Source organism: Erythranthe guttata, chromosome 2 (assembly GCF_056151865.1).
Source record: "Erythranthe guttata isolate IM_541 chromosome 2, IM_541, whole genome shotgun sequence".
Taxonomy (NCBI): Eukaryota; Viridiplantae; Streptophyta; class Magnoliopsida; order Lamiales; family Phrymaceae; genus Erythranthe; species Erythranthe guttata.
In genome coordinates, this window is record NC_142534.1 from 15,508,671 (window position 1) to 15,649,808 (window position 141,138).

The 141,138-nt window shown below is 33.4% G+C and overlaps 21 protein-coding genes and 3 long non-coding RNA genes across 31 annotated transcripts; 13 read left to right on the forward strand and 11 right to left on the reverse strand.

The window, feature by feature from the left end:
- Positions 1-2,651: 2,651 nt before the first annotated feature.
- LOC148772450 (uncharacterized) lies at positions 2,652-3,953 on the forward strand. The gene has a single exon (XM_088812779.1). The coding sequence runs from the start codon at positions 2,707-2,709 to the stop codon at positions 3,907-3,909; it is 1,203 nt and encodes a 400-aa protein (XP_088668905.1). The 5' UTR covers positions 2,652-2,706; the 3' UTR covers positions 3,910-3,953.
- A 585-nt stretch (positions 3,954-4,538) lies between these two features.
- Positions 4,539-6,504, reverse strand: LOC105954770 (Calcium-binding EF hand family protein). Its single transcript, XM_012978448.2, has 4 exons — positions 6,339-6,504; positions 5,192-5,318; positions 5,038-5,110; positions 4,539-4,933 (listed from the first exon to the last, which is right to left on the reverse strand). Exons 1-4 carry the CDS (start codon positions 6,472-6,474, stop codon positions 4,667-4,669), a joined length of 603 nt encoding a protein of 200 aa, XP_012833902.2. The 5' UTR covers positions 6,475-6,504; the 3' UTR covers positions 4,539-4,666.
- Positions 6,505-8,030: 1,526 nt separating this feature from the next.
- Positions 8,031-10,284, reverse strand: LOC105954771 (BTB/POZ domain-containing protein At5g17580). 2 transcript variants are annotated; one of them, XM_012978450.2, is made up of 4 exons: positions 10,251-10,284; positions 10,011-10,065; positions 9,843-9,912; positions 8,031-9,764 (listed from the first exon to the last, which is right to left on the reverse strand). In XM_012978450.2, exons 2-4 carry the CDS (start codon positions 10,043-10,045, stop codon positions 8,127-8,129), a joined length of 1,743 nt encoding a protein of 580 aa, XP_012833904.2. In that variant the 5' UTR covers positions 10,046-10,065; positions 10,251-10,284; the 3' UTR covers positions 8,031-8,126. The 2 variants fall into 2 exon arrangements, with proteins under 2 accessions (XP_012833904.2, XP_088668914.1); XM_088812788.1 differs by lacking the exon at positions 10,251-10,284 and adding an exon at positions 10,142-10,232.
- Positions 10,285-11,174: 890 nt separating this feature from the next.
- On the reverse strand, positions 11,175-14,494 carry LOC105954772 (putative xyloglucan endotransglucosylase/hydrolase protein 30). Its single transcript, XM_012978451.2, has 4 exons — positions 13,656-14,494; positions 12,973-13,073; positions 12,633-12,841; positions 11,175-11,912 (listed from the first exon to the last, which is right to left on the reverse strand). The coding sequence occupies exons 1-4, from the start codon at positions 13,858-13,860 to the stop codon at positions 11,387-11,389; spliced, it is 1,041 nt and encodes a 346-aa protein (XP_012833905.2). The 5' UTR covers positions 13,861-14,494; the 3' UTR covers positions 11,175-11,386.
- A 5,022-nt stretch (positions 14,495-19,516) lies between these two features.
- LOC105954733 (non-specific phospholipase C4) lies at positions 19,517-22,100 on the reverse strand. The gene is made up of 4 exons (XM_088815076.1): positions 21,414-22,100; positions 20,353-20,765; positions 20,088-20,258; positions 19,517-19,998 (listed from the first exon to the last, which is right to left on the reverse strand). The coding sequence occupies exons 1-4, from the start codon at positions 22,043-22,045 to the stop codon at positions 19,742-19,744; spliced, it is 1,473 nt and encodes a 490-aa protein (XP_088671202.1). The 5' UTR covers positions 22,046-22,100; the 3' UTR covers positions 19,517-19,741.
- A 911-nt stretch (positions 22,101-23,011) lies between these two features.
- On the reverse strand, positions 23,012-26,643 carry LOC105954773 (non-specific phospholipase C4). Its single transcript, XM_012978453.2, has 4 exons — positions 25,864-26,643; positions 24,368-24,780; positions 24,110-24,280; positions 23,012-23,503 (listed from the first exon to the last, which is right to left on the reverse strand). Exons 1-4 carry the CDS (start codon positions 26,490-26,492, stop codon positions 23,178-23,180), a joined length of 1,539 nt encoding a protein of 512 aa, XP_012833907.2. The 5' UTR covers positions 26,493-26,643; the 3' UTR covers positions 23,012-23,177.
- Positions 26,644-27,950: 1,307 nt separating this feature from the next.
- LOC105954774 (non-specific phospholipase C3) lies at positions 27,951-31,379 on the reverse strand. The gene is made up of 4 exons (XM_012978454.2): positions 30,187-31,379; positions 29,174-29,583; positions 28,913-29,083; positions 27,951-28,542 (listed from the first exon to the last, which is right to left on the reverse strand). Exons 1-4 carry the CDS (start codon positions 30,810-30,812, stop codon positions 28,196-28,198), a joined length of 1,554 nt encoding a protein of 517 aa, XP_012833908.2. The 5' UTR covers positions 30,813-31,379; the 3' UTR covers positions 27,951-28,195.
- A 105-nt stretch (positions 31,380-31,484) lies between these two features.
- Positions 31,485-32,694, reverse strand: LOC105954775 (RING-H2 finger protein ATL52). The gene has a single exon (XM_012978455.2). It carries the CDS (start codon positions 32,692-32,694, stop codon positions 31,672-31,674), a length of 1,023 nt encoding a protein of 340 aa, XP_012833909.2. The 3' UTR covers positions 31,485-31,671.
- A 2,871-nt stretch (positions 32,695-35,565) lies between these two features.
- LOC105954776 (uncharacterized) lies at positions 35,566-41,911 on the reverse strand. 3 transcript variants are annotated; one of them, XM_088812825.1, is made up of 20 exons: positions 41,710-41,911; positions 40,500-40,739; positions 40,345-40,426; positions 40,187-40,264; positions 40,027-40,086; positions 39,793-39,897; positions 39,601-39,711; positions 39,375-39,416; positions 38,666-38,779; positions 38,380-38,567; positions 37,962-38,095; positions 37,753-37,862; positions 37,606-37,648; positions 37,410-37,501; positions 37,200-37,248; positions 37,034-37,104; positions 36,787-36,906; positions 36,537-36,625; positions 36,047-36,092; positions 35,566-35,859 (listed from the first exon to the last, which is right to left on the reverse strand). In XM_088812825.1, the coding sequence occupies exons 2-20, from the start codon at positions 40,574-40,576 to the stop codon at positions 35,827-35,829; spliced, it is 1,644 nt and encodes a 547-aa protein (XP_088668951.1). In that variant the 5' UTR covers positions 40,577-40,739; positions 41,710-41,911; the 3' UTR covers positions 35,566-35,826. The 3 variants fall into 3 exon arrangements, with proteins under 3 accessions (XP_088668951.1, XP_088668954.1, XP_088668960.1); XM_088812828.1 differs by having other exon boundaries at positions 40,827-41,893; XM_088812834.1 differs by having other exon boundaries at positions 40,500-40,595; positions 41,710-41,825.
- A 3,089-nt stretch (positions 41,912-45,000) lies between these two features.
- Positions 45,001-76,693, forward strand: LOC105954777 (Tetratricopeptide repeat (TPR)-like superfamily protein). 2 transcript variants are annotated; one of them, XM_088812841.1, is made up of 3 exons: positions 45,001-45,193; positions 45,391-47,324; positions 76,526-76,693. In XM_088812841.1, exon 2 carries the CDS (start codon positions 45,418-45,420, stop codon positions 47,290-47,292), a length of 1,875 nt encoding a protein of 624 aa, XP_088668967.1. In that variant the 5' UTR covers positions 45,001-45,193; positions 45,391-45,417; the 3' UTR covers positions 47,293-47,324; positions 76,526-76,693. The 2 variants fall into 2 exon arrangements, with proteins under 2 accessions (XP_088668967.1, XP_012833911.2); XM_012978457.2 differs by lacking the exon at positions 76,526-76,693 and having other exon boundaries at positions 45,391-47,526.
- LOC148772451 (benzoate carboxyl methyltransferase-like) lies at positions 47,196-51,983 on the forward strand. The gene is made up of 5 exons (XM_088812845.1): positions 47,196-47,324; positions 49,539-49,652; positions 49,757-50,155; positions 50,667-50,924; positions 51,533-51,983. The coding sequence occupies exons 2-5, from the start codon at positions 49,587-49,589 to the stop codon at positions 51,911-51,913; spliced, it is 1,104 nt and encodes a 367-aa protein (XP_088668971.1). The 5' UTR covers positions 47,196-47,324; positions 49,539-49,586; the 3' UTR covers positions 51,914-51,983.
- On the forward strand, positions 54,807-57,607 carry LOC105954779 (benzoate carboxyl methyltransferase). Its single transcript, XM_088812837.1, has 4 exons — positions 54,807-55,088; positions 55,213-55,614; positions 55,785-56,042; positions 56,938-57,607. Exons 1-4 carry the CDS (start codon positions 55,023-55,025, stop codon positions 57,292-57,294), a joined length of 1,083 nt encoding a protein of 360 aa, XP_088668963.1. The 5' UTR covers positions 54,807-55,022; the 3' UTR covers positions 57,295-57,607.
- On the forward strand, positions 66,277-68,282 carry LOC105958401 (benzoate carboxyl methyltransferase-like). The gene is made up of 4 exons (XM_088815044.1): positions 66,277-66,397; positions 66,562-66,960; positions 67,411-67,677; positions 67,908-68,282. Exons 1-4 carry the CDS (start codon positions 66,332-66,334, stop codon positions 68,280-68,282), a joined length of 1,107 nt encoding a protein of 368 aa, XP_088671170.1. The 5' UTR covers positions 66,277-66,331.
- On the forward strand, positions 76,304-78,349 carry LOC148772452 (benzoate carboxyl methyltransferase-like). The gene is made up of 4 exons (XM_088812851.1): positions 76,304-76,430; positions 76,526-76,927; positions 77,361-77,618; positions 77,854-78,349. The coding sequence occupies exons 1-4, from the start codon at positions 76,365-76,367 to the stop codon at positions 78,223-78,225; spliced, it is 1,098 nt and encodes a 365-aa protein (XP_088668977.1). The 5' UTR covers positions 76,304-76,364; the 3' UTR covers positions 78,226-78,349.
- A 4,055-nt stretch (positions 78,350-82,404) lies between these two features.
- On the forward strand, positions 82,405-86,364 carry LOC105954778 (benzoate carboxyl methyltransferase). The gene is made up of 4 exons (XM_088812858.1): positions 82,405-82,860; positions 83,628-84,011; positions 84,248-84,505; positions 84,726-86,364. The coding sequence occupies exons 1-4, from the start codon at positions 82,795-82,797 to the stop codon at positions 85,101-85,103; spliced, it is 1,086 nt and encodes a 361-aa protein (XP_088668984.1). The 5' UTR covers positions 82,405-82,794; the 3' UTR covers positions 85,104-86,364.
- On the reverse strand, positions 85,328-86,263 carry LOC105954734 (uncharacterized). The gene has a single exon (XM_012978417.2). It carries the CDS (start codon positions 86,261-86,263, stop codon positions 85,328-85,330), a length of 936 nt encoding a protein of 311 aa, XP_012833871.2.
- A 265-nt stretch (positions 86,365-86,629) lies between the features above and the next one.
- LOC148772453 (uncharacterized) lies at positions 86,630-87,587 on the forward strand. The gene is made up of 2 exons (XR_016030112.1): positions 86,630-86,933; positions 87,455-87,587. It is a non-coding gene; the product is annotated as an uncharacterized LOC148772453 (long non-coding RNA).
- Positions 87,588-98,197: 10,610 nt separating this feature from the next.
- LOC105954736 (AT-hook motif nuclear-localized protein 23) lies at positions 98,198-99,548 on the forward strand. Its single transcript, XM_012978418.2, has one exon. It carries the CDS (start codon positions 98,442-98,444, stop codon positions 99,321-99,323), a length of 882 nt encoding a protein of 293 aa, XP_012833872.2. The 5' UTR covers positions 98,198-98,441; the 3' UTR covers positions 99,324-99,548.
- A 2,480-nt stretch (positions 99,549-102,028) lies between these two features.
- Positions 102,029-102,928, forward strand: LOC105954737 (agamous-like MADS-box protein AGL80). The gene has a single exon (XM_012978419.2). It carries the CDS (start codon positions 102,029-102,031, stop codon positions 102,926-102,928), a length of 900 nt encoding a protein of 299 aa, XP_012833873.2.
- Positions 102,929-107,493: 4,565 nt separating this feature from the next.
- On the reverse strand, positions 107,494-109,068 carry LOC105954738 (E3 ubiquitin-protein ligase PUB23). Its single transcript, XM_012978420.2, has one exon. It carries the CDS (start codon positions 108,998-109,000, stop codon positions 107,714-107,716), a length of 1,287 nt encoding a protein of 428 aa, XP_012833874.2. The 5' UTR covers positions 109,001-109,068; the 3' UTR covers positions 107,494-107,713.
- A 2,457-nt stretch (positions 109,069-111,525) lies between these two features.
- On the forward strand, positions 111,526-120,560 carry LOC105954781 (MND1-interacting protein 1). Of its 3 annotated transcripts, none has more exons than XM_012978461.2 (5): positions 111,526-111,830; positions 113,107-113,163; positions 114,644-115,999; positions 119,497-120,168; positions 120,316-120,560. In XM_012978461.2, exons 3-4 carry the CDS (start codon positions 114,653-114,655, stop codon positions 119,968-119,970), a joined length of 1,821 nt encoding a protein of 606 aa, XP_012833915.1. In that variant the 5' UTR covers positions 111,526-111,830; positions 113,107-113,163; positions 114,644-114,652; the 3' UTR covers positions 119,971-120,168; positions 120,316-120,560. The 3 variants fall into 3 exon arrangements, with proteins under 3 accessions (XP_012833915.1, XP_088669006.1, XP_088669004.1); XM_088812880.1 differs by having other exon boundaries at positions 111,553-111,830; positions 120,242-120,560; XM_088812878.1 differs by having other exon boundaries at positions 111,632-111,830; positions 113,107-113,548.
- Positions 120,561-122,073: 1,513 nt separating this feature from the next.
- Positions 122,074-125,358, forward strand: LOC105954784 (uncharacterized). 2 transcript variants are annotated; one of them, XR_016029486.1, is made up of 5 exons: positions 122,074-122,688; positions 122,783-122,884; positions 123,542-123,758; positions 123,834-124,212; positions 124,423-125,358. It is a non-coding gene; the product is annotated as an uncharacterized LOC105954784 (long non-coding RNA). The 2 variants fall into 2 exon arrangements; XR_001172567.2 differs by lacking the exon at positions 122,783-122,884 and having other exon boundaries at positions 122,551-122,688.
- An 88-nt stretch (positions 125,359-125,446) lies between these two features.
- LOC105954783 (uncharacterized) lies at positions 125,447-128,198 on the forward strand. Its single transcript, XR_016029487.1, has 3 exons — positions 125,447-125,581; positions 126,050-126,691; positions 127,270-128,198. It is a non-coding gene; the product is annotated as an uncharacterized LOC105954783 (long non-coding RNA).
- Positions 128,199-129,156: 958 nt separating this feature from the next.
- On the reverse strand, positions 129,157-132,982 carry LOC105954785 (ent-kaurenoic acid oxidase 1). Its single transcript, XM_012978464.2, has 8 exons — positions 132,562-132,982; positions 131,074-131,551; positions 130,409-130,672; positions 130,210-130,299; positions 130,042-130,120; positions 129,787-129,893; positions 129,577-129,698; positions 129,157-129,446 (listed from the first exon to the last, which is right to left on the reverse strand). Exons 1-8 carry the CDS (start codon positions 132,786-132,788, stop codon positions 129,347-129,349), a joined length of 1,467 nt encoding a protein of 488 aa, XP_012833918.2. The 5' UTR covers positions 132,789-132,982; the 3' UTR covers positions 129,157-129,346.
- Between the last annotated feature and the right edge of the window lie 8,156 nt (positions 132,983-141,138).

Below are 141,138 nucleotides of genomic sequence, written 5' to 3' on the forward strand. Positions count from 1 at the left end.
ACCCATATCCTCAAACACTCCATTACCTGTAAATCCACCAATTGTAACCTTAGCACCGACTCAATCACCTAATTGCACAAACCCTCATGAACCAAACATCCAACAAGCCATACATGTACCTGAAAACCATAACTCACACCGTATGACTACACGGGCCAAAAATTCAATCCACAAACCTACCCAAAAATTGAACCTCACTGCCCAACTTTCCAATAAAACTGAGTTGGAACCCACAAATGCGACCCAAGACATCAAAGATACTAAATGGCGTCAAGCCATGTTTGAAGAATATGATGCTCTTGTTCGAAATGGGACATGGGAGTTAGTTCCATCTGTACCTTCCCAAAATATTGTTGGTTGCAAATGGATTTTCCGAACTAAACGTCACTCTGATGGTTCAATTGATAGGTACAAGGCTCGGTTGGTCGCTAAAGGATTTCAGCAGCGACCTGGTGTAGATTACAATGATACATTTAGCCCAGTCATTAAGCCTACCACAGTTCAGATTGTCATTAGTATAGGTATAAGTCGTGGATGGTCTCTCCGACAACTCGATGTGAATAATACCTTTTTACAATGGCATCTCAGCGAAGATGTATATATGGCTCAACCACAAGGTTTTGTTGATCCCGACTACCCAACACACGTGTGTAAGCTTCACAAGGCAATATATGGCCTTAAACAAGCTCCGCGTGCATGGTACAATGAGCTTCCTCAATTTCTTATTGCAATTGGATTTCGAAACTCACATGCAGATGCATCTCTTTTTATTCTCCACACTAGTAATCAATGTGTATATCTTCTTGTCTATGTGGATGATATTATAATCACAGGTGACAGTAATGCTACAGTCAACTAGATTGTTACATCTCTCTTATCGATTTTCCATTAAAGATCTTGAACCGCTTGCCTACTTCCTTGGTGTGGAAGTCACGCCGCACGAACATGGAGTTATTCTTTCTCAACGCCGGTACATTCTCGATCTTCTTTCTCGTACCAATATGATTGATAGCAAATCAGTACTCACCCCTCTCCCTACTAGTCCAACACTTACCCTTCACTCGGGCACTACTCTTACTGATCCAACGGAATACAGAGCCCTCGTGGGTAGCTTACAGTACTTGTCTCTTACTCGGCCAGAAATAGCTTTTACAGTAAATTAAACAAGCTATCTCAATGCATGCATCGTCCAACCACCGACCATTGGACTTCAGTTAAGCGCCTCTTACGCTATCTTTCTGGTACTTCTGATTATGGCATATGTCTCTATCGTGATTCTCCACTGTCACTCCATGCCTTTTCCAATGCGGATTGGGAGGGAAATAAGGATGATTTCTCTTCTACCAGTGCTTATATTGTTTATCTCGGTCGCAATCCTATTTCGCGGAGTTCCAAGAAGCAACGTACAATTGCTCGCTCTTCTACTGAAGCCGAATATCGGTATGTTGCTGCTACAGCTGCTGAAATATCTTGGATAAGTTCTCTTCTCACCGATCTCCATATCAACTACCTCAGTCACCCGTTATCTACTGTGATAATATTGGAGCTACACAATTGTGTTCTAATCTAGTATTTCATTCTCGTATGAAGCATGTTGTCATTGACTTTAACTTCATTAGAGTTCAAGTTCAAAATGGAGATCTACGACTTGCTCATGTCTCATCCACCGATCAATTAGCCGATGCTCTCACCAAACCACTACCTCGAGCTTGATTTCTTTATCTTAGAGACAAGATTAGACTCTCCTCACGGAGCTCCATCTTGAGGGGGCATATTAGAGATAATCCCAAAGATATTTGATTTGATTATATGCAATATTTGATTTAATTGTAAATATCCTTAGGATATTTGATTTGATTTTATATACATTTATTAAAGAATATTTGCTTGATCATTTTTTATCATGCATGTATGTATATATAAGAATGTAGTGTTGGTTAATGAAAAATAAGAAAAACATTATTCATATTATTATTTCTACAACGGTAACATGGGGTGGAAAAAAGGTTAAATGACATTTATAACCTTAAATGACGAAATTACCCTTCCCAATTACTCAAATCCGGCTAGAGTTCGACAAGAAATACACATTTGAGAAGAAGTGCACCGATGAGTTGTATATTTCGAAGGGGGACCAGTCTATTTTTCGTATTTTGAGGGGGGAAAGTGCAAAAAATACATTTTTTTAGGGGCCTAAATGCAATTTGCCGAATATATAATTATAATTTCAAGAACAATGTATTGAAAGAGAAATAACTTGATAATTGGATTTTGATAAATTAATCTCCAAAATTTGTGATATCTTTCAACCCCTATAATTTTTATAGTTATACACTTATACTCGTATAACATATCAAATTTATACTTTCATATTAATTTTGTATACATTAAAAGATTGGGACCGAGTGTATAATTTAATGTAATATAATGTAATCGTTGGATTCGATTTAGTATGAAGTGGATTCAAATTAGGAAATAAAATAGAATCCAACATAAAATAATTCCTTAAATAATGATTTGGTGTCCGCTTCTAACAAGGAAATAAAATATTTCCTTGTACAATTACAAAACCCTTTCACCTCCGAGCAACAATACTTACATGCTTATATATATCTATATAATATCACCTTTAATTACAATCTCATCACAAACTCTGAAAATAAATCACTTTCGATCATATAATATAATTCTCCCGAGTGCGCAGAGATGAAGTTGTTTGGAGTCGAAATCTCTGATGCTGTTCCTAATCCCACACCACCGGAATCTTCCACTGCCGCCGCCGTCAAGGTTGCTTCTGCAGCAGCTGCGCCGCCGCCTGATAACGCAAGCGAAGTTTCCAGCACATTGCCGCTCAAGAAAAGGGCATTCCACAACATTAACATTAACCCTCTTTCCGGCGAAGTTTCCAGTACTTTGCCGCTCAAGAAAAGGGCATTCCACCACATTAACATTAACAACGGTGGCGATCAAATCTTATCAGGAAATACCACCGGAACCCTACTTCCGGCGACGGGTTTATCAATCCCTTCTTTTTCCGACGACTTTTACCGGACAACCAAGGCCAAGAAAAGTATTTCCGACCAAATTCAGAATATTTCGGACAATAATATCTACTGTCCGGTGCCGTTGAGTTGTGTTCTTCCGACAATGAATACAATCTTCGGCCCTGAGCATCTAGGGTTTTCAAGAAACCGGCCCTGTAATAAGGAATATTCCGGTGAGTTTTCTGCAACTAATCTTCATGATATTTCAACAACTAGTACTACTCCTACTACCGGCGGCCGAGGAAAGAAGAACAAGCTAGCGAAAAAACCCGATATCGAAAAGAAAAAGGCGAAATCATCGAACGACAAGAAGAAGAAGGCGAAACTATCACCGAATCACGATGAAGGCGATAATGTTATTATTCCATTGGAGGAAATTCCAGGGCTGCTTCAAAAAATCGAGTCGCACGACGGAAGTAAACCGGTTTTCTTGTACAAGAAGAAACTCGAAGTATCCGATGTGCGGGACCGCCTAAACAGGTTATTTATCTCCGGTTGTAAAGTGAACCTGATGGGGTTCCTGACCGACGAAGAGAGGACAGCTGTCGATGCCGATGACAGAAAAGGGCTCGAGTTTGTGGGGATTGATAAAAACGGCGACTTCTATAACCTCCATTTGGTGAGGTGGAGCAGCGTGAAAATCACGGTTATCAACAAAGAATGGATGAAGATAATTAGGGCGAACGATGCGCATGAAGGTGACTCGGTCGAGCTTTGGGGATACCGGAGAAACAACAACAACGAGTTCTGTTTGGTACTCAACTTTCGAAAATCGGAAAACCGTAACAATGAAGATGGATCGAGCACTAGCGGCAGTGGTACTACTAGTGTCGGAGGTGTGACGTCATCATCACCGTCGCCGTAGAGAGGTCGATTGATTTCATCTTATATATGTTTGTTTGTTTGTGTTTAAGGATGTCAAGTATTTAGAGTCTATTATATGTATTATTTGGACAAAATTGTCCTTGTTCTAATCATTAAAAAATGAATATGATTGGTGTTTTTTTCTTCTTAATTTCTTTTCTTTTAATTCACATGCAATTTAATTTAGACATTTTACTGATTTGTTGTTTGAGGGGGTAAACATAGGGAGGCAACTTCAACTTCAACCCGCCCTGTTAGCTAATGGGTCGGGTACGGGTTTTCTTTTTTGCGATTACGGGTTTTGAATGTATGCACCCTGCTTATAAATTTTTCTATATTTATTAACTTTATATACTATTTATATTATAAAAATACTAAGTTGTGGATCAATTCTAAATAAATTAATTACAAATATTAAAAACAAATATTTTTTTTATCGGTTCTAAACGGGGCGGGAATGGGTATACTAGTAAAATTGCACCCAAAACAGGGGCATGTTTGTAATTTTGCTATGTACCGAGTTAAACATAACTCCGCAAACAGGACAAGCTATATCGTAATTTAGCTTTACTTCAGGGGTATACTTGTAATTTATCCAAATTAATAAGCACGAATGGGAAATCGAAACACTTGATAAAAATGCAGATGTATAATAAACCAATCCACACAATAAGTTTTACAAGTTGTGTTCTCCAAAAGAGAAGAATTCTCTTGAGAAATTCTATGTACACAAACAAAAGAAGGGTACCATTTATGAATTACGATCTCTCCGCACCTTGTTGAAAGGCAACAATGACGAGTGTCACAAGCGAAGCGTAAATCGAATTCGGTACTTTCTGGACCACTTTGCCGACACCTGGCACATTCTCGCAACTCCTCTTCGTTAGCAAAGCCACCGTCGGAGCAACGGCAAGAGTAATTATTAATCCTTGACTCACACTAATGAAAGTGTCTTTCGTTATGCGTCGTATGAACTTAACAAATTCTTCACGGTCCAATTCGCCGTCAAAGTTTATGTCACTCTCCTGAAATATAATATAAATAAAATAAAATAAAATAAAATACTTTTTTACGTTAATTTGAAACAGATAAAAGAATTAATCGAAATTGTCGAAATTCTACGACGTACCTGCATGAGGGTCTTAATTTGCTCCTTAGTAGGGGGGTCGAAATGGGGGCCCGGCAGACGCTTGTTAAGATCACTAACAAAAAAAAAATAGGAAATATCAGAAGATGCGTAAATTATTTTTGGAATAAGTAATTGTAAAGGCGAAGATTCAGACTTATATATAAGTAATACGGCGATGTAGAGCTCTTCGAATGTTAGAGTAGGCCTTCCAGCATCATCTTTGACACGATTGAAAACTTTGTCGGTAATCATACGTATCTGTTTTTCTTTCCATTCCTTTCCTGTACAGACGAAAGCTTTTCTGGATTAAATAATACCATGTATATCGTGCACAACGATTTAAATTTCATCGATGAAGATTAAGGAATAATAATAAAGACGGGATCTTGTTGAAACTAATGTCGTCAAGGCACAAGAATCGAACAATACGATATTCAGTTAAAAAAAAGTATGCACGGAAGTAATACCTTAAATGCAACGGAGTTTTCAAATCGGAAATATCTTTCTAGAAACAACAGAAACCGAACACTCGCGTTTTTTGCTACTTGAAAATCAAGAATTGAGGAAATACAGATGTACAGGTGGCACAAACAACCTTAGAAACAGAGTTAGATTCACCACGATTTTGCCTCGTTTAATTTAGAGAATACATCATCGATTATAAAACTAAACAATCAAATATTTTCAAAATTCAATGGATTACGCAAACTAAAGCCAGTGACCTGTTTTCGGCAACTGAATTACACGGCCACGATTTACGAACACTCAAAATATTTAATTCAGTTCTTCGATAAATATAATTCGATATAATTTCCTAAAAACTACTTTTATAATTTCCCAAAAAATATACATACATAAATATAAAGATATCGAATTATCAAGGCACCCATAAAGCATAAATATTAAATTCCTTATTCGGTTGGTTGCCGAGATAAGATTAGCCAAGATAAGATTACAGAAAAAAACTCAATACCAACCAAACGAGGCCTTAAATCAACACAGATACAAGCATACAAAAAAAAACCCAGATGCAAACATAAAAAAAGATCTGAGTTTTACAGCGGTGAAATTAAAACCTTATGGATTGGATTGAAAGGTAAATTCACATCAAACAAAATTCAATTACACAACCAAAGGAATCGGATATAACGCAGATTTATGATTTGATTCAAGCCCATGGAATACAGTGAAGAAAACACACACAAACACACACACACACACACACACACACACAGAGAAAGCATGATAATTACCGCATAATAGATTGATTAGGTGAATTGAATAAGAATAAAAATAGATACCTTGAAACTTGTCAAGAAGTTGTCCCATGGCGTTTTTTAGCTGCGAAGAATATCCCGTTTGAGGGTCTGAATTCAGAGACTGTATGTATGTATGTATGTATACTCGAATCGGACGCAAAGTCGTTGAATAAGTCATTTTTTTATCTCATTGGACGGACCAAACGTCTGCTTAGGATCTCATCCACCTGGTTTTTTTTTTTTTTTTTTTTAATTATTATTATTTTTTATTATTATTTTATCCTGAGAGTCACTTTATCCCCTCGTACTCTCAATTTTATCGATTTACCCCCTTGTACTTGTACAATTTCCCAATACAGCCATTTCCTTCAATTTTTGTCAATTTTGACTCTAACGCCATTTGGTCAACTCTGTAAATTACAAAATTGTCACTGCCTATAATGCGTCGTTTCTCCTCCGTCAATATTGTCATTTTTTCTTCTCCCACCACTTCCCCTTCCAAGATATCCCCAAATTGAACCCCTAACTTAGTAAAAATCAAGACCAAAAAATTGATTGATTCCATCCAGTGCAAAGAAAAAAAATATATGAATGTGTGAAACTTTCTCTTTTCTAATCTCGAGAGTCAGAATCGAAAAAATTCAATATTTATGTCAATATTTTGACTCTTGACCAAATGGCGTCAGAGTCAAAATCGAAAAAAGTTGATGAAGAGGGTTGTATTGGGAAATTGTACAAGTACAAGGGGGTAAATCGACTAAACTAAGAGTACGAGGGGGTAAAGTGATTCTTGGGCAGAGTACAAGGGGGTAAATTGAAATTTACCCTTTATTTTATTTTATTATTATTTTCATTTACATTTATTCTAATTTTAATTTTGGAATTTTTTTTTCAAAATTCCTCGGAATTGAATTGGATATTTTTTTGTCACTTCTAAAAAAAACTATTTTCCTGTAACAACTCGAGTTCGATTTTCTTTAGCATGCTGCAATTTCTTAGATTTTCTAGATGCCTAATTGTGAATATTATTAATTTTTTTTTTTTTTTCGAACTTGAACAAAAGATATTATATTAAGAACTTAAAACCACGGTGATATTATTTTAAGAACTTAAAACCATGGTGTGATTGCAAGGATCAGATGTACTACGAGCGTACACGGGCAAAAGATCCTGATACATATGATAATCTAAAGAATTGGGACAAATATCATACAACAAAATTTCATTCGTATCTAAGAATGACCACGGTTTAGCTAATACATCCCGCTAAATTTCCAATTGCAAAATAAGACTTTTATCATTCATGTACAGTTTGAAACTACCACCCATAGCAAGGGATATAAACGAGCCGAATTTGGCTGTTCTGGCGAGCTCAAGCTTGAGTTCAGATCTTTTTTTTTCTCTCTCTCCTCTCTCCATGTAGTACTTAAACACTTGAAATCTGTATAGAAAACCATACCATTTATTTATTATTAGTTTTTCTTTTTTTTTTGACAAAGAAACACACAACCACAATATGCATTGGTTACAAAACTTTCGCTCTCGAATCACACGAGATACGTTAACCACACTGTAAATCCCGTTTGATGCTCAATAAACTTTAACTACATATAAACTCGAAAAAAAAAAAGTAGAAAAAAAAAAACTAACCGTCTCAAAATGATCTTGATTCTTAAACATCAAAACACACCAAATTATAACAGAATCATGCAAACAAACACATATTGTTCTTAATTCCTTAATTATTTCATCAAGACAAGTCTCAACTCATCTCTTTCTCTCTCTCACACACAAACACACACACACACACACACACATATATATATAAAATCATCTGGGGTGGACTTTCTTCTTCTTCTTAACAAGACAATGGTAATCATCATCAACACTACTCATTCCACACCCTAATTTCCTCTTCATCTCCTTCCACATACTCATTTTCCCACTCTTCTTGTTTTTCTTCACCACATTATTATTATTACTAAATCCAATACCACCACTTCTCTCTATCTCTCTCCTCATCACATCACACTCTCTCTCTAACTCCTTCACCTTACTCCCCATCCTCTCTATCTCCATCCTCTCCCCTTCCTCCTCCCCCCTTTCCACAACCACCCTCCTCCCATTGCTATTCTCACTACCACCACCACCACCACCACCACCCGCCGCTGCTATTCTCGGAACAAACGCCTCCCTCAGCTTCAACTGCGCCACAAACAACGCCTGCACCACAAACCTAACCGGCAGCCTCCCGTTCTGCGCCGCGTGCTCGCACGCCTCACCGGACAACCTATTACAATTCAGAACCTTACATATCTCCTCCTTCTCCGACTCCGTCAAATGCCTGTGCTTGTCCAGATATATATCCACCGCCCGGTATATTGCGTCCGAGGTCCGGTGACTCAACCCGTCCGACGCCGCCACCGACATGTCGGCAAACGCAACGAAAGTGGGCATCTTCAAATCAATGTCCGCCGATATTTCGATCAAGAACTCGTCTATGAGCTCCGCCACTAACCCTAGCCCGGTAGGGTCCGGCCCCGTGTAGTGCATATAGAAGTTTTTCAAGATTCTACGGATGCACTCCGTGTCGTACTGCTCGTCTTTCGCGTACCCTTGTGAAGGTATTAGCATGTCTTTGACCGAGGCTTGGTCTAGCTGCTTCCCGATTCTTTGCTCGATCCCGTTCATGCAGTCCGAGCTGGCATCGAGAAATTTGGCAAAACGGAGCATGTGGAAGAGAAATGTGCACGTGACCATATCTCTTTCTTGAGGCAGAAGCTGCACTAATGCTTCTAGAATCTCCCTCTGCGAATTTTCGTCTATTTTTTCCTCGTCGGAAAACAGCCATGTTTTCGCGTATTGATATATATTTGCCGCTACGTTTTCTTGCGGGATTTTTTGCTGGATCATTGCATTGATTATCGGCGCGTATAATCTTAGACCTAGCGAACTCAAATCTTCGGATTTCCATTCTATATCGAATAGCTTCCTTCTAGCGTTCGGTTTATATTCGTTGGAATCTTCTTCTTCTTCGTCGGAGATCGGAACACTCCCGATTGATTCTCCAAGCAAACGGGGATCTTCCATCGCCTTCGATATAATGGATTGAGCGCAGTAATCAATAAGTCCGAGCTCCGATGCGTGATCGAGCATATTCTCCGCGGTCTTGAGGGCTCTTACGGAATTGTTCCAGCTAGGGATGACATGGCGCTCGAAGAAATCGAGGGCTTCGGTGAGTAGGTTCTTGGGGCAGTGATTGTCCGTCATTCCTAGGTATTTAGCTACGCAAGAGACGCGGACTATGTTTTCGGTTGTGAGATCTATGCGGAAGCCGTGGCAGAATCTTCCGACGATTTCCATCGATTCTTGATCGGCCGGAATGTCGCGGAGGAGATTCGAGAGGTCTCCATTAGGGTTTCTCTGCATTAACTTCGCTATCTTCGATGATTTCTTTGCCAGAAGTTCCTGTTATAATAACAAGAAAAAGATTAGTTTTTTTTAGGGTTTTACTTTTAGGGTTTCTTTTTTTTTTTTCGAAAGTACCTTGTCTACTGTGAAGAGTGATCCACAGAGATGAAGCTGGAGTCCTGATGTTAATTTAGACCTTGGTCTCCTGAATTATTATAAATATACGAAATTAATTAATGAATTAAAATGAAAAATGTTGAAGATAAATATACAAATGAGATAATTAATTAATTTTTTTTATACCAGGTTGAAGATTCAATTCCATTTCTTGCTGCCATCTCATGGTACTTTTTATTACCTGCAAACACAGAGATATGAAAATCTTCAAAATATTCAAAGGAAATTTTTTTTTAAATTAAATAGAAAAATAGTACCATTGTTCAACATGGACAATATAATTAATTAAAAAAGAATAAAAATGCAGAAAATAATATATATTTGTGTAGTGATTATCAAGAATTGGATGATTCTTTCAAGAAATACCTGAGAAGAAATATGATTGAACGTAGCTGTGAGAGAGAGAATTACATAGTGTTTTTTTGAATGGGTCTAATAGCCGTTACTTGCTATGTGTTTGGGTTTGTTGAGATATTTGTGGGGTTTTGTTAAGATATATTATGGGGTTTAAATTAGACTTTTTCTTCTCTTTTTAATTAAAATAAAACTAATCGGTATTAATTGATTGGCATGCATGTTATTGTATACAACATTAGCATATTTCCCTAGCATTTTATAAAAAGTGAAAACAATTAATGATTAGTTTAATACATTAATTATAATTAAATTTATTAGTGATATCGGTAACAATATCAGTATTTTATACAAATTTAATAATGCAAACTCATTTTGAAAAAAAAATATATATACACACTTAATTGTCATAATGTGAAATTAATCCTTAAATAAATGAAGCAAATAAGAATTATAGAAAATAGTGTGGAAAACAGGAGATACATATCATAATAACAATTAGAAAATATAGAGATGGTGTTTTAGAATGGTGTGAAAGTTTGATAACTCATTAAATTGTGTAATTTAGATTTTAAGGAATTTGGAATGAAAAAACGCGTTCCTCAATCGAAATTTTCTGATCGGACCGACATGAATTGAAAATTCCAATTTTTATTCACTAAAATATAAAATACATAATATATAATTGATGTATGTTATTTGTGTATCATTGAAATAAATAAAACTTTGAATTATTTTTATAAAATTAAAATCAGATTGGGAATCAAAATCTCGTATATATTCCAATTTCAATAAAAAAAATTGAAATTTTCAAAATTCAAAATATAGTTCCTAAATCGAAAATTTTCGAATCCGAATCTATGCAGTTAAAAAATTCTTAAGAAAAAAATTAAGTACTTTTGAAACATTGTAGAATGAAAGAAAAAGGTAAGCAAATTTGGACGCCAAACTTCTCTTATTTTATAAATATGTTCTAACTCAACAATTTGCACTCCAATCTCACATCAATAAATTAATACAATCTTATTTGTGTCCAAACCCCAAAAAAACAAACAAAAAAAATCACCAACTTTACTTTTTACATGACAACAGTATGTATATATATAGTATGTGTATATATATACATATATATTAAACCATATAAATGGTCACACATCCTCTTGATTTGCATAGTTCTTGGCACTCATAACTTGCCCTCTTTTCTTAAACCTCCTCCGGCGGGTTTTATCGTCAAACTTCGGCCGCCCGTTCTCCTTAAACAACCACCTCTCCGCCGAATCAAACACACATTCCGGTGGCGGCACCGGGTACCTCACCGTATCGTGACAATACGAATAGTACATATACTTCAACCTAAACTTTTTCATGGCCAACTTTTGCTTCGGGGTTATTTTAGTAAAATCAGCAGTCGCAAGTTGCTCTTCTATTTCCTCGGAGCAAAGGGGGCCCACCACCTCCTCAAGTGGGTCCGTGGCACACCCGTGGAGGACTAAATCGGTAAATTCCGCCACGAAAGGGGCATATTTGTAATTAGTTTTGTACTTGCCGCCGGAAGTAGCCCAATCGGAAGCGTCCCAAATAGTGGCGTACAATCCCATCGGCTTCGATGGGAAATCACCTCCCATTGCTTCTTTCCGAGTTATTTCCCGAATCGGAATATCGTCAATGTAAAATCTAATAAAACAAAAAAAAAAAAAAAAAAAAATTATAAAATAAAAATTACATTAATTATCATCTTAATTAATGTTAATTACGCGTTGTTTTGTTATTGGATTAGGTTAAGTGGGGAACAGAACATAGGATTGGTTCCATCATAATGACGTATACCAACTAATTATGACCAATTAAGTTGTGACAATTGACAAGGACAAGATGATTATTGATATTCACGAGATTGTTTCTAAACATTTAAAATAAAATTGATCATCTACCTAAAAAAAAAACTTTTTTTTTCTTGAAATTTAATCAATTTATTTTAATAACAATAATAATAATTAACCAATCAAATTGTATCCTTGCATGTGACTCATTCCTAAATACTTTTTATTCATGATCAATTATCCCTTTTTCTACACATAACACATGTGATCTTTGAAAACTATGTCTACTAGTATCTCTATAACTAATTAATTAATTAATTATATAATTGTGCTAATAAATTAATAAGTAGATAAAGGGGTAGCTTATTTTGTGGTAGAAGCAAAGTACACTTAGAAAATTGAAATAGTCAAATTTCATTCAAAGCCGCAATTGACAATTGAGAAAGAAATAAAATTGAAAAGGGCGGCTGCCAAAAATATTATTAAAATTTGAAAAAGTTAAAATAATAAATAATTTTAATTTAATAATATAATATATTTTTAATAAAAAAAAGAAAAGAAAAGAAATACTTACATAATATTGTTGGTGGTCCAAAGTATGCTGTAAGAATGGAAGTCTTTAGAAGGATCAAACCAAAGGGAATATCTCTCTTCTCTTCCTCTATTTGTGCTTCCATTACCATACATATTTGTCTGAAATCTCCATGCTTTTCCTCTTATGTTTCCCAAGAATTCGAAGTCTAGTTCGTCGTGCGTTTTTCGGAATATGTCTCCGTTTGTTGTCTGCAATTAAATAATTATTTTATATTATATTATTCGATATATGCAATTAATTATATATATTACATGATGGTGAGAAATTTGAATTGATTGATTGTGTTGTAATTAATATTTTAATAAAATAGTATACGTACGTAAAACGCGACGACTATTCCGGCGGTGTAATCCGATGGCAGCTTGATTTTAGCACTGAAGAAGCCATGGTTGTACAGGTCAGAGGATTTGAAGCCTGAGCCTGTGGATTAATTAATTATTAAAATCAATTTATTAGGAACTGATTAATTAATTAATTAGACATCATCTAAATACAATTTTTTTTTCCAGCTAAATTAAAGCATGATTAATATAATTAATTACCATATATCGTCTGAAAAACTTGGCATACTGGAACAGAAACAGGAAATTCACACATACATACATACATATATATATATATATATATATATAGATATATACATGTGTGTAATATGTATAAGCATGCATGAAGATCACCTTAGTCATGTATATATATATCATTTTAAATAAACAAAAAAAAGGCCGAAAACTATATAATAAATAAAAAAAATAACCAAGATACCATGATCAACACATGTGCATGTATTAGTTAGTAATAATATATATATATATATATATATATATATATATATATATATATATATATATATATATATATATATATATATATATATATATAGAGAGAGAGAGAGAGAGAGAGAGAGAGAGAGAGAGAGAGAGAGAGAGAGAGAGAGAGAGAGAGAGAGAGAGAGAGAGAGAGAGAGAGAGAGAGAGAGAGAGAGAGAGAGAGAGAGAGAGATGCCTGTGAATTGATTGAGATGAAGCTGAACAGATTGATCATCTTGGGAGTGGATGATATTTCCTTCGCCGAAAAGAGGGCTGAAGCCTTTGCTGAACGGAATATTCGATATGTTGAAGGCGGCAGCGGCGGCGTAACTAACCGCTGCACATAATAAACACTGGAGAAGAAGATACATACACAGAGAATGTTTGAGCAGCTTATCCATAATTATATTTATTTTCTTAATTACACACACTACTCTTTTTTGTTTCCCTGCAGATTATATATATTTATATGCAATATAACACGTATATGTGTGTGTGTGTGAGAGAGAGAGAGAGAGAGAGAGAGAGAGAGAGAGAGAGAGTTTTAGAGAGAGAAAGAGATGAGCTGTTAAAGAAGATGAATTATATAATTAGTGGACATAAGAAGGTCGAGTTACAATCGAGGGCAATCACGGAAACGGAAATGTGAAGTATGAGAGTTGTTCTATTATTCACTAATTTCAAATTCATATTATTTTTGGTTTTTTTTAATAATGACAACAACATCTATATATATTATATATATAACACTTGTTATTTATTGGTTAAATAGATTAATTCATTAAAGATAACTAAACGGTCGTCGAAACTAACGGATATATTATGTCGATCGACACAAAGAAGGTGTTGTGACGGCTTATTATAATCCTACACCTGCTGAATTACATCATATATGTATAATAACTAATATATATTTTTTCGACATAATTTTTTTTTCATGTGTAACTTTGGGTTGTTGATATATATAAATAAATTAAAAAAAAAAATAGGGAGATGATGTATGAAAATAAATGATGTATAAATTGAAATTTTGGTAGAGTTTGCCCATATTTGAAGGGCGTGTATTTATTGAAGGTTGAATATTTGTTGTCAAAGAAAGGGATCCATCATTCAATAGTTAGATATATTTAGCATTTTAGCTTTTTAAGTCTCTCTTGCACTGCTTGAAAAAGTCAAAAGAGAAGAAAGGTAAAACGCAAGTGATCCCATTAATATTACCTAATTAATTAATCAACAATTTATTATCATTTATTCAATTTTAAATTGCACCAAAAATTGAAATTCCTAGCGCTTAGGGGCCCATCCTGGCCCAACAGATTTCCATTGAAGGAATGTAAATTATGGTAACTTAACGGCCTATTATGATAGCAGAAGCCCACAAGAAATCGGTTATTATTGGAGTTGAAATTATTACCCAGCGACTGTCAGTACTCAATTCTAAAATCTTAGACTAATTTACCCTCGAAATCAGTTGAATTGTCTCGAAATCAGTTGAATTATACCTATACGGACATTTCCTCTCAAACTACATATATTTTATATTGGTGAGTAAATGGATCGACTAATAATTTTCACTTGATGTATACTCAAAAGATAGGTAATAAAAATTTGACACGTGGATTTCACTAACTAATAATGTTTGTTATATATCAAAGGGCAAAATGGGCCCTTTAATTTGGACCGGTGGGTTTGGTCATCTAAACCACTATTTCTATATATTTGATCAAATTCATTAACTTGGGTTGGGTGACCGTTTTATGTATTTAACTATTAATCATTAAATAAAACTTTTGATTGTAAGTTGTAACTATGACATATATATAGCCAGTGTTCTAAAAATCGGCTGAGGCGGCCGATTAATCGGTCTCCGAGGCGAAGGCGGTTCAAAACCTTTACGATTTTAGTGTAAAGGTTTGAAAAAACGGTTTCTAATTGCCTGTGAGGCGGTTTTAGGCGGTCTGAGGCGGTCCGAGGCGGTCTGAGGCAGTCAAACCTTTAAGGCAGGTCAAACTCGGTGGCAAAAATCGGCCAAAAATCGGTCAAAAATCGGTTTTTTTTTTTTTTATATATATAATTCAAAATAAAAGTTGGGATTTTAATAAAAGAAAGCCTTATTTTGTTTAAGTTAATTGTTATTGTTAAATAACTAATGATATATGCTAGGAATGGTCAAGAACAAATGTAAATTCAAAAAATTCGTCTTTTTATTTATATTTTATAAGGATATTATGTATTATGATCTTATAATTATTAAACTTTTATTATGTTATTAGGATATATATATGATGGAGATATATCTATGTTTAAATATCTTTTTATATATGTTTGGAGTATTTATAAATAATATCTAGAAATATATTAGATTAAATTTTAAAAACCGATTTATTTTCGATTTATCACCGACGCACCGATTAATCGTGAGTCGGTGCCTGACCGACTCGAACCCGATTACCGCTTTTTACAACCTTGTATATAGCTCACCAATTAAATTTAAAAAAATATATATAATAATAATAATAAGAATAATAATAGCTTTATGATGTATAGCTCTGACTTTTGTCCACGTGGCTGGATCTTTATCACTGTTGCAACTTGATAGATTTTTAAGGTTTATGTCTGAAAAAAAATTGATAATAGTAAGTGAATTTGTAGATTTTACATGATGTAATTTACTAGGTAATTTTAAATCGAAGATTTACAGATAATTGTATATTATACAGAATATTATGCATGTATAATAAAATCGCACTTGATGAAATTAATACATGAAATGTAGATTAAATTAAATCATAATTATATTGGTAATAAGGGCATCAAATTGATATTTGTAGATAGTTTATAAAGGTATTAATTAATTAATGAGCAGATATATTTGAGCTGCTTCCACACAGTTGTCATGCAAAAACTGCATGAGTTGCCACAATATTGATGTTTTGTTTTATTCCACACGCAATATAATTAAATATATACACATATATAAAAAAATAATAAATATTTGTTACTTCTGTGATAAGACAAATGATCAGTTGCACAACTTTGACAACTTCAATTTGGAAATTGGAAGCTTATGCCCTAAATTAATTTCCAGCTGCATTTCTCAATTTAACCATTTTTTGTCAACCAAAATTCTGGTATATTTTTGATTCGTAACGAATGAACCTGCAGACAACTATATACAACCAACTGTATAGGTGCATTAGGTAAATATACACTTTCGTATAATAGCTTACAATTTTTTAAAGAACGTGAATCACACTAGGTTAATTATGTATGATAAACTCGATCTAGTAATCGTTGGCAAGATAATTTGAATTTGGATCAAATTGACACAAATCATGTTGCTTCAACCACTAAACAATCCCTTACATGACCAAATTATGATAATTAGTATGTATACAATATATATAGTCAAGAAATTCGGAAATATAGGAATTCATAATAATTGTTAAAATTCGAGATGAAAAATGAAATAATATTGTTACAAAAGTGAAAAATAGAAAAAATTTCAAAATAAAATGCACGGAATTAAGATATTTCGTTTCAATGTCGACCACCAACTATAGTGTGTCAATTGAAAGTGGGGACATATAATATAGGAATATATCCACGTAGACAAAATTTACCAATTTATTCACTTTGGATATATAGGGGAAATAAGACAGCTTTTGATTAACTGTTTTTTTCTTTTCATTATTTTTTTCTTTTTTTTTTTTTTTTTTTTTTTTTTGTGTGTGGGACAAGTTGTCCGCTAATGTTTTGTTGTCACTTGATAAAAAAGTGAGATGTTTTAAAGTGGTTACACCAACTTAACTTACGTGCCAAATAGATAAATATACATACCAAGATATGATAATCAAACCTTTCAATAATTGAGTTATTTCTTTTGATTTGATTTTGAATTATTTTGGTGATTAAGGAATTCTTATCCACACGTACAAAATACTAATCTTTTTTTCTTAGTAAATGTTTTGTAGTCTTGTAGTCGATGTTATATCAGATAATTCACGTGACCTAGTAGTTGCAGCAAGTGAGCAAGTATTAATTTTCCTTATATTTCAATTGTCGTTACGTGGAGCTAGCTTGTCACACATAATTAGACTATTGTATTTTACGTAAACTGTTTTATTTTTCGTCAATTTAATTTTATAATAAATTGGTATTTTTTTTTTTTTTTTGATGGATTTGTGTGGAAAATAAATGGGGCACCCCATCCCTGCTTACGAATCTGATAGTTGGCCGGTCGCTCTCTCCGCCGTTTTGTGCTTATCTCTTCTTCTTTTATTTTATTTATTTATTTATTTATTTATTTATTTATTTATTTATATTTATTTATTTATTTATTAGTTTGGGCTATTTATAATATATTAATAAGTGGGCCTACTTGTTAAGAAAGAACTAAAGAATGTCACACTATACGTCATTCTTTGCTTAGGCTTTGTCTGTCCATAATAATAATATTATTATTATTATTATTAATTATTTAAAAAAAATGTAGGGTAGGCAAAGGTTATTGAATGTATATCAAGAATTAATTATAGATGAAGTTAAGTATAATTTCACAGATATAATTGAAGTTAGGAAAAGAACCTAAGTATCAGATTATATAAATCAATGTTTGTTAGTGGAGAAGAGTTAGTGGGAGTAGTAGGACCTAGAGCTCGGCATCAGTCGGTTCGGGTCGGGCAATTATCGGCAATTACCGGCCTGACCCGACAACAATTTAGCTGAAAATTGAAAACCATAATCAATCTGACAATTATGGGTCGAATTGGTACCCGACTTTGTCGGGTAAAAAATGGGTGGTTAGTTAGTATTATCGACTATCTATTTATTGGTTTTTTTTTTTTTTTTACAATAATAAGATGTTTTTAAAAGTTTTTTCAAAATATATTCAATTTTTTGTTGAGAAAACTCGTGTTTTAAAAATCTCAGCTTTAAAATTAAGTTTTTTTAATTAAACTTCTATGATAAATAAATATACAATGAAGAATATGAAATAAGAATTATAAAATAGAAATAGTACTAAGAGGTTTATAAATTTGTGTTTTGAATTTTTGAGTTTTTAACGTCTTTTATACATTATTTTAACATTAAAAAAGTAAGAATTATAATTAAATATTTATAATAAAAAAAAAATTAAAAAGTTGGTTGGCCGATAATATCGATCAACCGACATTTGAGTAAAGTGAAAACAACCGACCGACCTATTTATATATTGGTCAGTTAAAACTATTGGCCCGATGACCGAAAGAAGCGAATCGAAAGTGAATCGGTTGGGTGATAAAACCAATTGATGCCCAACCCTAGTATATATAATATGAGCACATAATATGAAGATGAGGGGAATGGGACCAATATAACCTACCACAACTGAACAAGAAAAAGTGTCAGAAATATTAGTTGTCAGTGTTCGATTTATACATAATATTGTTTGTTACCTTTTCAGTAGGTGATCCAATTACTCAACATATGATCTTATTTAAATACTAGTACACGAATTAATCAGCAAATTTATAATCAATTGAATTAACACAGCTGCGAAAAATAAGAAAGCAATGGTACTTAATTAATAAATTATGAGATGCTGAACTAATCAGAGATGGATACATTTGACTTAATTAATTTAACTTGGAGAAAATGACAAATGATTGTGATATATATACACACAAAATGATGAAATATGAGTCAAAACGTCGCCGCATTACCATTTGTTGAAGTAGTAACAATAAAATTGAGAGAGAATCACAGTTTTCACCCCTCAAGTTTGCACCAATTCCACATTTGGCGCCTCATATTCACAAAAAATATATTTTGTCCCTCATGTTTCAAACATTCGACATTTTTAGCCCTTCCCGTCAAATTTTCATTAGTAATAACGGAATCAAACGTGTGTTGATAACTGCTTTAACTGACGAACTAACGGGAAATTGATGAAAATGACCAAAAATGTTGAATTATTGAAACACGAGGGATCAAATGTGTTTTTTGTTAATATGGGGGACCAAATGTAAAATCGATACAAACTTGAGGGATGAAAACTTAATTTTCCCATAAAACTGATAACAAATAATTCAGTATGCATTTACATAAAATTAACACAAAATTAATAACGTTATTGCCGATCAACATTTCAATGCTCCACAACTTTTGTTCTGTAAAGAACTAATCTTCTTTCTATTAAAACCAGCAAACACTTAATTCCAACTCTTTTTATTTTATTTTATTTTGAAGGAAATAAATAAATAAAACATTATTAAATAATTGGAAGCAAATTATATATATCTAGTCATCATGATCACCATTTCGGATAGCTTTCTCACATTCAAGCAAGAAAATGTTGAACACCTTGTCCACGTAATCGGCTGCTTCGGAGACGATCATGTGTTCGATCGGTTTATCTCGGAAAGGGCAGAACCAGAACCAGAAGGCCCCACATATCAATGCTTCAGCCAATTGCACCAACTCCATTTGGAACTCACTTATTTCTCTCTCTTCTTCCGCCTCGGCCTCGCGCAATTTCACCGGCTCGGGTAGGGTTTCTGTCGATCATCGAAATTTAATTTATTTATATTTTGATCATTTTATTGATTAATAAGGAGATCATAGGATTAATTAATTAATTAATTACCCGGGCAATCCGTCCTCGGGCTTTTTCGGTTAATCACTGCCTCAAATGTCCCGGCCCAAGCGTCGCGCTTCGTTAAGAAACCGTCAAGATTAAATATCTTCTTAACCGTTGCCGGTATTGAAGAATGCTCGAATTCCGATGTGGGATACGGCCCCGTTGGCCCATGCAACACTGCATATAATTAAATCACAACATTAGCTAATTTATTAATTTTACTAATAAATAAATTAATTAGGAAGGCTAATTATATATATACTATACTCACCAGTTCCTTTCTCAATCCAAGGAGAAATCATAATCGCCGGAACCCTAACTCCCAACCGGTCGAACCGGAAATTGTAAGGCTCCGGTCCGATTATTCCGTCAGGGCTCGGAACTCCGGTGACCGGAGTTGGCACATGGTCAAAGAATCCGCCATGCTCGTCGTAAATAATGATGAATAGCATTTCATTCCATTGAGGACTTGACCTTAATGCTTCGTACACTTCCTTCACGAATTTCTGGCCATGGCTTACATCGTGAGAAGGGTGGTCGTCGTTTGCCGGCAGTATTTTTAGATCGAAATATCGTTGTTCGATAACCACGTAGTTTGGTAATCTCCCCTCTTTGCAATGTTTCTTGAAATGAAGATCGAATTGATGGAAATTCGAACGCAAGCGGTGTAGTTTCCTCAAATTCCTGCCAAGAGAATTAAAGAAATTAAAATTAAAAAGAAAATTATCAATTAATTCAATTTATAAAAAAATAAAGTGTTGAATCCATTTATAATAATAATAATAATAATAATAATAATAATAATAATAATAATAATAATAATAATAATAATAATAATAATAATAATAATAATAATTCGGGCAAATTGCACATCACCCCCTGCAAATTTCTAATTTTCGCACTTACCCCCTCAAATTTTTTTAAAGTGAATGTCCCCTTCAAAATATTATTCTTGTTGCACATTGCTCCGATAGCAAAATTCCGATGGATTATTCATCGGAATTGAGGATTTTTGTTGCACATTGTCCCTTCAAATGTTATTTTTATTGCACGTTGCCCCTTAAAGATATTATTTTTTGCACATTGCCCCTTTAAAATTATTTTTGTTGCACAATGCCCTCCAAAAATTGACTTATGGGACAACAAAGTGCAATCAATATAATATTCGAAGGGAATTTTCATTTTCTTAATTTTTAGGGGTGAAAGTGTAAAAAATAGAAATTTATAGGGAGCAATATGCATTTTGTCCTAATAATAATTAAAAAAAATATTGCGGAACACCAACTTATAAATAAATAAAAATAAATGATAAAAGGATTTAAAAACCATTACTTGTAGAAAAGTGTAGCCGGGATATTCTGCCAGTAAATCCCAAAGCTCCGACCCGATTCGTCTAACGAGTCAAATATAGTTTTCTGCGGGTACCCTTTTAGCAACAGCTCTCTGTTATTACTGGTGGCGCCGTGTGACGTGGCGGAATGCACAAACAGCCTGTTCGGCTGCGTCGACGCCGGAACCGCCGCGAACCACCGGTCACAGACGGCGAACTCCGACACCAGCTCCTTGTAAACGGGTACGGATTCGGGTTTGAACCCGTTCATGACCGCAGTTGACATGCCACGTGTCTTCCTCTCTGCATCCTGAGCAAAACCCTGCATGGTGGGCTCCTTTTTCTCGCCGGCGGCGGATGATTCTTGACTCCATTGGACACCGAATATCTGCTCGTAAATCTCCTGGATTGAGTGACCCGGATCCGGGTCAACGTACACCGACCAGTCTCCGAAGAAAATCCGGTTCGAATCGGGGTTTGCTGTGGATAACGGGTTCGATTCGGATCCGGTGACGCCGTTGATTTCTGGGTTTAGGGTTTTCATCCAACCCAACATGTGATCGAATGAGCGGTTTTCTTGTACTAAAACCACTATTGTCTTGATCGGTGAAGTGTTTGATGTTAGACAAGCCATTTCTGTATTATTTTTTGTGAAGAAAGGGTTGTGGGAGATTATTTTGTTTTGGCTTATATATATAAGCTTGTTTATAAAGCGTGTTCTTTAAATTATTTTTTGTTTCTTTCTTCTTTTGTAAAGAGAAAGATTTGATTTTGGAAGAAAGTGATAATTAATCTTGTTCATAGTAATATTTCCTTTAACCGATATTATCATTTACATTTTTGGATAATATTTACTTTTTTTTTAAGATAAGTTTTACTTGATACAAAATGGGATAAATTACGGCCACATTCTCAAGTAAGGTCAAATTAAGAAGAAAAAATCTTTATGTTTAAGTAATTATAATTGCCTTCTTAACTATGAATTTTGTTACACGTCTATCTTTATGGTGTCAGATTCAACAAAATCTTCTAGATTAATATTCCACGGAATGTTTACCAGTTTGTAATTGTTTTGTGCAAAAATACAGTTTTTTGATGCAGCACAATCTAATATTTAAAAGTCATTGGACACATCTTATGATCATCTTATTTTAAAATGTAAAGCTCGAATGGGTAAAATAAGTATAAATTGTAGAAAATTACACACAATCGACAAGATTTCACTAAATTTGACACCACGAGAATAAACGTATAAAAAGATTTCTAATTACACAAACATAATTAATTTTTATTTTTATTTTGTAATTTGACCTTACTCAAGCGTAGACGTAATTTACCCTACAAAATATATAATCAATTTAATTCAACACCCTTTATTAAACGGGTAAAGTGAGATTTGAAATCTTTTTCCTCCTCTTTCAAGTCAATAAAAGTTTGGAACCAAATCTCAAATTAAATAATAATGGAAAATTGGGAAATGTAACATTCTTTAATTGATATTAAATATTTTAGCACAATGGAGGTGTAAGAAAATCTGATCCAGACTAGAAATTATGCTAAGCGTGTTCAAAACCTTCAATAGAAATAGCCAAAAAATGTATCAATTTCAAAAGAGACTTTATATATCTCTTACTCTTAGGACAAATAAACAAAAGTATTCTTGAAATTTGACCTATATATATATATATATATATATATATATATATATATATATATATATATATATATATATATATATATTGGAGCTTAATTAATAATTAGAAGAATCAATGGTGGCCACAAACGATGCAAGAGCATAACTTGGAGGCAAATGATCTATACTTTTCTGCAGGTGGTATACAAATAGTGGTTCCATCGGCACCATTTCGCGTAGCTTTGCGACACTCGTCCAAGAATCTCCCGAATGCCTTGTTTACGTAATCGGCTCCGTCAGAGACTTTCATTTTTTCGACTAGTTTATGCGGGAAAGTGTCGTCCCTGTGGTCCCCACACAGAACTGCCGACATATGCACCAACTCCTCTTGGAACTCACTGAGTCTCGCATCTTCTTTGGCCTCCGTCTCGCGCATTTTGACTGGCTCGGGTAGGGTTTCTGTGTCATCGGTTGTAGTTAGTGCAACAATTTTTTTTGTATATATATATATATATATATATATATATATATATATATATATATATATATATATATATATATATATATATAAATGTTGATATATTGTGTATTAAGGTAATTGAGATGTTAGTTATCAATTATCATGTTCATAGAGTAAAATGTTCAAGGTGCTAATTATGTACATTATATATCAAATTAATGTCTCCAGTATTAATTTTTTTTTTGACCTAGCTAGTTGGCCAAATCTTAGCTAATTACTAATTAGACATGTTTAATTATTTATTTTTTGATTAGGGGGTGGTTTCGACATTAAGGAGGTGCTTATATTCGACAATGTGCATTTCCACGAGTATTTAATTACAAATATACGCATGTAAAATGGAGGAATTGGAACAGAATTTTTTATTTTGCACTGATTTGATCCGAAATTCTTCGATTATTGGAACAATATTTTTCATTTTGACAATTCCAGTTTCCGACATTTTCAAAATTCTTTTAATTTTCTGTGCCGAATGATTTTGGTTTTATAAGATTTCGTCGTTGATCATTAATTAATAGATAAAGAATATGGGATTAATTAATTACCCGGGCAATCGGTCCGTGGGCTGTTTCTGCTAATCACCGTCTCGAAACTCCCCGCCCACGCATCCCTCTTCGTTAAAAACTCTTTTAAATTAAATATCTTTTTAACCGTTGCAGCTATTGAAGAGTGCTCGAATTCCGATGTCGGATACGGCCCCGAAGGCCCATGCAAAACTGCACAATAACAAATAATTCACCATTAATATTATCGAATTAATCGATTTTTGTTCTAATAAATTAGGAAATTAAAGCCCTACTCACCAGTTCCTTTCTCAATCCAAGGAGATATCATAATAGCCGGAACCCTAACACCCAACCGGTCGAACCGGAAATTATAAGGCTCCGGTCCGATTATTCCGTCGGGGCTGGGAACTCCGGTGACCGGAGTTGGCACATGGTCGAAAAATCCGCCATGTTCGTCGTACATAATAATAAATAGCATTTCATTCCATTGAGGACTTGACCTTAATGCTTCGTACACTTCTTTCACAAATTTTTGGCCTTGGTATACATCGTGAGAGGGGTGGTCGTCGTTTCCCGGTAGTATTTTTAGGTCGAAATATCGTTGTTCGATAACCACGTAATTTGGTAATTTCCCCTCTTTGCAATGTTTCTTGAAATCGAGATCGAATGGATGGAAGTTGTTCATTAAGTACTTTAGTTGCCTCAAATTCCTACCAAGGAAAAAAAGGAAAAAGCAAAAGATGTTCGTATAAAAATCCGATTGATCGAATCATAATAAGCATTTTCGAAAAATATAAAAATCAGATTTCTTGCAAAGTTGAAAAACTAATTTCAATTTCATTCTAAAACAATGCGGAAAAAATCTGAAATTGGAATTTCAAAACTTCGGAAACTGTAGTGAAAAAACTTATTCCAATTAAATTTGGAAATTTTCAGAACGGAATCGGCCGAATTTGAAAAATTCCAATTTTTAGTAACTTGATATGAGCCGAATTCGAAAAATTCCAATTTTTAGTAACTTGATATGATTAAAAAAAAATACACGTGTATTTTTTGTGAAGAAATCGAAAGATTAGGATATCGAAATCTAAAATAAATTACAATGCCAATGAAAAAAATCCAAAAAAAAAAAGTCGGGAATTGGATTTTTTGGAATTCAGATCGAATGAAAATTATTGTTTCAAAATCAAAAAAATTGTTATATCCCCAATTTCAGCACGAATTTATTGCACTAAAAAGTAAAATCTCTCGCCCCCAGGGTCCCATCTCTTGGTTCAACAAATATTTGATGAAAGGATATAAATTTACGGTTACTCAAGTTTCATCACGAATTCATGTCTAGAGTACTATAGATGTCATGTCAGTTAATTCACATGTGCTAATTAATCTATAATTCTTTTTAAGAACCATTTCTATTTTTTTTAAAAGCATGTATATAAGATTAAAGGATAAACTATGAAAACCTCTTAAACTTAGGCTAAATAATGATAAACACTCCCACTAAAATTCCTTGAAGTTTATTTCCGTCTTACAGTGTGATTTTTCACGGATTTACACAATTTCAAATATTTCCTTTTATTTCTAATCTATTTAACATAAGGTATAATAGAGTGTACACATTTTCTGTTAAAAAAATCGATCAACAGTTAATCATAGGGGAATTTCGGTTATTACGGATCACTAGGGGTGTTTTTCATTATTTAGCCTAAGTTGAGAGGGGTTTTCGCAATTTACCCAAAATAAATAAATAAAAATTAAGGAATAAAAACGATTGATTAATTAACCAGCATTACTTGTAGAAAAGTGTAGCCGGAGGGTACTGATAGTAAATCCCAAAGGTCCGACCCGATTCATCCAACGAGTCAAATATAGTCTTCTGCGGGTACCCTTTTAGCAGCAGCTCTCTATTATTACTGGTGGCGCCGTGTGACGTGGCGGAATGCACAAACAGCCTATTCGGCTGCGTCGACGCCGGAACCGCCGCGAACCACCGGTCACAGACGGCGAACTCCGACACCAGCTCTCTGTAAACGGGTACGGATTCGGGTTTGAACCCGTTCATGACCGCAGTCGACATCCCGCTGGCCTTCCTCTCTGCATCCTGAGCAAAACCCTGCATGGTGGGCTCCTTTTTCTCGGCCGATTCTTGGCTCCATTCGACACCGAATATCTGCTCGTAAATCTCCTGGATTGAGTGACCCGGATCCGGGTCAACGTAGACCGACCCGTCTCCGAAGAAGATCCGGTTCGAATCGGGGTTTGCTGTGGATAACGGGTTTGATTCGGATCCGGTGACGCCGTTGATTTCTGGGTTTAGGGTTTTCATCCAACCCAACATGTGGTCGAATGAGCGGTTTTCTTGTACTAAAACTACTATTGTCTTGATCGGTGAAGTGTTTGATGTTAGAGAAACGGCCGCCATTGTTGTTTTCTTGTTTTTGGATGTATTTGGAAGGAAAAGAAAGTTTGTGGGGTACTTTTTTGGTTGTTGATTTGTTTAGGGGTGCTTTGCTTATAAGTTTGTTTGAAGAGAGAGTTTTGATCTTGGAAGAAATATATAATAATATATATATATTAATGTGCACGTCTTGTTGAGTTATTAATTATGTAATCATACGTATAACATATAGTAATATATTTTTCTATAACGGCCTAATCATTCACATATTTGGATAAACATTTATCTATTTGTTATTTTGGAAATGTTAATTAATGTAATAAGATTAATTATATTGAAAAAATAATCCATTTAATTATTTTCTTTGTGCATAAAGATGCAGTAAGCACAGTCGTAAACGCAACAGATTTGATGTGGTGCACGTATAGTAGGATTATGCCTAGGCATAAAAAGCATATGCTAAACGTGTGAAAATGTAACTTTTAACAGAAAATTGACCAAAATGTTTTTAATTTTGAATTTTTTAAAGAAATTAATAAGGTCAGGGAATGGATATTTGACCTATTTTAGAGGAAAACTCATCAAAGTTCATAAATTGCAAAAATACCCTCTTATAATTTATAAAATGGGTAAATTACCATCACCTTCCCGAGGTAATAATCCCTTATTGTTTAGAAATTACATTCAGCTCCCGCACTTCGTAAATTTCTTACATCTACTTCCTATAAAAGAGTGTTAATATATGTAAGAAATCTACAAATTTTCAGGGGTGGATGTAAATGTGAAAAAAATGAGGAGTTTTTTCGTTAATAAACCTTACCTCGGGGCGGGTTGTAATGTACCCTAAAATTTAATTCAACTTGGCAAACTACACATAGTTGACGGGTAATGGTGAAATAAGAAATATGTGAAACTATTTTTACTTTTTCTTTTTTGTCCTTTTAAATTAAAATTAGCTACAAATCGAGAGGTTTGTTTGATAAATTTGATTGGTGTTCATATATTACTAATTAGGAAAAAAAGCTATTAGTGATTTACAAAAACCTTCATTAGGAAATAATAATTTTTTTTATTAGTCTATTATAATTCAATACTCAAAACTCTTCAATCTTCACACACTAAACTCTAAACATACATTTAATATACCTATATTAAATTTTGGGTAAATAGCACTTATCCCCCTATGGTTTGAACTTTATGCAGATGACCCCCTTATACTTTTAATATAGCAAATGACCCCTTGTATTTTAATATAAGCACATAACCTTCTTGTAGTTTCAAAAAAAATTATCGTCCTAATGAGCATGATTATTTACCAAGTAGAATACTATAGGGAGGTTATGTGCTTACTTTAAAAGTACAGGAGAGTTATATGCACAAAGTTCAAACTACAGGGTGGTCATGTGTGCTTATATTGTAAGTGCAAGGGGGTTATTTGCACAAAGTTCAAACCACAGGCGTTAAGTGCTATTTACCCTTAAATTTACACACAAGTTACAAATGTTTTTATTCCACAACAAAAGAAAAATGTAATTTTCACTTATTCATAGTACGTAGCATATGAACACAACATACAGCAAAATTACAACCAAATTCTTGAAAAAAAAAAAATTCAAATAAATCAAATAATTAAAAAACACACAAGCAACACAAGTGAAAGAAAATCCAAACCGCCCCATCCAATATAAATGGACCAAACTTTTCAATCGAAAAGAAAAAAAGCATAATTAATCTTGAATGCAAGTCAAACACGAAAATACTTTACTCGAAAACGACTTTCCAAGTCGTTTTCGTTTAGGCTGTTCTGCATGATCGCAAACAATGTGGGATTCGTCAGCTCCGTTTTTAACTGCATTATCGCAATCGTCCAAGAATTTCTGGAACGCCCCTCCCATGTAATCAACGGCCTCAACGACGCTCATGTCTTTTTTTAATATATTGTGGGGAAAATCTTCTTCTTTATGGTCACCTTTTAATACTGCACACAACTGCACTATCTCTTCTTGAAATTCTGTCAGCTTCGCTTCTTCGTTCGCCTCAGTTTCCCTCATTTTCGGAGCTTCCGTCAGAGTAACTGCAATAAATGGCGGTTCGTTAAATACTAATTTACGATCTTAGCATATCAATAATTTATTCGAAAAGTGGTTTTGAGTTATTTTAGAAGTGTTTCGTGTTTTCACCAAAATAATTTCGTAAAAGTGAAATTTCCACAAGACGTTGTGTATCTGTTTTCCAATAATATCGGAAGCAAAAACCCGAATAAGAAAGGTTTTTCAATGTGCTATATTCATATGCTATAGTTCCAACTATTGAAGAACAAGAACTCTTAGGCCTCGTTTGGTTGTAACATGCAATGGAATTACCTATTATAGTCCCGATAACCAAACAAGGCCTTAAATTGTTCTAATCAAAAAACGTAAATTAAATTAAATTAAATTAGTTACCAGGGCAATCAGTTCTTGGAGTAGTCCTGGTTAAGACACATTCAAATGTACCCGCCCAAGCGTCACGTTTCGTTAAAAACTCTTTCAAATTGAAAATCTTCTTAACTGTTGCCGGAATTGAAGAATGCTCAAATTCTGACGTGGAATACGGCCCCGAGGGTCCATGCAGCACTACATTAAAAAAAAAAAAAAATCACTATTTATGCCACAAACATAAGACTAATTAATAAAATTAGTAGTTGATAAAAATTATCGACAAACCTGTTCCAGGTTCAATCCAAGGAGAAATCAAGATGGCGGGAACCCTCACACCGAGGCGGTCGAATTTGAACTTATAAGGATCGGGGCCCACAATGCCGTCTGGGCTAGGGACACCTGTCACTGGGGTAGGGACGTGATCGTAAAATCCACCGTGCTCGTCGTATAATATAACGAATAATATTTCGTTCCACTGCGGGCTCGACCTCAACGCTTCGTACACTTCCTTGATGAAATTCTGACCCTCCGATACGTCGTGTGGCGGGTGGTCGTCGTTTCCTGGGATTTTTTTCGTCTCGAAATATCTTTGTTCGATTACTACATAGTTCGGTAGCTTCCCTTCCTTGCAGTGCTTCTTGAAGTGTACATCGAACTGGTGGAACTTTCTTACGTACTTCAATTTTCTCAGATTTCTGGATTTTTTTTTTAACTTTAATTAGAAAATTAATAAATATGTAAATATAAATTATAATGTTGCGATTTTTTAGATAATTAATTAATTAATTAATTAAAGACTATGAAAATTAATAAAAGAAAAGTAAAAGCCATCAGATGGTCATGATTGATGGCTTTGAATATGTGAGTGTGACAGCTAATTGGAGCAGATAATCTTAACTAATCTATGAGCTAATTACATAGGATTAAATATTTTAATGCCTCGTTAACAATGATAACGACAAGTTTAAGAATTTAAATCTTTGTTTAGGCACGAAAAACGATGAAGCTTAAGGCTTAATCAAATATTATTAACCACTAAATTATTCTGAGTAATTATTACCAAAAACATAATTAATTAACAAATTAAGAAATGATTGTTTTGTACCTACTAAATAAGATATTACAATTTCAGACAAATATCATTAGATGCAATCACATGATTAAACAATCACAAAATTTCTATAAAAATAAAATAAAATAAATCGAAAATCAATATATATGAAGACAATGTATGCATGATCGAAAGTCAATATACATCAAAACAAAATTTGTAAGAACATAAATACGAATCGTGGTACCTGTACAAGAGAGTTGAAGGAGGGTACTGGTAATAAATCCCGAACTCAAAACCACCTTCATCGACCGACTCAAAGATCGTCTTTTGCGGATAGCCTTTCACCATCGTCTTCGTGTCGTTCGCAGTCGCGCCATAAGAAGTCGCAGAGTGGATGAAAAGCCTGTTCGGCTGAGTCAAAGTAGGTATCGAAGAAAACCATCTGTCGCAAACAGCAAACTCGGTTATCAGTTGTTTATACACGGGTAAAGATTCCGGTTTAAACCCGGTCATCACTACATCCGCCATCCCTTTATTTATGCTCTCGGCTTGTTGAGCAAAGCCTTCCATTGTCGGAGCTAAGTCGTTGGACGAAGCTGATTCTTCGGTCCATTTGACACCGTAGATTTGCTCGTAGGTTGCTTCGAATGAATGGCCGGGATCGGGTTGGACGTTGGCCGGTTGGTGGCTGTAGTGGAGCCGAGTTGAAGTGGGGTCCGTTGTGGATAAAGGGTTCGATTCTTTTCCCGTTACGCCATCAATTTCCGGGTTGATTGACTTCATCCATCCCAGCATATGATCGAATGATCTGTTTTCTTGAACTAGGATTACAACTGTCTTGATGGGGTATTCTTTGGTATTTTCAGACATGGTTTTTTTCTTTTTCTTTCTTTCTTTCTGGTTTGTTTGATGGTTTTTGAACTATGGATGGTTGTAATGAAGAATTTGTAGTAGCTAGAGGGGTGGGGTGGGGTGGGGGGGTTGCTGGTGGCTGTTGAAAAGAAAGACTCAAACTTGAATAATGTTCTTATTGGACTGACTCAAAGACATGTAATTATCTATTTAATTAACATAATTGCAATTAAATATATATAAAAAAAAATCGACACGAGTCATGTTATCGGTGAAAACGTACTATTATTGACTCGATCTAGAAGCGATTCAGCAACTCCAGCAAATGGCACTGCTGTAAAGACTCGATTTTTAAGATAATTAGAAGTGTTAACAGGACAAGTTTAATGTAATATATATATAATGAATGCCAACTAATGAACCAACATGTGCATAGTTATAAAACAAACACTTGTTTTGTCCAAGGAAGAAAAACGGTATATTCGGACAATTTTTTTCAGAAATCGAGCTCGTGGGCACAGCCACTGTTTAGAAGGGGTTTTGTTTGCATCGAAGGTTGTATGCAGATATCAATGTCTGTATCTATTCGAAATCGAAAAACTAATTTTTGTCACTAATACCACTAAATTATACAAATTTGATAATTTAAATTTATGCATCAAACAATTTTCGCAAAAATTATGCAATCTGCAACAATTGATGTCTATAGATTCCTTATTATGTCGAATGTTTAGCAAGTTTTATCGAATCAAACGCGGAAAAATCGAAAGAAACTCCCGAGATACAAAAAACAAGAACACGTTGTCGACGAAATAACTTCATTTCTATTGGTAATAAATTTTGAAAAAAAATAAAAATAAAAATGTAGTATTGTACTTCAATTGGGGAGCATAGACTTCTTGCCTTTGTTCGACATGAATCTTCCGTTCGAAACGCACCTCTTCATCGCGACGGGGCTTCTAAGTAACAACACCCCGTCGTTGTCGTTCCTATTTACACTACCAAACTTGCTTTCTTCACCACCGTATAATACTCCGTTCGACGAACCAACCCCCCTCCAAAGCTCGTCACTTTCCACTTGCACGTACTCGTCAATCTCATCGAATTTCAAAATATCCGACACTAAAATCGGTCGTTGTGGCAAAGAAAATGCACCACCTAAAGAATCCCCTGCATTCTCGATTTCTTGAATACGAACAACAACATCATCAACATCATCATCAACATCGTCGTCATCGTTTATTATTACAACATTTTGTTGAGACAAACTCAATTCTTGATCATCCACCACCAAAACCAAGTCAACCGGCGGTTGACTTACGCAAGAATTCGCTAAAGCCACTACATTCGCGCGGCACAGCGGGCAATTCGAGTGCGATTTGAGCCACGTGTCGATACAAGGTAAATGAAAAGCATGGCTGCATTTCGGCAAAAGCCTCAAAGGCTCATTTTCTTGAAATTCACTCAGACAAACAGCGCATTCGGTGTCTTCGATCAAACCGTCGCCGTTTCGGTAATTGCAGACGGCGATTGCTTTAATAAGGGACTCGTCCATTCCGGCCGGGGCGACCCGGTACTGAATGTCCTGACCCGATTCGTTTTGATTCTCGTCGGATCTGGGTTCGGTGGTGTGGCCGCCGTCTGTGGTGGTGCTTCTTCTTCTCTTGCAGTAGCGCGTGACGACGGTGTAGTAGCCGACTAGAAGGACGGCGCCGGCGAGAACGCCGATGATGGCTATGATTAGTGGGGAAAAAGGGGCGGCGGAATCGTCGTCGGACGGCGGCGGAGGAGGGAAGATTAGGTAGCAGAACTGCGGGCAGTATATGCTGCAGATTCCTAATGAACAGTCTCTGTAGCTGTCGTACGGTGTGTATGGATTTTGATTTGCTACAGAACCCATGTCTGAAAAAAAATAAAAAAATTATATATGGTTGATTAGGGTTTCGAACAATCTACGCATGATTCGCCATTGTCGGAAAATAAAAAAATTGGAAAGAAAATTTGGGGTTTGATGAGAGAATTGTCTGAAAACCCCAATAGAGCTTTGAAGTGAAGGAAACTAAAAGTGAAAGCTGAAATTCATGTCCACTTTTTTTTTTTTTTTTTTTTTTTTTCTTTTTTTTATGTATTTATTTTTTTTTTTTTATTTTTGTCCCCAAGAAAATTCCCTTATTTACTTTTACATCATATCAAGAATCCATGCTTTTTTTCTTTTTTTCCTTTTTTTTTTTTTTTTTTTTTTTTTTAATTTAACCTACTTAACAACCAATTTAGTTAGCATCCGTAATGCTCAACCGTCAAGTAGAAATTGGACGGATCGGAATTAAATTACCACTTCTAATAAATTTTTCGGAAGTGAAATTTCAACTCCGGTCCAAAAAAAAAAGATCGGAAATAAAATTGAATTGGAAAAATGTATTCTAAAATCGGATAATTTTGGATAAGAACCTAGAAAAGTCAGAAATTACATTTTTTTTTATTTCACATCTAATAGAAAATACATGAGACGGATCGGAGTTAAATTACCACTTCTAAAAATAATCAATTTTTTTGAAGTGAAATTTCAACTTCGATCCAGAAAAAGTCTGGGAAGAAATCGAATTGATAAAATATGATCTAAAATTGAAAATTTTCGAACCATAATTGAAAGAATTCAAAAATTACATTTATTTTATCTCACCTATAATAATAATAAAAATAAATATTGACTATAAATACAATTATCCAAATAAACACTTTTTAAAATTGTTTCTGAACATTAAAATTGAATCAAAAATTGAATGTAACATATATTTCAGTTACGATCCAAAATATTTCGAAAAAAACCACTAAATCGGAATATTCAGAATTGGAAACAGGAAATATTGTTCTAAAATCGAAAAAAAATTCGTATCGAGAAATCAACTCAAGACTAGAAAAGCCTATAATATAAAACAATTCCAAACTCTATATTTAGTCTAATCTAGCTAGGTTTAGACTATGGTCCTCATCTACTTTTTCTTTCTTCAAATTGGCTTTTACTTTGTGAAAATTGCTTTATAGGGACCAAGATAATTTCGAATAAGGCCCCAATGATTCAAGAGAAGTAGTGGACTGAAAGCAACATACTACCCAACTATATTATTTTTTTCATTATTAAATTAATTAATTTATGGTTTGTTGACCAAAGAGAGGATTTTTTATTGGCCTTGTAATAAAAAAATTGCTTTAGTAATTATTACACAAAGTAGGAAAATTTTATTTATGTAAAAACCCCTTATTTTGTAAAAAAATCGGTACCCATGTATTTGTAAATTTCTTGCATCCACCCCTCTACAAAAATGTGTGAAGGTAAGAAATCTATAAATTATAGGATGGTGGGTGTAATTATAGAAATATAAGGGGTTTTTTTATAAATAGACTTTACCTCAGGGGTAGAAGTAATTAACCCTTATTATATATATATATATCACCCCATTTTGTCACAACTTCCAAAAAATTGGTCGAGAAAAAACCATATGTTATACTAAAAATGATGTTACTTATAAAAGAACAATACCATGTATGATGAAGCAATATTGTCCAATTGTACTAAAGTGGTCCTATATAAATAGTACCAGGTAAAAGTAGGTGCATTCATGAATTTAGTGGTTTATATAATTGTTCAAAATTGTTTTCATTTTTTTATTAAACTTTTAAAATTATAATCGAACTTGGTTTGATTTGCAATCGGGTCGAGGTTGAACAAACTTAAACTGACCTCGAGGCGAGTTCGATATCTTGTCAAACAAAAATAAGCGTTCAATTTTATTCTTTTAAGTTGCATTAATAAATCAAACTCGGAGAATCTTTATCGATCAATTCCGAGTCGAGTATCGAATAGTTTATTTCATTTTCAGGCAAAGATAAAAAAAATATATATATATGTAGGGTGTCTTTCTATAAAGTTATAGTAAATATAAAAATTATTCTTGAGAATGAGTTCTTAAAATACAATACATATAAGATTCTCTTTTTTTTTTCCTTATCTATTTATTTATTTTATTTTATTTTATTTATTTATTTATTTTTATTTTTTGTGATGAATCATCATATATGAAAAAAATCTAAGTTATCGAGAAACGACACAATTATTGACCGCCCCACCATGTACAGGTCCGGCCCACCACAATGAAATTGACCTAACTATATAAACAATTGAATTATTATTAATAATGGTAAATTACGGGCCAACCCCGAGGAAAAGTAAAATTACAAAAGAAACCCTCTTATTTGAATAATTACAAAACCCCCCTTCAACTGTAAATCTTCTTACATGTCCACCCTTAAGGTGTCAAATTCAACATAATCTTCTAATTTTGTGAAATGTTCTCTAGTTTGTACTTGTTCTGCTGCAAAAACTCAATTTCCAATGCACCACAATCTGATATTTACAAGTCAAGAAACACATCCTATGATCATCTTGTTACGAAATGTGGAGCTCAAATAGGATAAAACGAGTACAAGATTCCACTAAATTTGACACCGTAAATGTGGACATTTATTTATACTTGAGAGTATCTTATAGAGGATTTTTTTTGTAATTTGACCTTACCGCTGGGGTAACTGTAATTTACCTATTATTATTATATTCTATTCTACATAGTTTTTTTCACAGTATCTTCAACTTATTTTCATTAATTACCATGAATTTTGTTTTATATATATATATATATATATATATATATATATATATATATATATATATATATATATATATATATATATATACATATATATATATATTAAAGTATTGGGAAATTGAGATATAAATCCTCTACAAATTATCACCATATTACATGGTATGAATCAGAAGTAATGAACTGTACAATTACATTGTTATTACAACTTACAACACAAACATTAAGGAAAATTGGATACACACTAAATTTTTTTTTCAATTTTTTTGACCTCAACTGTAAAGCAAAACTGTAGGTATTTTCTCTATTCCGAGAAAAAAATAAATGAAGAATGTCTATAAAAACAGTGCAGCTACGATACGACAAATATACGATCATGCTTTACCCTTTCGTTTTTCATCCAAAGCCTGTTTCATCAAGTGTAAAAATTATTAAATAATTAGCTTAGATAAGTAAATATTTAAATATTACCGAAGGTTGTTTTATGTTCCATATTTACTTAATTCTTCGTGAAAGCATTAATAAAAAAAAAACGGGGAATTTTCTCATAAAACACGGTGAATTGTATAACAGAGTATATAGAGAAATAAATACCTTGCTCTGGAAGATTCTCATTGTCAACACGAGCGCATCTCGTTTTCTACATAGCAAAAACGAAAGCATGTTGTTAGGCATATAAAAACTCAATGTTCAATAGGAAATAGATAATAATAATAATAATAATAATAATAATAATAATAATAATAATAATAATAATAATAATAATAATAATAATAATAATAATAATAATAATAATAATAATAATAATAATAATAATAATAATAATAATAATAATAATAATAATAATAATAATAATAATAATAATAATAATAATAATAATAATAATAATAATAATAATAATAATAATAATAATAATAATAATAATAATAATAATAATAATAATAATAATAATAATAATAATAATAATAATAATAATAATAATAATAATAATAATAATAATAATAATTATTATTATTATTATTATTATTATAAATAAATAAATAAAATAAAAATAAAAATAAAATAACCAAGGTATTATTATTACCTAATATCATTGCTTGTGCTAAAGGGATACGACGAGCCATTTGAACATGTCAGGACAAACTGCGCCGAGAGGCCACTTGGTATTTTAATCTGAAAAGTGTACGCAAAATAAAATATTACAAAATTAAAAGGACCAAAAAAAAAATATATTCACGAGTTCTATAAAATTGCCTAATATATTTATTATTGTAATTTAAAAATTAAAACTTTTACTAATGGACCAATGGTGATTAAGAAGTAAAGATGCATACCAACAAATCTTTAGAATATTTCTCCGAAATTACGGCATCTTGTTTTCTTTCATCCTTAACCTGAAAGCCTGACCTCCTCAAAATTAAAGTTGCGGGCTCCCAATTCTCAGACGAATCTAACTGTAAAATATTTAAAATAAATTTCCAATCAAAAAAACATTGTGACATACAAGATTATTTTAATTTTTGCAATTTAAATTTATATGTTAAAAAATAAAAATAAAAAAATAAAAAAAACGATACATACAAGAATGAAGACAGTAAATGCTGCCTGGCCTTTCGCGATATAGTTATCTATCTCGTCTTGCATTTCTTCATCTGCAGCGTAAAATTATAATATACACAGATTTTTAAATAATAAAATCGACACGACTAAAGGGAAATCGATCGTATTTTAATGAAATTGCACTCACCGCACGTAATCTTGTTTTGGTCATTCGCGAAGATTCTGACAATATCACCCTGAAAATATACGCAATTCGGCGTGCAAATTATTAATATGACATTTCGGAATATTGCAAATAGGTGAACGAAACGGCTAAATAATAACTCAATAATGAAAAATTAATATTCGCAAATTGTTTCTTTAAATAAGATTTAAATTTGAAATAAAACTGCATTACCTGTCGTCCTTGATCATCCATCGGTATGCACTCAACAGCAATAAGTTTATCGACATCGTCAGCTGTCACTATGTAATCTGGATTCGTAGCTCCTTAAAAAAAAAAAAAATAGATACGTAAAAATATATTTCACAAAAAAAAAAAAAAAAAAAAAAAAAACAAGATGAATAAATAAACATCCTTTTTATACACTTACCTTCAATATACTGCCTCGTGCCATCTGGATAATGACGAACCCACTAGTAATTCGGTCGAAAAAATGGCAAAAGAAAAGATCAGTACAAGCGATTCCCTAAAAATGTAAACGAATAAATAAAATTACGAAAATACCCCTCGCTCGTACCTGAAACATGCAGAGAGAAGTTCCACGAACAGGAAATCCGCAGCCTAAGAGTTTACATCCCGGTTTAGCGTCACCGATAATTTGAAAGCCTTCTATTCCAGGACCATCTCCTGTAATAAAAAATTCTATCATACATCGTATATAATATATAATAAATAAATAAATAAAAAGAAAATGCTACTGTGTCGTAATATATTAAATGTGCCTACCTTCTGAACCAAAAGAACCGACACTGTCATTCGTTATCGGAGGCTGTGAAAATTGATCAGCATTTATTCGATCGGATCCCGACTGAAACCCGTTTCTTTCTAGCATAATGTCCATAGTATTGCTTGGGGCATTTCTGTAATTTTTAATCTGTCAGCATAAATAAATTTCTTGATATTGAAACAAAAAACTGACTATAACATGCTTTAGATTGACTCGTTGCTACTAATTTATAATCCACATTAGAAAAATACACAAGCATAAATCCGAGTGAGGTTAAAGCTAATCCAAATCAGCAATTTTCTGAGTAGAATCACTACGAAGATGCAATTCGTTTCCAAAAAAAATAAATATTTCTAAAACCACGAAGAACGGAATTAAAAAATTCATAAAAACTCAAAAACAAAAATTAATGCCAACCTATCAATTTGAGGCGGTAAAGTCCTTCCAAAACCCTCGTTATCCGGAAACTGTCGCATCTCAAAACTGCGTGTAAGGCTTTTGACTTGTTTAAGGTCATTGTCTTGCACGTATCTTGCCACGTCATCACCGGTTTCCAAATTTTTCCCGTCAATATAATTGCTATAGTGAGGAAATCCTTGCACACCCTACATAAACAAAGGTCGGTGACAAAACAATACTCTCTATTACTACAAACTTAAATTGCCTTCCCTAAAAAAACGATAAAATTACAGCAATTAATTACCGCAGAGCTGCTAGGAATTTGGCTGCCCCTCGAACTAAAACCCGGAATTTCTTTTTCAACAAAACCATTTCTCGAATTATTTCCGATCATGGAATTTACTTCTGCAAGTCTCGCCTGCATGTAAATAATTCTTTATTACCTTTATTCATATTGCGCTGCTAAAATATTACTAATATGCCATTGAGTTTGCTGATCCAAAAAAGGCAGAAATATCAAACAATTATCTATAATCAAACTATCCAAGTAAAGAAAAATACCGAAGTGCCAATGCACAGAGGTCGTTTGCTGGTAAATGCAATTTGTTTAGCACTAAAAATGAACTGTTTAAAAAATTCCAGGTAATTTATCGTTACGGATCAGCCTATCAGGTTGACATTTTCTAGTACAATTGTTGCTTAACCAACTCATATTCATCCTATATTCGCAACAAATACACATTGCAGGACCTATAGTCTAGTTCGAAGGTAGTTAAAAATCGGGACTAAAATTGTAGGATTTTACGATTTTACAACCAATAAATTGTAAAAATTCGTGTAAAATCCTAAACCAGGTAAAATTGTTAGGAATCGGGATCAAATTTGGTAAAATCGTTAAAATCACAATTCAATAGAAATGAATTTGTCAAATAGGAGCAAAGATTATTTACGCCATTAACGAAACACAAATCAATAGAACGTGTGCGAAATAAGCAGGCGATGTACAAGCTTACATGCGAAGTTCTTATCTTCAACTGCAGTTGATCATGCAAGTGCTGCAAAAATCAAAAGATCATAACTAAAAGTTCCAGAAAGTCAAACTCGTCGATTGGAACACATTATATAACTATCCAAAAAGATCCGAATTTTTCTTTTTTATATTTAATGTAACTAAATAATAAAGTTAAACAATATCACTTTGCTAATAAATATATATAAAAAAAAAATTAAAAAAAACACCTTAATGCTGTTGGTTAGAGCAGAGGCATTCGTAACATGAGGCATAGCACCACATTCAGCCAATATTCCGAGCATAGATGTAGTAAATATATGTTTCTCATCCTCTGCCACCTGGACCCCACAGAAATATTTTATATATACATAATCCATATCTAGAGTAACATAGTAAGAACGTGTCAACCGAGTATTTACCTTTAACTCATTCAACAAGTTTAAATTTACTTCGAGATCACCTTTCCTTCGTGCCAACTCGTTTGATGCAGAAGTTATAACTTCACTCTGCTTCTCGTCTAGCGCCTGGAACCAAAATTACGTTATTTCATACATTAGCCTATGTCAAAATGAAATAAAAATAAATAAATAAATAAACAAGACGTATTTTAAGCTAAATGAAAAACAATTAAAGAAAGGACAGATGTAACGAACCATCCGTAACTCCGAGAATCTCTTTTCGAGTGTATATTTCTCATTCAACAACTGTGAGTCCTACAAATCATATAAAACAGTATAAACCTCGCGCAAACGATACGGAAGTATGCCTATATATGTATCTATATGTTATATCGTAAAAACATATAAGTCTTACTCTAATACTCGCAAGAGCAATTTGCTCCCTAAGTTGCATAATTTCCTTCTCTTGAGCTCTAGCCCGTGAAATTAGTTCCTACAACGCATTTCATTTCAATTTATATTTTAAAAAAAATTACACCAACGCCTAATCGTCTAAAGAAAATAGACGAGTACCATAGTTTCTCGATCTTCGGACTGGTTCGTATTTTCTTTCCCCTTCACATTTTTTTGTACAGAGCTTGCTTCTAAGTTGTGCCTGTGAGCAAATTAATATTCGACTTGAAGAATTTCGAAGGCCTAAACAAAAAGGTCGATTAAATTATATGTACCTGCTTGTGGATTCCGAGATTTGTGGCTGAGTATCGATATTCTTGTGGCCGTTAGCAGAAGTTTCCCCAGAAAACATTGCCGTTTTCAATATACGTCCACAAAACGAAGCGAGTTTAGTGCACACAGGTCATTTTACTAAACACACTCCACTACAAAATAAGATCGTATACTTGAGTTTCTTTATTCGATAGTCGATACTAGCAATAACGGCCCTCCCCGTAAGACTTGCTTTGAGGAGCCTGACCAAAGAAGCACAAAGAATATAAAGTCTCGATCTCTAGAGTTCAGACATATTTAAACAATTTAGTAACGAATATAGGAAACACCTGTAAGAGAAAATAGCATACTATAAAAAGCAGGCGTGCGTCAGGAGAAGCAAATCGTAATGTGATTCACCGGGAAATTTTAAACATGGATTTTTGCATTTGGAATTACGACACTTGAAAGCAGAACTCTCGTAAAATTGACAAGGAATTTTTTTAGGTAATAACAAATAAATAAATGTGTTAGGACACGAAGAGGTGACACGTGTTAGAACGCGGTATAAACAGTCTTTTCTTTTACATGCTAAAGCTGTGGAAAAACAGATACAGAACATAGTTGTTTAGTCGTAACCGAAAACATTAATTAGAATCGAAAAAAGAAACAAAAAACCACAATTACTATCAACCTGTGCACACCGCACAATCCTCGGAAGTAGAAATCGCAAATTCGGAATAAAAAACAACTGTAAATACCATCAAACAATACGCTAAAATAAAATCCCTATCGATCCATAAAACGGGTAAATTAGAAGGGCTCATCCCCAATAAATCAGAATATATGCAATGAATTTAACCACTCAATCAAAAGTTAACCATCAAAAAACTAAACTACAAGAAACAGCAAACAAATGAATCTATTGTTCTGGTTAAATCATATTAATACCCTTTGAACTAACTTAATTAACAGTAAACATCAAAATCAAAATCAAAATCAAAAGCAAAGTGACAACAATCAAGATTCACTAAACTTCAAGAAAATTGAAACCCATTACTTACATAAACATAACAAAATGAACACCCAGAAAAAAAACAAAATTAATCGATTGTCTGAACAACCCAGTAAGAAATGAGTACAGATTGCGGTGAATCCATGCATAATTCACATAATCTTTCAAACAAAATTTCGACAATTGGAAAAAACAAATTAAATAGTGGGTTTCTTTACCTTTGTGAATTAGTGAAAACTATGATTGAAAAACCTCAATAATTAAGACTAAAGAATCGAGAAAAATGGGTCTCCGGAGAAAGAGAGAAAGGCGAAGAATTTGAGAGATTTTAACAACGTTGGCATCAGAAAAGTCAGATGCCGAGTCCTTGGAGATTTTTTTTCTTTCTTTCTATTTTTCCCCTCAACCGCAACACTGTATGTATATATATTTTATTTATTTATTAATTAATAAAAAATAAATTATATTATATAATAAAAAATAAAAAAAATTAAAAAAAAGGAAATATCAGATTGTAGACTAATGAATGTGAAAAGCTGGTCTAGAAAGCAGCAGTTAATTGGAGAAATATTTCGATAGTAAGATTTTGTCCGAAAAGAATTACTAATTTAATGACAAATTTTTTTTTTTAATTCAAATGGGCTTAATCCTACCTTGGCCCCTTGAATTGGAGACTTTTGGCAATTTTCACCCTTAAAAAATAATAATAGCAATTTGAACCCTTAAATAACAGTAAATCTTTTACAATGCATCCTGAATTGAATAATATATGAAATTTCATTTTTTATTGGGTTTTTTTTTTCGGGGTGCGAAATAATTTTTTTAATTATATTTTAAATTTATAATTATTTTCTAGCCCCAAAAAAATTTCAATTTTAATTTTGACCCCAAAATAGTGTTTTCCGTTACTATGGATTTCCAACGGCAGGGACCGAAAGTGTTTAAAATTGAACCTTAGAGGTGAACTTTGTTCATCACTTTGGAAAAACAGGGAACAAAAGTAAAATTGAGCCAAACATGAGGGGCCAAAAGTGTAATTCTCTCAAAAGTTATAGGAAATACGTAAATCTTTCCTTTTTGGGCAAATAAAGGTGTCATGTCGCAATTATTCGTGTAATTGTATATGAGGTATATTTAAAAAAAAAATCCATCATATTTGTGTAATTATAAAAATTCCCCTAAATTATGTTGATGTTTACACGATTCCTCTATTCTGATTTTCGTAATCAAGTAAATATGAGGGGATTTTCGTAATTAGGCTTTAAATCCGGAGGATTTCCAAACTGTTGAGCCGTGGAGGATTTGGTGAGTTTGAACATGCAAAAATAAATTATTTTAATATTTGGTCCAAAGAACTAATACTAGTAAAGTTGTTGCAGTTTAGTAAAATTTACATGGTAGTCATTCTAAAGAGAAAAAATTACATGGCAGTCCCTAAAATCATCGGGCAATGTTTGACTTGTTTTAGGCCGCCATCTAATTTGGACTTTATTCTATGCTAGTAGTAGTATATACATCACAATAAGGCTATGTTTGACAGAATTAAGCACTGAATGCTGAATGCTTAATACACATCTGAACAGTTAAGAACAATATATGAGTGCTGAATGCTGAACAAATAAGTTTATTTGATAACTGAATATCTTTAATATCTGAATGATGTAATTTTCCAATTTTATCCCCGTAGACAAATCTATTATATAGATAAATTATTAGTTCTATCTATTTTTTTTTAATAAAACGAGGACCAATAGTAGATACAATATATTCTTCAATATAAAATAATTCAAGTAGAATCAATTTTTTTAAGTTAAAAACTATAAGATGTTCTTGTAATATATTGCTCTTATATCATTCTTCACTATCACTATGTGAATTTGTGTATATACCACTGTGCGAAAGAACGAAAGGAAATGAGTCACACAATTACATATAGTTTATATCTTGTTCATAATTGTTTAGGTTTTATATATATTTTTTTAGGGGTGAGTTCGGGACGGGAATTCGGGATTTTCGGGATTGGGATTTCGAGATTTGGGATATAAATTTTAAATTCCAATCCCGTCCCATATTATTAAATTCCGGTATATCGGTATCCCTAAATATTTCGGGATTGGGATCGGGAAATCCCATATTTTTACCTAAAAAGTATGAAATATTGCATTTTTTTTCCATTACTATTATTTTATACACTAAACCAACTTGAATATATATATATATATATATATATATATATATATATATATATATATATATATATATATATATATATATATATATATATATATAATAATAATAATAATAATAATAATAATAATAATAATAATGTGTGTGTGTCTGTGTTTGTATTTGTTTATTAGTTTTTTTTGTCCTAATTCGGGATTAAAATATCCCGATCGGGACAGGACGGGATCCCGAATCCCGATCCCAAATGCCCAGCCCTATATTTTTTCTTACAATTGTTTAAGCTTTTATCACATTTTTCTCTATTTTGATTAATATTGTTTAATAGAGATAAATTTGATATAATAAAAGAATTTAATGTTTTCTAGATTCAGTTTTTAATAAGAGAAGTAAAAGACAAATGATGTTGGAGTTCTCAAAAACTTTAATTGGATAAAATTGTCCAAAATCCATTCAGAGCTATCTCTGGTTCATTAAGTGTGATATTCTACACTTAATCGGTCAGCATCAAATGGTACAATTCAGATATGTTAATCAAACGCACTAAATAGTACTTTGCTGACCGAATAAGTGATTATGCTCATTCAGCGCTCATTAAGCACTAAACAAACATAGCCTAAATGCATTGGGAATTAAATAATCATTCTAATTTGGGAATTAAATCATCATTCTAACTATAACTTGTAGAAAAACTAAAACCTAAAAATACACTCACTATTATTGTGCATATTATAGTATGACGTTTAACTATAATGGATTGATGACTTGAAAAAAAAAAAAAAAATTCGCTAGGCATTCATTCAAAGATTGCATATTTAAATAAAACTTAAACTCCGCAATATCAATTTTTACATAATTTTAAGAAATAAAATTACAATAGAAAATAAAAAAAATGAAAGATATGGAGTTGAATACAACTCGATCTTCCTATCCAAATTCACTCAAATGTCCACTTAGAAACACCACCACAAATAACACCGAAAAACAGATCTCAAGTCAGAGTCACTTTCTCTACCCTCCCAAAAACAACATATTGAGACTGAAAACGAAACACACAAGCTTATCCACTATTCAAAACCCGAAATCTCATACATAGGGTTAATTTAGGGCAAAGTAAAAGTATTAAAGGATCAATCTCAGTTTCAACCTTCTTCTTTAAATAGTGGCTCGAGTAAAAAATTCACCGGTGAAGGACCACCGACGATTCTAAACGTGTCAAGTACGACGAAATTTGACCCAATAGCTGACGGAGCAAAGAAGTAAAAAAGACAGACGGAAATGAAAAAAAAAGGGCATGGCTATTTGCAAGCCCAAAATAGGCTAAGTGCAAGACCACTAGTGTTTGGAAATAGACAGAGGGCCCAAAAGAAAATTCAGTTAATAAAACCCCAATCCTTTCTTCCTCAATCCTCATCCCCTCCAACTCTCTGTCTCTCCCCGCCATTCGCCGGAGAGAGAACACCACCTTATTTTCACCGCCGCCGCGTCTCCGCCTCTCTCTCCCCCTCGTTTTCTCTGGTAAAGATTCTCCCTTTATTTTTATTTTTTTTAAATTTAGCTGTAGTGGTGGACTGGTGGTTGTTAAATGTGGAAAAAAAATTCAAACTTGGTTACGAATTCCATTGTTTAACAGTACCAACCTTTTTTCTGGATAAATATAATTTAGTTCTTGATTCAGCTGATAAATCTAATCAAACACTACTCGCACTTGTTAGATGACGACGCCCCACATTTAGTAAACTATGTCCTCGATTTCTCCACTCGTGGTACAGCCGACACACTTCACCGCAAAACCCGAGAAAACCCTAACCCAGAAGCCCGAAAAACTTGCATTGCTCATAGATAAAAGCAAATCCATCAAGCAGCTCAGCCAAATCCACGCATTCATCATCCGCCATGATTTGGAAACTCATCCAGTCTTGAATTTCAAGCTCCAGCGGTCGTATTCTTCTCTCGGAGATGTTCGATGCTCCGTTGCGCTCTTTAACCGTACTCAGAATCCCGATGTTTACTTCTACACCGCCGTAATCCGTGGCCACGCCATAAACGGTCTCCACGAACAAGCTCTCGGTTTTTATGTGCAGATGATCACGGAAGGAGTGGAGCCGAACGCGTTTACTCTTTCCACCGTCCTCAAAGCGTGTTCGTCGGGATTCGGAAAAGCCCTCCATTCCCACGCTCATAAATTCGGGTTTGAGTCGGATACGTACGTCAGAACGGCTCTCGTCGATCTTTACGGAAGAGGCGGCGATGTCGTCTCTGCGCGTAAGCTGTTCGACACAATGCCTGAGAGAAATCTTGTTTCTTTTACAGCAATGATCACTGGGTATGCAAAGAATGGGGAAATCGACGAGGCGAGAGTGTTGTTCGACGGAATGGAGGAGAGGGATGTTGTGAGCTGGAATGTGATGATCGATGGCTATGCTCAACACGGAAGGCCAAACGAGGCCTTGATTCTGTTCCGACAAATGCTGGAGGCTAGGTTGAAGCCTAACGAAGCAACCATGCTGGCAGTTCTTTCAGCATGTGGTCAGGTGGGAGCGCTCGAATCAGGCCAGTGGATCCATTCTTACCTCAAGTATAGCTCCGCTTCGATAAATACTCACGTGGGGACCGCTCTGATTGATATGTACTGCAGATGTGGGAGTTTAGAGGATGCTAGGTTAGCGTTTGATGCAATCAAAAACAAGGACGCTGTTGTTTACAACGCAATGATCAACGGATATGCGATTCATGGATTTAGTGGAGACGCTCTGAATCTGTTCGACGAAATGTCTCAGTCGGGACTTCGCCCTACAGACATCACCTTCATTGGCATTCTAAGTGCCTGCGCTCACGCTGGGCTGGTCTCCGAAGGCTGGGCCATATTCAATTCGATGGAGGGTAAATACGGAATTTCGCCAAAAATCGAGCATTACGGATGCATGGTGAATCTTCTCGGCCGAGCTGGAAAATTAAACGAAGCCTACGAGCTTGTCAAGAGCACACCCATCGAAGCCGACCATGTTTTATGGGGAACATTACTCGGAGCATGCGGGCTCCACAAGAATATTCCTCTAGGAGAGAGAATCGTCCAGTACCTTCTAGAACGTGGGCTCGCAAATTCCGGAACTTACGTTCTTCTCTCGAATATATACGCCGCGGTTGGAGATTGGGAGGGGGTTTCACGAACGAGAGCTATGATGAAGCAAAGTGGGGTCCACAAGGAGCCGGGGTGCAGCTCGGTTGAAGTGAATAACGAAGTGCACGAATTTCTCGCTGGAGATGTGAAACATCCGAAGAGGAGAGAGATTTACGCAATGCTGGAGCAGGTGAACCAGTGGGTGAAGGAACACGGGCACACCTCAAAAACGGAGGGGGTACTTCACGATATTGAGGAGAGTGATAAGGAGAGATCGCTCGAGGTTCATAGCGAAAAGCTTGCGCTTGCGTTTGGGCTTATTAGTACGAAACGAGGGTCCACGATAAAGATTGTGAAGAACCTCCGTGTTTGTCCGGATTGTCATGCGGTGATTAAGCTCGTGTCGAAAATTACGGGGAGAAAGATAGTTATGAGGGATAGGAACAGGTTTCATCACTGTGTGGATGGTTTGTGCTCTTGTGGTGATTACTGGTGATAAATCGGCTCTTGTTGCTAAGAAGCCGCGCTGTAAGTTTTTTTTTCTTTTTTTTTTCTCGTTTTTTTTCTTTATTTGTTTACAGCGTGAGCGTCGTCATTCACTTGAGTAAGGATTCTACTTTCCGCTCAAGATCGAAACATACTGATGTAAGGTACCATTCGATTCGAGATGCGCTTAACGAACTTTGATATAATTCACACACGATTAAAATGTTGAAGATATGTTTACCAAGTCTTTACCGAGAGAATAAGTTCGAAAATTCTAGAAGCAAAACGGGATTGGTTGAAGCATATGAGTCGAATGGGGAGAATTATTGGAAAATAATTCACCCATATGTGGTGAATAGTTGTTGACTCAAGAATGCAGCAACTATAGTCATTTGGTCTCTCTCTCTCTCACACACACACACACACACACACACACACACACACACGCACGCACACACGCACACACAAAAACATACAGAAACAGAGAACCAGACAGAGACAAAACCACAAAATGAATACATTGTTTGTTTTTGAACATCTCTTATTCTGAATTTCTTTTTGCCATAAATTTTAAATTTTGTGATCCAAATCCTTTTACTATCTAAACATTCAATTTATTGCCCACGATTTACATATTCTACCAAGTTTGTATGCTCTTACTTTTTTTTTACAACTCACTCCCTCTTTAATTTACAACAAAAATATTTTCCACTTCTTCGAGTTAAATGCAAAAACCTCCCCTGTGTTAATCCTTAAGACCGTAAAACCCCATGTGATAAAAAAAGCGACCCATATCCGCCTGTATTCAATAGTCAAAGTCGTTTCCACGCGCTATTCGTGCGACTCTTGTGTGATTTTTGTACAATATTTTGTATGAAAAGACAAAATCGCCCCTACGAGACTCTGTATTTTTTATTTTCAATTTAAACAAATAAATTATGAAAAGATATATATTATATAAAGTAATTAATTAATTAAAAAATCATGTTCTTCTTCCCCAGTTGCCCAAGCCTCCTCCGCTGCCATCTGCTTGCAGCAATTCTCTTTATCATCCTTTTCCCCCCCGCTCAAATCTCTTCTCCAAGTTGTCGAAAAATCCCGTTTTTTTAATTGGGCGGAGGTTTTGACGGAGATGGGTTGAATCTCGAGTGGGTTTGAGATTTGTATGATGATAAGAAGGTGGCGGCGGAGACGGCAGTGGTGGGGTGAGGTGTGTATACTTGCGCAGAGAGAAGTATGTGTATTTGTGTGTTGCTATGTGTTTTTTCAATTGGAGAGAGGCCTTAATTGAAAATACAATGGACTGAATTGAAAATTTCAAAAAATTGGTTTCGGTCATAAAATTATGGAGGTCGAAAATATTATTTTGGAGGGCTTTTTCGTCTTTTCGTGAGTGGTCAACGGGTGAAAACAAAAAGGGTTGAGTGTGCTTGCTTGAACACATTATAGGGGGTATCCGTTACTTTTTTTGGCCTTTAGGAAAATCACATAGGGTGGTTTTTGCATTTAACTCTTTCTACTTCTATTATTTCACAAACTCACACATTCTAATTTTCGAATAAAAATGTTCTCATACTTCTAGTTTTTTGATGAGCTGGCTCGAAAAAAGCTCGAGCTCACGAGCTCGAGCTTGAGTTTATCTTTAGTTGTTCATGAGCTCATGAGCTGGCTCGCGAGCTTTATATATACATATATATATGAGATGAGCTCGAGCTTGAGTTCGAGCTCATCAAATGAAAGCTCGATGAGCTTGAGAGCTCGAGCTGAAGCTCGAAAAATCGGCGAGTTCGACTCATTTATACCTCTACACTCAAGTAACTTATAATCTACGTATATATCCAAACCGTTGAAATTTAATTTTTAAAATTAGATCTAAGAGCTTTGCCAAACGGGCCCTTAACATAGATATATACACCCTATAAATATATGCATAGAGTTGCAAATCCAGGATTTCATTAAAGTTTGAAATCGAGTTAGTAAAAATATAAATATCACTCGACAAAAGAGAACCGGTTGTTTTTGCAAGAAGTGGGAGTATGCTGCCATCGTATCCATTTAATAGTACCCCACACGTGAAAGATCGATGCCAAACCTTACGAGTTAAGATCCTTAAGAAAAGAAAACCATCGGTCGATATCTTTAAAGGTTTAGTTAGGTACATACTAAAAAGGGAAGAAATCACATGCAGACAATTCATCAGTTCTAACTCAACATGCACATGTGTCTACATATGGATGTTAATAGAGTTTCGAGCAGCGTCTGTTTTATTCTCATAGAGAAGCCAACGTAGCGTTTTTATCAGAAATGTCGGTTAAGAATATGAATTCCGGAGATGGTGAAACCAGCTACGCAAACAATTCTGGCGTCCAGGTTCTCTCTCTCTCTCTCTCTCTCTCTCTCTCTCTCTCTCTCTCTCTCTCTCTCTCTCTCTCTCTCTCTAATGCATACATGTGACATTCATTATATTGTTGCAGAAAGTTGTGATGACAAAAACATGGCAAGTCTTAGACGAAACCCTAAAAGATATGCTGACAACAGCTGATAATCACGACAGCTTCCTCAAATGCATGAAGATGGCAGATTTGGGGTGTTCATCTGGTCCCAACACCCTTTTGGTAATTTCACACATCATCGAACAACTCTCCAAACTACAACAACATGCTCCTCGTGAAATCCAAGTGTTTCTGAATGATCTTCCAGACAACGATTTCAACAATCTCTTCAAACTGATGTCGACGACACCTCGTACGAATACGAAAAATAATATAGAGTGCTATATATATGGTGCACCTGGTTCTTTCTACGGTAGACTTTTTCCAAACAGCAGCCTTCACTTTGCTTACTCATCTTACAGCCTTCATTGGCTCTCCCGGGTTAGTTCTTCTTCGATTTATTACTGTTTGTTTACGAACTATCGCACGAGAGAGTTTTACAAATATTGAAGATGAGGTTCGTTACTTAGCAGTACTAATTAACTAGTTTAAAGTCCATGTAGTATTGGTAATTATAGTCACACCCCTAAAACAATTACTGGAATCAAGATTTCATATCCTAGGGAGCGATATGCACTATATTTGTTTTCCGTTGGGCCGTTAATGCTACGATAGACTAAAATTTATAAATCTTATATAAAAATATTAGGATTTAAGAAATGTTAGTAAACCAATGTCACACCCTATCTCTATGTTGTCTCCACTATTGCCTGAAACTAATAGTCTGTTAGAACCCTAACGGAATAACTTTTCCAATGCATTATTCTATTAGAGTTTCTACAATGTTTCAAAGGAGTGATTGTAATTACCGTTACTACAGGGACCTTGAAGTTATTTTACCATACCTCAGGAGTATAGGTGTAATTTACCCTAGTTTAAATGATTTTGGCAGATTCCTCAAGGCTTGGAGAAGAATAACAAGGAGAACATATGCATAGCAACGACGAGTCCGCCACAAGTATTCGAAGCATACTCGAACCAATTCAAAAGGGACTTTATGACTTTTTTGAAGTTGCGGGGAGAGGAAATACGAGGTGGCGGTCGTATGGTTTTGGGATTCATCGGTAGAAGTGTTGCGGACCCCACTTCCAAAGACGAATTGAAGACGATTACGCTCCTGTCAGAAACACTTTCCGATATGGTTGCAGAGGTAATTTAAGGAGTTTACTCACTACTGTATTTAGCTGTACCACTGTGATATATCGAATTGCTAAAAAAACTTATTGTGTTATATATATTAGTGAAAAAAAAACATTTTTTTCAGGTGGTAGTTTGCTAATAAAATTGAATCATATGGTGGGATATTTTGTTAGTATTTATAATTTGAGGAGCTCATTTAATAATTAGAGTAAATACAGGGTGTTCAATGCAATTAACCCATAATTTAATTAGGGATAAATTACAGCCACACCCTAATGTAAACTCAAATTACGAAAAAAACCCTATTTTTTGGATAATTACAACCACCCCATAGTTTTAGAAAGTGGTGGAGACAACAAAGAGCGGGTGATTTAAGAATTGTTGGGGGAGCCATGTCACCCCCTAACTCTATGTTGTCTCCACCATTAACTAAAAGTAATAGTCCGTTAGAACTCTATCGGAATAACATATCAAATGCATTATCCTATTAAAGTTTCTAACTATGTTTCAGGGGATAAGTGTAATTATTGATATCATATGAACCTTAAAGTTATTTTAGCATACATCAGGGGTGTGGGTGTTATTTACCCTATTTTTTTCCTTAACTTTTACATATAGGGGCTTGTGAAGGAGGAGGATTTGCACTCGTTTAACATTCCGATATACGCCCCATCTATACAAGAAATCAGTACGGCAATCCAGAGTGAAGGGTCCTTCAATTTGGACAAGATGGAAGTTGTTTTGGTTCCATTAGACGCCAACGAAGACTACAACAACTACGACAACATGGTTTCGGTCAAAAACACGAGTGGTAAATTTGTGGCAAACTATGTTCGGGCTTTCGCGGAGCCCATGTTAGTTGCCCACTTTGGGAGATCAATTAATGTTGATGTCGTCTTTGATGTTTATGCGAAAAAAACGGACGAGCATTTGTCCGTTGAGAGATCGTCGTATTTTACTCCGGTCGTTTCCCTAACTAGGAAAACAATGACAGATTGAAGCGGTGTATTGTGTATTGGTTTTGGAAGATATTTTCTCTTGCCAATAAACGAAAGAGCTCATCTCATTTGTCCGAACACCCTTTTCGTAATTTCACACATCATCGAAGAGTTGTCGAAACAAAAACATGTTCCTCGTGAAATCCAAGTGTTGCTGAACGATCTTCCAGACAATGATATCATCATTTCAACAATCTGTTCAAGCAGCTGCCGAATTTCTCTCAAAAGATTGATACGAAAATCGAATGCTTTGGTTCTTTCTATGGCAGACTATTTCGCTTATTCATCCTATAGCCTTCATTGGCTCTCCCTTCTTCATTTTGGTGTTTAATTAGCTTATATTATATTTTTTCAATAATTTTTTTTTTCGGATTCCTTCAATTTGGACAAGATGGAATCTTTTTGGATTCCATGGGATGCAAACGAGTACAATTACGAAAACACGGTTTTTGAAAAAAATAAGAGCGTGAAATTTGTGGCTGGCACCTTTTTTTATTTATGATATTATTTGCTCCATTACTTAAATATTCAAAAGTACAAAATTACGCCTTAAAATATATTTTTTTTTAAATAAGATCCAAGAGTTTTGTCAAACGAGCCCTTAATTAGCTGATGATATATATATATATATATATATATATATATATATATATATATATATATATATATATATATATATATATATATATATATATATATATATATATATACACCCTATAAATATATGCATACAACGGCAGTGGCGGATTTACCAAGGGGCAGGGGGGACAGCCGCCCCAGAAAAAAATATTCCAACTTTTTTTAATTACTTTTTGACATACTATTATACAAATATATGTTTTTGCCCCCCTATTTTTTTTCTCTATTCTTTTATGTAATTTAGAAATTCTTTCTCCATTTGTTATTACAATATAAAATACAACTACTAAAATATATATTTTTACTTCAAAATTATAAATATATACTTATTTTAGCAATATTTTGTGAATAACCCGAAAAAAAATTTGGGACGCTGCCCCAGAAATCCTCAAAATTATTTTTCCTATAAAATTCGCCCCCCCTTAAAATGTTGTCTAGATCTGCCACTGTAGAGCGGCGAATCCAAGGATTCATTCAAGAATCGAAATCGAGTTACTAAAAGTAAAAGGGCACTTTACAAATAAGCTCATCAACGAGTACTTATTCATAAACGGGTACATACAAAAAACTCTTTTACAATAAAGTCCATACATTGTCTAGAAGTTTGTAAAAGACTAAAATAGCCTCTCACATTTTAATATGCTCATCATTTAATTTAATTTAATCTCAATTTGACCCTAAATTTCATAAATTATTCAATTTTGTCCCAAAACAAAATTTTGAGTACAATTCGTCGGTCGCCGCCGTTGACGCCGGTCTTCGGTGTTGACTTTTTTATTTTTTTTCTTCCTGGTTTTTTCCGCTAGTTTTCGGCGTTGACTTTTTCGATTATTTTTTGAATTTTTTCTATCATCTTTTTGCCCCCGTTTAAACAACAATATTGTTGTGGTTGACAGTAATATTGACTATATTACTGTTAAACACAGTAATATTGTTTATACTACAGTTTAACACAATAATATTGATATATTAATCTCTAGCACAGTAATATTAACACAACAAAACTCATTATTATTGTGTATTAGAGTAATATTAATATGTTGACCGTTCAACAAAGGTAAACATAATAAAAAACCAAAAGAATTAATATTGATGCAACAGTAATATTACCGTCAACCACAATAATATTATTGTGTTTACATTAATATTACAATTGTACACAGTAATATTATTACGTTACTCCATCAACAACTCAAACAAAACAAAAAACCCAAAAGAATAATAATATTGATGTGGTTGACAGTAATATTATTGTGTTTACAGTTATTTTAGTGTTAACGACAGTAATATAATTATGTTGACTTGTCAACAAATCAAACAAAATAAAAAAAAAAGCCAAAAAAATAATAATATTGTCGCTGACTCTAATTGTACTGTCAACGACAGTACAATTACATAAATGTACTGTCAACGACATTACAATTACGTTAATGTACTGTTAGTGACAACAAAATTATTGTTAATGACAGTACAATTACGGTCAACGTTTAGCGGCTGGCGTAAAAAAATGGATAAAAATTTTAGGAAAACAAATCACTAAAAGAAATCAACGCCAGAAAACGGCTGCGGAAAAAAAATAATAGTAATTGAAGAATCGAAAAAGTCAACGCCGGGGACTGGCGGCAGAAAAACAGACCAGAAAAAAAAATCGAAAAGTCAACACCGGAAATCAGCGGCAAAAAATAATTGCAGAAAAAAAAAAGTCAGGATTTTTGTGGTCAAAATTGATTTAATTGGGGTTATAATTAAGAATTTGATGTAAATGATTGGGGTAATTTTGTCATATACATTAATTTTTCCTTTATTTCTAATGCATATTAAAGGAATGTGCTTATTAGAGAAAGAGATATAGGCCATGAACCTAGAATAATAGAGATAGTTGGTCATGGACTTATGCACAAAAACTCAAAGTAAAAATATCACTCGACAAAAGAGAACCGGTTGTTATTGCAAGATTGAATCCATTTAATATCACGTGATGAAAGATGTCAAACCTTAAGAGTTAAGATCCTTAATTTTATTTTATTAAATATTAAATACCATTTAAAAGACTACATAAATAGGGTGACAAAAGAAAAGAAACTTGAGAAACTTCCCTCATAATAATTAAGATATTTATATAATAAAATGATAATTGAATTACGTAATTCTCCTACAAGTTCTACCTATGAAAAGGCTAGTTTTGTACATACTACAAAGGGAATACTTCACCATCTTATTCCTCCTTTTAATTATAGAGAAAATAGAAAATAAGAATATAAATAAATAAATAATAAACAATAAAAAAAAAAAAAACATATAGCACACGTGTCTACAAATGGATGTAGTCCGAATTTTTTTTTTTTGTTTTTTTTTTTGGTAATGAAGGTACCGGCGGCAAACTATATAAGATGGATTCCGATTTCAAATAGAGCATCTGCGTCTATCATATTTTCATAGAGAAGCTAATTAAGGTAGCGTTTTTATCAGAAATGTCGGTGAAGAATATGAATTCCGGAGATGGTGAAACCAGCTACGCAAACAATTCTGGCGTCCAGGTTCTCTCTCTCTCTCTCTCTCTCTCTCTCTCTCTCTCTCTCTCTCTCTCTCTCTCTCTCTCTCTCTCTCTCTCTCTCTCTCTCTCTCTAATGCATACATGTGACATTCATTATATTGTTGCAGAAAGTTGTGATGACAAAAACATGGCAAGTCTTAGACGAAACCCTAAAAGATATGCTGACAACAACTGATAATCACGACAGCTTCCTCAAATGCATGAAGATGGCAGATTTGGGGTGTTCATCTGGTCCCAACACCCTTTTGGTAATTTCACACATCATCGAACAACTCTCCAAACTTCAAGAACATGCTCCTCGTGAAATCCAAGTCTTTCTGAACGATCTTCCAGACAATGATTTCAACAATCTCTTTAAACTGATGTCGACGAATACGAATACGAATACGAAAAATAATAATATAGAGTGCTATATATACGGTGCACCTGGTTCTTTCTACGGCAGACTTTTCCCAAACAACAGCCTTCACTTTGCTTACTCGACTTCAAGCATTCATTGGCTCTCCCAGGTTATTTAATTAATTAATAATATGTTTCTATATATATATATATATATATATATATATATATATATATATATATATATATATATATATATATATATATATATATATTATCAAATATTTTGAGTATTTAGTTAATTTTAAATGATGATTTTGCATGCATGCATGCATGGCAGATTCCTCAAGGCTTGGGGAAGAGTAACAAAGAAAACATATACTTAACAACAACGAGTTCGCCACAAGTATTCGAAGCATACTCGAACCAGTTCGAGAGGGACTTTACGACTTTTTTGAAGTTGCGCGGCGAGGAAATACGAGGTGGCGGTCGTATGGTTTTGGCATTGGTCGGTAGAAGTGTTGCGGACCCCACTTCCAAAGATGAATTCAAGCCAATTACGCTCCTGTCGGAAACACTTTCCGATATGGTTGCAGAGGTAATTTAAGGAGTTTACTCACTACTGCATTTAGCTGAACAACTGTGATACATCGAATTGTTAAAAAAAAGAAAAACCCTGTGTTATATATATAGTGAAACAAAACATTTTTTTCAGGTGGTAGTTTGATAATAAAATTGAATCATATGGTGGGAAATTTTATTAATATTTATAATTCGAGGAGTTTTTTTTTTTTTGAATAATTGGAGTAAATACAGGGTGTTGAATGCAATAAACCCACAATTCAATTAGGGGTAAATTACAACCACCCGTTAGGTAAAGTTAAATTACAAAAAAATCCGTCATAATTGTATACTTACAACCGCCCCTTGATTACAAATCTTCTTACATGTCCACCCTTGCAGTGTCAAATTTAGTGGAATATTCTCCAATTTGTACCCATTTTATCCTATTACACCTCCACATTTAGAAACAAGATGATCATAAGATGTGTATCTTGGCTTGTTAATATTATATTGTGGTGCATCTGAAACTGCATTTTTGCACAAAACGAGTACAAATTAGAAAAAAAATTCACAGAATCGAGAAGATTATGTTGAATTTGACACCATAATGGTTGACGTGTAAGAAAATTCATAGTTAAGGGGGTGGTTGTAATTACCCAAACATGAGTTTTTTTTTGTAATTTGACCTTACATTAGGGGTGGCCGTAATTTACCCTTAAATTAGTTGCTCCCTTTAACTTATTATCTTGAGTGCGATAAATGATAAGTTTGAAAAATCCAATTAATGCTTCATTGGAATTATAAAGAGTCAAATAATTTGAGACGGCAAAAATAAACTTTTCAAAATAAATATTGTGGGACAGAGGAAGTAATATTTATACAAAGATATACATATTATTATAGTTTTTTTCCTTATTTTTTACATATAGGGGCTTGTGAAGGAGGAAGATTTGCACTCGTTTAACATTCCGATATACGCCCCGTCTATACAAGAAATCAAGACGGCAATCCAGAGTGAAGGATCGTTCAATTTGGACAAGATGGAAGTTGCTTTGGTTGCATTTGACGCCAACGAAGACTACAATAACAAGATGAGTAGTAACTTTGTGGCGAACTTTGTTCGGGCTTTCGCGGAGCCCATGTTAGTTGCCCACTTTGGGAGCTCAATCAATGTTGATGTTGTCTTTGATGGTTATGCAAAAAAGATGGACGAGCATTTCTCCGTTGAGGGATCATCGTATTTTACTCCGGTCGTTTCCTTAACTAGGAAAACAATGACGGATTGAAGCGGTGTATGGTGAATTGTTTGGAAGATATTTTCTCCTTTCCAATAAACGGAAGTGCTTATCGCATTTACTACCCTTGTTTTTAACAATTCGATAAAAAAACAGGGGAGCCAAGATGGAATAAATACATACCTCTATAATTTTCAGCACATTTGGGCGATTTGTGCCATTTTCAATACATTTGGGGGTGATTTTGTGCAATTTTCTGCATATTTTGGGTGATTTTGTAGGATTTCAGCAAATTTGAGATGATTTGTCTGATTTTTCAGCCCATTGAGGATGATTTATGCTATTTTCACTTGCTATTTTATAACAATTGTGTTTTTTCTTATTACATAAATTCTAGGGTAAATTCCACCCACACTATTCAGATATGCTTAAATAACTTTAAGATCCTTATGGTATCGATAATTACATTCATCTTGAAACTTAGTTAGAAATTCCAATGGGAAATGCATTGGATACGTTATACCGGTGGAGTTCTAACGGACTACTATTTTTAGCTAATGGTGGATAGGGGTGGTAAACGAGCCGAGCTGGCTCACGAACTCGACGAGCCGGCTCGAATAAAGCTCGAACTCAAGCTCGGGGTTTTCGAGCTTGAGCGCACGAGCTCGAGCCCAAAATTAGTTGTTCGACAGCTCACGAGCCGGCTAGCGAGCTGCCTTCCTCTTTTTTTTTTTCTTTTTACATATATATATTATTCTTATTCTTATTATTATTATTATTATTATTATTATTATTATTATTATTAACTAAATAGTAAATAGTCTGTATATAATAATAAATATATCTAGTATTTAAATAGAAACAAATCTATATTACTTAAATAATTCATAATAATATAAAATATTATAATAATAATAATAATAGAAAAAATAAAAAATATATAACTTAGAGTTCATTATTTATTTTATAAGTTTTTTTATTTTCCTATGAATAATTTTTAATAAAAAATAAAATGATTTTAATAAAAAAATTAAATAATAATAAAAAAAAAATAAGCATGAGCTCGAGCTCGAGCTCGAGCTCGCCAAAAAACATTGGCTCGATGAGCTCGAGCTCGGCAACATGGACTCGAGCTCGAGCTCGAGCTGGCGAAAAGAGCCGAGATCGGCTCGTTCCCACCCCTAGTGGTGGAGACAACATAAATGTAGGGGTTGACATGTCTCTTATTTTTCGCGGGTCAGGTCTCGGGTTAGGTAAACCCGCCCCATAATTGACCCGTTGTCATCCCTAAAAGGGAATACTTCACCATCTTATTCCTCCTTTTAATTGTAGAAAGAAATAGAAAATAAGAATATAAACATTCGTAGACATTCACTCTCATGATGTCAAATTCATCATCATTTTCTAGATTATGTGGAATGTTCTCTAATTTGTACTCGTTTCGTGCAAAAATGCAGTTTCAGATGTACGACAATATGATATTTACAAACGAGAGAGACACATCTTATGATCATCTTGCTTCAAAATAAGGAGCTCGATTAACGCGATAAAACGAGTGAATATTCTACATAATCTAAAAGATTCCAGTAAATTTGACACTGCAAGCATGGACATTTTAAGAAAATTCATATATAGTTGAAGAGTGTTTGTTATTACCCAAACAAAAAATAAATTTTTCGTAATTTAATATTACCTGAGGGGTGGCCATAATTTACCCTTCATATTAATGTGTCCTTTTCTTATTAGATTATCTTTAGGGTAAATTACACTCGCACTTCTCATATATGTTTAAATAATTTTAAGATCCCTATGGTATTGATAATTACATTCACCTCTTCGAAACATAATTAGAAACTCCAATGAGATAATGCATTGGATACGTTATTCCGGTAAGGTTTTAACAGACTATTATTTTTAGCTAGTGTTGGAGACAACATGATAAGGAACGTCAAATTGGATTCGAATTGCAAAATAACTACTTGATTCGGAGAAGAGTTATTTATGGGCATTGGTGGAAATATCGAAAGAAATTGTGGAAAAATAAGGGTTTTCTACGAACTCAAATTGTATTTGAGTACGAAACGAACTCTATCTCAAGTGAAACGGCACTAGGAACAAAACTCATGAGCAATGCTCATGAATCACGTCAAATTTCAGCAATCCAACGTCGTTTAGACTCTTTAAAGTTCATTTTTGCTATTTTAGGCAAGTTTTAGAAAATTAATATCAAATCATAGAAAAATCGGATTAAGATTCCGTAAATTGGGTTGTTCCCAAAATTACGAGATCTACTAGAATCAAACTATAACTTGTTTTTGCCGTTTTTGGTAATTTTTAGTATTTTCTTAGTTTAATTAGGGTTTTCAGTTTTTTAGTATAAATAGCTGCATTAGGACTTTATTTTGGGAAGAATTTCGAATTTTAATAAAATATTTAGAGTTTTCTCTATTTTTCTGGTGGATTCAAGAGTTTTCGTTGGATTCCGAATGTTATTTTGTTCTATATAGGATTCATTCATAGAAATTTATTATTTACCGTGCTTCCGTTCTGCGTCAGTTGACATCAGTAGCGAGGTTTTTCCTGGTTAGATGGCGAAAGGTGCGAAACATGGAGACAGCAACTACGTTGGCGATGACCGCGGGGTTGAAAAATTGCAAAATCTGCGGTTGGTGCGCGAGGGATTTGCCCTTGACAACAGCAACATAATGACTGAATCTAATACGATGATTGCCGACGGTGTAGCCCGAGGTGCATATGTTAGACACAATTATCATGGACCTGTTCAACTTCAATCAATGTATGATGACTACTCAAAGGTGAGCGACAACTCTTATTTTGAAGAAAACCCGCCTATAGGGAGGCAAAAAGATCGTGATAAATATCGGGTAAGAGTTGGAATTCCTTCTTTTAGGATTTTATCGATTGGGCATCAGAAGTCGAAAGGTATTTTAAATTGATGGATATTTTGCCTAATAAAATGGTAAAATTGGTGAGGTGTGAGTTAAAGGGTAGTGCAGCCGCATGGTGGGATGGGATACAGTGGAAGAGAGGTAGACAAGAAAAATTTCCAATCCAATCATGGAAAAGGATGAGAAAAATGTTGATGGATCGTTTTTTACCCCTAGGTTATGAGCAACGTCTATTTCAACTATATCGTAATTGTTCGCAAGGGAGTAGATCTGTTAACAAGTATACTGCTGAGTTTATGAGACTAACAAACTTAAATAACCTGCAAGAATCCGAAAGTACGGAAATTTCACGGTACTTGGCAGGAATGAATATTTCAATACGTCTTAGGATGGGGTGGGGTACATTCTACACCATTGAAGAGGCTCAAGAGTTAGCATGGAGGGAGGAATATTATCAGAAGCGAAATAGTTCTTCTAGAAAAACCGAAGATGTTCGACCCGTTGTCAAAGTTAAGGAGGTACAAGATACTTCGTTCGTTATTCAAGCATCCTGTTTGGTGGAGGATCATGGCGTAGGAGTTAATGAAGTTGAAGACGGAATTGTTGATGCAAAAGTTAAAATTAGCGTAGCTATGATTAACAATGACATTAACGAAATCAAGGTGAAAGTCGATAAAGTTGAAGGGAGAGTCAACGAGGTTGAAGAGAGCATCAACAAAGTCGAAGAGAGCATCAACGGGGTAGAAGAGAACGTTAGCAAGGTTGAAGAGGGAGTCGATGAGTTTAAAGAGGGTGTTAAAAACAAATTTGAGAAAGAATTTGAAGTTGTAAAATTTGTTCAAGAAGAGAACGGTGCACGAGAAGAGAAGGGACAAGTGGATTGCGTTGAGGTATGTGATCTAATTATAGATAGTGTTTGCTGTGAAGTTCTTGTATCGGAGAAATTGGTGGAGCCATTGGAATTTTCGATTAAGAAGCAAATTTTTCTAATGCCTCGGTTGGAGGAAGATTTTGTAAGCGAGAGTTTTGTGCCGGGAAGATTGGTGGAGCAATTTAAGTTGTTTGCAAAGAAGTATGCATTGTTATATTTTGATCATAGCTCGAGGTCGAGCTCTTTTGAAGAAGAGGAGATTGATAAGGAACGTCAAATTGGATTCGAATTGCAAAATAAATACTTGATTTGGAGAAGAGTTATTTATGGGCATTGGTGGAAATATCGAAAGAAATTGTGGAAAAATAAGGGTTTTCTACGAACTCAAATTGTATTTGAGTACGAAACGAACTCTATCTCAAGTGAAACGGCGCAAGGAACAAAACTCATGAGCTTTGCTCATGAATCACGTCAAATATCCGCAATCCAACGTCGTTTAGACTCCTAAAAGTTCGTTTTTGGTATTTTAGGCAAGTTTTAGAAAATTAATATCAAATCATAGAAAAATCGGATTAAGATTCCGTAAATTGGGTTGTTTCCAAAATTACGAGATCTACTAGAATCAGACTATAACCTGTTTTTGCCGTTTTTGGTAATTTTTAGTATTTTCTTAGTTTAATTAGGGTTTTCAGTTTTTTAGTATAAATTGCTGCCTTAGGACTTTATTTTGGGAAGAATTTCGAATTTTAATAAAATATTTAGAGTTTTCTCTATTTTTCTGGTGGATTCAAGAGTTTTCGGTGGATTCCGAATGTTATTTTGTTCTATAGGATTAATTCGTAGAAATTAATTCTTTACCGTGCTTCCGTTATGCGTCACAACATAGAGGTAGGGGTTGACATGGCTCTTATTTTTCGCGGATCAGGTCTCGGGTTAGGTAAACTCGCCCCATAACCGACCCGTTGCCATCCCTAAAAGGGAATACTTCACCATCTTATTCCTCCTTTTAATTGTAGAAAAAATAGAAAATAAGAATATAAATATTCTTACACATCCACTCTTATGGTGTCAAATTCATCATAGTTTTCTTGATTTTGTGGAATGTTCTCTAGTTTGTACTCGTTTCGTACAAAAATGCAGCTTCACATGCATGCACCGCAGTTGATATTTACAAACCAAAGAGACACATCTAACATCTTATGATCATCTTGTTTCAAAATATGTAGCTCGATTAACGCAGTAAAACGGGTGAACATTTCACATAATCTAAAAAAATTCCACTAAACTTGACATTGCAAGCATGGACGTTTTAAGAAAATTCATATATAGTTGAAGAGTGTTTGTTATTACCCGAACGTAAAATGGTTTATTCGTAATTTGATATTACCTGAGCGGTGGCCGTAATTTACCCTTCATATTAATGTGTGTGAGTGAGGATAAATGGTAGTATCTATATGAAGAATAGAAGAGAAGAGAAATAATAATACGTAATATAATAGAAGCCCCCATTATGTTATGGGTTGATTACATGGAATATATATAGAGAAATATTGCAAGGTAATAGAGTTTGACTAGGTAACTAAATCCTTACTAATCTAGGTAAGTCAGTCATACAAGAATTCTAATATTACAAGAGTTCTATAATATAATATTCTCTAACACGCTCCCGCAGTCGAAACGTGACGAACGCGAAGATTGGACAATCACTTGCTAGCACGCTCCCGCAGTCGGAACGGATAAACTCAAAAAGTGAAGACTGGATAGAAACCGCGAAACACAACGCTAGAGAATTCCTCTGTGTAAATATTCGCCCAATTGATAGAAAAAAAAATAATAATAATAACGGGAGAGAGAAAAATAAGCATTTTTTTTTAATCAAGCGAGAGAGAGAAAAAGAATAATTTAAGAAGGATAGGGATCAAAAGAGAGAAAATAGATTAACCGACTAAGAAGAAGAAGATGTCGGAAAAAAAAATATAAGTTACCACCACCGGGGGAGGAGGAAATTTGGGTGGTGTTCATGGAAAAGATAGAAGAAGATAGATAGAGAGAAGAGTACCACCAGCGGGAGGGAGATAATTGGTTTGGTGGTCGCCGGCCATTGAGAAGAAGAGAGGTGGCGGCGGCTAGATTTTAAGCCATGGAAAAGAAGAAGAAGAAAAGATAGAGAACCACCGGGGGAGGGAGAAAATCGGGTGGTGTTCATGGAAAAAAAAAATAGAAACAAAAAAAAGAAAGATATTAGGAGTACCACCACCGGGGAGGGAGAAAACCTGGTGCTCTGATACCATATAGGAAGAATAGAAGAGAAGAGAAATAATAATACGTAATATAATAGAAACCCCCATTATGTTATGGGTTGATTACATGGAATATATATAGAGAAATATTGCAAGGTAAAAGAGTTCGACTAGGTAACTAAATCCTAACTAATCTAGGTAAGTCAATCATACTAGAATTCTAATATTACAAGAGTTCTATAATATAATATTCTCTAACAGTATCTACTATGTGAAATCCTCGCAAAATGAAGAAAAAAAAACAGGATAAATTACAAACCCCGCCCGCTCAAGTAAAAGATTGGAGAGCTAAAGGGGAGAAGCCACATGGTTTCATCCCCACACCTTACCCCACCCACCATACCCACACCCACACCTAACGGTTGGAGTTGGTCTTAACCATGACAACCATTTTTTTGGGAAAACTAAAAATTGCGATAAATGTGTCGGAAAGTTGTGGCCCTATATAAGGTGAAGAGAGGATAGGGTTCATGATTTGTGATCGTTCAATAATTGCACCCTCAAGACCTGTTTCCGAACCTTGTTCCTTCAAATGTTGGAGAGTTCACTGATCTCCAGATTTTACAGTTCGGCGGCGATGAGTAAAAGAAAAATAATACAAGAGAGAGAGAATTCGAGAGAAAGTATCAAGTATGTATTTTTGTAGATGTATTCTAGTTTTCAAGTAGATGTATTCTAGTTTTCAAAATTTCTGATGGAAAAAGTAGATGTATTGGTTTTTGTGTAGAAAATGAGAATATGTTTGGATGAAGTTGTATTTTTAGTTTTATATAGGTGTAGAAATAAGAATATGTTTGGTTGGTGTTTGTTTTCTCTACGAAAGTACGTGCAAAACTATAATATAACGATGATGGTGATGATGATTATTATTATTATTATTATTATTATTATTATTATTATTATTATTATTATTATTATTATTATTATTATTATTATTATTATTATTATTATTATTATTATTATTATTATTATTATTATTATTATTATTATTATTATTATTATTATTATTATTATTATTATTATTATTATTATTATTATTATTATTATTATTATTATTATTATTATTATTATTATTATTATTATTATTATTATTATTATTATTATTATTATTATTATTATTATTATTATTATTATTATTATTATTATTATTATTATTATTATTATTATTATTATTATTATTATTATTATTATTATTATTATTATTATTATTATTATTATTATTATTATTATTATTATTATTATTATTATTATTATTATTATTATTATTATTATTATTATTATTATTATTATTATTATTATTATTATTATTATTATTATTATTATTATTATTATTATTATTATTATTATTATTATTATTATTATTATTATTATTATTATTATTATTATTATTATTATTATTATTATTATTATTATTATTATTATTATTATTATTATTATTATTATTATTATTATTATTATTATTATTATTATTATTATTATTATTATTATTATTATTATTATTATTATTATTATTATTATTATTATTATTATTATTATTATTATTATTATTATTATTATTATTATTATTATTATTATTATTATTATTATTATTATTATTATTATTATTATTATTATTATTATTATTATTATTATTATTATTATTATTATTATTATTATTATTATTATTACAACTATTACTATTACTATTACTATTACTATTACTATTACTATTACTATTATTATTACTATTATTATTATTATTATTATTATTATTATTATTATTATTATTATTATTATTATTATTATTATTATTATTATTATTATTATTATTATTATTATTATTAATATTATAATAATAATAATAATAATAATAATAATAATTATTATTATTAAATTATTATTATTATTATTATTATTATTATTATTATTATTATTATTATTATTATTATTATTATTATTATATTATTATTATTATTATTATTATTATTATTATTATTATTATTATTATTATTATTATTATTATTATTATTATTATTATTATTATTATTATTATTATTATTATTATTATTATATCTATTATTATTAATGAGATGGGAGAAAAAATGGAGGAGAGAGAAATAGGTTAGTAGGTATTATTATAGGTTTGAAAAGTAGGAAAAGTATGAATAGTGTATTTCTATTGGAAAAAAATGTTAAGAAAAATAGGAATTTTAAAGTGAAAATCCTCAAACAAACATAATCCCAGTTTTATGTATAGTATAAAACTGAAAAATAATTTTGGAAATAGAAACAAACATACCCAAAATTCCTCGCCTCCCCGACCCCTATTCCTTGGCCTGACAAATATTTGATGGAGGAATGTAAATCATGGTGGTTCAACGACCCGTTAGAGTAGCGGTCTAACGGACTCGGACCTAGTTGCCACAAGGAACAAACTGTCATTTGAGTTGAAATTCCCACACTGCTATTTTCTTATTGTTACCGAACATAATCCTTATAAAGAGAACTAGTTACGGCTCTTTCCTAATTTACAGTCGAGATCTTTTACCATGATTTATTATGGTCATTCAAATCAATGATAAATTTACAGTATTTCTTTGTCTATTTATGGATATTATATCTTGATCGCATCCTCCAACACTCATGATATCGATCAGCTCACCACCTACCATGTCGATGTCTTCTCCTCTCATCTTCATAGGTACGTATTTAGATGCATAAGACGAGCTCTCAACCCGTTTGATCATGATATCGGTCTGATTTATTAGACCCGACATGCGAAACTCGCTAGTTGCACGCCGAGTCATCCTGCTGTAGCCTGTAGGTAGGTAGGCCCCACTCAATCGACAGTCCTACATATATAAGGTGGGGTTTGCCTATAATTCAAACAAACAAGATTATTTTCTGGTAATAAACATTTGTTAAATACTAGATGGAGTTTAATTTTAGGCAATTATTTTCCCTAAATCTATGTATAAATTGGGGAATTAGTTTACATTGCATGGTACCCTTTTATCAGAAAAAAGAAAATGTCGGTGAAGAATATGAATGCCGGGAGTGGTGAAACCAGCTACGCAAACAACTCAGTCCTCCAAGTTCTCTCTCTCTCTCTCTCTCTCTCTCTCTCTCTCTCTCTCTCTCTCTCTCTCTCTCTCTCTCTCTCTCTCTCTCTCTCTCTCTCTCTCTCTCTCTCTCTCTCTCTCTCTATCTCTCTCTCTCTCTCTAATGTTTATATGTGACATTCATTAAATTGTTGCAGAAAGTTGTGATGACAAAAACATGGCGAGTCTTAGACGAAACCCTAAAAGATATGCTGACAACAAATGAATATGAATTCACCAAATGCATATGGAAGATGGCAGATTTGGGGTGTTCATCAGGTCCCAACACCCTTTTGGTAATTTCACACATCATCGAACAACTCTCCAAATTACAAGAACATGCTCCTCGTGAAATCCAAGTGTTTCTGAACGATCTTCCGGACAATGATTTCAACAATCTCTTCAAACTGATGTCGACGAATACGAATACGAATACGAAAAATAATAATATAGAGTGCTATATATATGGTGCACCTGGTTCTTTCTATGGCAGACTTTTCCCAAACAACAGCCTTCACTTTGCTTACTCATCTGCAAGCATTCATTGGCTCTCCCAGGTTATTTAATTAATTATAGGTCAAATTACGGCCACCCCTAAGTATGGCCAAATTACGAAAATACCCCTCTTGTTTGGGTAATTACAACCACTCCTCCTTTTAAATATTTTTCATAAAATTTATGTAATTCGGTTGTTAATCAAACAAAATCGTATATTTAGTTCGGTAAACGGTATGAAATGTTGGCATACTGAAATTTTGGTTTGGTTTTACCGAATTAAGATCCCTAAATTTACCTCTGAATGGGTCTTTTCGTAAGATAATACATACTTGAGGGGTGAATGTAATTACCCAAACATAAGGGGGTTTTAGTAATTTGACCATAACTCAAAAGTCACAGTAATTTACCCTTTATTGTATGATTCTAATTTGAAGTAGTGTATATATATTATCAAATATTTTGAGTGTTTAGTTAATTTTAAATAATGATTTTGCATGCATGCATGGCAGATTCCTCAAGGCTTGGAGAAGAATAACAAAGAAAACATATACATAGCCACAACGAGTCCGCCACAAGTATCCGAAGCATACTCGAAGCAATTCGAGAGGGACTTTACGAATTTTTTGAAGTTGCGCGGCGAGGAAATACGAGCTAGCGGTCGTATGGTTTTGGGATTCCTCGGTAGAAGTGTTGCGGTCCTTGCGGACCCCACTTCCAAAGACGAATTCAAGCCATATACTCTCCTCTCGGAAACACTTTCCGATATGGTTTCGGAGGTAATTTTAAGGAGTTTACTGCATATAACAATACGCCTGTTATGTCGAATTGCTAAAAAACTTCTCGTGTTATACATATTACCAAAAAAGAAAAACACACCCTAAATTGCAACTTATGTTAGCACACAAACCCCCTAATTATTAGGGGGTAGTTTGCTAATAAAATTCAATCATATGGAGGATTTTGATAATATTTATCATCCGGGATGTTTTTTTTTTTTAACAATTAGGGGCTTGTGAAGGAGGATGATTTGCACTCATTTAACATACCGATATACGGCCCGTCTGTACAAGAAATCGAGGCGGCAGTCGAAAGCGAAGGGTCCTTCAATTTGGACAAGATGGATTTTGTTTTCGTTCCATGGGACGCCAAAGAAGACTGCAACAACTATGAAAAAACCAACACGAGCGGTAAAATTGTGGCGAAGTGTGTTCGGGCTTTTTTGGAGCCCTTGTTAGTTGTCCACTTTGGGAGCTCGATCAATGTCGATCGTGTCTTTGATGTTTATGCGGAAAAAGTGGAGGAACATTTGTCCGCGTCAGTTGAGAGATCGTCTTATTTTTTTCATGTAATTTCCTTAACTAGAAAAACAACGACAGCATGAAAAATGACGGGGTACTCTTTTCCTTGTAATGATCGGCCAACAAGGTTTTTAACGGGACCCCGTTGTACTTTTTTCATATTATTAATGAAATAATTGTTTTTTGGCCAAAATAAAAATAAAACACACACCCACACACACACACACACACATCAATGGACTACAATTCAATTTAGGTGCTAATTAAGACCAACAGTTTTTTAACTAATCTAAAAATTATAGTTATACAAAAACAAATAGTGACTTAATTTATCCAATCTTCTCTTCAAAATCATCTTCAACTTTCGCCACGTCGTCAGAAGACACCTCATCACCATCCTCAACATCTTCACGCCAAATCCTCACCGTCCGATCGCTACGAATTTCATGGCCATAATCGAACTGATCAAGATTCGGGTTGAATTCTCATCCACACTATTCTCCGACATCAACAAAGAAACATCATGTGTAACTTGTTCATCAAACTCAACAATGTCTTCCAACTCATCAACCACCTCCCCTTCTCGTAACACACGAAGAAATTAATTCTCCGAAAATTTGTCGAAGTTTATGCGGGGAAAAATTCTGTAACAACAAACCACATCGAGTGCAAAAACCGACAGCAAGTTCGACATTCTCCGAACTCGGGTTCCCCAAAAGAAGCAACAAAACATCGCATGCAAGAAGTTCATAAATAGTTATTTTTCGATTTATTACTGTTTGTTTACGAACTGTTGCACGAGAGAGTTGTACAAATATTGAATATGAGGTTCGTTAATTATTAGTAGTACTAATTAAGTATTAAATATCGAGTTTTAGTTAAGTTTACATGATTTTGGCAGATTCCTCAAGGCTTGGAGAAGAATAACAAGGAGAACATATATGCATAGCAACAACGAGTCCACCACAAGTATTCGAAGCATACTCGAACCAATTCGAAAGGGACTTTACGACGTTTTTTAAGTTGCGGGCCGAGGAAATATGAGGTGGCGGTCGTATTTCCTCATTGGCTCTCCCTTCCTGAATTTAGTGTTTAATTAGCTTATATTATATTTTTTCAATAATTGTTTATTTTTTTAAATAAATTAACTAAAGCTAGTAGCTAATCTATTAATAATTTACTAATTAAAATACAATATTTTAGGTTGAAAAGAGGTGAAGTAATTATTGAATGACTGTTAAGCAAGGTAGTCAACATTATGATATATCCCGATACGATATGATTTATATCAAACGATATAAACCGGCATATGTATCGATTATCGGTAAATATCGCCCGATATCGCGATATGATATGATATTTGTTTGGGGGTGATTTTGTCAAATTTCTGCATATATTTTGGGTCATTTTGAAAGATTTCAGCAAATTTGAGATGATTTGTCTGATTTTCCGCACATTAATATATAAGATATGTAAATATAACAATAGAATTCTTAGATTATTGTCACTCTAAATGTTTAAGATACATTATTATTTTCCCCAAAAACAAAAAACAAATATAGATTTGCATTCATTCAACTTGCTCAAGGGTCCTTCATTTTGGACAAGATGGAATCTTTTCGGATTCCATGGGATGCAAATGAGGACAATTACGAAAATGTGGTTTTCGACAAAAATAAGAGCGGGAAATTTGTGGCCGACACTTGGGAACATATAAATTCTAGGGTTAAATACAAAAACACCCTTGTACTATGAACTTTGTATCATATACCCCCTGTACTATACATAAATACAAAAACCCCCTCACATTACATTTTTTTCAAAATATGACAAAAATACCCCTACTCAAGCATATATATATATATATATATTTTTTTTTTTTTTTTTTTTTGAGTTATTTTCTACTATATATTTTATCATTTTCACTTAATTTTACGTGGAAATTTTTTTGGTATTTATATATTTTTTCTCCAAAACATCTAATTGCTTATATTTTTTTTTTTTTTTTCTAAAACCTTTTATTTTTGTCATTTTGAGTTTCTTCGTGTTTTTTTCTTAAATGTCTCCCGGTAGTTCAAACATCCTAAGATTACAAACATCTTTACAATCCTATTATTGTTGAGAATTTGAACTACCGGAAGACATTTACGAAAAAAATGAAGAAATTCAAAATGACAAAAATAAAAGGTTTTATTTAGAAAAAAAAATCTAAGTAATTAAATGTTTCGAAGAAAAAAATAAAAATATCAAAATTTCTCAGGTAAAATTTACCGAAAATGTTAAAAAATATAGTGAAAAATGGCTCTAACAAACCCTTATATTCATAGGCTTAGCAGGGGTATTTTCGTCATATTTTGGAAAAAATATAACATCAGGAGGGTTTTGTATTTAAGTATAGTACAGGGTATATGATACAAAGTCCATAGTACATGGGTGTTTTTGTATTTAACCCTAAATTCTATTAATTATCTAGCTAAATATTAAAGTATCGAGATAATAATTTAGCATGTTCTTACCAAGTTGAGATTGGAAGAAATTATTATTTAAACGAAGTTATTAATTTATTGAGTATTAATTTATTAGTGGTTGTTGTCATTCATACAAACAATGTACACATTCATATTAAGGGTATATTATGGTCACCCCTGAGGTAATGTCAAATTACGAAAAACCCTCATGTTTGGGTAATTGCAATCACCCCCTTCAATTATGAATCTTCTTACACGTCCACTCTCATGGTCTTAAATTCAACATAATTTTCTAAATTCCGTGGAACGTTCTCTAGTTTGTAGCCGTTTCGTGCAAAAATGCAGTTTCAGAATGCACGACAGTATGACATTTACAAACCAAAGAGACACATGTTATCAATAAAGATAAATTATCATTATAGTGATAAAATACATATTATGTCACTTAATATAGTTGTTTAGTGACGAAATTCACCTTGTCATATATTTTATTGTCACTAATTAATATTTTTCTTGTAGTGCTTGTTTCACAATATACAATTCAAATGCGGTAAAACGGGATAATATTCCACATAATTTAAAAGATTTTACTAAATTTGATACTGCAAGGATGGACGATTTAAGAAAATTCATATATAGTTGAGGAGTGTTTGTTATCATCTAAACAAAAGGGGGTTTTTCGTAATTTGATATTACCTTAGGGGTGGCCGTAATTTACCCTTCATATTAATGTACGTGAGTGAAGATAAATGGTAGTATCTACTATGTGGAATTCTGACAAAATGGAGAAGGAAAAAAAGATAAATTACGACAAGCCCCTTGAAGTAAGGTATAAAAAAAAAAAAAAAAAAAAAAAAAAAAAAAAAAAAAACTCTCATTTTCCAATAATTGCATCCATTCCCTTGAAATTTGTAAATGTCTTATGTTAACATCCTCTTGTAGGGGGTGAACGTAAGAAATTTACAAATTGCAAGGGGTTGGATGTAATTTCTCAAATATTTTTTTTAGTTACACTTTAATTCAGGGAGGTGGTTGTAATTTACACAAAAATAAAATAAAAGAAGTCATGCAAAAAATGTGAAATATAAAGTGACACTTCTATCACCATCATCGGACAACACATTTCATTCAGGACAATCTATCTGCTTCTCAATTCTGTATTCTTCTCAACATTATTTTTTATTTATTATTATTAATTTGGCTAATAAGTAATAACCATGACAACATTTTTTTGGGGAAAACTAAAAATTGCGATAAACATGTCGGAAAGTTGTGGCCTATGGTGAAGAAAGGATAGGGTTCACGCTAGCTATCCGATGGTACAACAATTGCACCCTCAAGACCTCTTTTCGAACCTTGTTCTCTCAAATATCGAAGAGTACACTGATCACCAGTTTTTACGTCTCGCCACCTACCATGTCGATGTCTTCTCCTCTCGTCTTCACGTGTATTAGAAGCATAAGGCGAGCTCTCAACCCGTTTGATCATTTGCAGCCCTTTCAGGCGATTTTTTTGGCCCGTCCTGACTCTCGTGACCCATTTCAGCGAGCTCTCGGCCCATTTTATTTGTTGCAACCCACAAGGCTTTCACTACCATGCCAGACCAAAAAAATGGGGTTACGGTCCAGTGCCGAACCGACCCTCATCAATATGATGATCTCTTCAGAATCCATGTAATTCTTACAGAAAATAAATGCACCCTAACACAAAATAATTATTATTTAAAAGTTTTTCTTTTTTTCAGTAACGAAAAAATCTGCAGCCAATCGTATAGGTGCAATCTACACTCTCGTATAATAGTTTGCAAACCATACGAGAGATGTAAACAACACTAGGTTAATCATGTGTGACAAACATCGACCTAGCGACCGTTCACCGTATCCATTTAATATCAGGTTCATCGTATCCATTTAATATCAGGTGGAAGATGCCATTAATTTTAGTGGCTCTTTGACATAACCCCCCATTACTTTTTTTAATGGGGATAGGCCCAAAATATTTTAGACCATTTGAGAAAAGCCCATGTTCCAATTTCAGCCATTGTGTTTCCCAGCTTTACCCCCGCGCGCCACCTCATCACAGCTGGGTCACGCGCTCCAGCGATTTTTTTTTTTTTTTTCCGTTTTTTTAATCAACTATGAAGCATAGTCGATTAGTCTTAAATCGACTATGCTTCATAGTCGATTAAGGAAATTCTTTATTTTTTAACTTTTTTTTTTGTTTCTAATTTTTTTTTAATTTTTTTTTTTTTTAATTTTTTTTCTCTATCAGGTTTATTAATGGTTAGTCGATTAAAAATGTAACTACTAAAAATAACAAATCACAATTACAAAAAAAAATACAAAATCAATTATATTTAAAAAAAAATACAAACATTGTAATTGATTTATACATTGGAATCAATAAACAAAAAATCAAAAGAAAAAAAAAACAACTAGAGTCGGTTAACCTTAATTGACTACTGAACATAGTCGATTAAGCCTTAATCGACTATATATGTTCATAGTCGATTAAACCACGTAGTCGATTAAGGGCCCTGCCTGCGCGAATTTTTTTTTTCTGCGCCGTCTTCCGCCACAATCCACCAAAAAACCCTAGATCTGTTCTTCATCGTCACCACGTCGTCGCCACACCACAGCATCACCACCCCACTTCCATATTCTAACTATATTTACACCAAAAAACCCTAGATCTGTTTTTATGATGATGATACCCTCTCCCCGCCGCTACAGGATACCCGCCGCCGCTGTAGCTCCCACTGGACATCGGCACCGGAAACCCAATCCCCATCCCCGCCGTCGCCGGCGGCCGGCTCGCTGCCACGCTCTCGAGAGACTGGACCTGGTTCTTCAAGAACTTGACGTAGTGAATAGCCTCGTCGAGCATGGCGAAGACGAAGTGAGGTTGAGTGGTGGAACGACGAGGGGACGGTGGCCGGTGGTCGGTGAGGATTTGGCGGCGGTGGCGGTGGACGGCGGTGGAGAGGCATTGGCGGTGGTGAAAGGCGTGAATTTGGGAAAGAGAAATTAGGGTTTCAAAATAGTATATTGACAATTAAGGGTAGAATTGGAATTAGAAGAGTAATATTTGGTGGAATACTAACTAAGGGGGTTTTCTCAAATTATTTTTGGAAATGGGAATTTTCTTAACTACATTTCCTAGATGAGGAGGGTCTTGCTAATAATCCTTTAATTTTATTATATTAAATATTAAATACCATTTAAAAGAATACATAAATAGGGTGACAAAAGAAAAGAAACTTGAGAAACTTCCCTCATAATAATTAAGATATTTATATAATAAAATGATAAGGGCATATTACAAATAAGCCCATCAGTGGGAACTTATTCATAAAGAGATCCAGACAATATTCTCCTTTACCAATAAGTCCACACATGGTCCAGATTTATGTAAATGACTAAAATAACCCCTCTTACTTTAATATGCTCCAATATCATCATTAACTTACTTTAACTTCAATTTGACCCCAACTTTCACAAATTATTCAATTTTGACCCAAAACTTTTTTTTTTTCACAAAATTTTTTTTTTTCAAAAACTTTTTTTTCCCGCCGGATTCCGGCGTTGACCGGCGGTCAACGCCGGTCTCCGGCGTTGACTTTTTATTTTTTTTTTATTTTTTTTTAATTTTTTTTTCCTTCCGGATTTTTTTTCCGGATTCCGGCGTTGACCGGCGGTCAACGCCGGTCTCCGGCGTTGACTTTTTAAATTTTTTTTTTTTTTTAATTTTTTTTTTTTCCTTCCGGATTCCGGCGGTGACCGGCGGTCAACGCCGGTCTCCGGTGTTGACTTTTTAATTTTTTTTTTTTTTTTTTTTCTTTTTTTTTTTTTTCCGTTTAAACAGCAATATAGCTGTGAATGACAGTAATATTAACTATATTACTGTTAAACACAGTAAAATTAACTAAACTATAGTTTAACACATTGATATTGCTATATTAATCTCTAGCACATTAATATTAACACAACAAAATTCATTATTATTGTATAATAAAGTAATATTACTATGTTGTCCGTTCAACAAATGTAAACAAAATAAAAAAAACCAAAAGAATTAATATTACTGTGAGTGACAGTAATATTACTATAGCAACAGTAATATTACAATAGTAGACAGTAATATTATTACGTTACTCCGTGAATAACTCGAACAAACAAAAAATCCAAACAAAATAATAATATTGATGTGGTTGACAGGAATATTACTATAACAACAGTAATATTACCGTCAACCACAGTAATATTATTGTGTTTACAGTAATATTACAATAATAGACAGTAATATTAATACGTTACTCCGTGAATAACTCAAACAAAACAAACACCCCAAAAAAATAATAATATTGATGTTGTTGACAGTAATATTATTGTGTTTACAGTTATTTTACTGTCAACGACAGTAATATAATTACGTTGACTTGTCAACAAATCAAAAAAAATAAAAAATAAAAATAATAAATAAAAAAATATAATATTGCATTAATTTACTGTCAACGGCAGCACAATTACATAAATGTAATGTCAACGGCAGTACAATTACGTTAATTAACTATCATTGACAGTATAATTACGCTAAATTACTGTGAGTGACAGCACAATTACGGTCAACGTGTAGCGGCGGGCATGGAAAAACAAAACAAACCAAACAAAAAAAAAAAAACTTAAAAAAACACTAAAGAAAGAGACCGCCGGAAACCGGCGAAAAAATCCGGAAGAAAAGAAAAGAAAAAAAAAGAAAAAAGCAAAAAAAAAAAAAAAAAAAGTCAACGCCGGAGACCGGCGTTGACCGCCGGTCAACGCCGGAATCCGGAAAAAAAATCCGGAAGGAAAAAAAAAAAAAAAAAAAGTTTAAAAAGTCAACGCCGGAGACCGGCGTTGACCGCCGGTCAACGCCGGAATCCGGCGGCAAAAAAAAGTTTTTGAAAAAAAAAAAATTTTTGAAAAAAAAAAAATTTTGGGTCAAAATTTAATAATTTGTGAAATTTGGGGTCAAATTGAGATTAAATTAAGTTAAGGATGAAATTGGAGCATATTAAATTATACTCCAAAAAAAAGTCAAAATTGAATTTTTGTGGTCAAAATTGAACTTTTATGGACAAAATTGATTAATTTGGATTACAATTAAGAATTGGGTATAAATGATTGAGGGTAATATTGGGATATACATGAATGTTTCCTTTAGTTATAATAAATATTAAAGGGATGGGCTTATTGGTGAAAGAGATATGTCCCCTATACCTAGAATAATAAACATGCTTGGTTGGGGACTTTTGCATAAAAATCCCAAATGATAATTGAACGTAATTCTCCTAAAAGTTCTACTTATGAAAAGGTTAGTTTTGTACATACTACAAAGGGAATACTTCACCATCTTATTCCTCCTTTTAATTATAGAAAAATAGAAAATAAGAATATAAATAAATAAATAATAACAATAAATAATAAACAATTAAAAATAATAATAATACGGCAGTAGATGGAGACAATTCATCAGTTCTAATTCATGCACACGTGTCTACAAATGGATGGAGTCCGACTTTTTTTTTTTTTTTTTTTTTTTAATAAAAGAACCAGCAGCCAACCATATGGAATGAAGTCCAATTTATCCTTATTAGTAGAGTGCCGTGTGTGTCTGTTTTGTTCTCATAGAGAAGCCAACGCAGAGTTTTTATCAGAAATGTCGGTTAAGAATATGAATGCCGGGAGTGGTGAAACTAGCTATGCCAACAATTCTGCTTTTCAAGTTTGCTCTCTCTCTCTCTCTCTCTCTCTCTCTCTCTCTCTCTCTCTCTCTCTCTCTCTCTCTTAACGTATATATGTGACATTAAATTGTTGCAGAAAGTTGTGATAACAAAAACATGGCCAGCCTTAGACGAAACCCTAAAAGATATGTTGACAACAGATGAATATGAATTCAGCAAATGCATGAAGATTGCAGATTTGGGGTGTTCATCTGGTCCCAACACCCTTTTGGTAATTTCACACATCATCGAACAACTCTCCAAATTACAACAACATGCTCCTCGTGAAATCCAAGTGTTTCTGAACGATCTTCCGGACAATGATTTCAACAATCTCTTCAAACTCATGTCGACGAATACGAATACGAATACGAATACGAAAAATAATAATATAGAGTGCTATATATACGGTGCACCTGGTTCTTTCTATGACAGACTTTTCCCAAACAACAGCCTTCACTTTGCTTACTCATCTACAAGCATTCATTGGCTCTCCCAGGTTAGTTAATTAATTACGGCCACCCCTGAGCTATGGCCAAATTACGAAAAAACCATTCTTGTTTGAATAACTACAGTCATTCCCCTTTTAAATATTTTTACATAAAATTTATGTAATTCGGTTATTTACCGAACCAAATCGTATATCTAGTTCGGTAAACGTTATGAAATGTTGGCGGACCGAAATTTCAGTTCGGTTTTTACCGAATTAACATCCCTAAATTTACCTCTTTTCGTAAGATAATACATAGTTGAGAGGGGTTGGCTGTAATTACTCAAACAAGAAGAAAGTTTTCATAATTTGAGCATAACTCAGCGATGGCCGTAATTTGTCTTTTATTGTATGATTCTAATTTAAATAGTGTATATATTATCAAATATTTTGAGTGTTTAGTTAATTTTAGATGATGATTTTGCATGCATATGCATGGCAGATTCCTCAAGGCTTGGAGAAGAATAACAAGGAGAACATATACATAGCAACAACGAGTCCGCCACGAGTATTCGAAGCATACTCGAACCAATTCGAGAGGGACTTCACGGCTTTTTTGAAGTTGCGGGGCGAGGAAATACGAGGTGGTGGTCGTATGGTTTTGGGATTCCTCGGTAGAAGTGTTGCGGACCCCACTTCCAAAGACGAATTCAAGCCATATACTCTCCTCTCGGAAACACTTTCCGATATGGTTTCGGAGGTAATTTTAAGGAGTTTACTGCATATAACAATACGCTTGTTATATCGAATTGCTAAAAAACTTCTCGTGTTATACATATTACCAAAAAAGAAAAACACACCCTAAATTGCAACTTATGTTAGCACACAAACCCCCTAATTATTAGGGGGTAGTTTGCTAATAAAATTCAATCATATGGAAGATTTTGCTAATATTTATCATCCGGGCACTTTTTTTTTTTTCCTTAAACAATTAGGGGCTTGTGAAGGAGGATAATTTGCACTCATTTAACATACCAATATACGGCCCGTCTGTACAAGAAATCGAGGCGGCAGTCAAAAGCGAAGGGTCCTTCAATTTGGACAAGATGGAATTTGTTTTCGTTCCATGGGACGCCAAAGAAGACTGCAACAACTATGAAAAAACCAACACGAGCGGTAAAATTGTGGCGAAGTGTGTTCGGGCTTTTTTGGAGCCCTTGTTAGTTGTCCACTTTGGGAGCTCGATCAATGTCGATCGTGTCTTTGATGTTTACGCGGAAAAAGTGGAGGAGCATTTGTCCGTGTCCGTTGAGAGATCGTCGTATTTTTTTCATGTCATTTCCTTAACTAGGAAAACAGCGACATGATGAAAAAGAAAACGGGGTACTCTTTTCCTTGTACTGATCGGCGGGCCAACAAGGTTTTTAACGAGACCCCTTCGTACTTTTTCATATTATTAATGAAATAATTGTTTTTTGGCCAAAATAAAAATAATACACACACACACATGAATGGAGTACAATTCAATATAGCTGCTAATCAAGACTAGCTAGTTATACAAAAAATTATAGTTATACAAAAACAAATAGTGACTTAATTTATCCAATCTTCTCTTCAAAATCATCTTCGAATTTCGCCACATCATCGGAAGACACCTCATCCCCATCCTCAACATCTTCACACCAAATCCTCACCGTCCGATCGCTACGAATTTCATGGCCATAATCGAACTCAAGATTCGGGTTGAATTCTCATCCACACTATTCTCCGGCATCAACAAAGAAACATCATGTGTAACTTGTTCATCAACCTCAACAATGTCGTCCAACTCATCAACCACGCTCGGATAATTCCTAAACCTCGATTTCTTAACCGAAAAAAGCTTCAAAATCATAACTTGCACACGTTTTCCCACCTCCCTTTCTCGTAACACACGAAGAAATTAATTCTCCAAAAATTTGTCGAAGTATATGCGGGGAAAAATTCTGTAACAAACCACATCGAGTGCAAAAACCAACAGCAAGTTTAACATTCTCCGAACTCGGGTTCCCGAAAAGAAGCAACAAAACATCGCATGCAAGAAGTTCATGAATAGATATTTTTCGATTTATTACTGTTTGTTACGAACTATTGCACGAGAGAGTTGTACAAATATTGAAGATGAGGTTCGTTAATTAGTAGTACTAATTAAGTATTAAATATTGAGTTTTAGTTAAGTTTACATGATTTTGGCAGATTCCTCAAGGCTTGGAGAAGAATAACAAGGAGAACATATATGCATAGCAACAACGAGTCCACCACAAGTATTCGAAGCATACTCGAACCAATTCGAAAGGGACTTTACGACGTTTTTTAAGTTGCGGGCCGAGGAAATATGAGGTGGCGGTCGTATTTCCTCATTGGCTCCCTTCTTCATTTTAGCGTTTAATTAGCTTATATTATATTTTTTCAATAATTGTTTTTTTTTAATAAATTAACTAAAGCTAGTAGCTCTATTAATAATTTACTAAAATACAATATTTTAGGTTGAAAAGAGGTGAAGTAATTATTGAATGACTGTTAGCCAAGGTAGTCAACATTACGATATATCCCCATACGATAAGATTTATATCAAACGATATAAACCGGCATTTGTACCGATTATTCGTAAATATTGCCCGATATCGTGATACGATACGATATTTGTTATGGGGGTGACGACTCAGTACAATTTTCAGCACATTTGGGCGATTAGTACCATTTTCAACACATTTGGGGGTGATTTTGAGCAATTATCTGCATATTTTGGGTGATTTTGTACGATTTCAGGACATTGAGGGCGATTTCTGCGATTTTCAGCACATGTTTAACAAGCTTGCATATGGCTGTGTGAATCGGGTTTCACAGACATTCTCATTGAGTCAGATTATGACGTTGCAGTGTCTGTCATCAAATAACGCCAACATGGCGGCTCACATTTTAGCTAGAAATTCTCTTCAGACATTCTATTGGAAATACTTGGCTCTGATTCATCTTGTAGGGGGGCGAACGTAAGAAATTTACAAATTACAGGGGGTTTGATTTAATTTGATGAAGAGGCGGCGGAGGCAGAATTTGATGGGAACCAATTTTGGCGTTTTAAGGCCGTTTAGGCCCTCAAAACGACGTTTTAAGGAGTTGTACGAAGGAGATGAGGATTTTGGAAAAATATGGTCTAAGTGTGTTGGTTGACAGCCCATGAAAGATTATTATATTAATGATGAATTTATTTTTAGAGATAACCAGCTGTCCTTTCCGAGGACTTCTCTTCGCGAGAAGTTAATTGTGGATCTATATGCGAGCGGGCTGAGTGGTCACTTGGGGAGAGACAAGATGACGCACAACGCCGATGAGCGGTTTTATTGGCCCCAAGTTAAGCGAGATGTTGGTAAGGTGGTTGCTAAGTGCTGTGTTTGCCAAGTTTCGAAGAGTCGGTCTTAAAATACGAGGTTGTATATACCTCTCCCAGTCCCGAGCGGTATTTGGGAAGATATGTCAATGGACTTTATATTGGGCTTGATGCGAACCCAACGAGGAGTTGATTCGGTTTTCGTGGTGGTTGATAGGTTTTCCAAGATGACCCACTTCATTCTGTGCCGAAAGACTTCCGATGCGTCTTACATTGAGAGGCTATTCTTTCGAGAAGTGATCCGTTTACACGACGTACCGATATCTGACCGAGATGTGAAGTTCCTTGACCATTTTTAGCTTGTCTGTTGGAAGTTGTTTGACACTTCCCTCAAGCGAATCACCACAACGCATCCGCAAACAGAGGGCAAACGGAGGTGACTAATCAGACTTTGAAATTTAATACGATGTATTTGTGGCGATCGCCCGAAACAATTGGATCACGCTTTACCGCACACGGAGTTTGCTTACAATATCGTTGTGCATAGCGCCACCGGAATGTCCCCTTTTGCGTTGGTTTATAGGGTAGCTCCGAGACATGCAGTGAATTTTTTCAAGAGCACCGAAAAAGTGGGGCAGCAGTGCAACTGGCTAATGAAGTGCGAGATTGGCAAGCGGAGGTGAAGGATAAGCTCGAGCAAAAAAGTGCGAAGTATAAGGCTGCTGCGGACAAACATCGCAGACTGAAAACTTTAGATGGGGGGACGATGTTATGGTATTCCTTCGAAAGGAGCAATTCCCGGTTGGAACGTATAGCAAGCTCAAGCCAAAAAAGTATGTACATTTTAAAGTCCTTCAGAAAATTAATGATAATGCTTATGTTATCGACCTCCCGGTTCACACACACACACACACACACACATATATATATATATATATATATATATATATATATATATATATATATATATATATATATATATATATATATATATATAATTTAGACAATCATTTTATTTTTTTCTATTTATTATTTCTTTTGGTGTATGGTGTGCGTGAGTCTAACAACTTTTGTGTGGGAAAGAAAAAAAAATGGTTGTTTAACTTTTTTTTTTATGATGGATTGCATCTATAATTTATATGTAGTGTCAAGGAGATGAGAAATACGATATAATATATCGTTTCAACTTATTTTTAATTTTTTTAAATTTTATTTGTTTCAAGTTGGTTTAGTGTATAAAATAATACTAATAATGGAGAAAAACAATGCAATATTTCTTATTTTTTAGGCAAAATATGGGATTTCCCAATCTCAATCCCAAATTCCCGAAATATTTAGGGATACCGATATATTGGGATTTAATAGTATGTGATGGGATTGGGATTTAAAATTTCTATTCCGAATCCCGAAATACCAATCACGAAAATCCTGAATTCCCGAAACTCACCCCTAATTCTTTCTCAATTTTCGATGGATTTCAAATGTTATTTTGTTCTATAGAATTAATTCATTGCAATTAATTCTTTTATCGTGCTTTCGTCCTACATCATAATTTCTCAAACAAAAGTTTTTTTTTTTTTTTTTTTTTTTTTTTTGTAATTACACTTTACGGAGCAGATTGTAATTATCGAAAAATTAAATACAAGACTTGAGGCAAAAAATGTGAAATATAAAGTCACAACGAATGAACATCGGACAACACATTTCATTGAGGACAATCTATCTGCTTCTGTCAATATCTGCTTCTGTCAATATCTAACATGACAAGGATTTTTTTGGGAAAACTAAAAATTGCGGTTTTAAACGTGTCGGAAAGTTGTGGCCTATGGTGAAGAAAGGCTATCCGATGGTACAATAATTGCACTTTCAAGATCTGCTTTGGAACCTTGTTCCCTCAAATGTTGGAGAGTTCACTAATCACCAGATTTTACGGTGGGCGGCGATGAGTAAAAGGGAAATAATACAAGAGAGATAATTCGACGACAGCCTGAAAAGATGGGGGTACGGTCCAGTGCCGAACCGACCCCCATCAATATGATCTCTTAGGAATCCATATAATTCTTACAAAATTTAAATGTACCCTAACACAAAATAATTATTTAAAAGTAAGAAAGCCATATAAATTGGTTTGTTTTGGCTTCTTGAATTGACTCGGTCCGATTTATTAGACTCGACACGCGAGATAATAGGGGATGGTGTGAGATGGGGAGAGAATAGGTGGATTTGCATATCTACCAAAAAACTTAATGGATTTTTCCACTATAATATGGTAATTTTCAGTAATAGTAAATAGGGCATTTTGGATAATAGAGTCAACTGGATTTATAACAAATATCAATTTACAAAAATGGGATTATGAAGTCAAAATTCAATGTGGGGTTTTTTTTGAAATAGCCCATATATATCTATATCTATATAAGATGGGGTTTGCCTATAATTCAAACAAACAGGATTTTCTGGTAAAATTTGTTTAGTACATGGAGTTTTAGGCAATAATTTTCCCTTGGGGAATTAGTTTACATTGCATGGGCAGAAATTGAAGGTATACCCTTTTATCAGAAAAAAGAAAATGTCGGTGAAGAATATGAATGCCGGGAGTGGTGAAACCAGCTACGCAAACAACTCAGTCCTCCAAGTTTGCTCTCTCTCTCTCTCTCTCTCTCTCTCTCTCTCTCTGTGTAAAATGTATATATATGTGACAATCATGGGCGGAACATTATAGGGGCAGGCAGGGGCCAATGACCCCCCAACAATTTTCCTACTTCTTATATATATATATATATATATATATATATATATATATATATATATATATATATATATATATATATATATATATATTAGTATATATAAATATATATATATTTTTAATATTTACAAACTCTTATGTATTATTCCCTTTAACAAATATATCATTATTTATACCTTTTACAAAAAAATTATAATAATTAATTCTGTAAAAGAAGTTTTCACAATCTCAATTCCTATTATTTACTAGTTACACTCAAAAAAAAATTAACATAAAACAAGAAAATATTTGTTATTTGTCAAATTATATTCTTATGAATGTTGAGTTTTCAATCTATCAAATTTCTATTTATTACGAGGATTTTATTTTTCTGAAATATGTTTTTTACTCATTCAACTAATCCACGTACATTACAAATCTCTTATTCTAAGGAGTTCTGGTGATCATATTCCGTACATACTTGTATTACAATTTATTTTATTAATATTTTAAATATTTACTTATATTTATGACTTTTTCCAATAAATATCGCTAAAACATTTCGCTGCCCTCAAACCCCCGATAAATATTAGTTACCCTCTTAGATTCTCGGCCCCCCCAACCGAAAAATCCTGGTTCCGCCCCTGGTGACAATTGACATTAAATTGTTGCAGAAAGTTGTGATGACAAAAACATGGCGAGTCTTAGACGAAACCCTAAAAGATATGTTGACAACAGATGAATATGAATTCACGAAATGCATGAAGATTGCAGATTTGGGTTGTTCATCAGGTCCCAATACCCTTTTGGTAATTTCACACATCATCGAGCAGCTGTCCGAAAACAAACACGTTCCTAAACAACTTGAAGTGTTTCTGAATGATCTTCCAGACAACGATTTCAACAATCTCTTCAAACTGATGTCGACGAATACGAATACGAAAAATAATATAGAGTGCTATATATACGGTGCACCTGGTTCTTTCTATGGCAGACTTTTCCCAAACAACAGTCTTCACTTTGCTTTCTCATCTGCAAGCATTCATTGGCTCTCCCAGGTTATTTACATAGGGCAAATTACAGCCACCCCTGAGGTATGGTCAAATTACAAAAGTACCCCTCTTGTTTGGGTAATTAATTAGTAATTACAGCCACCTCAGGGGTTGACTGTAATTACCCAAATAAGAGGGGATTTTCGTAATTTGGACATACTTCAGGGGTGGCCGTAATTCGCTATATATATATTGAGTGTTTAGTTAATTTTAAATGATGATTTTGAATGCATGCATGGCAGATTCCTCAAGGCTTGGAGAAGAATAACAAACAAAACATATACATAACAACAACGAGTCCGCCACAAGTATTCGAAGCATACTCGAAGCAATTCGAGAGGGACTTCACGACTTTTTTGAAGTTGCGCGGCGAGGAAATACGAGGTGGCGGTCGTATGGTTTTGGGATTCCTCGGTAGAATTGCTGTGGACCCCACTTCCAAAGACGAATTCAAGACTTATACGCTCCTCTCGGAAACACTTTCCGATATGGTTGCAGAGGTGATTTAAGGATCGTGTTTACTACATTTAGCGGTACTCCCGATAATACTGTGATATCGAATTGCTAAAAAAACTTTTCATCGACGTGCAACTAATTGCTTTATCGTAATTCTAAAGAGACAAATAATTTGGGACAACAAAAAACTTTTCACAAATATTATGGGACAGAGGAGCTAGTAATATTTATACAAAAATTATACGTATTAACTTTTACATATAGGGGCTTGTGAAGGAGGATGATTTGCACTCATTTAACATACCGATATACGCACCGTCTATACAAGAAACCGAGGCGGCAATCCAGAACGAAGGGTCCTTCAATTTGGACAAGATGGAAGGTGTTTTGGTCCCATGGGATGCCAACGAAGACTACAACAACTACGACAACATGGTTTCCGAAAAACCCAACAACACGAGTGGTAAAATTGTGGCGAACTGTGTTCGGGCTTTCGTGGAGCCCATGTTGGTTGTCCACTTTGGGAGCTCCATTAATATTGATCGTGTCTTCGATGTTTATGAAAAAAAGATGGAGGAGCATTTATCCGTCGAGAGATCGTCTTATTTTATTCATGTTATTTCCTTAACTAGAAAAACATAAAAATTGTGAAAAAAAAAAAGGGTACTCTTTTCCTTGTTTTCGTCGATAAGGTTTTTAACGAGGCCCTTTGTACTTTTTCATATTATTAATGAAATAAATGTTTTCGGCCAAAAAATACAATTCAATATTAGCTGCTAATCAAGACTAACATACACATGTCAATAGTTTTTTAACTGCGACAATCTAATAATCAATCATAGTTATACAAAAACAAGTGACTTAATTTATCCAATCTTCTCTTCGAATTTCGCCACGTCATCAGAAGACGCCTCATCACCATCCTCAACATCTTCACACCAAATCCTCACCGTCCGATCGCTACGAATTCCGTGGCCATAATCGAACTCAAGATTCGGGTTGAATTCATCCACACTATTCTCCGGATAAATCTCATGCATCAACAAAGAAACATCATGCGTAACTTGTTCGTCAACCTCAACAATGCCGTCCAACTCATCAACCACGCACTGATAATTCCTAAACCTCGATTTCTTAACCGAAAAAAGCTTCAAGATCATAACTTGCACTCGTTTCCCCACCTCCCCCTTTCGCAACACATGAAGAAATTCTCCGAAAATCTGTCGAAGTTTAAGCGGGGCAAAATTCTGTAACAACAAACCACATCGAGTGCAAAAACCGACAGCAAGTTCGACGTTATCCGAACTCGGGTTCCCCAAAAGAAGCAACAAAACATCACATGCCAGAAGTTCATAAACAACCCTCTGATTCACTAAATGCGCCACGAATTTCAAACTCGCCTCGATTAATTTCTTGTCGCCGCTATCGTGAGCCGATTTGAACCGCAACACGACCCTTTTCACAAGCAAAAGCCCACAATCTGGGAATTCGGAATTGATAATCGCAACCAATGCCGCGTAAATATTGCTCGATTCTGGATATTTCAACTGGGATTTCATTACAGCCTGGCAGAACAGCCCTCTCCCTGCAATTAGATCCTCTTTCGAGATTTCTTTAGCTACAGACAAAATATTGGAAAGATTCAATTTTTCGACGAGACCCATGATTCTTTTCTCCATGGCGAACCAATTCAGCTTCTGCAACTCGATGCTCTGCTCGTCAATTAAAATCCCCCTCTTTTCTGCTTCGAATTTTCGAATTCGAGAATCGTCGTAGGTAATCCCAGAATGTACGGAATCCATTCTAGGGTTTGGTTTTTCGCTGCGTTTTCTTCAAATTCCTTCGTTTTCTTCGTCTCTGCGAAGAATTCTGGATCATAAACAGAGATTGGAGAGATAATTGGTTCGAGATTTGGGAAATTACGCGAAGGGATCCCATGATTTTATACGGTGTTTGATAAAACTGTTTTTAAGGCATCGTGGAAGAGGTGGGAATCTGAGTTCTAATTTGGAAGGAATTGTTGTGAGATTGGGCTGCAAGTAACAAGAACCCTTTTTACACGCTGTCGTTTTGAGAGAATATTGGGGGTAGTTATTTTAATGGGTTTATTAGGGAAAACCCCCTTGTTCATATTTTCTAATGAGGTAGATGCAAATTTTTTTCCCCTTTTTGAGATACACCCAATTTTGCCAACTTGGCAAAATATATTATATAATTTCCCTTTAATACCCCTGTTTTATTATTAAACAACATTTATTTCCTTTAATACGTGATTTGAGATTTGCTGATACGTTGCCTAAAATCACGGAATAAATTTACGTGAGATCATTGGCCGTTATATCAAATCGTGTACAATATTTTTTGAAGATTCTCTTCATCGTTCCAGCGGGTTTTATCGTCATTGAAGATTTCTGCACCGTCGTGGAAATAGGATCGATTTTTGAGCGTTTGTTGTTGGACGTTGTTAAGCGGGTATGAATGCGTTATTCGTTTTTATTTTTTGCTCAATGTCCATGATTGTCTTGTACGGTGGTTAGAAATTTTTAAGAGTTGTGTTGATACTTGCTTCTATTAAGTAGAACGTTTTTTAACAAAATTATTCCGTCATATATATATCGTTTTTTTTTTGCCGATGATGTTTGTTTGGAAGAGGATTGACAGAGTTAGAAGAGGATGGTTCACGCAGATCGGACCAGAGTTGTTTTATATGAGCTTCGTAGTTGGTTTATGCAATAATCGGAATAATTGTCCGCTTTGGTCGAGTTCATGTTTTTATCCCGATCGATAGTTGGTTTATTTGTTTATAACAGCCGATTTAAGTGTGCTGGGTAGTACATTAAAATATAGTTCGTAGTCTTTTTTAATTTAGCGTATGAATTTTGCATTTTAAGTTTATTTTTGATGATATTAATGTATTATCATTCAAATGTATTTGCAGTCTATTTAATTATTTTTTAGTATTCTGCATTTTTAATTTTGTTTCATGATTTTAGGTTTTTTCGATGGCGAATTTCGTACGGATTTTGTTGAGGTTTGGTGGGTTGGTTGCTATAAAGAGGTGTTTACGATGTAATGGCTCGGTAACTTCGGTTAAGTGTTAAACCGTTGTAATACAGTAGTATACTATTATGAATACCGTATGATACTACCAGTATCATTTTATTATACTATTATGAGATTATTAATGTACTAGAGTTTTTTAACTCGACATATTGGTTTGATTGTGTTATGATGTGTTTTATGTATTTTATCAAAACCCTAGATTGAAATTATGAGATTATTAATGTACTATTTTATTGGTTATGTGGAATACTTTACGTTGGTGTTGTTCTCAATGTTCTTGTCATTTCAGTGGTATATTGTTTGTAACACAATTTCATATCAATATTATAACCGTAATATACTATCACAGCAGATTAATGTACTATATTGAAATTATTAATATACTATGTGGTTGAATAATACGGGATCCATACTCTATTAACGAGATCCATAGTCGAATTAGATCAATAAGATAGTCTATTACATGATATAAGGAAAATTACCTTAATTGATTAGTATAACAAACATATTATTCAGTTTCCATATATATTATTATTTTTTCATATATATTATTATTTACCCTAATCGTTTTCATATAATAAGGAAAATTACCCTAATTGATTAGTATTTCAAACAAACATATTATTCAGTTTCCATATATATTATTATTTTTCCAATAGTCAATTAATTAAACCCATAGTCGAATTAGATACATGAGATAGTCTATTAAAAGATATGAGATAGTCTATTAATTTTAAAAAGGTAAAATAACGGGATTTGTGGGATTTGATTGAGGGTAATTATGTAATTACGAAAAGCTTGGACTTTTATCAAAATGGCAAATTTAAATTTGGGTCTACCCCTATTATTTGAATGTTTAAGGGGGTTATATCTAATAGACCCTATTTTAATTTATTTATTTTCCTTTTTTTAATTAAAATTTATTTATTTGTTTACAATGCCATATAATAAAAAATGTGAAAATATGTAAAATAGAAATATAAATATTTTTTCCTTTCAAATATTATAGCATTAGTCGTGGGCAAAGTACCTTAGGCACCAAGTACTTGACTCGTCTAAGAGAATTTTTATTATTATTATTATTATTATTATTATTATTATTATTATTATTATTAATTTTTATTTTTTTCTAACGAAGTAATTTGCAACCAACCATATATATATATATATATATATATATATATATATATATATATATATATATATATATATATATATATATATATATATATATATATATATATATATATATATATATATATATATATATATATATATATATATATATATATATATATATATATATATATATATATATATATATATATATATATATCGGATAAATTTACACTCTTGTGTAATAGCTTGCAAATCATACAAACATAAACTACATTTGACTAATCATGTGTTACAAACTCGATCTACCGACCATTGATAATTATTTGAAATGGGAAAATCACGGCCCGGCCCCTGAGATATGGTCAAATTACGAGAAAAAGAAACCCTATTGTTTGGGTAATTACAGCCAACCTCTCATTTTTAATATTTTTACATAAAATTTTTGTAATTCGATTATTTACCGAACCAAATCGTACATTCAGTTCGGTTAACGGGATGAAATGTTGGCGTACCGAAATTTTGGTTCGGTTCTACCGATTTAATATTCATAAATTTACCTCTGTAGGGGTATTTTCATAAGATAATACATAGTTGAGGGAAGTGATTGCAATTACCCAAATAAAAGGGAAATTTTCGTAATTTGACCATAACTCAGGGGTGGCCGTAATTTGGCCTCTTTGAATAGGTCTATTTAGAACTTAGGGCCCGAGTATAAAATGTTTACTAGGCTTTGATATTAATTTAATTGGGCTAACAGTAGTCATCATTATGTCAAAGGCCCAATTAGATGGGCTAATAACGTAATCTGTTAATTAACATTCTTTTGCTTCATTACTTAAGTTAATTCCACGTTAACCATTTCACACCAAATTAAGAAGTCTCGTTTTAAGCCCGCATAGGTGTAGCTCAACTGGTTCCGGAGGTGGTAAGTTGGTGCAAGGTCCTAGGATCGAATCCTGGCAGCCTCAGAGTGGGAATTTCAACTCCAATGAGGGTTGGTTCCTTGTGGGCACCAGGTCCGAGTCCGCTACCTTAACGGACCGTGGAGTTACCATGATTTACATTCCTCCATCAATCCTTGTCGGACCAAGGGATGGGGTCCCTGGGAATTTCGCCTTTTGGTGCAAGAAGTCTCATTTTAATATTCATCACTTCGTAAAATGGCGCTACTCAACAAAATAAGCAAACTAATACAAGAAAAATAGGCGAATATTCTTCGGCATTAGTTAACAATAATGCTACACTGGGTAATTATAAACCACTGATGAAATAATTCCAATTTCTTTGAGACATATTTTTTTAATTAATCAATATTTGTGACTAAACATTTAAAATATATATCTTGTGAAAGGCAAGTTATTACATGAGAGTGGAGTGTAAATTCACCCAATGCACATATATAATTACGTTGGCTGATGGTTCCTTCATTACACACACAAAAAAAAAATGTACCGATTTTTAAAAAGTTACAACGGCAAAACTTTACTTAGATATTTTAATTAAATTAACACTTATCACTCCTTTGCATCAACCATGACTCAAATTTGTAGCTTTTTCTCTGACAAAAAACTACTATTTATTTGTTTAATTAACAATAAAAAGTAATTAAATAATAAATACATTATATCATTAACGTTCAATTCATTTTTCACATCTCAATAAGAATCTTAGAACCCATAAGTACATGACTGTGATATTATAGGTATAGTATAATCATTTACTAATATTATAAACCTTGTGACAATAAAATATAATTCAATAATTAACTAGTTTTTATTCTAATTGTACTTAGGGATTATATATTTCAATAATCTAATAAGCACCTATGACATATGTGGAAAAATAATTATATTATGTTGTTCGAGTGTTTTAATATCTATCAAAGTGAATAAAATATAAATGATTGTGAAATAAAATATACACATAGATCTAATTAAAGCTAAAAAGTTGATCGATCAAATGATTGTTGGAAAATAAAATATGCAGAAATCTAGGCATTTTAATATCGAAATTCTTCCTAACCAATTGATAAGAAATGATTTGAAAGATAGTCAATTTTTTAACATGTTTTTATTTTATTTTTAATAATGATTAGGTATTACTTAATAATTATATTTGTTTGGTAATGGATTTTTAACCTCTTATATCATGTTTAAACTCAAATCTCTATACTAATTTATAATTTAACCATCCTAAAAGTCATTTTATTAACATTGTTGGGTGGATAGGGTTTGATACCAAAAATAAAATATATTTAATTTATTTTTTAATTTTTAATAATGTGAAACCCTAGGTCCACATCCAGCTGGTCATTATAGTAATTGCCATCACCATAGACAAAACCTTGGACTTGCTTAAAATCAGCATAAAAGTTGGTGGAACAATTATCAAATTAATGGATCAATCTTAACCCTAAGATATTTTAAACTCACCTATGATTGCACGAATATACATATGAAGCTCTACGAAGATCGTTTCTGAGAAATTGGGGGTCCTAGTCGAGTTTTAAGAATTTGTAAAAATTGGGACAATATTGTATAGTGTAGATATTGATTCGCTCTATCGAGAACGACTGGAAGAATTTTTTGACTAGAGTCGCGAATTTTAGAGATAATATAACTAAAATATTTATGAAGTTGGAAATATTTAGGGGGTTCGGGGCATAACGCCAAAGGTTTTATGGAAGCAAAAAAATTACCCCAAAATGTTGATGAAGTACTCATATTTATACTATTGAACAAACAAATATACATAATATTTGTTTAAATATAATAAAACAAAATATACTATTTTCAAATTAGAGAAACTTTTTGAAGCTAGAGATAGACGATAAAGATGTTTAAATAATGTAAATATTGTTGGAAAAAAATAAATTCGTTAAATGGATAGAAATAAATTTGATAAAAGAAATCATCATTTAACTAATTAAAATTGATCTAAAACATTTCATTCACATCAAATGCAAGAGTAAGTATAAAAAAAAAAAAACAAATCCGACAAATACTTGAACTATGTCAAATAATATTAATTATGATTATTCAAATTGTTGAACCGTTAATATATTATAAATATCACTTAATACTACGACTAATATATAAAGAGTATAAAAAAATATTTGGATTCCCCGATTTTTGAAAAAAAATTGGGTACCGACTCTCTTGCAATACTCAGAACCGGCCCAGCCTTTATGGAGCGTATACCATTCGTTTACCACGACTCTCATACTTCGTCAAGTGTAGCATTTACGAAATGTTCGCGAGTGCATTTAGATTTCCTTTTACGGAAAATAATAAAATAATGTTTAGGTGAGAAAATAAACATGGTGGGGACCTCGGATTTTAAGTATGGGATTAAAAAGAGATTAATAACTTTAATTGCGTCCGTAAACATCGTTCCTATTGGTGGATAGTGACTTTGTCGTTGAGATTATCAAGAAAAAAAGTTGTTAGTGAATAGATAATGGAATAAAACGACAAGTTTAGAGGATCCAACACTTGACCACTTGCGATGGGTGAAAAAGAAAGACATTATTTTTTTTTATTTGAAATGTTCTCATTAATCTATGGCTTAATTCCACTTTGCACCCTTGAAATGTTGTATTTTTGCACTTTGTATCCTTGAAAAAAATTAGTAGCATTTTGTACCCTTGAAGCGCATCAAATAATTCGCAATGCACCCTGAATTTAATATATATAAAATTTAATGAGGGTAATTTTATTTTTATTGATTTTTTATTTATTTCCAGGGTGTGAAATAACAAATTAATTAACTTTTATTTGCTTTTAACTCGAACATAGTTTCGACCGTACAAAATACCAATATATAAAAATCACAAAAAATTACTGACAACAAAAACTATATTTTCTTACTAAAAAAATTAAATTTTTCTCGTTAAGCTTTTAACTGTATTGTTATGCATGATTTATCGTGTCTCGAGGTTGTGAAGTGCTATTATTTTTTTTCAAAGTGCAAATTATCAAAACGTTATATTTCAAAGGTGCAAAGTGGAATCAAGCCTTAATCAATTCAAGTTGTGATGTGGATAGGTGCATATGAATTTATCGATCATTATATTTTACTAAATTTTAGTTGGTGCAATTTATTTGTCAACTTTAAAGATTTTATATTTCTAAATTAGTACTTTTCTAAAGCATTAAAAGTAAGGGTTTTTAGTAACTTTCTTTTCTCAATTTTGTCATTCATCACTCTTAACTAGTTTGTGATAAATGATTTTAGTTACATTCTATTATTTTACTATAATCAATTTATATTTCTTGATTTTTTTTTAAATACGCGCACAACAAATCAGAAAGACAAATATTATGGAACGTATGGACTATTAAAGAGGATTGGATTATATTAAAATGTAAAATAAGGATTATATTTGTCACACTATATTTGCTCTACTAATTTTCAATGGCAACATTTTATTTTAATAACAACTACTTTAACCCAAAAATAATAAAAAATAATATTGTGTAGATGAATAAACTAGAATTATGTTAATTATTTATTGATTAAAAAATAAATGGGGTTTGCAACCATAATAAACGAACCCTCAATTATTAATGAATGAGCCCCACTCATCAACTACTACCATATTATAATCACAATTTAAAGTACCAACCAACAGCAGAATTTAAAATTAAAAAATAAATAAATAAAAATTAAATAAATAAAAACTGTATTATTATACAACATTCACATGTGGACAAAATATACTTGTTCATCATTTTCAAATTTATTTTTCATTCTTTTGTATTATTAACCATTTTTTTAATTTAAATATAAATGTTTGTAGAGAGAGAAATCTAGAGAGAGAGAGAGAGAGATGGTGACGTATGATGTAGAGAGGGATTGAAAAGATGGGGATGAAGAGACTGGTAGATCTTCTGAAAGCAATTTGGATTTTTAGATTTCTATATATAAATACATACAGCACATACATACATCATATATCAGACTTTCAAACAAAATTCAACTCTTTAACATATACAAGAACTCAGTTGTCAGTCTGCCATTACATCAATATATATATATATATGTGTGTGTGTGTGTGTGTGTGTGTGTGTGTGTGTGTGTGTGTGTGTGTGTGTGTGTGTGTGTGTGTGTGTGTGTGTGTGTGATGATTAATGAAAGTGTGCAAAAAGTTTGTGGTGTGGGGGGTTTATGACAGATGATGAGTTTTAATTTGTGGTGTCTGAATTTGTATGACTTTGATACAAAAAGAGAATTGCAATTGGCCAATTACATTGGTTCTGCTGCATCCCCGGAATTTGTGGGGGGTGGGGGGGTTGGGGTAATATTAACACAGTTTTTAAGGTTTTGAGAAGTGAAGCAGATACAGCTTTTATTTATATATCTATAATATATATATACATCTGATATAAGAAAAAGTACACCTACCACCACTGTTTAGTAGGTGCACTTGCCAATCAGAAACTGCAGTGGAACACTCGCAAAATTATTGACAATATATACAAGGTGGAATATTGCATGCAATACTAGGGTTTTTTTTTTTTTTTAAAGACTTATATAAGTGAATAATTGTGATAATTAATGGTTTATTAATGCTAGTTATGTCGAGTTAGGTTAGTGTGGTTTACATCTCTCATATGATTTGTACACTATTACACAAGACTGTATATTTATCTTTTGCACATATATGATTGACTGCAGATTCTTTCATTAAAAGAAAAGGGTAAAATGTACTCAAATCACGATGAACATATAGTAAATGGCATTTCATTAGTGATTTATTTGATAGTATTAAGTATACTTAAATGTATAATAATAATTCATTGTTACTTGTTTGATTTCGAAGGTCATTTTGATCAGTTTCTAGTATAATATCGGCAAAATCTAAAACATGGAAACTATACTCTTAGAAGGTAGATTCCTAATCCAACTTGAATTAACTAGATTGGAGGTCGGTGGCAAATTGGATTAGAAAGCTAAGTCAAAGAATAATTAGTTCCGTGTTCCGAGTTTTGAGTTTTGAGTCAGCCTTGATAATGGTCAAGATCATGGGCGGAACTTATAAGGGGCAGGGGGGCTGTTGACTCCCCACGAAAAAAAAATTAGGTATTTTAATTTGACACTATATTTTTTGAATATTACTTTTGCCCCTTAAAGTTTTTGTAAATATGTGTCTTAATCCTTAATTGTTTTGTTTTTTCTCCATAATCTTATATAAATTATACACACACACACACACACATATATATATATATATATAATAGTTAAAACTTGTTTTTTTAAATAAAATTTATGGATATTTTCTTATTTTTGAATTTTTTTATCTATGACTCTAAAAAATAATATGAAACGATGCCATGAATCCCAAAATACTAAGTGCAAAAGTAATTTGAATTAAATTAGATTTTTTTGTCATGCTTAAAATATGATAAAACTATAATATATACATGTTATTTTAATTAAAAATTATCAAAATAAACTTATTTTGGCCTCTTTTGAACCTAAATTTTTTTTTTGGCGCCGACAGAACCCCGAAATTTTAGTTTAAACCCAAATTAATAAATAAAAATTAAAGAAATAATAGAACCCAATTAAACTAGTAGTACATATGATGGGGGGGCCCACAAGGGGCGGTCTTTTCGGTCAAACGGAGGTTTGACCAATTCCAAACCTCGTGGGCAACAGCTACAAATATACGTGAAAGGGGTTTTACTGGCTTTTGCTTCTCTGCATTTGACTTCTAACATTTTCACGTGACTCTTTTACATATTCCTATGTGTGTGCGTGCAATTGTGTGTGTCTCTCTCTCTCTCTCTCTCTCTCTCTCTGTATTTGTGTGTCTGTGTGTGTGTTTGTGTGTGTGTGTGTTAGGTATATATATGTATTGAAGAGGTTGAAGGGATAGATAAGTATTAATTAAGATGTGATTGCATTGCTTGTTGACTGTGTTATATTTTGAGAGTTGATAACATGTCATTGAATCTATATATATATATATATATATATATATATATATATATATATGCAATGTTTCTTATGGAAGTTGACTATATATATGTAGGGTTTATAGTTTATATATTGCAATTGCAATGAGTACTATGTGTTATATATTGAATTGCTAAATATTCACTCATTTTATTTTATTGGAAGATATTCGTTTCGAAGACGATTGCTGGCACCAAGAGGTGAAATCCCTCGTTCCAGGGTTCCTCTCTCTCGGTCCGACATGATTTTGAAGGAGGAATGTAAATCATGCTGACTCAACAACCCGTTAAAATAACGAAATGTTACTGTATGGTAACTCGTACAGATAGTCATGTTAGTTTAATAAAACCAAGAAAAATATTGCAACATTTTTAACATAATCCTATGATATGGGTTTCCAAGTTAGTATATTATTTATATATAATTATTTCCACCTTTTATCCTGCTAGCTAATCTACACTAGTAGAAAAATGGATTTTCACTATGATCATTAACTATAGCAAAAGATATCAAATTCGTACTAAAATGGCTTTTGCTATGCATTTGCTACGAATTTACCCCTTAGCATATACGGGCGTGACAAAAGCTTTGCTACGATAAATAGCCGTAACGAAATACTTTTTGCTACGGTAAATCCTAGTACTTACTACGACTTCAAAATTGTTTCGTAGTAAAAAATACTTTTTATTACGGTTTTTTATCGTAGCAAAAAATTTTGTAGTAATAAGCAAATTTTCCTCCAGTGGTAGTTAAACATTCGAAGAATAGTGCTTTTTTAGTACATTTTAATATATAAATACCAACTAAAGTTGTTTGAATCAAATGTTTAGTATATTATAGAAACAGTAAATTACTAGATTACGCTATCCATGAATTTTATTAAATAAATGTATGCATATATTGAAATGATGGTCATCCATCTAGTGCTGCTTTATAAAAGTGAACAAACTCCCACTTAATTAATTAGCACTGATTTTTTTTTTTTTTTTTTTTTTTTATTTTGTTGCCACTATTTTGAGACATTTATATTTTAATAAGACAAGCCTAGGGATGTAAATAAATTATGTCAAGTCAAATTAAATTCATTATTCTTTGGAAGCTTTGTTGTACTCAATTCAATTGTGTACTTTAGTACACACGTTAATGTTTGATTATTTAAGAATTCAATAACATATGTATCATGCAAATTCCAAATTAATTGTATAAAAACAATTTAATTACATTTTAATTAAATAACATATGGGAAGGAATTCAAGGAGCCTTTACAAAGTAGTACTCAACCGTTAACGGCTTCACTGTACATGCTGTGTATTCTTTCTGTACTTATGTTTATGTGCTTTATATACTTTTATTTTATATTTCACACAGCCCACATATAAATTATAAAATAAAAAATAACTTATATAGTTCCATTTAAATCGAAAAGTGGGGGAAAAAATTGGAATTAAAAAATGAAAAAACTTGTTCTTAAAAAAAAAAAGGACAGAAATTGTGGAAGTCAGATATTGTATTTTTATTCACCTTTAATATAAAAATATATATAATATTAATATTGTTATATATAGGGCTTTGTCTTAAATTTCATGACCAAAAAAACTATACTTCTACTCTGATAATGGAGGCTAGCTATCAACTCTTCTAATGAGGTTTGGTTTTTTTTTACTCTTAAGCGTTAATGAGATTAGGATTAAGCCGTTGTTATTTTTTTCGCCTATAATAACATTCTCCTCATTAATGTAACTCTTTTTCTGATAAATTGATCATCTCTTCGGCCGTGATTTTTCTATCGAAACGGTTTCCACGTAGATATTTTTGTCATCTATTTTATGTACTATGAGTTCATACTAGTTCTAACAAATATAATAAGTGTAACTTTCAGAGAAAAAATAGATTAGTTTCAAAATTGATCGGATTAGAAATGAAAAAAAAAATGTTCTAGAATCGAAAAAATTTAGGCTTGAATCGGAAATCAGAATTATAAAATAAAATAGTACGTAGAGGTCTATAAATTAGTATTGAGTTTTGATTTCTCTTGTATGTTATTTTAACTTTTAAAGATATGATTTACAATTAAATACTTCAAATATTTTTTTTTTCAAAAAAAAGTCGGTTGGTCGGGTAATTATCGTCCAACCGACTTTTGAGTAAACTGAAAACCACCAGCTGACCCATGGAAAATCACCAGTTTGACTATACGAGTCAGTTAATTATCTACTATCAGCCATGAAAAATGGGTCGAAAGTAGAGTCGTTGGTCGATAAAACTGAGTCATGACCAACCCTAATGGCTTATAGATATCTAATCCTAATGTAAGTAGTGCTAGTTAATATACGAGAGGGAAGATTTAACCAGTAAACGGATAATTAGTTGAGAGTTCCTTTTTTTTTTAAATTAATGTATATTGCCTAATTAACTAGTCTATCTTTGTAACTTGACAACATATAATATGGTCTTATTTTAATAAAAAGGACATATATATTAAACTAGTCTGTCATCTTTGAATATATATATATATATATATATATATATATATATATATATATATATATATATATATATATGGTCATATTATATTAATACACAACTTTGTATGTAATGCCTCTCTTTCTCTCTCTATGTTCCTTCCTCAACCTTTCCTTTCTCTCCATTACTTGATTCCCTCCATTGTTTTCTAGGGTTTCAACTTTCTTTATTATTCATACATAATAAATATATTCATTCAATCCCTTTATTTTATACTGTAATAATAATATTTTTTTTCTTTAATCGATCTAAATTATTATTATTATTATTATTTTTATTTTCCTGGTTTCCCTGTTTGTAATTGTATGTATTATGGCTGGTCTGGACTTAGGTTCGGCTTCCCACTTTGTTTCTCAGTTCCAAAGATCCTCCGCCGACCACCACCACCACCAACGACAACAATCCGAAGATGATCATCAGCCCAACCGCCACCAGTTCTCCGCCGGAAACCCCGCCGCAGACGACGACGACGACGACTCCCATCCGGGTCTCGACCTGTCAAACTCCGGCGATATGGTGGCGCGCAGGCCACGGGGACGCCCGGCGGGGTCCAAGAACAAGCCCAAGCCGCCGGTGATCATCACCCGCGAGAGCGCCAACACGCTCCGGGCCCACATACTGGAGGTCGGCAGCGGCTGCGACGTCTTCGAGGCGGTTGCAACCTACGCGCGGAAGCGGCAGCGCGGGATTTGCATACTCAGCGGCACCGGCACCGTCACCAACGTCAGCCTGCGGCAGCCCGCCGCCGCCGGCAGCGTCGTCACGCTCCACGGCCGCTTCGAGATCCTCTCCCTCTCCGGGTCCTTCCTCCCTCCGCCGGCGCCGCCGGGCGCCACCAGCCTGACTATATACCTGGCCGGCGGCCAGGGCCAGGTTGTCGGCGGAAACGTTGTCGGCGCTCTGATTGCTGCCGGACCCGTCATCATCATAGCGGCGTCTTTCACCAACGTGGCCTACGAGAGGCTGCCGCTCGATGAGGAGGAAGGGCTTCAGATGCAGACTCCGCCGCCAAACGGCGGCGGAGGTGGTGGCGGCGGCGGAAGTGGAGGAGCTGGCGGCGACCAATTTCCCGATCCATCGTCAATGGGACTTCCTTTCTTCAATTTGCCGTTGAATATACCCAACGGCCAGATTCCGATGGATGGCGGCGGCGGCGCATGGGCCGGAAACTCCGGCGGGCGGCAGCAATATTAGCACTAATAAAGGTCAGATAATCATCGTCTTCTTCTTCTTCTTCGTCGGCATAAACTTAATTATCAATCCCATGTTGTAAATTTAGGTTATTGTTTTTTTTTTTCTTTTTTTTTTTTAATTAACTTTGATTTGTGTTATTTTAATTTGCTTTTTAATTTTCTTGATTGTGAGATTTTAAGAAACAAAGAAATGATCTTCTTGTTTTAATTTCCTTTTTATGTTTTTTTCTTTCTTGTGGAATTTAGTATGAGATTAGAAATAATTTTGAAGCTAATTAGACTTTTAATTTGTTCCATCTACCCTTTCATTAGTTTATTGCAACTTGTGCATCACACATCATTTTTCTAATCTTCCAAGAATCATATGCTAAATTTAATTAATTCCTTCCATTGTAGGCTAAAGTATAAGCTCATAATGTTAATTAATCACAATCTTATGTACTTTCAATATATGTATATATAATTATATATACATATATATATCAATGTATATTTCAAACTCGCCGTGCGGCCGCCATGGTAGCGCAAGTTGCTCGTCACAATAGGCTTTTTCGTATCATTTTTTATATATATATATTTATATATATATATATATCAATTTATTTGCTACTTGGAGCGTTGTTTGATTAGTTTATGAATTAATTACATGACTTGTTCTAAATAATATTATTATTAATTAGTGAATATTAATAACTTTCTGGAGTATTAGGGGCTTTAATTTCCTAAATGATGAGGGTTTCTTCTCTCTAACTAAAGAGCTTAATTTATAGTTCTTCAAATCATGATAATTAAACCTTAGTAAATGAATTAGGGTACATAAAGTACGTACAAGAACGAATATTTAAAGTTCTATATATATGCTGTATATTCATAGTTATAACGGTTATGTATATACACGTGCCTCCCGTAACATGAAACACGAGATGCAACGTTAAAGAAAAATGAAGGCCGTCGGAGTTGGTATCTTGATCGATAAGTTACGAACATAGTTTAGATACACATGCACACTTATAATTCCGTTCGTATAGGGTTTTGCATTACGATTTTGAGATCTCACTAAATTTTAGTTCAAGTTCTTAAATTTGGTATTGAAGTTTTCTTGATCTCGACATTGAATCTAGAATCAGAAACGGTTATTTGAAGCAACTATGAACAAAAAAAATTAAATAAAAAAAGTGTTAATTACTTTTAAAATTAAAATATATTAGTACTTGAAATTAAATTAATTAGTAACACCATAATACTGACTCCTTTGAGTGTTATTATCCCATGTATCATAATTAATATTGGATTTATTCTATTTTTACTTTATTTCGGATATTTACATTTTCTTCTAATTACATTTTTTCAGAAATCTTTTTATATTTTTCAGATATATATATATATATCTTTTTTTGGACTGGAAATTTTAGATGGATTAGAAAATAAAGGTTAAGTTATTTCATTTATAATTGGGCTTAATTTAATTAGGTCACTAAAAGATATTTAAATAAAATTAGCTGTGTTATATAATTGGGCCTAATTAAATTGGTAATTAAAAGTTTGGGCCCAAATCTCACTTGGCTTGGCCTGAACCATTAGTGACAGACGCCTCTGTAATTTTATATTTATAGTATTAATTAAAATTAACAGTGCAATATAATTAATTTAATTAAGGTGATTAATAATTTCTACTGTGGTTATGCTATTTGTGTTCAATATCTGCTGATACGTATATGTAAGAAAAGAAAATTATCTCTTATTAGAAAAAGGCAAAGAAATTCAAATTTTTAAAATGAAAACTTTCCTGAATATTCTATAATATTTATGATCAAATCCCTGGAATTACCTTAAAGGTAGTGAAAATTAATCATTTTTAATTAGATATTTATAGTAATTAATAAGATCCAAAAATAAGATACTGTAATTCCAATTTGTAACAAGAATAATAATATGGTTTTAACAAAATTAAACTGAATTAAACCCCTCATCCTCAAGAGATTATATGTAGATTAGCAAGCATAAACTAATTAACAAACATAATACAAGTTAATATTTGAGAAAATAATATAATTCTTAATTTGCAACTAGTCTCATCTTAGAATATGCTACAAACTATCAAATTATCGATAAATACATAACTAATCGTCTCGAGAAAATTATTCTACTTTTGTTCACGAACTAACGATATTGTAACACGTACAAAACGAAAAATTCGCGATATATCGTTACTTATCGATAAAATCTAATCGTCCCTACTTTTTCGTGTTAATCAACGATACATGGTAAGCAATTCATTTTTAAAAAAAGGAAAATCCCGAAATGTAATTCGAAATGCCATTGCGTAAACACCTGTCGACGAAAGAGAATCGAATGACATAAATATTTAAACCCTCATTTAATTAGTCGAAATCCGATAAAAATGAATGTTGTCATCCAATTAAAAACCGAGATTAAGGTAAGTACATTATAACAAAATCCTAAGTATGGAGTAACAAAGCACAAAATGAATTGTCATCCAACGGGCAAACATTAAATTAAAAAAGTTTAAAAATTAAAATCACATTAATTGCAAAACAACTAAGACAACGCTAAGCAAAATTTAAAAATCCTACTAATCCAAAAATTAATTTCATAATCCCACCAATAGTCTATATAAACCACACACCCCATAATACAAGAATTATCAAAATAACAAAAGAAAAAAAAAATTGGAAAAAAATTAAAATGACAAGAAAGAAAGTAACCCTAGCTTACATTACGAACGACTCCGAAAGGAAGGCTTCGTTCAAGAAAAGGAAGAAGGGTTTGATCAAGAAGGTGAGCGAGCTGAGCACGCTGTGCGGTGTGGAGGCGTGTGCGATAATCTACAGCCCGTACGACCCGAGGCCGGAGGTGTGGCCGTCTCAGGAGGGGGCGATGGCGGTGCTGGCGAGGTTCAGGCGGCTCTCGGAGATGGACCAGTGCCGGAAGATGGTGAACCAGGAGAGCTTCACGAGGCAGAGGGTGAAGAAGGCGGAGGACCAGTGCATCCGCATCCGCAAGGACAACAAGCGCCGCGAGATGGAGAACTTCTTGTACCAGTGGCTTGCCGGGATGGTTAGCCTCGACGACTTCGACGCCCGCGACAGGGGGGATATGACCTGGATCCTGAACCAGATCCTCCGGGACCTGACCTCCAGGATGGCGGGGATCAGGAATCCCGGGGGAAACCTCCTTCTCCAGGGCTCCGGGTCAGGTTCAGGTTCTGGTTCTGGTTCTGGTTCTGGTTCTGGTTCCGGGGCCCTGGAGGCGGAGGATGCTGATGAGGCTGGTGACATTGTTCCTGTTAATCCGATGGTTCCTGCGCCGGCGGCTCCTCCAATGGATGCTCTTCCGGCGCTGCCTCAGGCGGCGGAAGTGGTGGAGCAGCCGCCGGCGGTGATGGGTGCGGATTACTTTATGGAGAGTTTCCCCTGGAACCTGATAGAGAGCCCGAGCCGGGCGGCGATTGGGACCGGGCTGTATTACAGCTGGGATGACGGGATGGTGCTGCCGCCGTATAATCCGTACAACTTCAACCAGGATGCTAATAATTTCGCCCCGTTCGGACTAGAACCTGAAACTGGCCCTGATGCCCTCAATTAAATCATTTTCATTTTCATTTTCATTTTCTTTTTCGGGTTTTTTAGTTTTAAGTTTGTCGGGTCTATTTAGTAATGCAGCCATGGCTGCTTGATTTTAGTTTGCAATTCAAGAACCAACCTCTTTTATTAATTCACTATCCATCGATATGTATTAATCTTTGTTGGATTTCTCTGTGTTTTGCTTGATTAATCTTCGTTTTATTTTAGCGTTTCGATTTGGTTTTCGTTTTTGATCTTTTAATTGATGTTCTTGTTTTTGCACTAATTTGATGATTTATCTGAATTAATTAGTGTGTATATGCAACCTGTTTCATCAGTGGATAAACTTTTCATTTTGCTTTTATAATTATTTTCTTGGATTAATATATCTGTGTGACATCAATTTATAATATATGGTTCAATATAATTACCAATATATAGATTATATATGCAAAAAGTTCCAAAACATGGAAACAAGCTGGGAAAATCAAAGGAGAAGTCCAAAGGCTAGATATATATATTTATATAATTTTCAATTATATTAAAGTTATTTGTCAAATAAATTTTACCCAAAGCCCCTATATATTATTTTTTTCAAAACAATTAGTTGCTAAATTGATCAGTTTTCAAAATTCAAAAAGTGTCCACTTTTTTAAGATTTCTTACCTTTTAGCACAAATATATAAAATCAAATACATATGCATCTTCAAGAATGAAGAATATATAGTTAGTATGTCCATGTTTACATTGGCAATATGGTCCTCCTTAATATATATAGTATGGTCTCCTTAATATATATATTTACTTGGTTTTGAAAAAAAATTGTGTTTTTTTTGGAATTAATAAATAAATATAATATATATAATAAAATATAATAAAAATATTTCGTTTAATATACGTCTTGTTTTTCCATGTGTATTCCATGTGAACGTATAATATTAGTACTTTTAAATGCGATTAAAAATCAATAATTAAGAAATTAATAAATATCACTACTTATGTTATAATAAATCAAATATTCCATAATTTTATTATCTTAATTCTTTACTAAAATATACTGATCAAAATGCATATTGATCACTCATCGTCTAGGAAACTCGTACATAAGTTGTTTTCCGTACGTACTAATAAAAATTAAATTAAATGATAATATGAAATCATAAATATGGAATTTGCCAAATAAAATTTATTACTCGTACGTTACTCCATTTTAAAATGTGGAATGTTTTTGAATAAAGAAGTTTAACTATAGCGCACGCCACTGCATTTGTCGAATATGTATATAGTTATTAAATCGAACAATTTCAAAATTCAAACCTTGTCAAGATTTATTTCCTTTTTAACATAAATTAAAACAAATAAATATGTCATCAACATATATATAGTTTTTAAGTTCATCATGTTTAATTTGAAAATATATATAGCTAGGGCTCTTTAATATTTATTTGGCTTAGTTGATTACAAAAAGAGCATGTTATTGAAACCTAACAAATTGAGGTATGTATAAGAGTTGATATTTGAGGAAACTCTAGTTTTCGGAAATGTTTTTACGAAATTTATGTATACATACGTCGTCTTTTTCCACGTGTATTACACATGTAGACGTATAATATTTAGTATCTCTAATGCAGCACATAATAATTATCGATCATTACTTATGTTATAAATCAAATATTCAGTAATTTTATCAATGTTAGCCTTTCCAAAAAAAAAAAAAAAAGCTTAATTAATAATGTGATATTGTTGATCAAAAGTCATATATATCATTCGTTTAGGAAAATCGTAGATAAGTTGTTTTCCGTACTAATCAAAAAATTAAATGATAATCGATCGAACTCATAATATGATCACATTGTATCGTTATTCATCTGTATACATTCTCATATTTACTAAGATTTATTAGTATTTTTTAATGATTGATTTGCTAGGGTTTTTACTCCATGAGGTGAAAAAAATTGTATTCGTTATCTATTGAATAACCAATTGGTTAGTTGGTAAGATGTTTGGTTGTAATTTGAATTAGATTTAGAATTAAAAGTTTACATTAAAACACGAGCACTTATTTAAAAAAAAAGGAATAAATAAAAAAAGTAACGCCGGTCAGTTGCCGAAAAAAATAAAGTTGAGAAAAAAAAATATATATTTTTTCGAAAAATTGTGAAAATAGAGGTTTAGTGTGATATATTTGTTAAAACTTGGGATCAATGTGTAATATTTATTAAGTTGAGACATTATGGAGGAAATTGATATAAATTATACGACGAAGGACATCTTGGACAAAAAACAAGAGGATAAACTTTCATGTATAACTGATTTTGACCTGGATATGAGTGCAAATAAGTCTTCATCCATGAACTTATATGCAATTTTCAATAACATATTCGCATTCTTAATTTAAAAATGGTTATATCGTAATTTGTATCATTTTAGGGATAAAAAAATAACTAGACAATTAATTAATGGTGAAGTCTGATTAGCTACTAATTCTATCGAATTAGTAACATTTAATTGTATACTCCAATTTTTATTGTGGGTCTGAACTATTAATTATTTTATACTAAATTAACTAAAAGAATTAATAATTCAGATCCTCCTTTTCCTTTTCTTTATTTTGATTTATTTTATTGGAATCCGAAAATCACTGAGAAATTAGAATTCATGCAAACAGCTCAATGCACACACAATCTCAATAAATTTATTATTTATAGATTTGAAAATTTTCCTCCAATTATTTGATTTTATTAAAATGCAAGTATTTGGTAATTATCGATATTATACTATTATAGTGAATTCAATAAAATTAAATATTTTAAATAATTTAATACATTAATTGTTCAACAATTTCGGTGTCTGCAACATGCTGTCGTCATATTCTCGCCAACTAATTTTAGGAAGACCAACCAGAAAACTATGTAGTAGCTTTGACTAATTATTAATTATTAATTATTAATTACTAATTATGCATTTTTTTATTATGAAAGAGTATTTTTATTTTTATTTTTTGTCTCGTGGACTGAGCGATATGTTGTTCACCACACAATGACTTCTAGTTAGGGTTTAAATTCAAAATAAAGTAAATTATTTTATTATATTCGAGATCATTCATTAAAAACTTATCTGAGCTCGATCCGTTAGTTAACACACAAATTAAGCTTGACAATATTTTTTTCGTGTGTTAATCTATTAAGCTTGGCTCGAGTTAGAGATTGCTTAGAAAAGGAATGAAAAGAAAATAAAAAAAATATATATATTAAGTTACTCGAGCAAATGAAACTCAAATACAATTTTAAAAGCTCGATAAAAAATATTAACGAAATACATTTTTTTCGACTCAATTAATTTCCACCATTACTTTTTTTTTTTTAATTATTAACGACGAATATGTATTCTCTACTAAAAGAAAAAAAAAATAGATGGAGGGGGTGAGATTGTCAAATTATCATTAGTCTCCGTGAGATTGTCAAATTATTATTAACGACGAATATGTATTCTCTAATAATTAGTATTTTGTATGAAAGGGTATTTTTGTACTTTTATTTTTATTTTGGTATTAAAGTAAGAAAAAACTTAAAAATATGTACTCAATTGTGGTTTTCAACTAGGTAGTATTCAACTAAGCAAAAATTAGTATTCAAAATAGTTGCCCATTTTTTTTAAATACTTAAAGCTGTGATTGCCAGATATCAATTAAATGTTTGGGGTACATTTATCAATTGGTCATAGTTTGGGGAGGGTAGATGCAAATTATCCCTTTTGATTGTCTAATGTCGTATTAGACATTAATAGGGCAACAAATCCCAATTAGTGAGGGACTGAGGGTTCAAGAAACAATTAAATATAATATTTATTGCAAATTATTTTAAAATTAGTTTCTAGAAATAAGAATTAATGGGTGGCACACCTTCCATCCAATAAGCAGTTGATTAGCATTTAAAAATTATTTCAACTCTTCAAAGGTCTGTTGTCAAACACAAGACAAATAAAATGTCTTAATCTCACTTTGCGCCATTGAAATATACTTTTTTACTCTTTGCACCCTCAAATAGTTTTTATAGCATTTTGCACCCTCGAAACACAATGAACCATGCATAATACACCCCGAATGAGGTTTTAAAGCTAATAAAGGTAATTTTTAATATTTTTTAGTTGTATTTTTTAGAATGTCAAATGTCAAATGTCAAATCAGATTTTCTTTTTTTATTCAGCAATCCTTTCGAAACTGCAATGTGCAAAAATAAAAATGCCATCTCATTAACATATCAAAAAAATGTTTCACTGGAAAATATTTTACAAAAAACAATACGAACGAAAAATATATGTCAGCCATTCAGGTATCAAGTTATTTGAAAAATATATATTCTTCCAAAAAATTTTACCAAATATTTTCACTAATTATAATAAAAATCAATCAAATAATTTAGTGATACTTATTTTTTGGATAAGAAAATATATTGAATAAAATTGACAACTATTGAACTAAATTAAACAAGACATGAACTAAAGAAACTAAATATTGTTTTGTATGCAATTTTATATATCTTCAGAAATAATAAAAAGGACCAAATATATATAGCAATTTTACTTCGCTTTATTCTGATTTGAACAAAGAATTTATGTATGTATATTTCAACATTAACAAAAATATTTTACAAATGTATATGATTCGTTTTCTCTCTGTATTTTAACAGAGTTAGATGTTACACCTAATTAATTATTTACACCAGATGAATTCGAACTGTTTCAAATTCACACAATGTAACTAACCAGGTGCAACATCTAATTTCCCGTATATTTTACCTCTTCGTTTTTAATTACTCCCTTCCAACCCCAAGTATTCCTTCACGTCACCGGGGAAACAAGGGTACCGCCGCCACGTCCGGCCGTGCATCTTCAAGATCTTCACCACCCTCTCCTTCGTCGTCGACCGCCCGCCGATATGCAGTAGCGCCACGAGCTTCTTCACCGCCCCGCAAACCAGCATCTCCTCCAGAACCCTCTCCGTCGAGTGGTAACTCGAGACCAGCCACAAGATCTTCACCCCAATCTTCGTCGCCCCGCTGGAAACACTCAACATCTTCTTCCCCACGGCGGAGATGCCCAATCCGTGCTCGGCGAACGCCGCCCGCCCCTCCGCGCACTCGCACAGCAGCTTGATCAGCTGCATGATCCTCTCGCACCTCTTCGGCCGGATCGAATCCGGCAGGAGCTCCACCAGCGTGCATACCGCGCCGGCTTCAACCGCTTTCAGCCTCGACTTCTTCGACGCCTCGAGCATTTCGACAAACAGTTGGAGTGCGCAAGAACTCGCGGCTGTCGAGATCTCGTCGGACGAGATTTCGAGCAGCGATTTGAAGAAATCGACGCCCTGATCTTCCGCCACGTAGTACCACTGGTAATCGGCTTTCGCAATCTTCTGGAAAATGGAAACCGCGCAGAATCTGGCCTCCGCGCCGCCGCGCTGGAGAACGGCCGCCATTGATTTCATGCAGTTAGGGTTCATAAGAAGCTGCAATATTTTCTCGTCGTCTTCATCGGAAAATGGGATCTGGTTCAAAACACCCAGCGCTTCCTCACACGCTCGAAACATCGTAAAACCCGAATCATCGGACAGAATCTGCACCATTATCGAGACGAGCGCCTCCACCCCACCGGATTTCTTGAAATCCTCCTTTATTGCGTGATCTCCGTTTTCCACGACGGACCTCAGTTTTCTCAACGAACTTACCTTAAAAGGGGTCGAGTCGTTGACGGCGGCGAGAAGGGCGGCCAGTTCTTCGTGCTTGGACGACGGCGGCGGTGGCGGCGGAGGAGGGCGGCGGCGGTCGTGGTTCGACTGGGAGGTGTTCAGCCAGGAAAGGATGAGTCTGTTCAGGGTGTGGTTCGGGGTGGTGGTGGGATTGTCGACGAGTTGCATGGTGGCCGGACACGTGGCTTTCTTGTAGGTGTGGAACCATTTCTCGATGTTTTTCCGGTCGTAGGTTACGCCGGTGGAGATGGTGACTGGGTCTTTCATTAGCTCCATGGAAATAGGGCACCTGAAATCTTGAGGAAAATCCATGGCGAATTCTCCATAGTTAATGTTGGTCTCCGCCATTGCAGAAGAAATTCAGGAAGTTGTGTTGAGATTTTCGAGGATTTTAATGTTACATAGTTGAGATTTATTATAGGGAAAATTACGGCCATCCCCTTATGTATGGACAAATTACGAAAAAACCCCACTTGTTTGGGTAATTCCATTTACTCCCCTTCTTTCGAATATTTTTACATAAAATTTATGTGATTCGATTATTTGCCGAACCAAATCGTATATTCAGTTCAGTAAACAGTATGAAACGTTGGGCGTACTGAAATTTCGATTTGATTTTATCGATTTAAGATCTCTAAATTTACCTCTGGAGAGATACTTTTATAAGATAATACATAATTAAGGGATGATTGTAATTACTCAAACATGGGGATGTTTTCATAATTTGACAAGTTAAGGGTGGCCGTAATTTGCCATTATTATATGTGTAAAATATCGATGTGTAATAATGGAAGTCTAAAGAAAGAACAAATCAGAGTCAACGTGTGAGCTGTGTAAATTAATATGGAAGGGACAAGGAAAGTTGTGCGGGATCTAATTATATTTTATTTCTGGCCCGTTGTTTCATGATATTTGCAATTTGACCTGGAGTTTAAATTATAAAGGGTAAATTACAACCAACCCCTTGAGGTAAGGTCAAATTACGAAAACCTCCTTCTGTTTGGGTAATTACAATCACCCCTCAAATATGAATCTTGTTACACGTCTATTTTTATGGTGTCAAATTCAACATAATCTTCTAGATTAATCGTTGAAACTTACCTTTATCTTAAGAGTGAAAACGGTATTTGTCGTACGATTTGAAGCTCCTTTAGTAGGGAAATAAATCGAAGGGACCGAATTGAAATTAGTATAAAATCATCAATTACTTCCTTATTGAAAAACTCAATGTGACTACTTGGTTGGTTTGACTTTAGTTAGTAGTGCACACTGTGTAACGTTAGATCTCACGTTTGCCCACGACAATTGAAACAATAAATTAAGTGCATTAAATTAATTAACATGTATCAAAAGTCAATAATATGTAAAATAGACTTAGAAACTTTCTTCCTTGCTTCTGTACACCTACAGTTAAATTGGCATAGATTAATGCGTACTAACAACATTCTATTAATTTAGCAAATTATTAAACTAATAATTTAATATATTTTCACCGAGTCAGGACTCAAATAAAATATATTATTTAAGATAGATTACTAATTTATCGAAGTAACAGCAGCGGTGCATGCAATTGAATTTGTCCTTAAAATACATCTGAAACTATTGAAGTCATCAAATACTAATTCATCAAAATTAATTGCATCAAATACTCTTATAAATTCATTCAACTAAAGAGAAAGCATAGGGATATTTGTGTAAATTCCATTAATTTTATTGATGTCAAAGGGGGTATTTGAACATTTTAAAAGTTGAATGGGGTATTTAATGTATAAATGTATAGTGTAGGGAGGTATTTGGTGATCTTTAATGTATGTGTATTTGACCTGAAAATTATATTTATAATCTCATGCGCACACATATATTGATAATTAAATATTTCAAATATTAATAAAAATGAAATTGGTTATGGAGAAGGCCACCTAAACTCGATCGTGCACATAACTTAAAAATTGGTGAAGTAAGTAGAAATAATTGGTGAAGGTTGAAGTATTATAATTGACCTAGACAAGTATATAGCTATTTCAATGATTAAAATGCACAAATGAATATTCAGCCTCGCGAATGGTCGCTAGATGGAGCTTGTCACACATGTCAGTCTAGTGTAATTTACGTCTCTCGTGTAATTTCGAATTATTGAATGTAAATTTATACAATGCACTTATATGATTGGTTGCGTGTTCGTTCAGTACCAGAAAAAAAAATATACAAAAAACAAAATTGGTTATTGTTTGATTTTGGCTTTACCATTCACCAATATATATTTAAAATTTGTATGTGAAATTAATTTGTTTTATTAACAAATGAAATTTTTTATCAATTCAAAATAATATATAGAGATATTTTTTCACAACTCACTCATCTTTCCATGTATGACTTTTAGGTATGAGTTTCATTACATCATGAGCTTAAAACCAGGACTAAGATAATGATGAATTTTTAAAAGGATAAGCTTATATTATTGAATAATTAAAATATAGAAAAAAAAATATTTTTTTCATACTTAGTGGGCTTAATTAATTTAATTTCCAATGGTCAAATCAAATCATCACATGATTATATTAATTGTCACTTGGATCTTATTTGAATTTACTTATTAATTCTCAATTTTAATAAATAATTAAATGGCGTATGATGGGTATGTCCACAGTTCATACTATGCTACATCAGCGAAATACATTAGGTATAATTATTTTTGAACATCATCATAATAATAATAATAATAATAATAATAATAATAATAATAATAATAATAATAATAATAATAATAATAATAATAATAATAATAATAATAATAATAATAATAATAATAATAATAATAATAATAATAATAATAATAATAATAATAATAATAATAATAATAATAATATTTCATGTTGGGCCAAATTAAATTAATTAATTAGTATGAAGTTATGTGGGCCTGTTGTGTGGATAATGTGGTTGGGCCCACTATGATCCAAAATTCGAACCCTGTATCAGATTACATTTGTCACCGCTGTGAACGAAAGCTCCGATCAACAATCGCCGATTTTGGAGCGTATTTTCTTCACGACGACGAGTTTTATCTACCTGGATTCATCGCCGATGGCATTTTCAGTCGGAACCCTGTATTTTCATCCGGTGTTAACAAACCCCTATTTCCTGCATCCCCTTTTCTCTTATTCGAAGCTCCATATTTGTGGTAAGTTCCCCTTTCTCGTATGTATTTTGATCAATTCTCACAACTTATCGTCAGTTGGTTTTGTTGGTATTGTTTTGCCCTAATTTAGTTATAGAGTAGTTCGTATCTCAGAACTTATTTTTCTGCAAGTGTTTTATGGATGCATGGGAATTCATAATATTATATAATTGGCTCTGGTTGAATTTGTTAAAAAAAATTATACTGATTGCACACGACATTGTAAATATCAGCTGAGAAATCGAACATTTTGTTCAGAGTGCATTAGTAATTTTTTATGCATAATCATCCTATGTGCTGTTGTAGAGAGAGAGAGAGAGAGAGCAGATTTTTCGAAGAGATATAGTCTCTGTTATAGCTGTTTATAATGTTATTCCTGCCTTGTTTACGCCTTTACGCTCATTTATAGTTCAACCGTAAAGAACATATCATCGGGAATATCCTGATTTGCTTGTAAAATTTTGCTGAAACTGTGGCTGACTACTCTGCATTGACATTTCGGTTATCACTATTGTCGCTCAAAAAATTAGAAACAAGTCTCGAATGTTAACTTCACCGAGTCCTTAAATAAGCCTATAAGATGGATATGCCGTATGAGATTGGTGGCGGCAAAGTCAGTTGCCAAAAAAGTTAGTTCCCGTATTGTCAACTCATGATTAATTAAGAGATGCAGGTTCCAAACACTAGTTAGTAAGTAAGATGAATCACAATCACATAATATCCCTTACGCGAGGGCTATACATAGATGTTAATCTACTGCTTGTTAGTAAAAAAATGTTCACACTATGAGTTGTCATTTCTCACAAGAGTGGAAAATGAACGTGTTATTTCTCATTGAGAGATATGTTTACCCAAATTTGCGTAATATCCAGGTCTGGATACGCATTTTTCCTTGATTAAGGAAATTTTCATAATCTCTAGATTTTAATTTGAGAGGAGCACTCTTTAGGATTGAGATGTCTATCCATCCAAGATTGCACATCCATATGGATAAAATCCTCTTGGATTAAATATTTTTGCTAGAAAAGGTATTAATATAAAACCATGGAATATGATTACTCAAATTTGCAAAAGCATTTTGGGAAAATCCTTTATCGCCATATTTTTTTTTCCTATAATAATAGGAATTAGCAAGGTAATTAATTAATGAATCTTTATCCCTCTTTTGCACGGGTATTGAAATGATGAGATATTTCTGAATTTTATTTTCTTGGACCTTGTAATGTAGATTACATACTCAATATGGTCACGTATAATTTTAATTTCATTTATATTACAGGCAAGGAACATAAATCTCGAGGCCCTTTTCAAAATTCATATCATCCATGTATGCCAGGTGTGTGCTCACATTTGATTTTTTATGAACCGGTTGTTGTTGCTACCATCTTTATGAAAGATTATCGACATATGTCATCAGATACAATATGCATTAAATTCGACCTCTTCTTGTTTCTAACGCCCTCACATTCTTATCTGGCATGTAAATAATCTTATTATCCCATTAAATAAAAGGAGATTTTGTCTATTCATCTAGGTTGTGTCAATTGTTTCTCCGCCACTTTATTTTTGCTATTTATTCAGTGAATGTGCACTAGACTAGGTTAAGAGAGAGAGCTTATAACCTAAGCAATCACTTCCTCCTTACTTTTTCCTGAAGAGCAACCCGGAAACTTTTCATCGGAGAATTGTCATTCATTTTCTTCCTGGAAATCAAATCTCTGGTAATTAATTAGGGCATAGATCTGTTTTTGATAGATTCTATTTTCTTCCTCCCGATTGTCATTCATTTTTAATTGAAAGCATTGCCTTAAATTTTTTTTTTCTTTTTCAACACAGCTTAAATTCAAGTATGATTTAATTGTTTCTTCCGATTTCATATCTATTCATCTTTTTTTACAGCAGGAATTTCTTAGAAGTTTTATCTTTATTTATCTTGTAAGGGTTTGTGATGTGGTGATGGGATGGTTATTTCATGTAGTTTTTTCAGTAAACCCAAACGATCTGTATAAGAGCACTTTTTTTTTTGTGTCAATACTTATGGATCTGCAGAGATATTTCTTTTTGTTTTGGATTATAAGATTATTTTTGGAAGTTCAAAATAATTTTCATTTCAGATACTAAATCTATCAGATCTAATTTCTTTTCTAATTCCAAAAGATTTCGAAATTTCTGAATTCGTGCCACCTTTATAAATTTCGAGATTCTTGGAAGTTTTGGGAATATTTGATCTTTTTTCTTCTTAAAATTATAGTCTAAATTCTCTTTAGTCGAAATTTTAAAACAATAATAATATTAAAAATAAAAAAGTATATTATGAAAAAATGGTTTGAATATTTTTTCAAAATCAGTATTTCGAGGAATTTTTTATTAACTCCGATTGCCGATTTTGATTTAAAAAAAAAATCGGAAATTGTAAATTCCAAAGGTGGTACTTTCGGACCTAGATTCAGAGAAGTTAGGAAATTCCTTTTCGATTTCTACACCTTTTCTTTTTTGAGAACTGTGTTTTCTTCATTTCGATTACTACACCTTTTTATGATGCAAACCAAAATCTGGCACATCTTTTTCTCTGTCTAGTAATTACATGAACATATCTGTTTCTCTGTCTAGTAATTACAAGAACATATCAAGCAAGTGTCTTGAATTAAAACCTACGTTAATACTTTTGATAAAACAACGATGGTTCACACTTTTATCTTTCTGCATGATGTATTTTATACATATTTTTTTCTATTACATCTGTGTATGTCTACAAATGCTTTATCTTGTGTCATGCAAGTAATCATGATTCTAATTTTCAGTTTATACACTTACAGCTTCTACCCATGGCTGGTTCAAAGAGAGGCAAACACTCGAAGGGTAAAGGAAAATCCCAATCAAATAAGTCGGAGACAATCAACAAGAAACCTGAAGTTTTCAATTCGAAGCTTGATTTGGCACAATCAAGCAACAACCCTGATGCATTGGACAGAAGTAGGTGCAAATACACAGAAAAGGAGCTGAAGGATTTGTTTTATAAAAAGTTTGAGTGGTTATACGCTACAGCTAAAGATTGGCTGTTGAAATTAGGGTACCGTACGGCAGAAGTAGAAACAGCAATACTAAGTGCTGGATATATTCATGGGCGGATGGATATTCTTAATAATATTTTGATGAATTCAATTTCTTTTATTGAGAAAAGAGTTGAACCACCAAGCAATGCTTTCAAAGACATGGGTGGGCTATACCATGCTATGCTTGAAAGTATGGTTGTATCTTTCCAGCAGACTCGCCCAGATTTGAAAAGGTCCGACGCCATGTGCCATCTTTTAGAGAGGAGCTGGTGTTGTGCTCCATCAGTCACCCGAGCTTCTATTTTGGAGAGTGAGAATAGTAGCCACAGTAAAAATGAAGATGCTGAAGCCCTTGGTCAATACTCTGCTAAGAGAATCCGATCTCAACTTAATGCTGATCCATCATTAAAGAGGGTCGGGATTATGGAAAGGGTCAATTTCACGCCGGAATTAGAATCTTATTTCAGGTGGAATGTCCTTAGTGTTGCAGATGAAATGCGGCGGAAACTTGGCATTCCTGTTATTGACAGTGGCACAACAACAGAAATTTCTGATACAGTGAGCTCTGACTTCCTCACAGAAGTTTCCTATGAACCAAATGATGCTCGGATAGCCAATTTGTTAAAAGATATTGGAGAACTGCAAGAAAAGGTGAAGGACCGAAAATCATGGGCTCAGAAGAAAACGATAGATATCGCTAGAACGCTAAGCGAAGATCTCCTGGAACTTAAGTTGTTAAGGATGGATAAAATGGACTTGGAAAATAAGAAACGAAATGCTGAAAAATCACAGAAACTCAAAATGCTGGAGATCAATGAGAGTAGATCATCTCTCCAAAACATGAATCGTGAATTAAGTTTCAGCAGTGATGATATGGGAAGGCTGAGGATTAAAAATGCCCAAATTAGAGCCGACACTGAAGCACTCAAGCTGAACCGCACTGAGTCTGATATGGAGGTTGCAGATATTCTGAAGCGAGAGAGAAAATGCGTCAGAAAACTTTCCGTTGTTGAGAAGCAGAATTGCAACTTGCAGTCACAGTGTCAGGAAGAGAAACAGACGATGCTGCAGCTGGAGCTAGAGTTGCTTCAAGTTGAGAAAGACACCAAGGAAGACGAGGTGCGTCATTCAATTGATTATATCAACTAATTTACGTACATGAATTAATTTGTCCTCTCTTTTGCGTTTCCATTCTTTCCCTAATCTTGCAAAATTTATCTGCTAGATATATTTCTGGCAAACATATAGATCGGGAAACTTTAATAGTATCACTTGGAAATAACTGTCTTAGGATTATTCACCACCCCCCCACTCCCCCACCCCCCCCCCCCCCCCCCCACACACACTGACTCAATTAGTGTCTTTGTTATGCTTTTATCACCATTATCATGAGAACATATGAATTAATTTTTTTTGTTTGTTCTTAATGATTCAATTTCTCTCCATTGTTTTTATATAACTCAAGTATGTATTTGAAGTTCGTGAAGTTCTATTTGAGATTATCTTCATTCGTCAAGTTTGGAGCTTTTTCTCATTGTGTTACTTTCTTAGGACACAATTGAATTACTAACATTTTCTACCAAATCATTTTAGTGATTAATAAATGTTATTAAATTATTTATATTAAAGATATTCATAGGAATAGTATTAAATCTTAATTAAATAACAAACTAGTTAATAAATTAGTGATTCTTATAATATTTGACTTTGTAGATTCATTCTAAAATTTATTTATTTTATGAAATTAAATTTACCACTTGTATGCAATTGAAGAGAGTTATAGATTTTCATAATACGCAGATCTGCACTTCTTTATAATATGACAAAACAACACTTATAATATGAATTATTTCAAAAAATTAATTCTTTCAGGCATGGAAACACTGTATCGAGAGATTAGTGTCTTTGGACATGTAATACGATAGAGATGTTTAAGGTAGTTCCTGTTGTAAAGGAAACCTTACATATGCTATGATAAATAACTAAATGCGAGTTTTGCTTTGCATCTTGCATAGTTAGCAAATGCGATTGCGGTAAAGTATATTCTTTAGTATTCAAGGATACAAGACTAAAGGATACAAGAGTATATACTAGTTTACCAGATAGATAGTCTTAGTACGACTCAATAGTTAATGGTCGAGTAATAGTAATGTTAACACTTTGGGAGATTTATTTCCTATGGCAGTGAAAATGTATAGTGGGAAATTTGTGCAATGTTCCACTTGCGTATTTGTAAATTATGGAGACTAATTTTGTTGAATTGTGGTTTCTTGTATTCATGTTTTAAGATAAATTGAAAATTCTATTTAATGATACTTAAATACAACTAAGACCAAATAGAATGAGTGCAATAAAATATTATCATCATAACCTAATGCGTAAGAAATGTAATTCTAAATTACGCATCGCTTCCAGGAGTTGGAGAATGTGTTAAACTCAAATTTAGTTACAAGACTTCACATGTGAGTTGTGCTTTCAAATTAGCCTCTCTTTAATAGTGGAAATGATGTATTAAACGTGTAGAAGAAAGGTTCTTGTCGTCATAAGATTTATTCAAGTTCTTTTTGGATTGTTCATTTTAATGATAATTATCATTGGACGAATCATATTTTGTTACGAAGCTCGGAGCTAGTATATGTTATCGACTTATATCTAGTGAACGAAGGCCAAAAAGATGAATTAAGGAAGCAACAAATATTTGTAGATTTACCACTCAAAACATGTTTTAATATTTTGGGAAAATACATAAATGGCAAACAAAAATTTCGACTAGTATTTAAAGTTTTCGTATTCGGAACATTTTCGGAACGCAATAACATTACAAAGTTGACGTGTTCGTGCTACACAAAAATTGATGTATGAAGATTGATGGAAACATACATAGCAACAAAAAAAGGCTTCTCGCAAAGAAGATTTTCGTCGACAAATGAAATATAATTAAAATGACATGTTTCCTAATCATATTAGGGAAGTTTAGGCTTGAAAAGCTTATTGGCAAATTTCCTTATAGCAAACGTTAACGAAAGTTACGTTTTAAGTTATGCATGAACAAGTTAGATATTTAGGAAGTACTTTTTCCTTAATTCCACCGCGTGGTCTTTACCACAATGTTATAGATTAATATTGCCATAAAGGTAAGAAAACGAAGATACATTTTGCTCATCACAATCAAACCTATTTTGATGAAAATTTGATTGTCTTCATACTTAATGACGACCATTTCATATGAAATCTAGAAACCAATATTCAAGCCTTGAAGTTAAGTTTATGAGCAATCATTATACATTAGGAAATCATTCCCTTTTAAATGGAACATTACTAAATTCCATTATCTCCTCATCTATTACACTCAACTCTTGGTAAGAGCTCTATTAAAATAAACGCTTAAAACTTGTTGATATAAATTTTTCTCTTCATCGCCCACCGTAACCTAAACATTTCTATTTATAGGAAGCAAGTGGGCGTGGAAAGTAGAATGAAATTTTCGAATTCGACTGCCATGCAAAAAAAAAAAAAACATTGTTTTATATTGTAGGTGGATAAAAAAAAATACAATTTCCAAGTTTGGCTGATTCTAATCCATTTTTTTTTATAAATGGAACAAATATTTCATTACGATTCCCAACGTTTTGATTTTGGGTTTTTTTTTCAAAAAACATTTGGAACATTACTAAATTTAGTTTTCACTTCCGAAATTTTTTGGAACTTTTCCAAAAACGCTAATTCCTATTCATCCGGCCCATATGTTCCCTAGCGGCTTGTTAACAAATATATCCTCTTCTATTTACATTGCCCTCTTTAGCTCTCTTTTCTTACCTTAAAACATTCTCAATCGTTTTGCTTGATTTTTAGTTAATCAGTTCATTAGCTTGTATTTAATGTTTGAGAGCCTGCTTCTGCTTCTTAACTTGTAGATAAGACATCTTTATATATTGTAAGACACATTTTAGTCATATATGTTCGCTGGCTACTACTTGCGCTTGTCCTCGCTTGTCCATGTTAATCACTTATAAGCCATTTAAACTTTCTTCAGACTCTACCAATATGGGATACCATAGTCTTTCATATGCCTATTACTTTTTTTATTTGTCAAAGATTTTACTCCACTTCATTGCCATGGTCATAAAGTGCAACTAATGTTAGAAGTGAGCTATAATACTCAAAATTGTCCCATTTCCATTTTGGTGGTCATATTCTTTTTTTTTTTTCCGTCTCGCTGTTCAATGAAGAAAAGAAAAATGTTATGGTGCAAAAGGTTCAAACTTGGATTTTGTATATTGCTAAAATTCGCTGCTCTGTGACAGTCATGTTGGATTCTGAATTTATTGAATTGATAAGGCAAAAACAACACTTATGGTGAAGATCTAAATGTCTTGTTTACATCTTTAAGAAACTTGTGTATAGTTTTTAATAATTGATGATCAAAATCTTCTATATATGTTGAAATGTGCTTCATGAGTTAACTTATTTCAAAACAATTTACTGTATGATTATTTTGATTCTGTAGTTGGTAACTTACTATATGGATGGAACTATATATGTAGATATGACATTGCTCCATGGATTTCTAGTACTTACCGGAGAAGTCTGAATTTCCTTTTGATTTCTATCTGCAGGTGAGTTGGAGACAGAATATTAAGGAAAAGGAGTATATGCTTGCCATTCGCGGTGAAGAAATTCGAACAGCTGAGATTCATAAAGCCAATTCAAGAGCCGAATTGACAAAATTGCGCCAAAAAAGGGAGATGGAAAGTCAGCTAGGAAGGGATGACTTTCAAAGACTAGAAGATGAGCTGTCCCGTCTCCGCGTGTCTCAGCAAATGCGAGAGAGTGGAGATTCCTCGTACGAGGATGCTGAAGCAACATCCTCAGAATCAAGTGCTCCTATTGATTCCTCTGAAAGAAGTATTAGGCACTGGATATGCATGATGTGCTTGGAGAATGAAGTGTCTGTGGTTTTTTTACCTTGCGCACATCAAGTTCTTTGCTTTCCTTGTCATGAAAGGAACTTGAGTACAGTGGGAGCACAGTGCCCATATTGCCATGTTGGAATTGAAGAAAGCATCAAAGTGTTTGGTCCAAGCTCCTAAATAGTCCAGAATTTCAGGCAAGGAAAATTGGTGTAAAATTCATTGTATTGCTGTTTAAACTATTGAAGATGGAGATGGAGTAGCCGTGTTTCAGACATCAAATGGTAGCATATTTGGTTAATTGAGCTGTCTGCATGTTGATTACCGTGGACTTGTTAAAAATGAAAGCTCGACTGTTGGTGTTGGCAAAGAATGCAGGTAATGTGATTCACTTTCTTGGCCTATATTCAAAGACAAATAGTAACTGTTCACAGTCCAAAAAAATCTACAGGGACCTAAAAATTCAGTAGCTATGTTGTTGCTACTGCCAGAGTGGATAATAAACTGACAAATCGATTTTAACAGAATAAAGCCTGGTGTCGATGCTGAGGGTGGGAGATGGCAAGTTGGGAAGAGAGTATGCAGAGAGCGGACATTTTGACTAACTAATTTTGAGAATTAAATCGGAGTTTCCTTATGATAATGAGAGTCTGCAGAGAGTAAAAATATTATAATTTGTTCGGTTTTGTTAATCTTGTTTTCCATGTCTTCTTTCCTCCATTGCTCTTGTACATGATTTTGATTAAATATACGACTTTAATGACCGACTAGTAATGTTTTCATGTTTAGCATCTCCTAATTTAGTCATAGTAATTCGTATCTTATTACTCATCTTTTTGGAAGTTTTCTATATATTCACCGAATATTATTTCTTCTTGGGTTTGGGAGAATGCTGCAGTTTGAATGGTTCAAAAATGAGCATAACAGGATTTCTATTCTGATTTCTGGTGAAACTTGTCACCTCAGTTGTTCCAGAAAGATGCCTAATTAGGGAAAGAAGCACAGCTGAGTCAATGATTGGAGTTTCCTTTTAATTGTTTGTGATATCAAATTTTAAACCCCCCCCCCCCCCCCCCCCCCCCCCCCCCAACTAAATTCTTCAAAGAAGAAAGATAAGATATTGGGTTCGACATAGTTTAGGTTGTAAACTAGAGGTCACAATTAGAAATTTAGGTTGACTAATCTGCATTGACAATTTGGTTGTCCGTATTTTTACTAAAACAATTAGAAATGAGTATCACAAGTTAACTAACTTCACTGAGTCCTATAATAAGCCTTTAAGATGGATAGGACAGGGTGGAGGCTTGGGCAATGCGAAAGATCGTCGGATATAGGTGAAGTCGAAGGTAACTGCACCCATAAACGTGTAAACGAGGTTGAAACAGAGGTTAGTATATTTTCTTCTTATATTAACATTTTGTTCGAGTATGATACGAAAACCGCTGAATGGTTGAACTGAATTTATCTTTCTCTGTTTATTTTATTTTTTCACAACTTCTCTAACAGGTTATTATTTATATGCAACATAGGCATACACAAAATGTATTTGAAAGTTCATATAAATAATCCCATTATCAATAATTAAGTATGTGTTGCAGATCATCCTTATCTCACACTCTCGCTTGTTTCACCCTTGCAAGTACTCGACCACAAGCGTGCCGGTTTAAACGGCATTCTGCTAAAAAGGTTATTTCCTCTTTTATCAACTCTTGATTACTTCAGAAATGCAGGAGGTTAGTTAGTAGGTATATAATTCAGATATACATAATATTACCGGTGCGAGTGATATACCAACATATATGCAGACAGGATAAATGTTATTGTACTGCTTGTTAGTAAAATATGTTCCCACTATGAGTTGTCATTCCTCATCGAGATACCTTAGCCAAGAGAGGATTATGCATAATCTGAATTTGCATAAAATCAAGAATTGGTATGCACACTGTTCCCAGTATTTAGTTGTTAAGAAAACACTGATATTTTTTTTTTCCTCCATTGACCTTATGATGTAGATTGGTATTCTGTTCATATCGCCCCAATTTATCTTACCTATCTCACCTAGTACTTCAGAAAATCTAATTTTGAAAAAAAAAACAAGAAAAAAACTCATTTAGAGACTAGTTTATTCTATTTTAATGAAAGTCTACAAATTGATATTGTTTTATTATTTATTTTAGTGAATAAGCCTACTAATTAAAGAGTTTCAAGGATCATAATTTGCATAAAGTCTACAAATATTTATGTTTTTATTTTTATTTTTTTGAATACGCCTAAAAGAAAGATTAGGGCTGTCCGCGACATATAGCCCACCCTCCTATTAATTATTGGCTCTGCCACTGCATGTATGCCTGGTGTGTGCTCATATTTATGAAAATTTTCTATATATGTCATCAGATTACTGTGCATTAAATTTGACCTTATCTTGTTTCTAACGTCCTCGGCGTTCTCATCCGGAGGGATACAGAAAATATTATTGTTATATTGTATTATATAATAGAAAAAAGTAAGTAAAATTTTTGAAAAAAAATAATTTTTTGGAGAGGCAATGGCCCCTCCAAAGCACGCCTCGGTTACGCGCGTGTGGTGCACATATTTACGAAAATTGTCTATATATGTCATCAGATTACAGTGAATTAAACTTGACCTTATCTTATTTCTCACGTCCGCGTCATTCTTATCTGGAACACGGAAAATCTTATCGTCCCATTAAATGAAAGGAGATATTTTTGCCTATATATATTGGTTTTCTACATTGTCTCTCTGCAACTTTCGGTTTGTTATTTATTCAGTGTTAGGTTAAGAGCGGATGCTTATAATCTAAGCAGTCACTTCTTCTTTACTCGTGGAGGAGCAGTTGACCGGAACCTTGCCATCGGAGACCTGTCCTGTAAAAATCTGGTAAATGATTAGACCATACAATCTGCTTTTGATAAATGTAACTTTTTTTGTGTGACCTCTCATTCATTTTCAATTGAACACATTTATGATTCAGCGGTCCTTCCGATCATAAATTTGGGGGCGCGAGGGGTTCTTCTAAATTTGTATCTTTATCTATCTTGTAAGGATTTAAGATGTGGTGATGGGATGGAAAAAGGTAAAACCAAAAGATCTGTGTAAGAGCATTTCTTTATGTCAATACTTCAACCATTTTCTTTATAGATCTGCATAGATGTTATTCTTTTTGTTATGGATTAATAACTAAAAAAACAAATTTGGAAGTGACATTTTTCTTCTTTTTGTTATGGATTATTACTACATTTTTCAATGTGAAAAATAACTTCCAATTCTGATTCAAAAGATTGGAAATCTAAAAACTCGTTCCGTTTCAAAGCTTCAGAAATTTCAGAATGTTGGAAATCTTGTCACCCTTGGATTAATTTCCAATTCTAATCCAAACATTTTCTTGGAATTTTGGAAACCGGAACGAAAAATACTGTTCCAAATTAGATGTTTTCGGATCGGAATCGGAGGAATTCGAAAATTTCATTACGATTTCCATCTAGTTGTGATGCAAATCAAAATTTTAATAGGACGCCTTTGTAAGACCTAATTTGTTGATGGCTTTTGAGTCTTGAACAAGAAGTCTTTTTCTAGTATCGATGCCTGTTTAGAATTCTTGATAGTACCCAGCTTTGATTTCACAGAATTCAGGCATACTAAACAGGGTTTTCCAATTTCAGAATTCAGGCAAATTTTGATTTCTCAGAAATAAACATGGTATATCTATTTCTCAGCTATATTCATTTTACAGTTTGCAGCCATGGCTGGTTCAATGGGAGGTCAATACTCGAAGAGCAAAAGAAAATCTAAATCAAACAAGTGTGACAAATCCAACATGAAGCCTGAATGAAGTCTTCAGTTCAATCGGGCAACAATCCTGATGAACCAAAAGACAAGAATCCTCAGTCAAATTATACGCAACACCTCGTGCACCTAACATCGATCGAATCGAAACTGCAATGAACTAGGTAATGAGAATTCAATATATGTTTCTTGTAAATTGGATGTATAGGGCAGTGCTAATGTTTCTTCTTCCACCACAGTTGGAGGAAGTTCGTTGAGATGAAAACGATGTTGGCTGTTTACAGAAGTTGATGTGGTTTGAATGGCACTCCGGCGACCTCAACAGCCACCAGCTCCATTCTGACCTAGATCCATATATAGTATATACTAGCTAGTGAGAGGTATATACCGAGACTCAAATTGCCCAAATTACACCATGCTGACACTGAAGCATTTAAGTTGAATGGATCCGAGTCTGTGAAGGAGGTGGCAGAAATTCTGAAGAGAAGAGATAATGCATCAGAAAACTTTCCGACTTTGAGAAGCAGGTTAGCAATTTGCAGTCACAGTGCGAGGAAGAAAAGCAGAGGTTGCTGCCAGCTGGAGCCAGAGTTGCTTCAAGCTAAGAGAAAAGCTGAGGTACGTCATTCCATTGAAATATATCTACTAATTATCTATGTGAATGCTGATTGTCTTGGTAATTATCTTATAATTATGAATTTACTTTTCCTCTGTTTTGCATCTAATCTCGCAAATTTTATCTGCTAGACATATTTTTCACTAACATATAGCTTTATCATATATTTATTCATGATTCCAGTTCAGTTATATTCATTTTACATTTTACAGCCTCTGGCTCTGGCTCTGGCTCGTTCAAAGGGAGGTAAACACTCGATGAACGAAGGCAGTTTCTTAATCGAATAGGTCTGGCACGTTGAACAAAGATGGCACATTTAACAAAGGAGCCTGAACTATTCAGTTCTAAGTTTCCTTCAGCACAATCGAGCAACAATCCTGATGGAACAAAGGATTTAAAAGACAAGAATCCTCAGTCAAATGTAATTCAAAGATTCGCTGTTGAAATCTGGATATAGTACGACAGAAGTAAGAAACAGCAATCTTAAGTGCTGGGCATATCCATGGTCGGATGGATATTCTCAATAATATTTTGACAAATTTAATCGCTTTTAATGAGAAAAGGGTTGAACCAACAAGCAAAATTTTCAAGAACATGGATGAGTTATACAAAAGTATGCTAGAAACCATTGTTGGATCTGCTATAGACTCCGCCAGACATGCAAAGGTCCGATGCCATATGCCATGTTTTAGGTGGACGCCCTTTGTCCGTATTCTGCTAAGAGAATTCAATCTGAATTGAATGCCGATCCATCATTAAATAAGGGCGGGACTATGAAAAGTGAGAAACTGTATGCTGAAAATCATATACGTTGAAGCTAAAAAATGCTCAATTTAGAGCCGACACTGAAGCGTTTAAGTTGAATGGATCCGAGTCTGAGAGGGAGGTGGCAGAAATTCTGAAGAGAGGAAAATGCATGAGAAAACTTACCGAATTATATCTACTAATTATCTATGTAAATGCTGGTTGTCTTGGTAATTAATTTAGTTTTCGTCTCTTTTGCATTTCCATTTGGTTCCCTAATCAAATTTATTTGCTAGACATATTTCTGAGAGAATCATTCCCACTTGTAAAAAACATGTCTTATTTCCTGTATTTGGATCTCATTGCACAAAAAAGAAGAAAAATAAAATAACAGTCCTACTATGGACTACTTCTGTTTCGTATTTATTTTACACAATATCATTGAGAATATCTCTGCAGTTATTTGCCCGATTCTTCTCTCTCACCAATCCCAAATTCCGGGGTGTATTTTCTTCACTAATACGAGTTTTATCGATTTTGGTTAATGACCAGTGACATTTTCATCCGGTCTTAACAATCCTTGTTGTCTGCGTCATTTTTTCTCTTTCTCGAAGCTCCAAATTCATGGTAAGTTCCCTTTTCTCGTATTTTGATCAGTATCAACAAATTTCAATGTAGTTATGTTCCTATATAGTCTTGCACGTCGCAATTATGTTTTATATGCTCCTGTTTGTTGTCATGTTGTTTGTGTGTTTGTTATGCGTGGAATTCGATTCTAAAAGATTGGAAGTTTTTTTGCGGTGTTAGGCCTGAATAATCGTTTTTAAATTGCATGATAAGCAGCTGGTTTTTCTGTGTATCTTACAGCGAGCAAACATTTTAACTAACTAGTTCTGAGAATTAGATCAGATTTTCCTTCTGATAACGAGAGTCTGCAAAGAGTACAAAAAAATTATCATTTGTTCTGTTTTGTTAATATTGCCTTCCATATCTTTCTTCTCTGAATTCCTCTTGTATACGATTTTGATTATATGTGACTCTAATGATACATTAGAACTTGTTTTTTTTTTTTTTGTGTCTTTTATGGATGCATAGAAATTCATCACATCAATTTTTCTGGGGTTTTCGAGAATGCTGCACACGTACAGAGGTCAGTAATTTTTCTTCTTATTCTTTATTAATCTTTTGTTGCACTCTTTTGTTTCTTCTCATTGTGATTAAGTGTCAAACTATTTCGGAAAACAGTTTAGCAGGTTTCATAATTTCAACCCTAGATTTCATTCTCACTTACTCATAATGTCTTCAGTCATAATATACAACACTGGCATACACAATATAGAGGAGGTTCGATTACTAAAACATTTGACCAAAACATTTCTTTTCTGGAGGGGCAATGGCCCCTCCAAAGCACGCCTCGGTTACGCGCATGCGCACATTTTTACGAAAATTGTCTATATATGTCTTTAGATTACCGCGCATTAAATTTGACCTTATCTTGTTTCTAACGTCCGCGTCATTCTTATCTGGAACGCGGAAAATCTTATCTCCCCATTAAATGAAAGGAGATCTTTTTGCCTATATATATATTGGTTTTCTACATTGTTCATCTGCAACTTTCATTTTGCTATTTATTCAGTGAGTGAGAATTAGAATAGGTTAAGAGAGTAAGCAATCACTTGTTCTTTACGAGCAGTTGGCCAGAACCTTCCTATCGGAGACTCGTCCCGGAAAGATCTGGTAACTACTTAGGCCGTAGATCTGCTTTTGATAAATTATATTTTATTTTTCCTAATTCTCATTCATTTTCAATTGAACGCATTTTTATTTTGTTTTTGCATCAATTATCAATATAAATATGATTTACTGGTCCTTCGATTCCATAACTATTAGACATAAAATATTACGTTATTTATTTATTTTTTTCGGGAATGGATTTCGTAAAAGTTTTTTCCTCATCTTGAAACGGTTTATGATGTGGTACGAACGCACTTCTTTATGTCAGTACTTGAACCAATTTTCTTATAGATCTGCCGATATTTTTTCTTCTTTTCTTATGGATTGTAACATGTTTATTTCTTTTGGAAGTGATTTTTGTTTTCAATTCCGATTTCTTAAAAAATGGAATCGGAAAAATCAAGCTTCAGTAGTTTATGAATTTCGGAAATCTTGTCACCTTTATGATTTTGAAATAAATTCAGAAAATTTTGAATTGGTTTTGGAAATATTTGATTTAAAAAAAAAGATATAGATAATGTTCCATCTTGTGTATCGATGATGTTTCATCTTGTGTAAGTAATCATGATTTTTATTTTCAGTCGCATTCGTTTTACAGCCAATGGACTGTAAACACTCGAAGAGCAAAGGAGCAAATCAAATGGCACAACCAATAAAAAAAGCCTCGAGTATTCGATTCCAAGTTTGCTTTGGCAGAATCGAGCAACAATACCGATGGATGAAAGAATATCAAGGACAAGAATCCTCAGTCAAATATAACTTACAGATTAGGTTCAAATATGCTGAAGCCGAAGATTCTTTACTGAACTCCGGATATAATACGACAGATATTATATTCATAAGTGCTGGGCATATTCATGGCCAGGGGAATCTTCTGAAGAATATTCCGATAAATATCGAGAAGCTTTCAAGAACATGGGTGAGTTATACAAAGTTATGCTAGAAAGTATCGTGCAGACTCGCCCTTGGTCCGTATTTCTGCTAAGAGAATTCGATCTGCATTTGAATCCTGAAATCGATCATTAAAGAAGGTCGGGTTATGAAAAAAAGGGATCAATTTTTCACGCCTGCGTCAGAATCTTATTTCACGTGGAATGTCCTTAGTGTCCATGAAACGACAAATCGAGGGAAATTCAGATGAACAGAAAACTACTGCTCAGAGACGTACTCAGAAGAAAACGAGAAACTGGATGCTGAAAAATCACACGTGGTGAAGCTGAAAAATGGTCGAATTAGAGGCGATACTGAAGCGTTGAAGTTGAATGGATCCGAGTCTGAGAGGGAGGTGGCAGAAATTCCGAAGAGAGAGAAAATGAATCGGAAAACTTAATGAATTAAATCTACTAATTATCTATGTAAATGCTTGACTGTATTATTTGTAATTATTTTAGTTTTCCTCTATTTTGCATTTCCATTTGTTTCCCTAATTTCAGAAAATCACGTACTCCCACCTTGTAAAAAAACACGTCTTTAGGCGATCGGATAAATGTATGTATTATTAAAATTTGAATCTCATTTGCACAGAAATAACAATTCTGCTAGGCGATTGCGCTTGTTGCTTGTTCTATACTCTGATAAAACGACACTTATATGTACATTACGGAGACTTGTAAATTTGATTGAATGTATAGTTCTTTTATTTATATGTTTATATATTAGCAGAATATGAAATTGCTCCGTAAATTCCTAGTAATTTATCGGAGAAGTTTGGATTACTTTTTTTTCTGAATTTCCTTTTGATGTCTATTTGCAGGTGAAATGGAGACAGTAAATTAAGGAAAATAGCGTACGTTTGTCTTTCTGGCTGAAGAAATTACAACAGCCGAGATTCATAATGCCAATTCAAGAACCGAAGAAAGAATCAAGGTGTTTGGTCCGAAAATTATTCGAATGGGTAAATTACACACACACCCCTGAGGTAAGCTTAAATAACTGTAAGGTCCCTGTGGTATCGATAATTACATTCACCCCCCTGAAAGGTAGTTAAAAACTCTAACGGGATAATGCATTGTATACATTATTCCAATAGGGTTCTAATGGACTATTACTTTTAGCTAGTTGTGGAGATAACATAGAGTTATGGGGAGTTATGGGGTGACCTGGCTCCCCCAATATTTTTTAAATCACCCATAACTCTTAGTTGTCTTCACCACTTCCTGAAACCAATAGTCCATTAGAACCCTATCGGAATAATGTATCCAATGCATTATCCCGTTAGAGTTTTTAACTACCTTTCAGGGGGGTGAATGTAATTATCGATACCACAGGGACCTTACAGTTATTTAAGCTTACCTCAGGGGGGTGTGTGTAATTTACCCTATTCGAATTGCAGGTACGGAAAACCGGTGCTGAATTCATGGGATTCGTTGTTTAATCTGTTTAATATGGAATGTGTTTCTGTCAAGAACACTTAGTTTTATTCCTGCATGCATTTTGAACATCATGGACATGGAAAAGGTAAAGCCCGATTTGTTCGTGCCGAATGGAAAAAGATTGCAGACTGTGTGCGATACGAAATAATAAGTTCAAAAACAAAACTTGCCATTACAAGATGCATAAAAAAAAACCATTTAAAAAAAAAACCATTACTAAATAATGTAGTCTCTTATGTTAATTAAGCTTAATAAAAAGGTGCTGTATTTCTGCTGTCAGCACAGCTTAATTAGCAGAAACCCTTCTGATTCTTCCGAGGCAGTTGTCCTTTGGCCTCGTATGCGGTAAGTACATCAACGGACTAGCCGGATTATGCTGTTCAAGCCTGTCGAATAAAATTAAAAAAAATTATGAAATAATATTTGAAGAAAAAAAAAAAGAATCTTGCAAAGAATCAAGAAAAAACAGAGGGAAGAAATGGATGAAAGTGTAATAAACTAATTATAATAACTCACTCGTAATTGAGAAGAAAATGGTGAAGGAAAATCGAGATTTCGAGCTTTGCAAGATCATTTCCAGGGCACAATCTGCTTCCAGCACCAAAAGGAATGAAATTCCCTGCTTTTGGTGTAAATCCCTACAATCGAAGATTTGCATGATTCTCGTATATATTAAAAATAAAAAATAAAAAAAATAAAAAATAAAAAAATTATATTAAAACTCACATCCCATCTGGAAGGATCAAACTTCATTGGTTCGATATACGTTTCGGGATCGAAGTGCACACTTCTAAACCACACCAAGACTTTCCATCCCTTAGGAATCGTGTAGCCTAAAAAACAAAATGCCGTATTTAATCTCATTAACTCTTTTTCGCTGCTAAATTATCGATTATAATATGTATTGTAAGTCGAACTAACGAAAAATAGAACTTCTAAAATTCGGAAAACGAGGAGTTGAGAATTTGCAAGCTGCAGTACCACAAACATTGACATCTTTCTTCGCCTCTCGAAAAACCATCAGAGAGAATGTGACCACACGAAGAGTTTCATCGATCACCTGCGAAATTATTACATAGCAACGCGTTTTTTTAAACATATATAATTAGTCGTAATAGAAAAATAAAAAAAATAAAACTAAAAACACACCTTAGAAAGATACTCCATTTTACGTATCTCTTTCAAAGTCAAACCTTTTTGATCAGCCGGTCTGTTTCTCACTATCTCCTCTTGCTCAGCCTGTAATTCATAATATTTTATCGAACGTAAAACAATAACTACTAATCAAAATATCAATACTACATATAGATACATATATAAATATATATATATATATATATATATATACCTTAGCTCTTTTGAACACATCGGGATTCTTTTGCAGAAAAACAGCGGCCCACATAGTAGTGTGTCCGGAAGATTCATGGCCGGCATTTAGGTACATAATCAAAACGTCGATTATTTCTTCGTCGGTCAATTTTCGACCGTTTTCATCTTCGGCACTCAAAAGAGAATCCATCATATCTTTCCTTGCGGTCGACGGATTTTTTCTCCTCTCCTCCCTTCGCTTAGTCACCACAGCTTGTAGTACTGCCACAAGATTTTTACGCGCCTGAAATAAAAAAATAAAAAATAAAAAAACTAATATTATTTAAGCATAAAGAAAAAAAGGGTAAACAAAAAACCCATATAATGCAGTATTCTTACAAGTTCTTGTCCTAAAGTTGACAAAATATTTATGAATTTACTATATTTAGTACCCCTATATTATACCAAATTGCTAAAAAAACTCCTCGTGTTATAAATATTAGCAAAGAAAACCCTATGATGCATTTCTTTTAGCACACAATCCCCTAAACGGTGCATTTTTTCACGGGGTATTTTGCTAATAAAATTGAATTAGACTTTGATAATATTTATAACACGGAGGGTTTTGACAATTAAAATAAACTCAAGGGTGCTAAATGCAATAAAAACCCAAAATGTAGTTTTTATTTAAAAAAAAAATCGTACCTTAAGTGCGTTGTAGTAAACGAATCCCGGTATATTAATCGCCATAGCTCGAACTCCGTAATTCAATGCGGTGTACTCCTTCTCGAGGGCCGCACGCACTTCCTCCCCCTCGGTGCTAAGAAAAATATGCATAATTATCTTGAAAGTGAGTTTTCTTAGCTCCGTCAAGAACTCGATTTGCCCCATTTCCGACCATTCTTCGAGGGCAATTACGACATTTTCTTCGATGTATTTCATGTAGACGGTTAATGCTTCGTATCCGTTTACAGGGGCGGCGGTTAATTTCCGTAGCCATTTGTGCTCTTCGTCGTAAATTCCGACAAACGATTTTCTACCGATGAGATTTACCGTGGAGGATGGCCAGCCTGGCCTGAATGCTTCGTCGTCGGTTAGAATTTTCCGACATGCTTCTGCTGACGTGGCAATGATACTAGGATTGCCAAACATGTGCACTTTGTATAGTCCCGTTCGACCGAATCTGCAAAAGAAAAAATCGAAAAAAAAGATCATTAAATTTTATTTTATTTTATTTTAATGCTGCTATAAATTAGATAAAAAGAACAAAATCACCAGTTAAAAATTATAGGTGCACCTAACTTGGTAACATGTGATTTTTAATTTATTTATTTTTCTATATATGTAAGAAGGAATTATTTTTTTAATTTTTTTGGGTATTTCAATATCTAGACAACTAACATGCTTAATTCTTGTTGCTGGGATTAGTTTTCAATTATTTGCATTATTGAGAGAGGAGATTTTAAAGATTTTTTAAGGGAAAAAAAATCGGGCCCTGAGATAAGGTTAAATTACAAAAAAAACCCATCATATTTGGATAATTACAACCAACCTCTCAACTTCGTACTCTCTTATGAAAAAAACACCTCATTCAGTTGCTAAATTTGACACCATAAGGATAGGTGTGTAAAACAATACGTAGATGAGGGGTTCTTTTGTAATTTAACCTTAACTTGGGGGCGTTGTCGTAATTTGCCAAAAGAAAAGGATAACTAATTAGTTGAAACAACAGAAGAAATAGAGGAAAAATACAAAATAAAGAGTGGATGTCACCTGGAAACAAGAAATTTGGTAAGAAAGAGATATTTGATTTAATTTAAATAAATTGAGATTTAGACTGAAATGTCACATCCACCAAAAGCCTGAAAGTGACTCAATTTTATTATTGTTCTTAATAATTAAACACAATTAAAGTACCAAGAAACATTGTAATTGCAGATAATTATTAGCATATTTTTACTACAACATCATAAATAAAAAAATAAAAAAATACTGTTTCCAATAAAAATGGGAAAAGATTCAGTTTTTATTTCAGTTTATTCTTGGAAGATGATCATGCACCCCATTATAACTAATAGCTATATATACCAACAATTGAATAAGCTAGCTACTGCATGAGAGAGAGAGAGAGAGTTTTAGAGAGAGAGAGAGAGAGAGAGAGAGTTTTAGAGAGAGAGAGAGAGAGAGGGAGACCTGTGAATGAAGGAGGAGGTGAAGGAATCAGGATTGGAAGACTTGAAAGCAGAGAGGAAAGACAACATATTACCAATGAGAGGCCAACCCATATCACCTGGTGGTAGATTATACCTTATTTCATCTCCCAATTTTCTCTCATATAACCACTTATTTACACTCTTCACCACCCACCCAATCATCAACAAACCCAACAAACACCCCCCCACCAACAATCCCAAACCCATGATTATTTATATCTTAAACCCAAAAATCAAAAAAAAAAAAACTTTTCAATATTTCAAGAAACTCAAACACACACACATATATATACAGAGAGAGAGAGAGAGAGAGAGAGAAAGGGAGTTTAATGAAAATGAGAGAAGAGAATCGAGGAGGAGGATTTGGTTTCAACAAAAAGAGGAAAAAGTTATAATGGTGTGAAGAGGTGATGGATATTGTTGAGTATATATGGAAAAAAAAGATGTGAGAGGAGAGAGAAAGAAAAGAAATGAAAATTTAAATCTTTGCCGGCTTAATTAGAAACTATTGATTTTTGTGTTGTTGCCTTAAAAGAAAGGATTTTTTTATTTATTTTTAGTAACAAAGCTATCTGCAGCTAATTATATAGGTGAATATACAATTTTGTATAATAGTTTGTGAACTATACGAGAAATATAAACTGTATTAGGTTAGATTAACTGTGTGTGATAAATTCGACTTGGCCACAGTTGATAAGAAAATTCGAATTTCGATCAATTGATACAAAATTCATTTGCTTACGCATTTTTATGTTTGTGTAATTGTTGTTTCTGTCTTTATGCGTCACATACAAAACCCCCACTCAAACTTACTAGACAAGATCAGGTGCAACACAATTGTGTAGCCAATCTCTTTTATTCTCTATTCAATTATTTATATCTTTTTTTCTTTTTAAAAGTTACTGTCATCCTTGAAATAAGATTAAATTACAAAAAATATCATCATATTTGGGTAATTGTCATCCTTGAAATAAGATTAAATTACAAAAAAAATCATCATATTTGGATAATTATAATCACCATTCAACTATAAATCTTCTTACACGTTCACCTCTATGGTGTCAAATTTAACAGAATTTTCAATATTTCGTGAAATGTTCTACTTTTTGTGTAGAAATTCAGTTTCTGATGCACCACAATCTGATATTTACAATCCAAGAGACACATCTTATGATCATCTTGTTTGAAAACGCGGGACTCGAATGGAGTAAAACGGGTACAAACTGGAGAATGTTCCACATATATAATCTAGAAGATTCCACTAAATTTAACATCGTTGTAGACGTGTATAAAGATTCATAATTGATGGGTGGTTGTAATTATCAAAACATGAAGGATTTTTTCGTAATTTGAATTTACCTCGACACGATGAGTGTAATTTACCCAATAAAATAAGATGTAACTATGTAGGTTTGAAATCTAAAACTAAATATGGTAATTTCTTTTTATGTTTTTCGAAATTTTTGAGATATAATCTTTTATGTTGGTTTTTTAAATATTTATATTAAATTTCATAAATATTGTATTTGTAAAAAGTAGATCATATATATATGCATATGATTCATATGTTCATGAATATTTAATTTCAGCAGCGAAAAGGTTTAAAAGCAAATTAAATAGTGTATTAAGGAATTAGGTTCATATGTATGGATTCATATGCTCATGTTTTAAGGAATTAGATTCAAATAAATTATGATGGAGCATTATTCTTAATTCTAATTTTGAGTCGTCTTATTCTAAAGGGGCAATTTGCTATAGGTCCCTCTATATTATAATTTATGTGTGTAAATCCAAGTCAAAATTAATGTTTTAATAAATTAATAATATTTATTATGGCAAAAATACCCTTAATTAAATCAAATCAAATCCTCAAAAATCTCTCTATCAAAACAAATTTCCAAACATATCTCTTAACAGATTAATTCATAATAAAAATATACAATTTATTTTAGGGATAATTAGTGAGAACCCCCCACAACATTAGGATATATTAGGATGGATCTACACCCTTTTTCAATATTAGTGAAACCCCCCTTATGATTTATTTAAATTAATATTAATATAATTATCAAATGTTATACCTATATTACCCCGTAATTGTCAGATGATATAATCACAAACCCTAGCCTCAAAATTTATATTCAACGGCGGTTCTTTTAATCTTTCATATTCTTTCTCTTCTTTCTGGGACTGGAAATTCATGGCGATGGAGGCGACGATGAAGGCGGCGACGAAGGCCACGACACATCTCGACAATGACGAGGAAAGACCCTGCAACCGTTGTTCTCAAATCTCCGGCCAAGTTCAGATCTGGTGCCATTTAAACCCGACGATGCAAAACGCTTGCAGATCTGGTGTCGTTTAATTCCGACAAACCCAACGATGCAAAACGCTTCTCGACCAAGTTCAGATCTGGTGCCGTTTAAATCAAGGAAAAAGTTTATATTTTATTTTTGTTTATTGTGATTTTCTTTATATCAATTTTGCTATGATGTTTTTCAATTTTGTTTATACTTGTTTCCGTTACTTTATAGTTGATTTCGTGTTCTGCTATTTTTAGTTTTTTGTAATTATTGTCGAGAAATGTACAGTAGCTTTACACAATTTATAGTTGTTTTCGATTTTTTGTGTTGATTTACACAATTTATATTTGTTTACCATTTCTTTTATAGCTGATTTCGTTCATTTGTAGTTGTTTTTATTTTCTGTAAATTTGTTATTTGTAAATCACCGTGTTTTATATAGTTGTTTTATAGTTTTCTAATAGTTGATTATGGCGAAAAAAACGAACAGTTGAAAAAATAGTTATTTTGTAATAGTTGTTTTACAATTTATAGTTGTTTTACAATTTATAGTTGTTTTTTATTAAAAAATGGCAAAAAAATAGTTGTTTTGTAATAGTTGTTTTACAATTTATAGTTGTTTTTTTTATTAAAAAATGGCAAAAAATAGTTGTTTTTCTTGAAAAAATGCCAAAAATAACTGAAAATTAAAATTAAGAAAAATAAAATAAAAAAATTGAAATTATAGTCGATTTCAGAAATATTATAGTCGGTTTCAGAATCTTTATAGTTGATTCCGAACAAACAAACGAAAATTAAAAAAAAAATTAATTAAAAAATTAAAAGAAAAATATTTTTTAAAGCTATTATTATTAATTTTTTATTAAAATAATAAAAAAAACCGAAAATTTAAATTTATTTAAATTATATATTAAAAATATTAGAGTTTGCGATTGTAGGGATATCAAATTTTTGAATTTTGTGTGTGTCTTCCAGAAGGCTATTTTCGGGAATCATTAAAATAGTGGGTTTTCCACTAATATTGAAAATATGGCTGGATCCCCCCTTATTAAAAAAACACTAGAGGGGGTTATGGCTAATAGTCCCTTTATTTTACAAACTCATACTCTAAAAACGCCACCGCAGCCCCACCACCGCCTATGATCCGGGAACTGCGACGCCTATGACTCCGCGAACTGCAAATAGCAAACTGAAAATTAGATTTTATATTATTGAATTACAAACAACAAAGTATCTATGATTTCGTCAAATGCAAACAGCAAACTGAAAAAACAAAATCCATAATTTGTATTACTGAATTACAAACAAAAAATTACCTATGACTTCGTCAAATGCAAACAACAAACTGAAGAAAAATATTCAGCAAAACTTGCATTATTGAATTGCAAGCAATAAACTACCTATATGACTTGGCCAAATGCAAACAGCAAACTGAAAAAAAAAATAAAAAAAAAATCAGCATCATTAAAAACATCAACCAAAAAATTGTTTATGGAACAATTTGCAAACAACAAAAACATTAAACAAAATGTTTGTAAAATGTAACTTAAGGCATACCTTGCAAATTGTAAACTAGAGGAATCGAATCTCAACATCAAACAACAAACGAAGTTAAACCAACCTGAAAACAAAAATTGCTAACAACAAAAACGATGGGAAGGTTCTACGTACGGGAGACACAATGTGAATTTTTGCTATGATTTTGATTTCTAATTTTTTTTTTGGGAGGGGATGTTTGTTGTCCTCTTTAATTATTTCACCAAGAAATCATCTCATAATGTAAAAAGATCCTTGGTTTTTCCTTCTCTATAATATTTCTTCATTAAGAAAAGAAAAAGAAAAAGAAAAAGGAAAAAAAAAAAAAGCACGAGACACAGAGAGAGGTGTGAGAACGGAGATGGATGCAGAAGAAGAGATAGATGAGGAATTAAATACATGGGGGATTAACGTGAGATTGGAGAGAGATGATATATAAAATTTGTTTTCTTATTAATTGAGGGTATTTATGTATATATACTAATTATTTTAATTTATTTATATTAATTTATTGGGTTAAAGGACATATGCCTATATTCATCTAACAACTAGGATCTCTACCTATATAAGTCCAAAATAAGGGGTGTCTAGCAAATTTCCCCTATTCTAAATTCTAATTGTGAGAGTTAAGTAACATCCATATATATAGTAAGTCTATTTTGACTACAGTCATTTTAATTTGGAAGTCTAAAGAAATACATATTGTTGTTGGAACGGGACCGGTTCGACCGCGGTCCGATTTGACCTCGGTCAAATGATTAAAACCAGGAACCGACAAACTGGTCAAAGAATTCGATTTTCGGCCAAAATAGCTCAAAAGAGTTGGTTATTTGTGGCTGGATATGAGCGAACCACCACGTAAAGTGTTGTGGATGAGCGGATTTGATCATGGGTGGTCGAATAGGGATGGCGGATTGCCGAATTTGGAGAAGAAATAATGGAAAAATATAAAGAGAAAGTAAAAGAAATATAGTAAAAAAAACAGGATGAGGTGGATAAAAGTGAAAATTAAAAAATAAAAAAAAATAGTATTTTTAAAATATTAAAATTAATAAAATAAAATCAAATTAAAAAATCCGATTGAATCGGTTCCACCTTATCGAACTATGACCCAAATGGTCGTCCGGTTCTACAGCTGGTCCGATTGTTACAACATTGTATATAACTAAGTTAGATATTGTGCAATGGCAAGTGATATTTTGACTAGTTAGAATCCACCAAGCATATCTTGGAACTTGTTCAAACTCACTTTGATTGCCTGCCACTAGCAATAAGTGAATACGCCCCTTCTTATCTTCTTCTATTTTGGTCCAACTAGTCATGTTTATTTTTTTTTCTTTTTTGATCATTTAAGTATGGATAAATAACACTTTAACCCCTGTGGTTTGAATTTTATGCAATTGATCTCCTTATACTTTCAACATAGCATATAACCCCTTGTATTTTAATATAAACACATAACCTTTTTTTACTTTCATCTTCCTAATGAGCATGATTATTTATTATAGGGAGATTATGCACTTATATTAGAAATACAAGGGAGTCATGTGCATAAAGTTCAAATTATTACAGGAAGTCATGTGCTTTTATTAAAAGTACAAGAGACATATGTGCACAAAACCCAAACTGCAGGGTAGTTAAGTGCTTCCATTAAACATTGAAACATCAATTTGCATGTTTACATGGGTTTAAGTATCAAAAATTTATTTATAAGAATTCATTTAAATGTAATCAATTATTCGGTCACGTAGATGTTATATTGTTTATTGTATATATATATATATATATATATATATATATATATATATATATATATATATATATATATGAACATGTATGCAACAAATATATACAAGTGCAGGGCTAGACATTACCCGATGTACTGCACCGAGTGTAATGTAAAACAAACACGCCTTTTCAACTCAACAGAAAACACTTGGAAAATCAACTTACAGTTAAAAATCTCTGTAAATTAATACAATCAGACTAGAGAAATTCTATTAAATTAGCAAAATATTAGATTATTGAGTTAAGAGTTTAACACGTTCTCACCAATTTAAGCGAGGTTATTAATTTATTGAGGTTCTATTGTATATTTAGTCCAAATCTATTAACTTAAACCATCACAATTATGAACTATTTAATAAAAAAAAAATTAAAAAAAAAAAAAAGGAAGAGAAAAGAGAAACCATGCCTCAAAAAACAAGCAACTTTGAGAGATAGTGATGACTGATAGTGTCTACTTGTGTAGACTGCAATATACAAAGAAAGTTATTACAGTATTACAAGTAGTCAGAAGATTAGTCACTCAAAACATATCATAAATCCAATTAACTGAAACATAGTCAAATACAGTGATCAGAAAGTATTAAGATATTTATCACAGAGGTTAAAAATCAATAGTAACCATTGCAAATCAAAACCTGCAAAACCAAGCTTAGCCAGGCAAAGTAGGAAGCGCTTTCACATCTGGAGAAGGTGAATCGGATATAGAGATCAGCTCAGACCTATATTTCTCGTCCCCATCGTGTTTCAGCGGTCGACTCACTTTCTCACCACCTGTATTGTTGTTGGTTGACTTTTCAGCAGTTGTACCCTTTTCAGGTACTCCGTAAGAAATCGAAATTAGTGACTCGCGAGTCACATCCTCGGACGGATCTTTGCGGGGTTCTTTCTTGTCCATGTGTGATATTAATCTGATCAGTCCTGCAAATACCAAATTTCAACGGTGAAAAAGTAAAGAGAAAAAACTCTAACGAACCGGAAAAAAATAATTTGATTCGCGATAGCAAATAATGTGCATTCGTAACTGGCCTCGACTTTGTTCAAATTCGAAGCCGGGCATCGTTACTTGGGTAGATAAGCTCGATGACATCGGAACTTGTTCTACCTATCCAACCAAGGCACTTAGATCAGTTCGAATGTGAATATTTCTCTATTTTTTTTTAAAATTGGTTTCTGGCTACTCGATTTCTTGAAAAAAAAGGTAAAGAAAAATAATTACAAACAAAATATATATTATCCCACAAAATCAACCGGTACTTGGTCGTTGCAGATAATCCTAAAAGATCGTCAAGAAGTACGTATAGGCTATAACCATTGTGATTTCCCAAGCCCAAACGAACTTCCGCCAATTACCAGTCACAAGAACCATTAACATAAAATATAAAGAAATAAAGTTTTAAAAAAAACGAAGTGAATAGAATCCGGTAACATCTTATTAATCTAGTACAAGCTGAAATTTTCTTTAAATAGTTCAAGATATGTGTTAAACAAACAGAGCATACACAATAAACATATCTGCGTGTTCTAAATCAACTTCTAAGGTAAAGAACAGCCTAACACGTTTACCAATCGGGCGATGGCAATAAAAATCAAATCAATAATGTTTTTCAACACGAATTTTTCGTACTCTTAGCACACAGGCCATTCGGAAAAGAAGTTTCGAAATATAAACCGAAGCTAACAATCAATAGAGCTTGTCAAGAAAATGAAATTCGAGCTTTTACAACAAGTTTCAAGCATGAGCTTCTATTCACACAAACAAAATTCATATTTTATGAACACCGACCACACAAAAATCCAAGAAAAATCAAATCCAAATTGTAAAAGCCTTCAACATTCAGAAGAAAAACGGAGAACTCTCAAATCCAACAGCACCGCAAACTCTAAAAACACGTAATTTCAACATAAATTGCATCAAAAAAATTATTTAAAAAAAAACTATGTGGAAATTACAGATGCAATTCAAATTCATCAGGAAATTCAAATCGACAAAACTTGAAAACCTAATTACATCAACACAGACACTCGTCCCAACAGATTCATCTCAAAAATCAGAAGGTAAGCTAAAAGTCAACACAAGTCAAACGCGTAATACTTGAAGAATCGGGGTAAGATTATAAACACATGCATAGAACAATCAAAAATGAATTCATCGAAAATTTCATGGAGGAATCGAATCCAACTTTATTATTCGCACAATCAAGTAAAAAAAAAAAAAAAAAAAAAAAAAATCGGAGTGAATAAATAGAGAAAAATAGAAGATTACCTGCTTAATTGGTGAAATTAGGAAGTATTATGAACTACAGTGGTTACTGTTTCTGGTTGTGGGTATTCAAAATAGACTATGGTTGGTTGATCTACTTTCCTTAAATACGACGACGCTTCTAGAATTCTATTTTTACACTTTGCACCCTTGAAATTGAGCATTTTTTCACTTTACTCTCTTGAAAAATAATAAAAGCACTTTGCACCCTCAAAACATAATAAATCATCAACAATGCACCCTTAATTGAATAATAAAGGGTGCATTATGCATGATATATTGTGTTTCGAGGGTGCAAAGTGCTATTAGTTTGTTTCGATGGTGCAAAGTACCAAAATGATATATTTCAAGGGTGCAAAGTGGTATTAACCCAATAATGTGCGGTGTTATTTCCACATCTAAAGTATTGCAATTCACCACAAAAATATATGAAATATCATAAATGCCCCTCAAATTCACCATTTTTTTTGTATTCGTTTAATCCTCTTGTGTTCTAAGTTATTTCTATTTTTTTTTGCAATGACATAGTGACAAGATATTAAACTTCTATATCAAATGACATACATTTCTTTTTGTGGGGAAATAAAATTATATTAAGCCAAACTAGTTAATTGTAGAAGAAGTTCAGGACCTTCAGTACAAGCACTTTTAATTTTTTTCTTAAAAAACG

Excerpts from the sequence above, each read along its gene's own strand:
- LOC105954776 (XM_088812825.1), bottom strand. The coding sequence starts at position 40,576 with ATGTTTTCTGGGGAAACTTCTGCTAACGGCCACAAGAATATCGATACT. Across the intron at positions 39,417-39,600 it reads CTCTAACCAACAGCATTAAG|CACTTGCATGATCAACTGCA; the intron begins GTGTTTTTTTTA and ends TGATTTTTGCAG. Across the intron at positions 37,502-37,605 it reads CACGAGGCAGTATATTGAAG|GAGCTACGAATCCAGATTAC; the intron begins GTAAGTGTATAA and ends TTTTTTTTTAAG.
- LOC105954738 (XM_012978420.2), bottom strand. The coding sequence starts at position 109,000 with ATGGCGGAGACCAACATTAACTATGGAGAATTCGCCATGGATTTTCCT.
- LOC105954734 (XM_012978417.2), bottom strand. The coding sequence starts at position 86,263 with ATGGATTCCGTACATTCTGGGATTACCTACGACGATTCTCGAATTCGA.
- LOC105958401 (XM_088815044.1), top strand. The coding sequence starts at position 66,332 with ATGTCGGTGAAGAATATGAATGCCGGGAGTGGTGAAACCAGCTACGCA. Across the intron at positions 66,398-66,561 it reads CAAACAACTCAGTCCTCCAA|AAAGTTGTGATGACAAAAAC; the intron begins GTTCTCTCTCTC and ends AAATTGTTGCAG. Across the intron at positions 67,678-67,907 it reads TTTCCGATATGGTTTCGGAG|GGGCTTGTGAAGGAGGATGA; the intron begins GTAATTTTAAGG and ends TTTAACAATTAG.
- LOC105954770 (XM_012978448.2), bottom strand. The coding sequence starts at position 6,474 with ATGACTTATTCAACGACTTTGCGTCCGATTCGAGTATACATACATACA. Across the intron at positions 5,319-6,338 it reads ACTTCTTGACAAGTTTCAAG|GAAAGGAATGGAAAGAAAAA; the intron begins GTATCTATTTTT and ends TCGTCTGTACAG. Across the intron at positions 5,111-5,191 it reads GCCGTATTACTTATATATAA|TGATCTTAACAAGCGTCTGC; the intron begins GTCTGAATCTTC and ends TTTTTTTGTTAG.
- LOC105954737 (XM_012978419.2), top strand. The coding sequence starts at position 102,029 with ATGACAAGAAAGAAAGTAACCCTAGCTTACATTACGAACGACTCCGAA.
- LOC105954771 (XM_088812788.1), bottom strand. Across the intron at positions 9,913-10,010 it reads GGAATTGAATCTTCAACCTG|GAGACCAAGGTCTAAATTAA; the intron begins GTATAAAAAAAA and ends ATAATAATTCAG. Across the intron at positions 9,765-9,842 it reads CACTCTTCACAGTAGACAAG|GAACTTCTGGCAAAGAAATC; the intron begins GTACTTTCGAAA and ends TTATTATAACAG.
- LOC105954733 (XM_088815076.1), bottom strand. The coding sequence starts at position 22,045 with ATGGCTTGTCTAACATCAAACACTTCACCGATCAAGACAATAGTGGTT. Across the intron at positions 20,259-20,352 it reads TTGGATTGAGAAAGGAACTG|TGTTGCATGGGCCAACGGGG; the intron begins GTGAGTATAGTA and ends AATTATATGCAG. Across the intron at positions 19,999-20,087 it reads CCCGAGGACGGATTGCCCGG|AAACCCTACCCGAGCCGGTG; the intron begins GTAATTAATTAA and ends GATGATCGACAG.
- LOC148772451 (XM_088812845.1), top strand. The coding sequence starts at position 49,587 with ATGTCGGTTAAGAATATGAATTCCGGAGATGGTGAAACCAGCTACGCA. Across the intron at positions 50,156-50,666 it reads GCCTTCATTGGCTCTCCCGG|ATTCCTCAAGGCTTGGAGAA; the intron begins GTTAGTTCTTCT and ends TGATTTTGGCAG. Across the intron at positions 50,925-51,532 it reads TTTCCGATATGGTTGCAGAG|GGGCTTGTGAAGGAGGAGGA; the intron begins GTAATTTAAGGA and ends TTTTACATATAG.
- LOC105954781 (XM_012978461.2), top strand. The coding sequence starts at position 114,653 with ATGGCTGGTTCAAAGAGAGGCAAACACTCGAAGGGTAAAGGAAAATCC. Across the intron at positions 116,000-119,496 it reads AAGACACCAAGGAAGACGAG|GTGAGTTGGAGACAGAATAT; the intron begins GTGCGTCATTCA and ends TTCTATCTGCAG.
- LOC105954772 (XM_012978451.2), bottom strand. The coding sequence starts at position 13,860 with ATGGATAAGCTGCTCAAACATTCTCTGTGTATGTATCTTCTTCTCCAG. Across the intron at positions 13,074-13,655 it reads TCATCTCAATCAATTCACAG|GCTCAGGCTTCAAATCCTCT; the intron begins GCATCTCTCTCT and ends ATTAATCCACAG. Across the intron at positions 12,842-12,972 it reads GAATAGTCGTCGCGTTTTAC|ACAACAAACGGAGACATATT; the intron begins GTACGTATACTA and ends ATTTAATTGCAG.
- LOC105954777 (XM_088812841.1), top strand. The coding sequence starts at position 45,418 with ATGTCCTCGATTTCTCCACTCGTGGTACAGCCGACACACTTCACCGCA.
- LOC105954736 (XM_012978418.2), top strand. The coding sequence starts at position 98,442 with ATGGCTGGTCTGGACTTAGGTTCGGCTTCCCACTTTGTTTCTCAGTTC.
- LOC105954774 (XM_012978454.2), bottom strand. The coding sequence starts at position 30,812 with ATGTCTGAAAATACCAAAGAATACCCCATCAAGACAGTTGTAATCCTA. Across the intron at positions 29,584-30,186 it reads CCTTCAACTCTCTTGTACAG|AAATCTGAGAAAATTGAAGT; the intron begins GTACCACGATTC and ends AAAAAAATCCAG. Across the intron at positions 28,543-28,912 it reads TCCAAGAACTGATTGCCCTG|TTACTCTGACGGAAGCTCCG; the intron begins GTAACTAATTTA and ends CATTTATTGCAG.
- LOC105954775 (XM_012978455.2), bottom strand. The coding sequence starts at position 32,694 with ATGGGTTCTGTAGCAAATCAAAATCCATACACACCGTACGACAGCTAC.
- LOC148772452 (XM_088812851.1), top strand. The coding sequence starts at position 76,365 with ATGTCGGTTAAGAATATGAATGCCGGGAGTGGTGAAACTAGCTATGCC. Across the intron at positions 76,431-76,525 it reads CCAACAATTCTGCTTTTCAA|AAAGTTGTGATAACAAAAAC; the intron begins GTTTGCTCTCTC and ends AAATTGTTGCAG. Across the intron at positions 76,928-77,360 it reads GCATTCATTGGCTCTCCCAG|ATTCCTCAAGGCTTGGAGAA; the intron begins GTTAGTTAATTA and ends TATGCATGGCAG.
- LOC105954779 (XM_088812837.1), top strand. The coding sequence starts at position 55,023 with ATGTCGGTGAAGAATATGAATTCCGGAGATGGTGAAACCAGCTACGCA. Across the intron at positions 55,089-55,212 it reads CAAACAATTCTGGCGTCCAG|AAAGTTGTGATGACAAAAAC; the intron begins GTTCTCTCTCTC and ends ATATTGTTGCAG. Across the intron at positions 55,615-55,784 it reads GCATTCATTGGCTCTCCCAG|ATTCCTCAAGGCTTGGGGAA; the intron begins GTTATTTAATTA and ends CATGCATGGCAG.
- LOC148772450 (XM_088812779.1), top strand. The coding sequence starts at position 2,707 with ATGAAGTTGTTTGGAGTCGAAATCTCTGATGCTGTTCCTAATCCCACA.
- LOC105954785 (XM_012978464.2), bottom strand. The coding sequence starts at position 132,788 with ATGGGTTTGGGATTGTTGGTGGGGGGGTGTTTGTTGGGTTTGTTGATG. Across the intron at positions 130,673-131,073 it reads TTTACTACAACGCACTTAAG|GCGCGTAAAAATCTTGTGGC; the intron begins GTACGATTTTTT and ends TTTTTATTTCAG. Across the intron at positions 130,121-130,209 it reads AAATGGAGTATCTTTCTAAG|GTGATCGATGAAACTCTTCG; the intron begins GTGTGTTTTTAG and ends ATAATTTCGCAG.
- LOC105954773 (XM_012978453.2), bottom strand. The coding sequence starts at position 26,492 with ATGGCGGCCGTTTCTCTAACATCAAACACTTCACCGATCAAGACAATA. Across the intron at positions 24,281-24,367 it reads TTGGATTGAGAAAGGAACTG|TTTTGCATGGGCCTTCGGGG; the intron begins GTGAGTAGGGCT and ends GTTATTGTGCAG. Across the intron at positions 23,504-24,109 it reads CCCACGGACCGATTGCCCGG|AAACCCTACCCGAGCCAGTC; the intron begins GTAATTAATTAA and ends CCGATGACACAG.
- LOC105954778 (XM_088812858.1), top strand. The coding sequence starts at position 82,795 with ATGTCGGTGAAGAATATGAATGCCGGGAGTGGTGAAACCAGCTACGCA. Across the intron at positions 82,861-83,627 it reads CAAACAACTCAGTCCTCCAA|AAAGTTGTGATGACAAAAAC; the intron begins GTTTGCTCTCTC and ends AAATTGTTGCAG. Across the intron at positions 84,012-84,247 it reads GCATTCATTGGCTCTCCCAG|ATTCCTCAAGGCTTGGAGAA; the intron begins GTTATTTACATA and ends CATGCATGGCAG.